The following is a 144,179-nucleotide window of genomic DNA, read 5'->3' as shown; positions in this document are numbered from 1 at the left end:
AAACCAAGTGTCTTTCTCAAAGGATTAGGGCCTAAGACTTCAGCCAAGACTCAAAGTTCAAAAATTGGCTTTCCAGATGGAGGGTGCCCAGAAGGGACAGTGCCCATCAAAAGGATCACGAAAAGAGACCTAATATGGATGAAGTCCCTAAAAAGAAACACTACAAAATTCCATCCAATGGATGGAAACACTCCTGGTTACCATGTAGGCCATCTTTTCCATCAGAATCCGTAACACAAATCCATATTTGTTGTTTAGTTTGCGTTTTTAACCTTTCTAGATACCAGAGGATTTTTCTAAATAGACCCTCGACTTTTCAGCAAGTATACACCAAATAGAATCCGAGCACATATTGTGGAGCTCAAGGGGGATTATCCCTGCACAGTGAACCCGCTGCAAACCATCGGTCACACCGAGCCATGATAACTGTTTCAGGCGGTTCACCTGATAAATTGAATGCCATACAAGTTGGATGGACGGTAACGATTATTACACACTTTAGATCATTTTATATACCATTACACCCTTCATTCCCTCAACTGGTTTTGCTCCCATTTGTTTGAATCTTTAGGTGGATAAAGATGCATACGGAGATGGAGCAACTCGGATGTTCATCTTTTGGACAGTAAGCTCTGAATTCTCTGACGTCAATCAAATGCTAGTTGCTATAACTTCAATCTTCTAATTCATTTTTATGTTCCTTTTGGCAGGCTGATAATTTCGTTAATACAGGTTGTCGGGACCTCCTCTGTCCCGGGTTCGTACAAGTTGACGCATCTATGGCCCCAGGGATGACTTTCTCCGATCTTTCTACCGTTGATGGACCCCAATTTGACTACAATTTCGCGATTTTAAAGGTGAAAAAAACAAGGGAAAACTGATCAAAAGGGACAAAAATCCCTCAATATTATAAAACTAACCCCCACTTTTAATAGCCTCCAAAATGACCCGATCTAGACAAAAATACCCCTCAGCTACATCAACTCTTTTTTCCCTCCCATTCTAATTTTATTTCCCTCCATTCACCTCTTTTTATTATTTCTTCCACTTTCTCCTTTTTTTTCATTTTCTCCTGTTATTCCATTTCTCTCTTTTCAGTGCATTTCTTCAAGTCTCACACAGTTTCTCTTCAGATTTCTTCAACTTAAAGCGCTTTAAGTTGTGGTTGGATAAACAGTGTACGTTTATTTTTATTTTTCCATGTTTTTTTCTTTCATGTTTTATTTATTGAATATTTTCAAACATTTAATGAGATGTAGTAAATATTTAAATAAGTTTGAAATTGTTGTAATTTTTTTTAATATCATTTACAGCCATGAAAAAATGGATTAAAAGAAGGAAACAATCAACTTAAAAAGTGTAATGTGGAGAAACATTGTCTATATGGAAAAATCAAATGATGGTAAGTAATAAAACTTATGGAATTTTATGATGGTTTTGGTATTATTTGCATATTTGTTCTTTATATAGATGTAAATATGTGTTAATAGGGTTTTGGTATAATATATAAAGTTATCTTTTTTAGTTATATATCAAAACCTTACGGATATTAAGTTGGACTTGACGTAAGTTAAGATTGTATATAGTTATTTTATAGTAACATTATATTATTGTTATTTTATTTAATTATACTCAATTTGAGTTGAATCATTTGCAAATTACCCTTGACATTAAATGAATTACAACATAACCAATCTTTTAGTAAATAAATATATTTTTATTGTTTAAAATAGTTTAGAGTTACAATGTTTGGATTTATTTAATAACTATATACATTGTATCTCTATAGCACTATTGGTATTATTTGAGGTAGTAAAGATGATTAATAATGTTATTTATTTGTTGTTTATTAAAAAAATAAATATGTGTAATGAAATAATATGTATTTAATAATGAATGAGTTTTTTAAAATTAATACCTACTTATTGGTGCTAATAATATGGTGTAACTAAAAAATATTCTAATATTGTTTGTTGATGCCACTAATTGAATTATTTTGTTATTTCAGTGGTTAATGAAGTAGGAATAATGCTTTTATATGAAGGAGAATGGGTACGAGATGGAAATGTTTTCTATTTTGAAGGAAGTAAAGGTAAAAACATTGAGATCCCGAAAACTATATCATATAAAGAGTTATTAGGGGTTGTCTATCATATTCTGAAGCTAGATCTAACAAATTGTTTTCTTTCAATGAAGTATGTATTCAATGCCAACATACCCACAAGTCTTATACAACTAACTGATGATGGGGATGTGAAATTCTTTATTGGTTTAAATTGTACAAATGGTAAGCTGCCTATTCCATTGTGCATCACTGTTGAAAAGAGAATTGATAATCACAATCAGAAATCAATTTGCAATTCTTATTTTGAATGTCATGTCTTCTGAGATTGATAAAGAATTGAATGGGGACTCAATGTTGATGCAAAAAAGTAGACACATTCATTGTGATTCAGTTGAAACTCTTACTGTTGATGGTGAAAATGGACGAAGATTTCAAAATGAGTCACTTGAAGGGTATAAAGTTCATGATTGGAACATGAATGAGACTGCAATTAATGAGGAGGATTATAGGATGAATACTAACCCTACTAGTGATAAGCAAGTGACCCAAATTCGCTCATTCAGAGCTGGTTCAGCTTAGAGTGCAGAAATCTTGACCATGATTGATACAAATGATGGTTTCATACATGACAATCCCATTATAATCGAAGATGTAGCAAATGAAAGACAAAACATGATGCAACAACCTATAGTTAGTGGAATTAGTGATGACCATCTAGAAGAGCACCAAATATACTCAAGTAAGAAAGAATTACAAAAGAAGTTGTATATGATGGCTCTGAAAAGGAAGTTTGAGTTCAAAACAACTAAATCCACTACTAAGTTATTGCTTGTTGAATGTTTTGATAAAGAATGCAAGTGGCGAGTTCGTGCTACCAAGTTGGGGATTTCCAATATGTTTGAAATAATGAAATTCTATTCAAACACACACTTGTCGGTTAGATATGATGTCTCGTGACAATCGACATGCAAGTAGTTGGTTGATTGGTGAGAGTATAAAATAAACATATCAAGGGGTTGGTTATGAATTTCGACCAAAAGACATTGTAGCAAACATTCGAAAGTAGTATGGTGTTCAAATAAGTTATGATAAGGCGTGGAGAGCCAAAAAACTTGCTCTAGGTTCTATTAGGGGATCACCTGAGGAGTCTTATAACACTTTACCATCCTATTGCTATGTTTTAGAGCAAAAAAATCCTGGTACCATTACTGATATAGTTACTGATTGTGATAATCAATTCAAATACTTTTTTATGTCGATTAGTGCATCTCTTGCTGGGTTTCACACATCAATAAGGCATGTGATTGCAGTTGATGGGACATTTTTGAAAGCAAAGTACTTAGGAACTTTATTTATTGCAGCATGTAAAGATGGCAACAATTAGATATACCCTTTAGCCTTTGGGATTAGTGATTTAGAAAATGATGCCTCATGGGAGTGGTTTTTACAAAAACTGCATGATGCACTTGGACACATTGATGATTTGTTTGTGATATCAGATCGACATGGTAGCATTGAGAAAGCAGTACATAAAGTATTTCCCCATGTGAGGCATGATGTTTGCACTTATCACGTTGGACAAAATTTGAAGACAAAGTTCAAGAATCCTACAATTCATAAGTTGTTCCATGATGCTGCCCATGCTTATTGTGTTTCAGAGTTTAATTTTATATTTGGGCAACTAGAGATGATTGACCCAAGAGCAGCAAGATACTTGATGGATATAGGTGTTGATCGATGGGCACGTTCATATTCTACCGGAAAAAGATATAATATCATGACGACTGGGATCGTTGAAAGCCTTAATGTTGTGTTGAAAAATGCTAGAGATTTTCCAGTTTTGCAATTGGTTGAAGAATTGAGAAACTTACTTCAAAAATGGTTTGTGACTCGTCAACAACAAGCAATGTCAATGTCAACTAAACTTACCATGTGGGCTGATGGAGAACTTCATTCGAGGTATAATATGTCAGCAACATATCTAGTGGAACCTATCAACTCCAAGGAGTGTAATGTTAACTATGCTGGCATTAGTGCTCAAGTGAATTTAGACACTAGTTCATGCACATGTCGACAATTTGATCTTGATCATATTCCATGTGCACATGTTATTGCTGCTTGTAGATTTTACAACATTTCATGTTACACTTTGTGCTCCAAGTATTTTACTACTAAAGCATTGTTATCTTCATATTCAGAGTGTATTTATCTAACTGGAAATGAAATAGATTGGGTAGTACCTAATCATATTCGTGACAAAGTTGTGTTACCACCTAAAACGAGACGTCCAACAGGAATACCAAAGAAAGTAAGAATTCCTTCTGGTGGAGAGGGCAAACGCACATCTCGTTGTAGTCGATGTGGTCAATATGGGCATAATCGGAAAACATGCAAACGACCAATCCCTTGATATCATGATAGATTTGGCACTCTATGAACTTACATGGAATGAAAATTGTAATAGTGAGCTTTTTTGTTTTTTTGGTACCCATGTGAACAGAAATTTAAGTTACTTTTTTGTATAAGGTGATAGGATAAGCACATAGATGAATATTGTAATAATGATCCCTTTTTTTTGCATACCCATAGAAATGGAGATATTTGTTACTTTTGTACATATATGTTATGATGAGTTATGTATAAAGTATGAATGAAAATTACATGTTTATTCTCAAACTATGGACTCAACTGTTCTCACGTTTATTGATAAGGAACTTGATAATAGTTAAGTTCAGGTTTTGTCTGAAGACTATAGACTTAACTACCTTCAAGTTTGTATATAAAACAACTTGACAATGGTCAAGTTCAAGTTTTGTCTAAAGACCGTTGACTTAACTGCCTTCAAGTTGGAGGTTTTGTCTAAAGACTGTGGACTTAACTACCTTCAAGTTTATACATAAAACAACTTGACAATAGTTAAGTTCAGGTTTTGTTTAAAGACTGTGAACTTAACTAACTTCAAGTTTGTGCATAAAACAACTTGACAATAGTTAAGTTCAGGTTTTGTCTGAAGACTGTGAACTTAACTACCTTCAAGTTTGTTCATAAAACAACTTGAGAATAGTTAAGTTAAGGTTTTGTCTGAAGACTATGGACTTAACTACCTTCAAGTTTGTTCATAAAATAACTTGACAATAGTTAAGTTCAAGTTAAAATGGCAACTGTAGACACATCTTCCTATGAGTCTATAGAAGATCAACTTGATACCTGTTAAGTTTAGATTAAATATGTTATTCTGGAATAGATTTCGACTTAATATTTGTCAAGTTTGTTCACAGTTAACTTGATAGTAGTTAAGTTCAGGTGTTCTATTAAGACTGTGGACTTAACTACCTTCAAGTTTGTATGCATAACAACTTGAAAACATTCAAGTTTAGTTTAAAAGGTCAATTGTATACATAACTATCGAACAACATTCATCAAAATATCCAAGTAGATATATCAACCTGTCCAACTACATTTATCAAAATGTCTAACTACATATATGAAGCTATCCAATTACATACAACAAACCATCCAACTACATTATCAAAATGTGAAATATCAACATGAATTCATTACATAGGCAAGTATTTCATATAAAATAACTCTGCTGCCATCTTTTCCCGAAACCAGTCCATTCGAGCACTTGTTAATGACTTCAATGGATGGTTGTGCATTAAGTATTCAACATATTTGATAACAAACATGCCACAATCACCACTGCATGGTACACAGATAATCAATGTTAGGGCTATTATTAAGGATTAAGTGTATAAGTTATGAAAGTAAATTAAAGATCACTTACTCATTTTCCTGTTGGGAATATCTTGCAGTCGTTCAATTTTCCATTCCTAGTAGTTAACTTTTGTGTCACCATGAAACCCATAATATGCTATTGCATTCAATATATGCGGCAACAATTTGGCTAATGGTTTAATGGCAACTTGCAATCTTGCATTATTATTGATGCCCATCAATAAGTCATATACATATATAATCCTTCGATAAAGGTGGACAACTCCTAATACCCAATGACTAGCCCGAACATTTATGGGGACATACACAATGTCAACATCAGGCCATTTGACAGAATAAAGAAGCTGCAAACCATTGGCATAATCAATAAGAATGTCATTCTCTGGTAATTTGAATTGGTTCCATTTCTTGCCATGCTTAATCCATCTTCAAATTTTTTTTTCTTATTTTTTTTCTTTTTCTTTTCCTCTCCTAAAGAAAGAAAAACTTTCTCCAACTCATTATTACGCACCTTGTTTTCTCCTTTAAAGTATGTGTCCCTTATTCGTAATGATTTTTTATCACATTTTGTAATATGACCAAAACCCAAGCCCGTAATCAATGCAAACTCTTCTTTACTAAATATTAAGCCCTTTGACTTTAATAAAATCCATATTTTATTGTCTTTTTTGGTTTCACATTGACGTAACAACAATTGATGAACAATTTGGGTTGAAAATCTAAGTTCGGGAAGGAGTAAAAAATGACCAAAACATGATTTTCTAAACATCTCCAATTATGGTTCAATCAATTTCTTCTTAATATTTTCAATGGCTACCAAGTGAGACAAACATGCAATTTTTCCAGGAAAGTACTCCTCTTTAGGTATTTTAGATATAAAAGATAGGAGAGGAGGAGGAATGTCAATCTGCAAGATAATAACAAATTGTAAAAATATCAATATAAATTGAGCAAAATTATATTACCAAACTTATCCAACTATGTTAAATCCATCATTTCGTATTACTTCTTAACATAGACTTTATTTTCCTATTATTTAAGGATGTCATGTCAAATGCTAATATTCTAAAGATATTATTTTACTAATGCAATTGAAGCTATTATATTTTACTAAGTTGCAACTACAAAACATTGGAGACATTATTCTAGTGTTTATTGAAATTTGAAACAAAACCAAACCATTTTGAAATTGCCACCTATTGACAATGAACTTGATAGCAGTTAAGTTCAGTTTTTTCTTAACATATATATTTAAATCAAAATTCTAAATATTTGGATAAAATAATTTCATAAAAATTATATTCAAATACATTATAAATTCATAACAAATAACTTCATTACACAAAATTTCAAAACCTTTTGATGGTAAACTTGATAGTAGTTAAGTTTAGTTTTTTCTAATTATTCAAATATTGCTTTAAACCTTGGACTATAACCTCACTGAGAAAATTTTCAACAATTAGATTATCAATTCATGAAAAATAAATTCATAAAAAAAAGGATAATCGATTAAAAATGATAAAATTAAAAAAAAAAAAAAAAACAAAATTTCAAGTAGAAAATTAATGCTTACTGAATCGGTTGATTTCTTCTCATTTTCTGATGACGATAACGAGGTTTCAAAACCTGGCTTTCTTTCACTTCTTTTTTTTCCCAAAATTTTATACCTCTTCTGTTTTTCATCACCGAATTTTTTTCTTCCTCCATTTTCATGAACTAAATCAACACACAATATTAGAAAGATGAAAAATAGGGTTTGATTGAAAAAAAAAAAATGAACCAAAATAAGACACTTAGGGTTTCTTCTCATTTCATGGATGAAGATTCATATGTACAGTTCGAAAAACTAAAATCAAAGAATGGAAACAATGAAACTTACTTTCTGTTTTTTCTTTGTGTTGTGTTGTCTTTTTGTTCTCTTGCAATAAACGGAAAAATCCTTCGTGATTTCTTTCTCGCAGGTTAACAGATGGAATAAATGGGTTTGCAGGGTAAGGAAGAGACACAACATAAGGGAAAATTGGAGTTGGAGGGAAAATGAGCTTAAAAGATAGCTGAGGGGGTATTTTTGTCAGAATTGGGTCATTTTTGAGACTTAAATAAGTGAGGGGTTAGTTTTGCAATATTGAGGGATTTTTGTCCCTTTTAATCGGTTATCCCAAAAAACAAAGATTTATCAGTGTTGGCCCGTCCATTATCATCTGATATATCTCATGGTTAATTTTATGATGATGCAGATGAATGCAACAGATCGGAATTGGTGGTTTATGAGTTTGGGGGCTGAAACGAGAACAATTGGTTACTGGCCTCAAGCCCTATTTCCGAATATGATCGAGAGCTTTCCCAACATAGAATGGGGTGGGTATTGATTCAATGACCCTAAAACCACGACATCTCCTCAAATGGGTTCGGGGCGTTTCTCGAAGGAAGGATACGGCAAAGCAGCTTACTTCAGAGATATCCAACTCATGAGAAACACAGCTTTTGGATTTGACACTCTATCTACAGAAGAAGTGTCCACCTTTTCCTGCAACTCCGATTGCTACAGAGTTGGAGAAAAAGCTGACTTACCAGGCTTTAGTACTTCATATAATTTTTACTATGGAGGACCTGGGGGAAATTGCAACCCTTAACTTTTCATTTCAAAGCTCAATAAAGCTTCTCCCAGCATTTACAATTACTAATCTTTTCCCATCTTATTTGATTTACTTTATACAAAGGAAAATATAAAAAAAATACAATATAATATAATTTAAATTAATTAGAAATTTAAGTGTTTCCAAATTATTTAATTTTGATAAGAAAATATAAAAAAAAAAAGTTTAAAGAAGTTATTAAAAATAATTTATTTTTATTTTTATTATTTTGTAAGAAGAAAGAATTTTTATCATTGTTAATAGCTGTGACTCAATGGTATAAAAGATGTTACCATATCCTCTAGCTGCTAGAAAGTTGGACTTTTCTCAAGAGTACGCTAATTTAAAAAAATTATTCTTAAATTATTGTAGTAAAAAAAATTATTATAAATATATGGTAGTTTTTGTCACCTAAGAGATAGGGTGAACGGATAAATTTCAAAAGACGATTTTATTTTCATTTAAAAAATAAATAAAAATTCAAAAGGGAAATCAATCTCTTGAAGAGACGATTTCCCATTAAAAAAATTTAAAAAAAATTCCCTAAGGGAAATCGTCTCTTGAAGAGACAAGTTCCCATGAAAAAAAATAATAACTTTTTTTAAAAAATAAATACTCAAGGGAACTCGTCTCTTAAAGAGACGAGTTCCCATAAAAAAAATCCTAAATTATAAAAATAAAAAAAAATCCTCTAGGGAAATCGTCTCTTGAAGACGATTTCCCATTAAAAAAAATCCCAAATTATAAATATAAAAAAAATCTTCAAGAAGAGACGATTTCCCAAATTTTTTTTTTTATAATTGGGGATTTTTTTAAAAAAATATTAATTTTTTTAATGGGAAATCGTCTTTTCGTCTCTTGAAGAAACGATTTCCCAAATTATTTTCTTTTTATAATTTGGTTTTAAAAAAAATATTAATTTTTTTTAATGGGAACTCGTCTTTCTTTTTTTTTTTTTTTTTAAATTTGGGATTTTTTTTAAAAAATATATTTTTTTTATGGGAACTCGTCTCTTCAAGAGACGAGTTCCCTTTGAGGCTTTTTTTTTTTTTTTTTTAAATTTGGGATTTTTTTTAAAAAAATATTTTTTTTTCATGGGAACTCGTCTCTTGTTGTTTTTTTGTTTTTTTTTATATATATAATTTGGGATTTTTTAAAAAAAATATTATTTTTTTTTCATGGAACTCGTTTCTTCAAAAGACGATTTCCCTTGAGATTTTTTTTATTTTTTATTTTTTATAATTTGTAATAAATATTAAAAAAATATTAATTTTTTTAATTGGAAATCTTTTGAATTTTTATTTATTTTTTAAATAGAAATAAAATCGTCCGTTGAAAAGATGATTTTGGTTTAAAAAAAAAATTATCCGTTCACCCTCTCTCCTAGGTGGCAAAAACTACCATATATTTGTAATAACTTCTTTTATTATAATAATTTAAGAATAATTTTTTAAAATTACCATACTATTGAGAAAAGTCCTAGAAAGTCTCAGTAAGGGACAGGGCAGTATCCTAGTACCAGTCATTAGCAAGCCACGACTGATTAATAACCGTGACTATAGGCAAGATAGAAATGGCCAAAGATCCCTTTATTTTTTCCGTGACCAAAAGTTCTAGCATTTTACATTTTTGTATTTTTTAAAAAATATCTAATATAAATTTTTTGTTGTTTTTCTAAACATTTACTTGAATTCTTTTTTATCCAATCCGAAAAGTTTACGGTGATGAAACTAAATCATGAAATTTTTTGTGAGTGTGTGGTAGTAGCGAAAAGATAAGACCGATAGGCCCAATTTCGTAGCCCACCAATAACCCCATTGGGTCCTCTCAATATGACAGGCTTGCCCTCTTAATATGAACTTGCTTTATTAATTTCTCTCATATATATATATATATATATATATATATATATATATATATATATAGCCCTCTTAATATGAACTTGCTTTATTAATTTCTCTCATATATATATATATATATATAGGGTTATAATAATTATGTTTCAATTGTAACAATTCACATCTTTCTTACCAATTTTTTATATGGTAAATTTCTTTTTCTCTATTTGCAATTTTTTCCACTTAGGGTTTTCCGCTTAAATTTGTATGTTTTTATTCTGTTTACGATTATAATAACTATTTTTCTATTGTAACCATTCACATCTTTCTCCTCTTCTACCAATTTTTTATATGGTAGATTTCTTTTCCTCTATTTGTGATTTTTTCTATTTAAAGGTTTTCGCGTAAATTTATATGTTTTTATTCTGTTTAGGATTATAATAACTATGTTTCTATTGTAACCATTCATATCTTTCTCCTCTTTTACCAATTTTTTATATAGTAGATTTCTTTTTCTCTATTTGTTTTCATGTAAATTTATGTGTTTTTATTTTGTTTTGTTATATGATAGATTTCTTTTCCTCTATTTGTGATTTTTTCCATTTAGATTTTTCGCAGTGTTTTTATTCTGTTTTGTTTCTTATTACATATTTAGGTGCCTTATGGGGCTTTAGTTTGAAAAAAGAAAAAGATTTTAAAAAAGAAAATTGATTGGCATGAACTCACTTATCCATCTCAAATACCATGATAATGGGCTCAACCCACTTACAAAAAGATTAAATTCAAACTCATTTATTTTAAAATTAGAAATTGATTTAAATATTTTCAAAATTTTATTTAAAATCATAATATTTTCATTAATTTAAATTAAAATAATAAATTTTAAAAATCACTAAGTTAAAAAAATAAAAAATGTAAAATAAAATAAATAATAATGAAAATAAATTAATAAAGTAAATAAAAATAAAAATGTAAAGAAAATCTCAAAGTGAGAGTGACAGATCGATACAAGCCGGAAAAGAGGGGGAGCGATGGCAACAACTGGGCAGTGGAGCGGTAACGGCAATGGCAACAGCTGGGGGATAGAGTGGCAGCGACAATGGCAATATCTGAAGGGGGAGTGGAGGCGAGCGCAGGATTTGAAGGGGTGAGCCATCAGCACGTAAGCCCCGGCATTGGGCTTCCGGAAGAGCTGGGAAGAGGGGGCGGCGACTACAGCTGGGGAGCGAGAATTGCGCAGGGACAGGATCTGGGAGGGGGGTTGGCTTTTGAACCGTTCAATTCATCAAAAACCGGATCAGCCAGTTCATTGGTTCTCCGGTTCTGACGGTTCGAGGCCGGTTCAAAAGTTACCCGGCTCAAATGATCGAACCCGGTTCAGTTTTTAAAACACTGTATTTCCTAAGAAATATCCAAAAGAAAACAACCCAATAATAGCATTTTAGAAATTTTTTAATAATTCATTAATTATACGTACAATCAAATCTTTTAACCTTATTTTTTCCTCCATTCTTCTCAATGTACCACCATACATAACCCATTTATAAAAGGACATTGTTCTAACAATTTGAGAAACATCGAAAAAATTGCAGACCAATATCCATTATCAATAAGATAACACTGAGAATTTATTACAGAAACTTTCCAAAACAATTTGAAGGAAATATTCATTGTGGGATATGGAGAATACAGATATTTTTCCAATAATATTCATCACACATCATGGAGTTTTAGTGTACACCCCAACCCCAACTAGTATAAGAGATCATCAACTGACCATTCTCATGTCTTCTAGGGTGGAGATGAGGGTGGTAGTGGTTTTAGCTCTTCTTTTCTGGGGAATCAGTCATGAGGTGGAGGGAGGAAGGGAACTGGAAAGAGAATTAAGGCGTCTGAACAAGCCAGCCATCAAGAGCTTCCAGGCATGCATGCTGTTCTTTTCTTGAAATTTACATGCTATATATTTTGCCTTTAATCTGTGTTTTCATCTGGAAAAGCATTGTTTTATAGCACCCTATTAGCCAAACTTTATGAATACTTAACTGGTTTCAAAAAAATTCAGCCCCACCATTTGTATATTGGGATGGTGATGAACATAGTGAGCTATCAATTAAACCATGATCATCTAGGGTTTTGTTTTTCATTGGATGATTAAAAAACTAGCAGTAGATTTTTCCATTTCTTTTTCCTACTTGTGCAGACAGAATATGGTGACATTTTCGATTGCGTTGACATCAACAAACAACCAGCATTAGATCATCCTTTGCTCAAGAATCACAAAGTCCAAGTATATCTTACTTTGCTTCTCTTCATCTCTAGTTACTGATTCATATTCAATATATGAGTTACTCTGATACAGAATAGTTGATTGTACGTGCAGAAGAGACCAAGTGTCTTCCCCAGAGGGTTAGGGCATAAAACTTCAGCCAAGACTCAAAGTTCGATAATTGGCCTTCCAGATGGAGGGTGCCCAGAAGGGACAGTGCCCATCAAACGAATCACGAAAAGAGACCTAGTATGGATGAAGTCCCTAAAAGACAATACTAAACATTTCCATCCAGTGGATGCCAAGACTCCTGGTTTTCATGTAGGCCATCTCTTCCATCAGAACCCACTAGACAAGTCCATATTTGTTGTTTAGTTTGTGTACGTAAAAGTAGTACTAATTAAATCTCTTCTCTGAATAAACGAAATCAATGACTACCCTTGATTTTAATTTTTCAGCAAGCATACACCAGACAGTCTCCGGGTACATATTACGGAGCTCAAGGGGGAATATCCCTGCACAAGGAACCTGCTACAGACGATCAGTCACACCGATCCGTGATAACTGTTTCAGGTGGTTCACCTGATAAATTGAATGCCATACAAGTTGGATGGACGGTAACTAAACTCACTTTAGGCCATTCTATATAATGTATGATACCATCATATTCTTCATTAATTTGCTCATCTTTTGCTCCAATTTGTTGAAACTTTTAGGTGAATAAAGCAGCGTACGGTGATGGAGCAACTCGGATGTTCATCTCTTGGACTGTAAACTATTGAATTCTTTGACATTAATAAATTCTTTGCTGCCATAACTCCGATCTTCTAATTCATTTTTATGTTCCTTTTTGCAGGCCGATAACTTTGGTAAAACAGGTTGCAGGGACCTTCTGTGTCCTGGGTTCGTACAAGTTGATAAATCTGTGGCTCCAGGCATGGTTTTCCAGCAACTTTCTACCATTGATGGAGCTCAACATGACTACTACTTCTCCATTTTCCAGGTGAAGAAACTAAGATGTTAACTATCAGATGACTCGATATACAGTGTGGATCCATTGTCTCATCATTTATGATGTTACAGAATAACAGCACGGATGAGAATTGGTGGCTTATGGGTTGGCCAGAAAAGAAAATAATAGGTTACTGGCCTAAAACCCTATTTCCAGATATGAAGGAGAGCTTTACCAGCCTAGAATGGGGAGGGTATGTACAAGTGAAGGACCCGAATACAAAGGAATATCCTCAAATGGGTTCAGGAGTTTTCCCGGAGGAAGGATATGGCAAAGCAGCATACTTCAAATTTATTAAACTCGTGAAGAATTCAGCAGGCGAATTTCAAGATGTTTCTCCCAAAGAAGTGGTCACCTTCAATGATCGACCAACTTGCTATAGAGTTGGACCAAAGGCAGAGTTACTATACTGGCCTGGATATCATTTTTTCTATGGAGGGCCTGGAGGAAATTGTGGCCATTGACCATTCTTTTTTTTTTTCTTTTTTTTTTGTTCTCAGAAAACTACTGAATAAAAGAATGAACTTCGGATTATTTTTTTTCACTCTCCAAACAAATAAATAATATATATTTTTTTTATTTCAATACAATAAAACTTAAAACAAAGCCTACTCAACACTTTTGCTTATCGTTTCTGTAACATTCTCCACTTTATGGCAGAAAGTTAGAACAATATATGAATGTCACTGACTCATTGTATGTCCACTACCTTTTGGCTCACATCCTCCAGGAGGGCTCACTCTGGGGAAGTGAGCAAGAATCCTTCCTTGAGAAGGAAATCTCTTCTTCTTTGATTCAGGCAACTGGGTTGTTTAAAAAAGGTATCCATGCCTGCCATCTCAATTAAGTTGAGAAATTTTCAGCTCTTTGCCACCACAATAATGAAATCGACAAACCCAAATTTTTGCCTTACCAGTTACCTCAGCAGTAGGCATATTCAGCCTATCAGACAATGAAAGGAGCTGGAGCATTGTGGTTTAAGAGCCATGCAAAGAAACCTGCAAACAAAGTTTCATCCTCATTGTAAATATCTGGAAATCTGGAAAAATAAATGACAACATACCGGCCAAATACTCAGTTTGGAAGTGAAAACAGAGGAAAGGAGATGAAAATTTCAAATTGGGATATTCTGTTTATTGGGCTTATGAGGAGTCACAAAAACTAGTGTGCATGGAACAGATTGTATTCTTTTTTCTTCTTTTTTTCTTTTTCCCCACAATCCAAAACCAATGTGTAAAATTCTAATTTTATATTTCTTAACCATTTTTTGGTAAGAAAAATGAATTTATTGAGATTTGTAAGTAGTTGATGAACAATCTATAGGAATGCCAAATTGTCATCCAATCTTATTTCAATGTTGAATTAATTGAACTTACATTCAGAAATCATTGAAGAGCATGATAGCATCATCAAGCTTCATAAGGGATGATTCCAAGAGTATCCTGACTTTTCTTAACCGTTCAAATCTATTCCCTAGCGCCCCAACACGTTTCTCCCTTGGTAGCTGTATAATCTGTCACAAGTTGCCATACCATTTGATTAATGCATGCAAGTAAGACATTATGGTCATATAGATGATATTCACAAGAAGATGAAGAGACTGCAAGAAAGGTTTAACAATTTATCCCAAAGATGATTTTGAAATCAGAAAATAATTTTCATCATCCCAGTGCTTGCATTCTAAACAAAAGTTAATACAGCTTTCATTGCCAAGATGATGATGATGATCATCATCATCATCATCATACAATTATAATAATAATAAAAAGCACCATTTAATAGGGATCTTTAACAGGAGCCGCACAAACCTCTATTGGCAATATCATCTACTCTTAAGGTCAACTATATCATTATAAAAGTTACAATAGGTCAGAATAATAATTTATAAAGAAATATAAATGAGTCAAAGATTCTCAAGTAATTAGCAAAACAGGGAAAAAAGAAAAGGAAACAGGAAAAGACTGTTAAGAACATGTGCTAGTGGTCTGAGGTCAGTTGAGTAATAATGTAATGAGCAAGGACTTCAGTATTATTACAGATTCATGTTTAGTTTCTGGTATAGATAACGTAAGCAGAGACTGAGGACTAGTGAGAGTCCAGTCCCCTTTCTTGGCTGGATCAATATCTGCTCCAAAGTTCAAATGGGTTCACAAAATATCGTTGCAAAAATTTTCAAATAGTCAGAAAATATTCAGATTAGAAGTGATGGCAAAATGAGGATTTATAATATAATACAACAGAAATAATATTGGACCTAATCAGTATCGAGACCAGAGCATCAGTGGTTGAAACTCAGATAATGATCTGACCCACTGACAGCCCTACCTGGGGCTATCAGCTCAGTTATAAAAAAATTTAAAATCAATTGAAATGGACAAAGAATTCAAGAAGACTAGTTGTCCATATTGAACAAACCTCCTGTTCTTGTTCCAGTTCATAAGCAACTCGCAGACTCAAGTTTAAGGCACTGTGGTACATCTCATTTAGAACATGTCCCCAAAGAGTGTCCTTGGTCACTTTCCACAACAGGAATTGTGATTGTCTGGATCCGTGTAAATTTAGTTTCTGCAAGAACAACAATATAAAAACATGAGCGAAGACTTCACAACCAGCAATTTATAGATGTAAAGAAAATGCAAAGCCCTAATCATCAATTGACTGGTAGAACAACACATCAGCTTTTAGATCTTAACATAATGATTTCTTTATTTGTAAAACATGTACTACACCTGATTTTACCGTGTTTGGAAATTATGAATAGGACAGAAATCAATATATTTAGATCAGCCACGAACGTTTCATTTTCAGACATCAAAGCCTTCATTCTTTTTAAGTGAATTGGCTTATTAAATTTTGTGCCAAATTTAGGTCCCAAATATTTAAACAGTTTTCTATTTTCTTGTTAAGTCTGAAAATATGTTTGAACAGTATTTTTTCCATTTTCATTTTCTGGGAACTGAGTTCAAAAAGTGAAAACACTAATTTGATGCTTTCAAAATTTTCATAAATAAGAATCTTTCTCTAAATAGTTGAAAACAAAAAAGGGAATAAGATCACATAAAAGACCTTATGGCCCACAATATGAAAAAATATATGAACATTACAAATATAAAGAAATATTAATATGAATAAAATATGATTTCATATATATTTGAAATCAAATATTATCTTAGAAGTATTATATAAGTATTTTGTTTATTTATTACACTTTAGATTATTATATGTGAATATATTTTCATATTTAAAACTAATTCATTTTAGTTGATTGATTATAAGCATATTAGTATATTTTATAAAACCATTTTAAAATAAAAGATACAGAAAGGAATAAAAAAGAATAATGATGCAACATATTAATAAAGTCACACATAATTTTTATAAATTAATATATATATATATATATATATATATAATTTAATATTATTATTATATAATATCACAATACATGCATCATAAAGAAAGTAGTAATATTATCCTTCATAATAACATATTTCATAGCATGACACGTGTATTATATAAAATCTTAGTTATATTTATTTTTACCTTTTTTTACATTAGTAAAAACTTAAAAACCAAAGAAGATTTTACAAATTTCGCTTTTAGAAATAGTTTTCGTTTTTCTTGATCATACGCAATTTCAAGAAAAGGAAAAATAGGATATAAAAACTGTTTTCAGAAAAACGAAAATAGAAAATAAAAACAAGAAAACATTTCCAAACCAAACGCAATCTTAAGGGTCAAAATCTCAAAAATAAATTTGGCACTTTGAAGTTCATTTCCATATGAAGACATGCATCCTAATTGAGCATCAACACCACCACCTCTTAAGTGGAATTTCCTGAACACTCTTGATGCAGGATCATTATATTTCCAGCATGTTTAGAATTTTTCCCTTCTTGTGTGTTGCAGTGAATGAGTTATGCTAGAGAAAAAGACAAGAAATAAACACTAGGCAATCACACAAACTCAAGAAACTTATTAGCTGTTGAACTTCTATTAAATTCTGATAACAATTTTGAAAGACTACAAAGGTTTATATACTAACTCATAGGATTCACGTTTCTAATACAAATAGGACTTCTTTCCTAGTAGGGACTTGAATCTCAATATAGAAGTTATAAGAAAATAAAATTAACAAAGTACTAAACTACTAAACCCAATCTAATCCTAATAAAATAAAAAGACCATTCTACTAGACCACCCATGTCTAAAATAGCATATTCAACTTGACCTAAATTAGCTATTCAAGGTCCCAAGAGGAACTTCAATCCTTGTTTGTGTCCCAAGATAAGGTTTAGGCATTAGAACCAGCCTTGCCTCTCCTCTCTTAGTCTTGAAAATGTGCTTCCAACGATGTTCTCCATCACCTTTACATTGGACTTCTACAGTCTTATTTGTGCAGGCCCGTGAAGTTTAAATGAAGTTGCATATATCAGTATGTCATTCTTACTAAGGGCATCATTTTCAAGTCATTGCTGAATGAGGCTTAAGACTTTATCCTGTAACAATTTGAATACTTTTGTTGATAAGGGATTAGACAGCAGTAGTCAGGATTACTAAAAGCTTTTGGCTCACAGAGACCAATGCCCACCACAAAGAGTAGATCGTATATACTATAATGGTGATAGCAAGGCCACACATTGAATGCTTATGGCCGAAAAGAAAAAATGCAATAAGATGAAGCCTGAGCAGAGCAGACTTTATTTAGAATAATATAAATTCAATTCAAAAAAGGAAAGGGCCATTACCACTATCTTCTGTTCAAAAAATTTAGCAGAGCAACTAACTTAGCTAAAGCTTGGTTAACCCAAGGTGGACACAATCTAAGGGCCTGTTTATGAGTGATTTAAGTAAAAGTGGTTTTAGCTTGTAGCGCTCTTGTAGGTAGCACTTCTATTAATAATGCTTTTACAGAGAATCATTTAGTGTTTGTATACAAACTACAAAGGTGATCTTTTATAGTGCTTTTGATAATGTGTTAAATAACAAAAAAGTAATTTTTGTATGAAATAAAACTTTGATAAACATCTAATTTTGTGAGGAAAGTGCTTTCAAGCATTCAGAAGTTCTTCTAACCCTCCCAAATCAGTCTCAAATGAGCTCTAAGGGTGGTTGTTGAGTTATCTTATGGGCTGTTTACCTTACAATCTATTCATGAATAAATTACTATACACAACAATGATAGCAGCAGCAACAACAGGTAATAACAACACTTATGGGTAATTAATAAAAAGTTTGTGAGTTAATAAATATAGGAATTAGAATCCATTCAAGAATCATGGGCCATCTATATTCTGAGAGATTCTACAAGAGATTTTCTAGAGATGGTTGCTTTGGGAATTATTTATAAGTTAAAACTTGCTCCTAATGAAGCTTGTCTATTACAATTACCATTGAAGCAGGTGACCACTTAAAAACATAGTGTTTTTTATCAGCACTTAACTGAATGCAGGTGCTGCAACAAGTTTCTTGTCCTTGGAACTTCATTGAAACCTAAAGCAAATTGAGTGTCTGAAAACAATAACCTATATATTTAAAAATGCAACGCTACTATTCCCACCTCCTTTACCATAATTTTACCCCTAGCTGATATAGCAAGTGGTAATTGGAGAAGAAAAAGGTTTCATCCACTCACCACTTGCTACCTAAATCGATGATAAAAGAAAAGACAGTAAAGAACATGGGAAGAATAGTATTTTCCCATCTTCAAATGGATTCTTCATGCATCAATTCTCTCTTATTTTGCACCAACAGGTAGCCCACACCAACACAGAGGGAATCATATAAATAGCAAGAATATCTTCTTCAATAAGTTTGAACAGGTTACCTCCATCTGCAGGTATTCATCCTTCCAAAGTTGATAAAGAATCTTGGCTGTATCTTTCTTTTCAACAAATGTAGTATCTGAAATCTATAAAAAGGAGATAATAAGATAAGTAACATGTTAAGCATATTCCTAGGTTACTCAACCAATTTCTTTTAAAAGCATTTGCTTCTAAAGGAAGGCCATGATATGGATATTCAAGGACTCAAAAACACTAGCTTGTTTTCCCCCAACCTCTCCAATATAAAAGGTTATACCACTCCCAAGAGAAACACTATCTCCATTCAACAAAGAGCAACATAAGAGATAACACGCTGCAAATGCAATAAAAAAATACATGCAAGGCAACATAATGCAAATGCTTTTATTTGAAATCAACATTTAACCTTAACTGTCATTTTGGTAAAACAGACATTACATCCAAAAGTTCAAATACAAGGTGAGGACAAACAGCACATAAGTAAAATCATTCTCAGAGTAACACAAACATTACATCCAAAAGTTCAAATACAAGGTGAGGGCAATAGCATATCAAGTAAGTAAATCATTCTCAGATTGAATTTTTTAACCATCCCAATAGTAAATACATGAAATGCAAGTTTTCAACTCCAAGCAGGTTGAGTTCTTAAATGATAGAGAACCAAAGACTACTGACAATAACAGAAAGGAATAGAAGTTATATCACCTATTTTCCAAAGATAGAAGATATTTGTTCTGCTTATGAGTAAACATGTGAATTTTTTATGATTCTTGGCTAGTCGCCAAATGCTGGCACTTGTTTATCATATTCTTAATTCTGGATCTGAAAGTACTAAGCCGCTAATAATCATAACCTTGTCTCAAGTTTGCCACCCATTGATTGTTATCTTCAGCATGGAGTGAACAAAGGTCCCCATAGATGATTCTGAGAGTATCCTGACTTTTCATTAGGGATGGAAGTAAAACGTACATAACACCCCTACAAGCAGAAAGTTCAAGATTCCCTCATACCGGTTTCTCTATAAACCAAGAATAAAACACATTATGGAACACTCATTATCTCAATCTCATTATCCTAAACTCAAAAAGAAGAAAAAAAAAATGAAGGAAAGAAAGAAAGAAAAATACATCCTGCTCTGCAACAGAATCAGCAGCAAAATTTATTTATTTTTATTCCTACATGGAATTGTGGCCAACAGTAATAGTCATCACCTTATCAGTCTCGAGTAGGCGACAACTCTTTGAAAGTAACCTGAATATCCTATAAGCGTCCCTCCCATATCTTTTTAATGTGATGGATTCCACCTGCAGCAAAGGAAATGTGGTTAGACTGCCATCTTATTCAATGAAATACATCTTTGAATTAGTCATATAGTTATATATTTGAAAAGAATAAAAAACCCAAAAATAAGAAATAGAAAATAAAAAAAAAATTAAAAAAAAAACCTCATCATTTTGGGCTAGCTCAATAATGTTCTTCAAATCTGAACAAGAAATATAAATAGGTGTTAATTGAAATCAAGGAATAAATTAATCATCCAAGATAGATATAGAGTTCAAACACATAAAAAGCCTAAGCTATTATTTTTTAAGCAGAAATAAATAGGATGAACGAGATGGAGGAAGGCAAAATGATACCAACACTATATGACTCAGCAGCCCCTCTTACGCAGGGGGCACAACCTAACTGAATAAGGGAACCTCTGACACGTTCTAGGGTCATGCTACGACCTGCTTCACTCTTCATCACTCCTTCAAAAATGGTGTCCATCGACAAGGGAACTGCCAATTACAGTATCATCAGAATTAAAACTAACAGATAAAAAATAACATAAAATTGGCAATGGGTGAAGGAAGAATCAGAAAAACAAAATATTTAAGTATGACCATCAGTTCACTTACTTTATGAAAGAAATGAAGTCAGGGAATGTATATGTGCATGTGGATGCTGTCACACAAGCAGGGGAAGGGCACTAAGGTTGGCCAATAACAAAACTAGAAGAAACGCGACCTGCTCAAACACCAACTGATACAATATTACAGGAAAGACCTAGGATAGGTTTTTTGGATGGCATTTCACACCTCTAACTAGAGAATCCCTCAATTGACCAGGCACTGTCCTTGTTTGTTGTGGAAAAACCCAAATTCCAACAGAAAATAATATATACAGACAGAAAATTTAGAAGCAAGAAAACTCCCTCTTTGGTGTTTAACTAAATTAAATACTGTAAAATGAGAAAAAAAAAATCAGAGCATAGTCTTTAACTTATTACAAGACCAAAAAAGGACTCTTTAAACTTCATATATAGCTTTTCTTCTAATCATCATTGGCTAGGGTCCAATGCACTTGTTCTTCATCCTATTTTCTACCTCCAGAGCCCCCACATTCATGAGGCAGGCCTTGGCTGGGAGGCCTGGAAGCTTGTCCATATGAGGAAGGTGTGAAGGAAACCCCTTTATATAGCATGGTACATTTGGAAGGACTATAATAGAACATGTATTGGGGTCGAAGAGACATTTTTTATATTAAAGGAGATTATGCCTAGAATTTTATTTGTTTTTTTTGGAGAAAAAAAAAATCATTGTAAATACCAAGGATATCTTTCTTGGAGTTCATTCAGAGTTTGAGAGGGACATAGTTGGGTGTTTTGTTGTTTTCTTCACCTTCTTGCCACTGTCTAAATGTATCCTGTATAGTTCACATGTCCATGTTCTATAATACACATGTACATAGGTGGAATTCTCTTCTAATGGGGCAGCACTGAAAGTGGGCTAGCTTTGAAGACAACAATTCAAATATATGTTCTTATTAAAATAGAAAAAGGAAAAACCTGGATATATGTTATCGACACAAGCAACATATAGTGGAAGGTGCTGAAAACCACTGAGCAATTTTAAGAGAAGTCATGTCACCTGAATTTTCTGTTTTAACCTTCTTCTCCTCACTTCGAGTTGCCTCCAGCATTGCACTTAAAACAATTGCAGCTCCATCATCCAGCCGTGTTTTCACATTCGCAATACAAGCCTAGAACATATAAATGTATCATGTACAGCCAGCCCATTATTTCAAGCAACATGATGCAGGAAGTGAAACAAATTAAGAAATGATGAGAAGAAGTTGAGAGATGCTTAGCCTCACATAAATGACTTTTACCCCATCTTGCAAATGGTATGAAAACTGGCATTTGGTGCCTAAATAGATTGAGTTAATAGAAATAATTTTTAGCCTGAAGAAAAGTTCACACAGGATATGCATCCCAAGAAATAGAACGCAATGTGTCTTCACATGACTTGTATTGGCTTTTTTTTTTCAATTTTTGTGATAGGATATATGTCATTGTTTGCACACAGAGAGAACAAGTATTATGATTAACAGGAGAATATTTCAGTTCCCATCCGCTAATTGCAACACATCTGAACTTAGCTCAACAGTACATAAAAGCTGAAGCACATAGCAACCAAACTTATAAAAATAAATAACAATAAGGACAATTCTTATCTTGTAATCAGACAAGTTGCTATTACATGAATGAGAATATCACTAGGAGCATAGCCACACTCCACCCTTCAACTGTACTTAAAGTCCAAAATCTCATGGACCATGCGGTAGTGACATGATGTGGCAAACTCTCACAGAGGAAATCACACTGGGAACAACTCAAACCTATGGGAGAGGTCTCCCCCATCCCCTCAGAGTACAAGAATCTCCACTGATAGCATCTGCTCTTCCTACCAGTGTAGAGAAGATAAAAAATAATATATATAGATAAGGCGGTGTTACCATCAAGGGTTTTAAAGGTACCTCCAAACCAATTGGAACATATACCAAAAAGGTATACAAAATACGAAAGGAAAGATTAAAAAAGGAAAATAAAAATAAAAAAACCACTAAATTGTTTAGTTTTTGAGAAATAAATTAACAAAAATCCACAAGTGATAAGAACTTCTATAAGAATTCCATTAAAAAAAATTCCAATTTCAAATGGTCAAAATACCTTCAAATCATCATTTGAAACCTTAACCAATGGCATATTTTCCACAAAAGAGTATGAAGAACCTTTCCATGGAGAACCCCTCAAAAAGTAAGTCAAAATCCTAATCACCAACACCTCCATCACTACAGGACAGTACAAAAGCATCTCAACTGAAAGCTATTTACACTATGGCTTAGTTTTTAATTTTTTAATTTTTGCTCTTTTTGCTAGGAAAGTATATTAGAAAGTGCCTAACAAACGATGTGGTGTGACCCAAGTACATAGGAAGTATGCAAGATGTGCAAGAGCACATGGCAAATGATATGTTCTCATTTTTTTAAATGAACAAATACAACTCAAAGGGAAAAGCATGGCATGAAACCCACCTTATGCCTAAGACAACGTACAAATTCTTCGAAATTGGCACGCCAAAGAACATCTTTCTCACAAGAAGCCCCAGTTTCTTTATCCAATTCTAAAGCATCTTGTTTGCGCTATAAAATAAGAAAATTACAAATCAGCATATGACTATGCCTGGTAGATTCAAATAACAATTCAAAACCAACCTTCTCCCCAGCAGTCACATTAGGAGAATCATCCACATCAGTGCCAGTATTTATTATAACTGAAAATCTTTTTGCATCCATGGGTGCTGCTGCTGCTATAGCACGTTGCTCTATAGTCTGTGGTTCTTCAACTAGCTGCAGTGTTAAAACAAGAAATAAAGGTGTATAAGGTTTCATATCTAAATTATAAACACAAGATACAGCATTTATCAGCAATATAAAGTAATTCAGAATAATTCCAATGTTAGAGACTCAATTGTTTTTTCTTTTTTTGATAAATAAAACCAAATGCATTAAAAATAAACACGTCACAAGGACACTCCAAAGTACATAGGACGTATACAAAAAGCAACTAATAGCATAGAAACAAGAAAAGAACCCCAATAACAATCCCCTCACTTAACTAGAACCCAACTACTCAATAAAATCAAATAAAGACATAGAATCAATCTCTATGTGCCACTTTACCTAAGAAAACAAATTCTATAAACGAACATCTTCAAAAATTGAACTGAATGCTTCTTTTTCTTTTTTTTTTCTTTTTTTTCTGATAAATAAAAGACAAAAGCATATTATATATCAAGAGAAAAAGGCGTCCAAAGGACAGCCCAAAGCATACCGGGAGTATAACTGAATGCTCCCCATTCTCAAACGATCTGATATTTCTTTCCCTCCAAATTGTCCAAAATAGACATAAAGGAGCTGCTCTCCAAACCTTTTTTCTCTTTTTGCCTACATAAGAACCATGCCACCCTAAAAGAGCCTCATTTACTGTAGCAGATTGCACCCAATGGATGCCAAACAGATGAAACAACAACTACCAAAGGATCCTAACCAGAGAACAATGGAGGAGGATGTGATCTATGGATTCTTCTTCTTCTTTGCAAAGAAAACACCTATTGACCAAAGACTACCCCCATTTTTTAAGTTAATCTAGAGTCATAACTTTTCCCTAAATTGCCTCCCACACAAAAAAAGTTTAACTTTCAAAGGTACCCAGGAAATCCTAACTACCCACCTTGGAAATAACACAGCAACTCCTGGATCCAAAGCAGTATATAAATGTTTCGCAGAGAACTTATTATTGTACAAGTTCATCCACACCAACTTATCTTCCCCTCTCTATCAACTGCCTTTCCTTGCAACTTGAAAAACAAATCCCCAGCTTCATCTACTGCCCAATCATTTGAAGGTCATGAGAAACAAGGGTTCCAATGGCCTGTCTCCCCATGCTAAACCTAAAGATCCACCACCCAAGCCTCTTTTTCAACAGCTAAAGTATATAAAGAGGGGAAGGAAATGCACAACGGTTCATCCACATACCATTTATCCATCCAAAACTTTACCCTCCTCCCATTACCCACCACAAAAAAAAAAAAAAAAAAAAAAAAACCCAAGAAAGTGTTTTGTTCCTTCCTAATGGATTTTCAAAGCCCGACTCCATACCCAACTAAAACTTCACCAAACCACCACCCACCCTCTCCATATTTGTCACTAATTACTCGTGTCCAAAAGGCAACTCTTCCAATGGCATACCTCCAACTCCATTTGCACAAAAGCGCCTTATTTAACAAAGACAAACGCCCAATCCCTAACCCACCGTTGCTCTTCTCCAAACACACAGTGGACTACTTCACAAGATGTATCTTTTTCTTCATTGTTATCCCAACATTTAGAAATGTTGACCATTCACAGTTCTTTTTTTTTAGGTTTTATTGGTGAATGATGCAAGAAATTTTCAATAACATAGCACCAGAAAAAGGGTAATTTTAATAGGTCTTCTGTTTTTTGTTGTTTTTCTTCTTCCAGCACTACTCTTTGTATACTTTTTATGTACTCAAGTTGTGTTCCCTTCTGCAATGTGTCTATAAATATGTATCTCTAATTTTCCCAGAAAAAGAATAAAGAGATGGATCTAACTTTATTTCAAATTATAACTATCATAAACAGAGAACTACAGTAGCTATAAACTAGAAAATAAAGCAAAAGAAAGTAACAATACTGTACTACTTCGTGTATGCATAAAACCACTCCCCATGAGAGAGGTTGAGCTGTTATGAAACCCCAGACCCGATTGACTCCTTACAGGGGATGTCTTTACCATCATTAAGTATAACAGCAGTCTTGTGAAGGTGAAGGCCTATCGAAATCCAATAACAATAAACGGATCTCCAAGACACATCTAATCCCAATATCATATTCAACATCTCAGAAGTGATACTACATGTTTCCCAGCTTCTGAGACTTAACAGTCCCCACTGCTGCCATTTTAACACAAATAAGCCCATAACCACAAAAATCAAATAAAATAAAAAATGAATCAGACAAAAAACTAGCATAGCACTGTTGCTCCACAATCACCACATAAGATAAGTTTTGATTCTGCATAAGAATAATTTTCATCAGGTAATAAAACTGTCATGAATCAGAAAGTACCTTAGCAGATTTAGCACCTCGCTTTCTTGCAGGAGTCTCTTCTTCACTTGGTGGGGCAAGAAATGGTTCAGAGGCAGGACAGCGCTCCACAAAATGGGCTCTTACAAGTTTAAGAAAGCTTTCTCGTAAAGCATCCTGAACTACAGGCTCTCCTGGAAGAAAATAAAATTATATTAACATTTATGAGGAAAATATGGATCACCAGAGTCGCCTATTTGACCAATGAGCAAATACATTAATACAGTAAATTTTATTGTTTCTCACAATGGCAAGACAACATCACTGTCAGCTTATAATACAAACAAAAACATGACAAACTCAGCAGAGAAATAAATTAATATATTTTTTTTTTGATAGGCAAAAGCACAAAGATATATTAGAGAAAGGGAGCTTGAAAAGCAACCCAGAGCATACAGGGAGTATACAAGAGACACCTAAAACAAGCAACAAAAACAGAAACACTCACCGGCCCTCAACAAGAACCCAACCAATCCACAAAGTTAAACAAAGATAAAGGGCCTACAACTATAGAAGAATTAGCCCAGGATAAGAGATTACAAACAAATGAGTTTTTCAATCTTTGAGTCGACAAAGCCTCGTTATCGAAGACTATCCTATTCCTTTCCTTCCAAATTGTCCAAAATAAACAGAGAGGAGCTGCCCGCCAAGCCTTTCTATGATTCTTGTCCTTAAAAGGGACATGCCAACTTGATAAAGTGTCTCTCACCGAAAACGGCAACACCCAATTGACCCCAAAAAGAGAAAGCAAAAGATCCCACAAAATCTTCGTCTTAGAACATTAAAATTATTCTAACAAGAAAATTGAAGTGAACATACTGCATAATAAATGCTCAAATATACAAAAGAGACTTGCCTTCACTTTGATTTGACTTGGCTCTATCCAATATTTGTTCCAGTGTAAGTCTGCCATGTTGAAGCAAACCTTCAAGAATTTCCTCACACTACCAAAACCAACAAGAAATCAATCAACAGTCTAATCAAACTCCATCTTCCAACAAAAGACACACAATGAAGGATCAATCTAAAATTAAAAAACCGACTTCTTTATCAAGCTCCTCAGACACAATTGCCAAGAATTTCGCAAATCTCATTCGGTGAAGGATATTGTGAAACAAAGCCATATACTGAGTTACAACCCTTGGTGCTTCTCCAAAACCAACTGCATTCATAATCATTAGTCATAATCAACATGAAATCACGTTTACCTTTTGTCCGACAAAGGCAATGTAGGAAGAAGAAACAAAACTAGATTTGAATTTTCATATTGCCCAAATAGCTCATTTGGAGATGTTTGAGCAGAGTTCTACTTTTCTCATGATGCAATTAAGCTAAAAACATGAACCCCATTTGTTGCCAAGAAAAAGGGGGAATGCCAAACAAGATTAATATACCATGCTCAGTTTACTAGTAGCATTAGTCTACAACGTACCCAAGTAATGACCATTTGATGGCAGAGAAAATGAAGGGCAACAAGAAACACCGTGACGGTTAATCATATACTTCAATTTTTTTTCTTTTCTCAGCTAGAAACAACAAAAACTGCTAATGTTCCGGAAATAAGAATTCCAATACCTTCTTGCTGTATAGCAAAAGCTTGAACACAATTATGTTGGATCAACACAAGTATACAGCTCTTCACTTGTTGAGGAGGGAGTTCGGTAAAACGGATTACGCTCGCGAGCGTTAGGGTTCCTTTGCGAAGAAGACAATCACACACTTTCTGCAACACATTTAAGAAAGAAAAAAAGTGAAACTATGTAAGCAAACAATGCAAGTTTAGAAAAATTAGAAAACGCTCTAAGTGTTTGGTTTCCGAGAAACCTTAGTAAAAAACAAGGAAATTTTTTAATCGAGTGGCCATTATTGCTCTGCATAAGGTTTCACAGGAAGCAAAACGGAGTGATAGGGAGAAAGAAGAAGATACCGCAACGAGATTCCCGAAGTGAGAGGAGATGAGATGAACGGCGAGCTGTACGCCGTACTGAGTCGCCATTGTTGCCCCTTTCTTCTCCGTAGAAACGGTGTGGTGTTATGTTTGGAGAAACTGCGGACAGCCCTACTCAGTTTCAGTGGGCTGAAATATAATTTAAAAGAAATATTTCAAAAAGAGAGATGAAAAACCAATGGGGGTCCATAGCTCAGTGGTAGAGCATTTGACTGCAGATCAAGAGGTCACCGGTTCGATCCCGGTTGGGCCCTCAATTTTGTATAGCTTTTTCTTTCCGAAAAGTACTTTTAAAGGCTGTTTGGTTCGATTTCAACACCTGTTTTTTGTGTTTTCCGTGTTCTCAAAAATCACTTTTTCGATAACAATAAACAATATTTTTATTGTGTTTTTACTTTTCATGAAATAGATTGTTTTTATATTTACTCTTTTTTTTGTATTTTCACAAAGGTGAACTTCACCCTACAGGCCCCATCAGCAAACCTTTTTTCTTTCTTAAATTATTGAAATTTAAAAAATTATAACTGGTGTAAAAATTTCAAAATGGAATAATTTTTTAAATTTAAAAGTACTTTTAAAGGTTGTTTGGTTCGATTTCAACACCTGTTTTTTGTGTTTTCCGTGTTCTCAAAAATCACTTTTTCGATAACAATAAACAATATTTTTATTGTGTTTTTACTTTTCATGAAATAGATTGTTTTTATATTTACTCTTTTTTTTGTATTTTCACAAAAGTGAACTTCACCCTACAGCCCCATCAGCAAACCTTTTTTCTTCCTTAAATTATTGAAATTAAAAAAATTATAACTGGTGTAAAAATTTCAAAATGGAATAATTTTTTAAATTTAAATGAATTGTGTATATGAAAATTATTTATATATTTATAATAACAAGTTAATGAAATAAAATACTTTATTAATTAAAAAAATAATTTTCAAACATATTTTTTATTTTACTTATTCTAAAAAACTTTTTTATTAACTCAACAAAACATGTTTTTTTTTTTAGAACAAAAACTGTTTTTCAGATTCAGTTCCAAACACAATTTTTTTTTCCATAAAAAATTATTTTTAAAAATTATTCTAAAAAATAGTTTTATGGAAAAGTTAGAGTATTTTAAAGAAACGAATATAAAGCTGATTCATTAAAAGTTAGGTTTTTTTTTATATTTTATTAAATTGGTGAGTGAAAACTCACTTTCCACCATAAAATTATACATTTAAAACTGTTACTATTTAAGTATATATTATAAAAATATAGATATGAACACCCTTATACAAGCATAATTGATTTCTTTCAAATTAATAATATTAATAATTGATAACATTTTATTTTAAATGAATTAAAAATAAATAAATTTTATTTTTAATATATAAATCAGTCAGGTTTTTTATTATTAATTTTGATTTAGTGTGCAATTAATTAAGACATTTTTTAATTCTAAATTATATTTCTTCAAGAAACAAAATAAGTGATTTTTCAAGTTTTTTTAAATATTTTCTAAATTTTTTTAAACCTCCAATTTTTCTTTTTAAAAAAAGTATTTTATATATTAAAAGCACTTTCACATAAACTTAAAAAGTGTATTTGAGATGTTTCTATTAAAAATATTTTTAGTGACAGTGCTTTTAAAAAAGAAAAATAAAAAAAAAAACAACAAAAGTGATTTTTCAACTATTTTAAAATGTCTTATAAGTTTTGTCAAACACTTCACATTTCTTTAAAAACGCTTTTTATATTAACAGTGTTTTCTAAAAATACTATCAAATGGATTTTAAGTCTCATTTGATTTGAAATTCATTTATTTATTAAGAAAATTTATAAAAATATAATAATGTACAAAAAAAATAATAAGTCATTTTGAATCAATTTTAGTTTATAAATTCCTAGTGTCATAAACCTCATTTCCTTTTTTTAAATAAAAAAATACAAAAATTGACTTTTATATGTTAATTTTCCACCTACAAGGGCCGAAATCTCATTCATGTATTATTATTATTATTTTCTCATCCCATGCATAATATTAATGTACTTTTTAAAAAAAAAAAAATGCTGTAGCCAAGCTTGGGCTTAGGCTTAAAAAATTAACCCAGGCCCAACCATAGAAGGATCAGGCCGGGCTTAGATCCGTGTCCGACTTGACTTTGATCCAAATATTTTGGGCGGGTTCGGACTGAGCTTTGGGCAAGTTTGTTTAGATGCAGGCCTGACCAGGCCTTGGCCCGAAATTTGTACGGTCTGGGCTTTGGACCAACAGGCCAAATTTACATTCTTACAAGATAAGCCTTAACAAACAAGGCCTAGTTAGGAATGCTGCGTCTAACTCACCTATTTCACTCTACAATTCTCACACCAAGAGGCTTATCTTGGTAGCCTGCCCATCCCATGCCAAAAATAGACTTCATCAAGTACATCCATACTTTAAGCCCATGTTTGATAGGATATGAGAATGGATAATATATCATATCCATGTTTGGTTGATAATCAAATATGATAAATTACCTAAATTAAAATATGAGATACATATATCTATGTCTCATAAATTTATTTATTTTCATCGTTTTTATATTAATTATTTTCTAAAATAAAAAATTGATTAAAAAATTAAATTTGTGGTTAAAAAATGATTTAAATTTTATTTATAAAATAATACTATAATTAATATATATATGTCCATTTTATTTTTGATTCATTTTGCAAACCAAATATATCTATAACATAACATAATATATTTTATTTATATATACTGCCTTAAAATATCATATATATTAAATATAATATCAAAAAATATTATATTTTATTGAAAATGATATTCTAAGATATGCATTTCTTATCAAGATAGGATACCTTAAATATAAATATATTATTTGATCCCGCAAACTAAGCATAACTTAAAGAATATATTTATTATTCATTTGATGCATTTCCTTTTCCCATTTTTAAAAACAAAAAAAAAATAGTTATTACTTCTATATAGAATATAATTACTCTTGAAAACTTATATTAGAAATACAATGATTTTTAAAATTTGATATAAAGTATTTTAAATTTTAACTTTTAATTTTTTTTTTTTTTATGTAGAAAAGAAAAGTTTATACAAGAGTTCCTATTTTTTTTTATAGAAAAGTTTCTATTTTTATAGTGTATCTAAATAAAGTCTTAATACTTGTTTTCTAACTCGATCAATTCAGCCTTTTGTCCTATGATTTGTAGACAAACATGAATCTCTTTATGTGTTGGTGGAATTCATGCATTTTGTCAGTTTTTCTATTGCCTACTTAGGACCTTGGGTTTTGAGATTTTTTGTTCCCTCTTCTCTGAGGAGTTTTTACACCAAAAAAAGAAAAATAAAAATGAAGAGTAGAAAATGGGTTTTATAGATCTATGGTACAAACCAATTGGGTTTTCTTAAATAGGGATTTCTCATTTGTGTAACAATTTTTTATGTGATTCTTTCATATCATGTAGAAATTCGATAAACAAATACGAGATCCATTATTGTTATGCTACCAACTTTACTAAAAGCTTACATGTAGAAAGAAAAAAATTATAGCAATTATAGATAAATAAATGAGAAAATGGTAGTAGAAGAGACCCTTATTTGGGATCTCTAGTTAATTGTAACTTTTTAACATACTAAACTACTTATTTACTAAAAATTGTAGTTGTTACAAATCAAAAACTTCTATATAAAAATAAAACATGTTATAAAAAAAATAAAAAAACTTTACCTTATATCTTTAAAAACTTTGAAATTTGAGATAATAAAATTTTTTTGATAACCGAGATTTTTAAAAATAGTTTTTAAAACCATTACTTTTTCACTATGTAACTCTAAGAGTTCTTATATCTTATATAAAAGTTAGTATTATTATTTTTTATTTTAAAAACAAAAAATAATAATTATATCCGATCAAAGACCTTAACAACTTGGAAAAATGGTCTTTGAATTGACATAGCTATAACACTATTTTCATTGTGAGTTGAAAAACAAGCACATATAAGATCAAGCTCAAATTGGGATGGTGAGCTAACAAGATCTAAAAAGCTCTCGAAGAGTCAAGCTCAAGCAGTTTTAGCTTGAATTACAACACTAGTTTGGGATAAACTCCAATTACTTGTTGTGCTTGCAGGTGTATATTGATATGAAGGAAGGTTGCCACGATTGGCAACACTTGTAGTGAGTTCGGGTGTTTGCTTTTATTGTATACTATATGAAAACCATAAAGACATTTATCCTCCTCAGATGAATAGAAGGATTACATGTCACTACATCATGACACTAACAATAACATGTGTCTTTTAGCGATACATAACTATTGGGTTTTAAACCTAATATAATGAAATATGTTGCAACATTTATAATATAATGTGTGATTCTCTTTAGTCATTGATATCATGTGCATTGATAGTTTTTTCTCTTTATTATTTTGATGGATATTTAGCCTAATCAGTTCACATTGTACACAATTTGAATGTAAGCATACAATTTTCATACAAATATAAATTTATTTATTTTTATATGTTTTTCTTTATTTCAACCAATATATTATTAACAATTTTGTTAACAACATATAACTTTTATACAAATTTCACTTTCTTTTATTCTATTTTATATTTCTTAGTTAAAGAATATGTAAGAAAATTTTGATAATGTATCATTTCTATATGACTTTAAATATTTTATTTTTATTTAAATTAGCTAAATGAAAGAGGTAATGGATAATATTGTTGTGGATATTTTAGCTTATAAAATATGATTTTGGAGCTAAAATATTGTACAGATTTCAGTAATACGTGTAGAGCATGTGACTTTCGACTAGTAGAATCAAAGGCTCCACTATTTGTTAAAACTAATAAAATAAACAAAAAATGTGACTTTCATGGGGTTGCGCCATATGATTTTATACATTAAAATCTAACCCAATTAATCTGAATAGTTTGTATGCACTAATAATCTATTGGTTTAATTCAAGATTGAGTAGAGTTGGGTCATTTTTAATAACATGCCTATATTCCTTTACTATACCATTTTGTTGGTGTGTGTGAGGGCAAAAAAGGCAACAAACAATCCCATAAGATAAATGATAGTATGTAAATGCTCTATACTCTTGATCACGTACCCTAACCATTTTGAATTGTCATGGTCTTATAACCAAGTTACAATTTAACTCGAGTTTTGAATTGATAAAAGTTTGCAATGCATGGGATTTGTTTTTAACATGTAAATCTAAGTGAAACTAGAAAATGTATGAATGAAGCAAACACAATATTTATGAATTAAAAAATAAATTTATGAATTTTCCCTAAACAAGTTGAATAGAAAGAAGCATCACTTTTATGTATAAGGCAAAGTTTGCGTTTAGACAAAAATAGATTATCACTTGTTTTAAAGATTGATTTGTATATGATAAAAAACATATAGGGCATGTATAAGTCTCCTTTTCACTAGAATAGATTTAGTATCCTAATGCTTCACAAAGTATAAATGATGATGACATTCAAATAAAACATGATTATCAAGAGCAAATTTTGAAACACTAAATTAGTTCTTTGTAATTGCAGGAACATGTAATGATGTAAATGATGCTTTAGAGATAATAGTGGAATTATAAGGAGAAGAAAAATGGATTAACCAACATGTTTAATTACTAAATTCTTGCCATCACCCATGTGAACCTTTTTAGTATGAAGAAAGTCAACTTTTGTCAAGTTCCCTATAGTGCAATAGCATGATTAGTAGCTCCAAAATCTGCCTACTAATTGGTATATATCATAAATTATTTCATGTATGGTAGCAAGCATGGCTATCATGCGTGAGTGTGAACTTGACATGCCTTGAAACTAAGATTGATCAAAGTTATAAAAGCATTATTGCACTATATGACAAAACCTTTTAAACTATTGACACCAAGGTTTTTTGTTATTCCAAATGCCATGACCACCATATTGACCATCTTATCTTCCTCAACCACTAAATTGACCAGTGGCTCTTTCTCCACTAAAGTTATGGCAACTCCTATTAAAAGTGGAATAGAGACTGTCATAAAAATTGCCTAAACTAAAAGAGAAACCTTGGCCTAGGTCATATTGAGAACCAAAATGCCAAATTTTGATTATTTCTGAAATTACCAAAATTCTTCTTTCCTTCGTTTCAAGACTGAGCACCAAAATTAGAGTGTACATTTGCAACATTAACCATAGCCGAATCCAACCTCTTTTAATTATTTTCAATCCAAGTTTCTTGTGCAAGAAGTAAGATCAGATTCAATCCCAATTACAAGAGTATATGAATCAATGCATAAATTAATTGTTGTGATAAATGTGTCATATTCTGAGGTAATGCTTTAAATATAGCATCAATGTAATCTTCTATGAAAGTTCATGACCAATAAGAGCTAGATGATTTACTCTAACTATGAAGCTTTAACAAAAATCATTCATTACTAACATATAAGAAGTTGATCTTGTTGTTCTTAGTCCAAAGAATTTAGATTTATCCAATATATTGTGAGCTCGATCTTCTTGAGTAAGTTCATTGGTAGCTATTTAATTCAAGTCTTAAACAATACCTTGTAATTTGTAGCCCTTGATGGACCATAACTTATTTTCTCCAAAGAATGAGGTTGTTATTATCAAGTCTAATAGAGATTGAGTGATTGAATGTTACAGGAGCGAATTTTCAAGGAGATGATGAAGCATCCATGATGGAGATTGATGAAGAATCCATTGTTGGAGAAAATTGCTCTAATACCATATTAGAGATATCTCTAAACAAGAGAAAGTAGTTTATAGAAAATGATTTGTTATTGAAACTATGTTTGAATGATTTAGGCCTCATGTTTCCATCAACTCTTCCATCATGTAACATCCCTTTTCAAACTACAACTAATATGTCCCTAGTTTTTTACCTTTCCTTCTAACTTCCCTTTTCAAACTACAATTGACATGTCCCTAATTTTTTACCTTTCCTTCTCATTTCCCTTTGGCTATGTTTGGTTCCCGGAAAATTTGAAGGAAAATACGAGGGAAAGAAAATACAAAGGAAAAGTAGAAGGAAAGAAAAAATGAAGGAAAATAAAAAAATAGATTAAAAGTTGATAAATTATTTTTTTTGTTACTTCAAACTCATTTTATTTATTTTAACTCATCAATATAAATATTAAATAATTTAAAAATACATAAATTTTTAATTAGTTTTAATTATATTTGATTTTCTTTGATATTTTTCATAGGACAACCAAACATGAGAAAATAATTTTTCTTAACATTTTTTTTCTTTCCTTTGTACTTTCCGGGAACCAAACATAGCCTTTAGTTTTGTTGTCCGTGGCATGTTGACCTAACTTAACCTTTTCCTTATTTTTTATCCATATGTTTTGCACCATGTGGATTGTCAACATAGTGTCCAAATTAATAACTTATGAAGAAAATTTTAACATGTTTCTATTAATGATGAGATGTAATTGGCATGACATTTTGTGAGTATGCAATTTAAATGCCCTTGACATGGGTTGAGTATGCACTTTAATACTAAGGAGTTATCAATATTATTTGAAAATCAATTGGGCTTAACCATCCAAAGGTACATAATGAGGCTTAATTCATCCTACACAAAACACCCATCTAGGGGCATTGATTCATCCTTGGGCTTCTACGAGTGCTCTTTGAGTCACACCCATCTTGGGTTTAACAATTCAAAGGTTTATAATTGAGTCTAACCCATCCACGCAACACAATTATCTCGAGATCTTGACTCATCTCAAGACTTGTATCATTGTGTAACCATCTCCGACCTTACACACTCATCCCACAATCAGTTTTTGTTATAGTCACTTTTTTCCCATAGGATATCATTGGCACATACCTAACTATTTGAATCACTTTTATTAATGCTCCAAGTAGCTTACCGACTATGAGCTCACGCCTCAAGATATGCTGCATTTTTTCAGTTTCCTTATGATCTAAAGGGCTAGACAAAAAATTAAAAGCCAGATCCATCCCAATACATTTAATGGCTTGTCTGAAACGGGAAGTCAACAAAAGAATACTACTGATTTGTAAATTTAGATAGATGAAGATGCCCCAAACAAACCGAGATGACGAAAACCCACGAATTCACTAACTGAATCACGCATTGGTTCTGAAAAACAAGGCTATGAGGGGGAAGTCCAATGAGTTGATTATTGGAAGCAGCCTCCAGAGAGCATTTAAATTTTGGCAATTAAATTCAAGATCTTGGTGGCTTACCGGGCCTCATCTTTACTATTACAAAGGATATGATTCAGATACTGTCTTGAAGTTTATTTTCAAGGATTGAAGAGATTCAACTGTAGGAAAGACATGAAAAGACAAGTCATTCCTTACTTTTTCAAAATGGCATGCATAGAGCCACCAATGAATAATAAAAGGAAATGTTTCTGCTTCAAAGCTTCAAAGTTTTACTTGCTATGACCATTGACTACTCTCCATTATGAATCAAATATCTGCTTGTTTGTTTTGTCTCTTTGCTTCCCTTATCTCTGCTAGGGCATCTGATCCTTTGCCTAGGTGATGGGTGATTGCTTCTGAATAATGGATTCAATCTTATTTTTCTCAAGGTTGAATAGGTGTTCATGTGGGGTCCAAAATCTTACTAGAATCAGGATATATCTTTAATGTGATTTTATATCTGCTTGAACTTTGGCCCATTACTTTCCATAACGAGGGAATCTTATTTCCATTGGTTGAATTTTTTTCCTTTTATTGTGATTCTGGTGAATAATGATCATCCCTTTGACTCCTTGTCAAGGTGGAACCATTGTTCAAATTGGGTCCACTGGTGCACAATCTTGCAGGAACATGGTAGGAATTCAACAATGTTCTAGATATCAATCTTTTGGAATAGTCTTAGCTCATTGCAGTAGCAATAATTCCTTATGAATGCTCATGTTTTGAACTTTGATGGTATCTTAAAAGATGTGGATTAATTTGATAGCTATGTGGAAGTTCAATCCTAAGTATCATAGGACATGTTTTTCCTTGTTTCCTCATTGATTCAATCATAATTTGATGGTGTTGGTGACAGAAAACATGCTGAGAAAAGATAGTCAGTCTCTATTTCAGACTCTGTATTTTAGCTTTTCCAATACCTGAGCACACCAAGGGGTCTAGAAGCACAGATTTAAGGGGGGACCTTAAATGGATGTCCAGTTCGGGGTACGTAGAAGATGCTGGCAGCTAATAATTACACTAGTTTATTGGTTTGCCTGCATGGTTTAAGTGATTGCTTTGGATTCAGTTAGATGTACCAATGAGATGGACCATATATAGCTCCCATACCTTATAGAACATATAATAAGTGGGAATGTAAGTTATCATAGATTGATCCTAGCTGCATTTTATGCTGTGGAAACTCTAGAAATGGTTCCAGAAAAGTGTCCACTGTTTTGTCTCCAGCACAAGTTAGGCTTTATATCCTCTACAATCATGAAAGTTGGAGAGGATTTGAATTTCCAAAAGTTGTAATTTCACACATCATAGAGAAGATTTTGACATTGTATATTTAGTAAATTCCTCCTAACTGTGTATTTGTTTTAAAGTTGTGAGGGTATGTAACTCAGAGAAAACAATTTCAATACGAGAGAGATCGTTATAAATAGTATCAAAGCGAATAGACCCTTATCAATATACTCATTTTAAAGTTATGAGGTTAACACAGAGGAGAGAATTTCTACATGGGAGAGATAAGTCATTACAAATTATATAAGACAATCCCCAATCTTGATGTAGGACCCTATTTGATCTCCCAATTGTATAGGACATAACGAGTATATCATATCTGCATAAAAGGTGATTAAGATATTCCATGTAGGATAAGGGGAAAAGTTTCTGATCGTGTGCATGTAATGACTTCCTTTTGATTAATTTTAAACGGGTGAGGTTAGTGCAGATCATAATATCCATATAGGAGAGAGCGGCTCCTTTCAAAGATAAAAAGATTGTTCCCATCTTTCATTTAATGGTATATTCCATCCCACATGTGATTGCTCTTGTTCTTTCTTTAGGTTTTCTATGATCAGGTTATCTTCCAGTTCTTGGAAGCTAAACAATATAGGATACTTTTCATTTGAAACCCAGCTCTAACTGGGAGTTGAAATGGTGGTTTCTGGTGTATCCTCCTCAATCAGGTTTGTACCACAAATCCCCACTGCCTCAGCTCTCAATTCTGACATGTCCGCATTAAAACTTGTGACCAAACACTCCATTTAAGCCCTCTTCATATTTATTTCATCAACTGCCTTTTACCTGTCTATGTTACCCATGTGATATGTGGTCCCTGATGCTACTGTTGTTCACATCACTAAACATTTCTTATAGAAAACCTTCTGCAAATTGCTGATGTTTATGCCTCAATCACCCATAAAATAAAGGCACTATATACACATATATGGTCCTAGAAATATGGTAAAGTCCATGGCTCTATGATTGATTACATGTTTGTTAGCAATAGAGTACACCAGACTCTCTCTGACCAACAATTAAAATAATGATGAAACAGCCATATTACAATAAACCCCAGATATTTTTTTTATCTTGATGTGTGGTCCAAACCTTTAGGTTGCTTCATATGGTTGATTTTTTTTATGCTTTCTTTTTCGAGAGGGAGAGATAGCATGGAATCCTTGTTATGATCTTCATGCCACAGAGGAAAAAGGAAAAAAAAAGGAAAAAAGGGAAAAAGGAGCTGGTGGTTAAATCAAAGTTGAAGACCCAGGAAGGCCATGGAAGAAAAAAGAGAAATGATAAGGGGGGTTTGCCATTTTAGTTGGGGAGATGGTGAACAAGGTGACCCCATGTGTACCGAATCGAGGCGACATAGGGATGTAGGGAGGATGGAGATGGTGGGTGTTGACACTACTCCCAGCACCTCACATGAGGAGGGGGTGTGTGTGGAGATAGGGATTGATGGTTACGTGATATAATGCGTGTGGAACTCTTTGTGATTTGTGAATATGTTTCTTGGAATGGAGGGACATGAGCCACCGCCCACTTCTTTGAAATATCATTTATGCCAAGTTTCATGCACCCAATAGTTGTAGTGGGCATGCTTTAATTTGTATATATATACATATATATTTTCACTTTCCCTCTTCTTATTTACTTTTCAGCCATTATAGTACTGGTCATGACCTTGTTTGATGCCCCTCCATTCTTCATCTCTATTGATTTTCTTTAGTTGCATCACTATCATTCTTCATATTTTATGAACTATTTGTGAGTTATGACTGATTGATGAGAGGATTTCCATCCTTGTTCATAAGATAATCTATCTCAATATGAAGTTAAGACAAACTAAAGCCCCTTTCTTATCGGCTATATATCTTTCATTTCTAAGTAATTTTGAAAAAGTTGGAAGCTCTATAGTGAGTGTTTTTTCTTTCTTTCTTTGTGGTTTTTTTTTTTTTCCAAAAATTAGTGTAAAATTTTTTTACAACCATTTTTAAAATTTAACCAATTGAATAAAGTGGTTTATGGACAATTTTTCACTTCGTAAATGCTTCCTCTAAAACTAATTTTTATTATAAAATATGACAAATATTTTTTTATTTTTATCCAAATATTAAAAAAAAAATGTTTTTTTTATCAAAATCATTCCCAAATTGACATGAAATTAAGCGACTATTATTTTTAAATAAAAATTTTATATTTAATAAAACTTTTATAACAACTATGTTATGATTGATAAACTTCTTTCTTTTATTTGGCAAAATAAAATAAAATAGAAATTATATATTAGATTGTAAGTTGTGAAGTCTAAAACAGTGCAAAATGTTAGGCTAGAGAAAAATGGAATTGAGTAAAAAAAATTGTAGAAGCTCTAGGAAATTTTACGGAAAAGATTTTTGAAAAAAAAAATAAAAATGAAAACATAAGTTTGAGAAAAAAAAAAATCTTTTTAAAGTGAAAAGGTTTACAAAGTTAAAAAAAATAAAAAAAAAATGTGACATTCTTTTATAATATGTATTTTATATGCTTTTTCCCCAAAAATTCTCTGAGATAGTCTCTGTATGATAATTGTTTAAAAAGACTGTTCTAAAAAAATGTTTTTGGAAACAGTTTTAAACATTTCAGATTTTGTAAAACAAAATTGTGTTTAAAAACATAAAATGTTTTTAATATTTTCAAATATACTTTAGAAATCATTTTTATATTTAATATTTTATTTTTAATCATTCTACATTTTATATAATTATTTTTTAAAATATCCATTAAAAAACAAATAAAAGTACTTGGAAATAATTAAAAGACGTCATTTGAAAACACCTCGCTTTTTATTTTTAAAAACAAAAACTAATTGTCTATTTAAACTTAAAAAAAAATTGTGCTTAAAAATAATTGTCAATCATAAATATTTTATCTTTCAATCATTTTCAAAAGCTTTGTTTTGGAAAACTAATTTTTCTTAAAAAAAAAAAAAAAAAAAAATAGAACCATGACCTTTAGTCAAAAGAAAGAAAAAAAAATTAAAATAGAAAATAGAACCATGACCTCTACTCAAAAAGAGAAAAAAATAGAAAAGAAAAGAAAAAAAGGGTGTCAGTAACTTTTTTTTTTTAAATAGGTTTTTATTCTTTAGAATAAAAAATTATTTTTTAATTAAAAAAAAAACATGTTTGACAAACTATAATAAACAATAATTTTTCAAATTTTGTTTAAAAATAAATTTTCTATAAAATAATTTTAAGGTACTTTAAATTATTTTCTATAATTTTTTTAACAATAATTAAAAAATGAAGAATACTTTGAAATTCTTTATATTACATTTTACTTAATTCAAATGCATAAATAAAGAAAAATTTAAAGGCACAAGAACTTTTAGAAGATCCTATTACATTATAATTTTTTTTATGAGAGTCAAAGAAGCCGCCCATCTTTTTCTTGCTTCTAATAATTTAGAAGAATGGAAAGGGAGTACTAAACAGTGAAAATTGCAGTATATTTTGAAACCAAGAAAAAGGGGTCTTGTTCCTGCCTTGCACAAAAACGTGAAATGTAGTCAGAGGATTTCTATACATGGGTCGTTTTCAATGATGTAAAAATAGTAAGAAATCTGGGTTTGCGCTGTGGAACTGGGATTTGCCATTCAATTTCCAGGGCAGGGTTTCCATTTGATGTGTGATTGATCAGACCTTCGTGTCAGCCATGTTAATTTGTTCCTAATAAATAAATAAATAAAAATAAAAATATGAGTATATTTGATAATGTTTTTGGAAATAATAATTAAAAATAATTTTAAAAAATGATATATAATTATTTTTAGATATATAATTATTTTTAGAAATAAAATTCTTTTATGGAAGTCAAATGTCAAAAAAAAAAAATTATCATTGTTCTTTGTAAAGGTATTATACCTTCCACGTAAAAGTTCTTCAAATATTTTTCATATTTTTAATTATCATATACAACACCCTAGAAAAATAATACAAATTACCTAAATTTTGTTTTAAAAAACAAACTACGGGTTTTTGAAAAATTTATCAAATATTTTCTAAGTTAGAACACTTTCAGACTCTAAAATTCTATTTTCTTTTGTTTTAAATTTGTAGAATTATACCGAAATATTCACAAAATTAAAAGAATCAAACATTATAAATATTTTCTTAGTTTTGGGTATCTTCTTGATTATTTTCACTCTTTTATATATATATATATATATCTATTTTCATATGTCCTCCCTAATTGGGTTGGAAATGAATATGAACACTCCACTTATCCCAAAATATGGTGATATTCTTTGAGAATGTTTAGGAAGATATCAAGTGATAATATCTTGGACCTTCTCCTTGAATTGAAATTTTCTTTACCCATTTAACCCTTTCAACCAAGAACATGTTGTCTAGAGAGACAACTTGTGCATATTTCATTAACATTTGTTATTTGTTTTTTCGGGTAAAGAAACGTGTAAATTGAAAAACTTTGTATTGATTTGAAATTGATTTTTTTTTTATTAGTATGAAATTATCATATAAAACAAGAGACCACGACTCCTTGTTTGTTTCTTTTCCAAATATAAGGGTGAATAATTGCTTTTTCAAAAAAGTCCAATCTCTCATGCCCCATTAGTAAGAAGTTCATCATTATTGATCTATTGCAAGTATTGTGAATAAGACTTTTGTGCCACCACGAGAAAATTGTGATGTTTAACTTAATTAAAATTAAACTAAGATAAATTTAGATTTTAAGATCAGGTTCTTTAGGGTTTAGAAAGAAAATCATGGTTTGTCTAGATAAATCAAATCTTTTACGACATACAACCATCATCGTGACTTGACTTAGAGTCTTTTAAAAAAGACAAGTTTCAGTCTCCTCCTATGATTATTTTAAAAAATTGACAATAGAAATAATACGATGAATAATCTAAGGAAATTCCTAAAATTAAGAGAATAAAATGTTATTAATCTTTGATTAATTAATTAATTAATTAATTAATGCGTTATTTTATGTAGATTAAAATGAAAAGTTGTTGATTTCATTTTCAACCTTTTGAATGAGAGATTTTTTCCTCCTTTTCCCATTTGTGGGGTGGAAAACAAGATTTTTATAGGGGGAAATGAAAAGTGTCATTTTCTAATGGACTAAGTGCTGTTTGTCTTGCTATCAATATTAGCTGTTTGATTGCAACCCATACCTGCCTTAAAACCACATAAGACACCCATTATTATTTATGTCCCCATTATTACCAGCACTACCCCTCCATTCGTATACTACACTTATTCAATGCCCCCTTTCCATGCTGACACGTGTCCCTCTTTCATTGCCCAAATAATCCCACTCAAATTTTGAATTAATTATTTTTTTCAACATGCCCTTGTACTTGCTTAATAAATGCTCTCAGATATGTAAATTACCTTTTTGAGATGTCTTTTGATTTTCAATTTTTAAATTTTGCATTTTGGAGGGATCAATCAAACTAAAATTTTATATTTAAAATTTACTTTCGTACTTACATCATTTTAATTTTTTTTATTAAATTAGTTTTTTTCCTTTTTAAAACATGACATCAAAACTCGATGCTACACTAAAATGGTAGTGTTAATGTGTAAGAGCGGTTGTCATTAATTTTAGAAAATGTTTTTAAATTTTTTATTATTCAAATATTAAAAGAAATAACAAATAATTGTTCAAAACCCGATTTTTAAATTTTATTCAAATCATCTTAAAAATTACATTCAACCTTTAATATTATTTTCCCATCAAAAAATTTATTTGAATTCAAATTTTAATCTTAAACTTCGTATTTGTATGAACACTTAAATGTACTTTATTTAATAATTCACAAATTAAAAACCTAAATTATAAAATAAAATAAAAATCAAGTTAAAGAAAATATAAATTATTTGTACATGGATGTGCACGTGAATGCAATAAATATATTGGAAACAACCCTAAATTATTAACATATATGATTAAATGCATTGTGTTCTCGTACCTACTCTAAATTGATAGTACTAACGTTTAATAAATTTATGGGACTTATGATGAATGTGCCCTCTTTTTTTTTTTTTTTAGAATTTTCATTTTTGGAAAAATTTTCAAGCCTAAAATTTAAAATAATCTCATATTATTTTTGTGTCACGGCTAAATTTGAAATTTAATGATAAAGATGTTGAAATAATTTAATAATTTCGTAATATTTTAGCCCATGAAATGATTTTGGTTGGTGTCAAAAGGTCATGATTTATGATTATTTTTTGTTTTTTTATTTTTAAATATTCCCACCATTATTATTAGCATACATAGTACTTGGTATAGGGCACACGAGAATACCCCACCTCTACACTGATGCCCTTGTATGTCGCTTGATTTACAGAAAAGCCATTGCTTTAATTTGACCAAATTACCCCCAACCTCGTCCCTCTCATCATGTGCACCATATAGCGTGACAACACCAAACATTTTAATTTAATGGGTTAATTTCAATTAAAAATAAGGTTTAGCATAAATATATTTAATTATTATTAATTATAATTTTTTAATTAACATTCCTATAAATTTATTTTTTTTAAAGATTTTAAATAAAATATTTTAAGTAAATATATTTATATGCAAGTGTTAAATAAAGAAATATGAAATCGATAGTATCTTAACATATTTATACTAAATATAATAAAATCAATCATTAATTTAAATAAAATAAGATTCTTCATTCTTTAAATAAGTTCATGAATTTTTTTTTTTTTGATATTATAAGAATTACATAATAAAAAAAAAAAAAAAAATTCACCCCATTGTCATGCTGCACTATATCTTGGTGTTAGGCTGTTAGTACAAGAAAGTCAAATTAATGGGGAGGAAGATGAATAATTTGGAAAGGTTATTTGAGTAATTTTGAGAGAGCATGAAGCTTAAGATTGATGGTGGCATGAAACTTGGTCGATGACACCAATTGCGTGAAGATTAAAGAAAAGGCGGTACAGTAACCGAAACCAACCAACCTTTCTTTCTTCTCCTCTCCTGTTTCTTCTCTTTTCACTTTCTCTCTCTTTTTTTCTTTCTCTTTCTCTTTCTCTCTCTTTGTCTTCTCCCTTTCTATAAATCAAAACCCAAACCCATCACCACCTTTTGATCACAATCTCCCCCATTAAAACACACCACTTCCACCATATGTCTCCACGGACCACCGCCTTTCTAGCTCCTCTTCTTCTTGTTGTTGTTGGTGCAGGTGGACAGTTCCAAAGGGATCGCATTGATCCCATGGTTATCTTCCACCTCTCTTACCAGACTATCATAACAAAGTCTGGCCTTTTTCCCATTGGATCATGCTATCCCTTAGGAACTCTCCATCAGTGCCTCTTTCTCAGCATCTCCCACCTCCCTTTCAGGTATGTTTTCTGAGGTCTTTCTGAATTCAACTTCTCATACTTCCTTTCATATGGTTTTGATTGTATATAGATGTTTGATAGGTTGGTTAATTTTCAGAATATCTTCATAGTAGTGGGGTGTTTTTCTTTTATTTTCCTGACTTCTGAAAGCTTTTTTCAGCTAAGATGTGTCGATTACTTTAAGCATGAATTCCAAGACTCCATGATTGTCTTATAATCAGTGATCTTAGGTTTCATAATAAATAAATAAATAAATAAAAATAGAATAAAATTGACTTTCTGCAGATTTTTCTCAACACAGCAAAAGCACATCTCTATAGGTTGATTTCCCATTTGAAGAATTTTTTCTCCTTATTATTATTATCAATCAAACATCTGTTGAATTCTTCTGATTCCACCATACATAATCAATTATTTATCATAATTTAAAAATAATTGTGGAATAATCTTTGATTCTCTAATTGGGTTTCATCCTTTTCCTTCGCCGGTCATCTTTTCAAACCGAGTCAACCTTTTCTTTCTTTGCGACATACACTTCCATCTTCCCTAACAAGGCCTGCAACTCCGGTTAAATCCATGACTCCTTTGGAGAGACCGAACTCTTCCATAACCCCATCGATTGTCATTGACATATCCATACATCAATGATTAATAGCATAAAATTATTACTCGTTTCTCTCGTCTGTCATTTCTCACACTCGTGGGCATCTCATGTGCACGAATTGCATAATGAGAAAGCGATGTTTTAAGGTATGTATGGTGATAATACAGATGTTGTTATAAATGGTAGGTAATGTGAATCAAAAAAATGAGGCCCATGTCAGATATGCTCTTACACACTACACATGGTAGTTCCTCTCCCAGTCTGCAATATCTCCTACATACTGATAGTGATGGATTTCTTCTTTTGCTAAGCATCTTATCCTCCTCCTTTCTGTCTTTGTGCTTGGCAATGTCGCCAATTCAGAAAGTCTTTTGTCCTCTATGTCTTTCATTTGGTATTTCTTCTGGTTCAGGGTAGGTTTGTGTAAAAGTTTTTGAGTACTTGCACTCTGATTCTCTTGTTGTTTCTGGTTTATACATAGCTGAAACACACATGCACCCTTCTTAGTTCATCACTAGCTGGCTCTATCATTACCTTTTATCATTTATTGTCTCTCAAAGTACAAGGATGTACTATGGTAATTATTTTTGTGAAGGATTCTTAATGGTTAATTAGAAAAGAAGAGCCATTTTTTTTCATTTTAGATTGAAGAGACATGTCCTTTTTGATGTCATTTTCTATCCCACCAACCATATATTTTCAATTAATATGAGAAAAGAGTTCAACCCTAAAAGATTTAGATCTAGAATCTTGTTTGCTTTTAACTTCATCTACTTTTTGGATTGATAATCTAACTTGGGCATTGGTGTTTTGTTCCCAAGGCTGCAATCTCAGAAATAGGGGTGTGTTTGGCTTTGTATTGAAAGTCCACCTGCAATAGTAGGGAAATATTCGTCTTTTTAAGACATGGTCTTCAGTGACATGTCGAGCCTATTATTCTTCGATTACTAGTTTCCTATTACACATGGGTTGAAGACAATGTGGGGTCAATATTTAAAACTACTTAGCCGTAAGTTGATGATCATTCAAATTTCAAAGGCATTAACAATGTTGTGATCAAGTGATTTTTCTTTTACCAGAGAAAGTGATGGAATCATGGTATTGGGTTTTTCTTTTCTCCTTCTGCCATTTCCCCTATGTTGATATATATAAGATGATGGCTATTAGTTTACCAGGAGACTTCTCTTCAGAGTTGTTTGAACAACTTCTTCACCTCCTTGACCATCCAAAATTGTTGTACTGAAAAAATTGGATGAGTACAATGTGTGTGGAGATGGCATGAATTTTAGTGGATGTAACTAGGCCCATTCAGCCGAACTTTCAATCTTATCTGATTGGCATTTGGGCTCAGCTCATTGAAACATTGGTAAATCTTAAGCCCAAACCTAGCTCATTTTCGGCCCAATTTCTTCATATGGTTGGTGGTGGTTATGAACATTTGAGCCAAATGTTCCATCACATGGCTGGGGAAAGACCAATTGTTTGGCCCATTGCGTTGGGTGGATTTTTGACACATTTAGGTAGATTAAAAAAGAAATATTTGCAAAAAAATAAAAATGATAATTTGAAAAATAGTGCAAGAATTATAACACTTTGTGCCACATAAACTCTTCATAAGCACCATATGATATCATAAGATAATTGATTAAAAGGGATGAAATCATCTCCGCTTTAAAAAACTAACCCTTCACTTTTTTTCAACCTAAAAATATACCTATTTTGAACAAAAATACCCTCATTTTTTCTTACAAAAATAACCCTATTCTTTTAAAACACATATGTAAATAATGAAAATATTAAAGGGTATTTATGTCAAAAATGGATTACTCTTAAGTTAAAAAATGGGAGATGTTAATTTTATAAATTTAGAATCTTTTCATCTCTTTTAATCAATTAATCTTATGATAATTGTGTCTTCAAAATAAGAGTTGTACTTTCAATTAATCTTATGATAGTTCGGTATATTCATAAAATTGTACTTTCACTACACAAAGTCTAGGGTTTTTTTTTTTCCTTTAATTTTTAATCATTTTTATTTCTAATTTTTTTTCTCTATTTTCAAAAAAAAAAAAAAAAATCTTATTCTAGTAATTTCATATATATATGAATGGTAAAGAGTAGTATAAAAATTACAATTGGTTTATTTGTAGATCTTCATTTAGGGGAACATTATTTGGGATTAAGTTTTCCTTACATATAACATTATATATTGTTTTTCTTCAAAAGAATTTGCATTTTATTCTTATTGGATTGTATTTGATAGTGATAAATGAATGTGTTATCAACCGAGTAATCGGTTGATTAGCTATTGATCGATTGTGTAACTAGTAAAACAATGGTTGCTCCATTTGTTCATCGATAGCATTAATGACATGTTTACTTGATTTCTAAGAAATACAAATGAAAAGGGATCATTTTATTCAAAGTTGAATTGTGCTTAATAATTGTAAATAAGTGTGATACCAATTGTGCGATAGGTTGACTAGTTGAATTATCAATTGTGCAACTAGTTAAATAGATGAAAAAAAGTCATTATAAGTTGTGCAACTAATTAAATAAATGAAAAGGAGTCATTCTACTTCCGAAGGATTTACACTTTATCTCTATTGAATTATGTTTAATTGTGGTAAATGAATGTGCTCTAACTCATGTCTTTCAATACAATGGACTTAATTAGTCATTTCCATTGAGTCAATTTTATATTTGTTAATACTTATTATATGTTACATGTATATTCATTTGTGTTTTAAATCTAAATAATTTTATATTTACATATATAAAAAAAATAAAGTCTTAATAAATAAACAATCTTATAATTAGAAGGAAAGAGAAGGAGAATAGGATTCCGGATTCATACCTTTTATTTATTTGTTATAGCAAATATCAAGAATTAAAATATCGTAAATTACACAAATATCAACAATTGGATTTTATTTAAATATTAGAAAATGTTGAATGAAAATTTGGGTAAAAAATATTAGTGGATATAAACTAAATCTACCTCGGTTATTGATAAAGTGGAATTCTATCATTTCTTAAAATCTCTCTTTCAATTCAAAATGGTTGTGTAACTAATATCTCCTATTTTGGTTATGGAATAGATGAAATAGATAATTTTTTTTTTTTTATTAAAGAATAAAATCTTATTGGAATTATCCTTGCGGTTCATCCTTTGGAACCATATCACTTTTTAGATATGATGAAATATGAGGAATTGAGATGATATTTTGTAAATATGTAATTATCTTAAATATATTAATCATTTCAAAACCCTTAAAAATATTACAAAAAAAACTAAAAATAAATTAATAAAACAAATAATAATATACATGCTGAAATTATTTTATTGCTTTTGACTTTCCAAAGATAATCCAAACAGGCCTAATTAATCAATATCTAACCTACCATTCAACATATTATGAATCAACAGAGGCAAGTCTTAATTTGAAAAGTAAATAAAAAAGTTTCAGACAATTTGTCTATGGTGGTAAAAAAAGGTAACCCCCATAACCAAATTTCAAACACTTTTTTCTTTGGTGGGAAAAAAAAGATGAAGTTGAAAGACAAAAGCCAAACTTCTAGAAATTCTTTCCATATTCATGGGAAGCGTCAAAGGCTAAAAAAAAGTTGAAATCTAAGATCCATGGACTAATTAATTACAAACTCTCTCCTTCAGTTTAATTTAAGCCCCGCAAATCACGCCTACATATAGAAGAACACTCCATCCTCGATCCCTTCTTTTCTTCAACCAACTTAATAACTTAAGGAAGCAATCATTTTCAAATTTCATAGCCCTTTCATCCCGTTAAAATCTTCTTTCTTTCTTCTTTCTTTGGCAAGTTCAAGGGATCTTCATTCTTTCTTCTTTCTTCCTTTCTCCTAGCCTAGGTTTTGCGGAAAAAAATTTGAGAAAAAATTCAAGGAAAAAGAAAATAAAGAATAAAAATAGAAGAAAAAGAAAATAAAGAATAAAAATAGAAGAAAAAAAAAGTCAAAAAAAAAAAATTGAAGTTAATAAAGGAAATTTTATATATTTTAGGAGTGGTTGATTTTAAAAATATTAAACAATAAAATAAAATAACATGACATTCTTCATATAATAAAACTAAAATACAAGATAATGAAATCAAACTTATTCTGTTATTCAAAGCAATAATACTAAATTATACATATCTGAAAACTTCGTTTGATTGTGTTTTTAATTAGTACATATTAAATATTGTAAACTCTTACTTTTTTTTTCTTTTTTTTTTTATATGAAAGAGTTAAAATTCTAGGAATCATACTATTTTAACACAAAATTTGTGCATTAAAGGCTTTAAATAAAATTATTATAAACCTTCCAATCAAATAACTCTATTTTAATCCCCTCTATCAAAGTAGCACAATTATTTCATCCCATGAAGTTGATTTACTTCATTATTATATTTATTTATAAAAGTAAAGACTTATTTGATAACTGTTTTAGAAAATAGATTTGAAAAATAATTTTTAAAAATAATTTTTTAATGTTTTATAAAATAAAAATTTGTTTGAAACCTAAAATATTTTTAACCTACTTTTTTATATTTTTTAATGTCTTACAAATAATTTTAATATGTAATATTTTACTTTTAATCATTCTTGTATAATTATTTTTTTAAAATAACTATTAGAAAACAACTTAAAAAGACATTTTCTAAAAATTCTTTATTTTCTCTTTTTAAAAATAAAAAATTATTTTCTGTTTTATAGTTATCAAACATATTTTGAACTAAAAATTATTTTTGAAAATTGTTACCAAATAAACTCTAAGGGCTTGTTTGGGAACTATTTTTTAAAATAATTTTCTATTCTCTAAAACAAAAAAATACAGAAAACACGTTTGATAATCAAAAACTGTTTTTTATTTTCTGTTCTTAAGACCAGAAAATAAAGTGTTAGTTATCAAACATATTTTGAACTTAAAATTATTTTTAAAACTTGTTACCAAACAAACCCTAAGGGCTTGTTTGGGACTATTTTTTAAAACAGTTTTCTATTTTTCAGAACAAAAAAAATATTAAAAACACATTTGACAACAAAAAACAGTTTTCTATTTTTTATTCTTAAGAACATAAAATAATGTATTTTTAGAAAACGTCTTTTAATTGTTTTTTATCTTTTTCACTTGTTTTTTAAGAGGATTTTTAAAAAATAATTATATAAACATGAAAAATTATTAAAACTAAAACACTACATATAAAAATTATTTCCAAAACATATTTAAAAATATTCAAAATAAGTTTAAAATATTTTAGGTTTCAAATCAGACTTTTGTTCTACAGATATCACAAAACAGTTTTCAAAAACTATTTTTTACAATTATTTTTTAAAACAATTACTAAAAGAGACCCTAGATAACTCAATGATTTTTACAAAACCCTAAAATATATTTGATAGCAAAAATAAGAGCATTCTTTGAGAGGACACTTTTCCAAAATTTCAAAACAAGTAGGTATGGAAAAGATTTTTTTGAATTGGGGGGAATAGAAAGCCAACCAATGGTTTAACTACAATGATGGAGGTGGAACAGGAGAGGGATATTTCCAGAAGCGTAGTCCAGTCCCTACACTAATGGCTTGCTTGACCACTGGAGTTGGTTTCCAGCCTGGACAACTCCTGTTTGCTTAAATTCTCTAACACTTCCAAAAATATTGTTCTGAATTTCCTTAATTTCAAAACATGTGATGCAGCCTTTTCATCTTCTTGTAATTTCGCAGTGGAAGAAGCAATGATGCTTTTGAAAACTTCAATTACTCTATCATTAGTTCCACCATAAAATACTTCCATTTTCAAAACATGTTTTACCTACTTTGATTCTGCTTTCAGAACCGTTGTATTTTGGGAAATCATGTGTTTAGTGCTTAGAAAAGCTTCCCTTGGGTATTACTTTGTTTTATTACTAATTAAATCATATCTTACTCTTATCTTGTAGAGGGCAAAACAATAAACTACTAAACAAAAACTCCACGTGTAACCACATTTTTATTAAAATAAAATATTAATTTGACACTTATTATTAATATATTACGTGGCCATATATTCTAAAATTTTAACAGTGCCATAGGTCTCACACTCTTACCGTTAAAATTGTACAAAACTAGTCAATTAACACGTACGAGTAAACAAAAACAAAGCAGTGTTTAATTCCCAAACTCCCGTTTTCAATACAGAAGCCAGGCGAAGGCCTAACATGTGCAGTAGTTTTGACTAATTCTCAAATAAAGCACCGTTTGGTACGGCCAAAATCATGGAAATTAAATATGGTGCCAAGTTTGCAGAGAGCCGTGTTCCATTAATGGTGGAGTCTTTGACTGGCAAAACTTCTGTTTTTCATTAATGGCGGAGTCTTTGTTGCCAAAATATTGGGGTCCATTCACCAACCTTCCAAGCACTGTCCCACAACAAGCCATCTATCTTCACTAAAATTTAGAATTGAGGTCTATATCTTTATTTTTCACACCGAATATTCCATTTTCCAAATCTTTCCCCCACGTTCTAAACTACCCAGCTGCAACGACTATAAATAGCTTGCCCTCCTCAATACCCAGTCTCCACAACACAACTCTAACTCTCTGCGAAACCTCAGCTAAGTTTTTGGCTTGTTTGGTGCATTAGAGCTGTGCCCATGGCTCCTAACTTTGGCTTGAAGTCCCTGGCAATCCTGGCTCTTACACTTGCAGTCTGTGTTCAAGGTTCTCTAGGTAAGAAACAATGGACTCTTTCATATTGATTTTAAAATAATTTTCATATTTCATATTGAAAATCAGCCCTTTTTCAAGCACCTTTCATCTGAAAATCCCACTTTCCTTCCCATATTTGGGATGGATTTTCGTCATCTACATCAAAAGCTTTTAATCTAATACATACTTGGGGTACTGGGTTGGTGGTGTAGGAGGAACAACATGTGAGAACCTTAACAAGGACACATGCGCCTTCGCTGTGTCATCATCCGGCAAGCGCTGCGTGCTTGAGAAGCACGTGAGGAGGAGCGGAGAGGAAGCATACGTGTGCAGGACGTCGGAGATTGAGGCTGACAAGGTGAAGGACTGGGTGGAGAGCGACCAGTGCATTGAAGCCTGTGGGCTCGATAGGAAGTCGCTTGGGATATCATCGGATTCTCTCCTGGAGTGTGGGTTCACCCGGAAGCTTTGCTCTACTCAGTGCTATAACGGCTGCCCCAACATTGTTGATCTCTACTTCAATCTCGCTGCCGGTGAAGGTAACCTACAAACGTCCAAACCAAAACGGCCGGAGACTAACATGCATGTCTTATTTTTCTCACGTAAAAATAGCTAATATTTGTGATAATCTGCAGGTGTATTTCTACCAAAACTATGTGAAGCACAAAGAGGTGATGCGAGGAGAGAAATGGCGGAGATCCGAAGCTCTGGTTTTGTGGCACCAGGGCCAGTATCAGGGGTCAATTCTGTGAAATACGTGGTTGCCCCTGCAGTGGCCCCTACTTCAGCCTAGATTTTTACATAGAATGGACAGTTAGAGACTTCAAATATAAGAAAGCAATAAGCAATAAGCAATAAGCAATAAGCAATATGTAATAAGCAATAAGCAATAATTAAAGGGTCGAATAAAAGTATTAGATGCCCTTATTACTTGTATATCGCTGAAACAGTAGCTAGCTAGCTCTCATCACGTTGTATCATTTTAAAATAATACAAAGATATAGAATGATAATTATTTTTGTGTGGGATTATTAGAGGTTCAAAAAGGAAATTTAATTATAATATTATTATTATTATTTTATATTTGAATAATAAACTAACCTAATATTGTTTGGCATGTCCTTCCAAGTATCTTTTTCTGCTCGATCGGATTGGTATTTTGTACCCCGAGCGTACAGTCTCAAATTAAAAGTCCACATACAATATTGGATTTTTCTTTTCTCTCCTTCCTACCATTTCCCCTACGTCTGTATTAAGACAATATTCATTGTTGACTAATCATACTCATTACTGCACATAAGTTGAATTCATAAAAGAAATAATGGCTTTGTATCACATGGCTGGGGAAAGCCCAATTGTCTGGCCTAGTGGATTTTTGACAAATTTATGGTCAATTATTAAAATAATTATAAAAAAATTGTAATTTCAAATATATATAGCTTTCCCCTCCTTCCATTTGTTTCCCCTTTCACTGCAAGTTAAATCTCCTTTAAGGTGGATGATTTCAAGTTTATGTTTAATGCTTAAGTTTAAATTTCAAGTCATGTATTCGACCCATTTATGATTTTATATAAATTAGGACAATTAAAAAAATAAAAATAAATAAATAAATAAATAAACACTATGTATGCTGTTGAAAAAGGGGAACAAAAGTTGAAAAAATCACAGAAAAAATTAAACATAATTTGTTTAATGCATCTAAAAATACATAAAAATATATCTAAACAAATTATTTACAAATTTCAAGTATGTTTGAGAATTTAAAATGGTTTTAACTTGTTTTATATATTTATAAATATATCTAAAAATTAAATTTTATATGTTGTGTTTTATTTATTTATTTTTTTATAGGGAAAAATGAGTTTTGATTCACTAATATAAAAATATATAAAAAAAGAACCTAAATTTTTTAAATTAATATTATCTTTATTTATTTAAAAATAATTTGAAATACATGCACTTTTAATGAGTCAGCTAATTATTTTTTAAAATATTTATTTTACTTGTCATATGTAATTATTTTCATCTTTATTATTATTAAAAAATATATGTATTTTAAATTATTTTTAAATAGATCAAGACAATATTAATTTAAAAAATTTGAGGTTTATTTTTCCGTATATTTTTGTATTATTAAATCAAAACCCACTTTTTCCCTTTTTATATTTGTATAATTATTTTTAAAACAATCTTTAAAAAACAAGTAAAAATAATTAAAATACATTGTCTAAAAATACTATTTAAATAAAAAACCATGTCCTGTTTTTAAAAATAGATAATTATTTTCCATTTTGTTTTTATTTTTATTTTTTATTTTCTGTCAAATGTGGCTTTTTATTGTGAAGAATAAGAAGCTATTTTGAATCACTGTTTCTTTGGTGGGAAACAAAAGGGGGTGTAAAACAATAAAGTTGAAACTTGAAAGACAAAAGCCAAACAGTTAGAAATTTTTCCATATTCATGGGAAGGGTCAAAAGTAAAAGGCTGAAATCAAAGATCCCTAGAATAATAATTAACAAACTCTCTCCTTTAGTTTAATTTCAGCCCCACAAATCACGCCTACATGAAGAAGAAGACTCCATGAGAGAGAGAGAGAGAGGAATACTCTTTATCAACTTTCTTATATTCGTTTCACACCGTAGAACTCATTTTGGTCCTTCTTCTCAGTTATTGACTACAATGATGGAGGTGGGAAAGGAGGAGAAGGATATTTCCAGAAGCTTAGTCCACTCCCTACAGTAATGGCTTGCTTGACCGGTGCGTTGGTTTCTTCCCTGGACAGCGCCTGTCTGACTAAATTCCCTGACACTTCCAAAAATATTGTTTTGAATTTCCTTAATTTCAAAACAATTGATGCAGGCCTTTCCATCTTGTTATAATTTCATTGTGGAAAAAGCAATGATGCTTTTGAAAACTACAACCACTCTATTATTAGTTACACCATATAATAATTCCATTTTCAAAACATGTTTTCACTATTTGATTCTGCTTTCAAAACTATTTTTTTTTTCAATCATAGGGTGGCCAAACCATGGGTTTAGTGCTTAGGAAAGCTTACCATTGAGTATTAATTTGTTTTATTGCTAATTAAATCTGTCTTACAAATGGGAAAAACAATAATCTATTAAATGAAAACTCCATACATAAACAAATTTTTATTAAAATAACATATTATTAGCTCTTTGACTATGTTTCTAAGAACATGCACTTTTTAAAAAACAGCTTTAAAAAATAGTTATGGATAATTTCGGAAACAAAATTGGGATTAAAGACTCAAATATAAAAAAATAAAATTAACATTTTTTTTTAATTTATGAAATTGTATATTGATTTATAATGCAAAAACTTTTAATGTATTATTCATTTTTCAATTATTGCTTAGAACACACTACAAATGATAATTAAAACATCTTAATTTGTTCTAAAAATAATTTGATATTTAAAATTTGTTCTTAAAATAATATGACATCTAAAATTTATTCTTAAATTTGTTTTAAAAATAATAGGCCTTCAAAATAAATTTTGATTTTTTTTTTAATTACGAACTTGTTAAACTTAGTCTCTCTTGTAAAATTATTATCTATTTTTAAGAATGAAAAATTATTTTTTTAAAAAGTTGAAAGTTAGAATCTCAAAGATAGAACACACCTAGAGGGGGATGATTAGGTGTTATTGACTAATTTAAAAGGTCTCCCAACACAAATTATTTAACTTTAAGATTTTTACAAATTTTCCTTTTCTTTATAAACACTATCAAACACAAAATAGAGATCACGTACAAATATGGATGTAATAACACTCCCCAATAAGATTAAAATGCAAGTCACATACATATGTTTCAACACTCTCCAACATAATTCCTTAAATCAATTTCTAATTAAAAACAAGAGTATAATATCTCAAATATACTTATGAACAATATTAAGAAACAACATTCAAATTACCCTCAAGCAACTCATATCTATTTCACCTCAACAATCAACCAAGTATTAGATCACCAATTTATCAAAGATGGCTAGAAATTAAAAAAGAAATGAAGAGGAGAATGAGAGACAATGAGATAACACTAGAATTTACGCGGAAAACCTCCAAAGAGGTAAAAAACCACGGGCCTACAACCGATCAAAAATATACAAGAAATAACAATCAAGGTGTACAAAAATTTATCTAGTTCAATATCTCTAATCCCTCACGGACTACTTGAAAAACACCTTCTTACCTCACCAATATGCCTTCATCTTTAGGAACATGCTTGGACTCTTTCCCAAGCTTGATCTCAGCCTTCTCCTTGAAGCTCCATCAAGAAAAAAATGAGTTTTCACCCAAATCCAAATGATTGTGAGATAAATGTTCAAAGAACTCAACCCATTTTTCTTTTCAAAAAATCCACTAAATGATTTACTTGAAGACTTGTATGAGATTTTCTTGGAAAGCAAACAACCTCAAATAGGGAAGGGAAAAACAAGAGCACAAAAATTGACCGCTGCTTTCTTGTTTTCAAAAATGGGAAAATTTCATTTTAAAAGGATATGAAACTCTTAAACTAATGGCTAGAAAAAGATTACAAAAAAAAGTAATTTGGATCGATTAGTCTTGCATTTGAATCGATCCAAAAATAAGGTAACATAAAACTTTTAGCAAAAATATTTCCCCCCCGCTTCCCTGACCTTTTAAAATAATTCTATACAATCAACATTTTTAAAATAAGACTGATTTAAATTCATTCAATACAAACTCAGTTACTTGCTTTAGCCTCTTAGCAAATCCAATATCTTGATTTTCATAAGTCAAATAATCCTACAACGAATTTAGAGAACCATGGCTAGTTGTCACTTGGATATTTTGTTCAGAAATACCAACCCAACTACAACACTCATAAAAGTTATTGGACATATGAAATTATCATATAAATATCAACAAATAAAATTTGTACCCTTAATTTAAAAGTAACTATTTTTATTTTTGGCACACACTATTAATGTACATGGCATATGTTCTAACAATTTAATAGTGCCAACAGTCTCACATTATGACCGTTAAAATTGTACAAAACTGGTCAATTAACAGTAGTAAACGAAAACAAAGCAGTGTTTAATTCCCAAATTCCCATTTTCAACGTGTATTACAATTTACAAAAGCCAAGAAAAGGCTCCAAACAGTGCAGGAGTTTTGACTAATTCTCAAATTAATAAAGCACCATTAGGTACGGCCAAAGTCATGGAAAATATGGTGCCAAGGTTGCAGAGAGCCGTGTTTCATTGCTGGCGGAGTCTTTGACTGCCAAAACCTCTTACTATCCAAACATTGGGTCCATTCACTAACCTTCCTAGCACTATCCGAATAGACCATCTTCGCTAGAAATTAGAATTGCGGTCTATACACGGTCTAAAACTACCCAGCCGCAACGACTATAAATAGTCGTCCTCAATTCCCAGTCTACACAACAAAACTCTTAACTCTCTAAAACTTCAGCTAAATTTTTGGCTTGTTTGGTGCATTAGAGCTGTGCCCATGGCTTCTGATTTTGGCTTGAAGTCCCTGGCTGTAATGACCGGGTATTTTATGCTACGTTAGCAATTTTAGTTTGAAAAGTCTTATTTTGTGTGATGGTTGAAAAGTCAAAAAGAAAAGTGTTTGGAAAATACGTGTCAATTTCGGATCGGTGAATTTCGTTTTATTGTGTCGATCAATTAAACGAGTTGAAATTTTATGCCATGTCAGCCTTAGGGTAGAAAATTTCTTAGGATTTTAGAAATTGAAATTTTCTGGAAAAAAAAAAAAGAATTAATAAAAAAAATAGAATTAATTAAGAAAAATTAATTAAATTGATGAATAATAATATTGAGAAAATTAATTTTTAATTGGTGTTAATAAATAAATTGTGTGTTAAAAAAAATGAAAAAAAAAATGAATTGGAAATCAAATAAAACAATTAGAATAAACAAAAGAAAAGAAAATAAAAGAAATAAAATAAAAATATTCATTGGGCTTTGAATATTGGCGTTTGTAATGGGTTGTAAAAGAAGAATAATAATAATAATAATGGATTGGGCTAAGATATTGAGTTGGGCTTGGCTTAAGTGGGCTGATGGCTTTTAAAAGCAAGTGGGCTGGTGGCTTTTTAAAAGCCATGTGAAGTGGGCTGTTTAAAAAAAAAAAAAAAAAGGGAAAAGGAGGAGAATTGCAGCACGCGGAGGAGAGAGAGAGAGAGAAAAAGGCTAAATTGGGTCACTTGTCGGATTTTTGACCTCTATTCGATTAGAGGAACAAGCCTGCGGTGGCTGATTTCGTTTTTAACGGCCAAATTTTCAGATCTGAGGTAGGGGACCCTAACCCTAAAACTTAAATTTTTATGTTTTTCCCTTGAAAAAAAAATTGTAGATATTGTCATTATGAGTTAATTAGGAATTATGAGTGTTGTATGAATTTTTCTAGAATATTTGGAATTTGTTTGGAATTTTTGGAATTTCGGGAAATTGATTTTGATTGATAATTAATTGTTTTGAAATGTAAAAAAAATTATTAGATGGGGTGGAAAATTCCAAAATTTGGGTTAAATTTCAAATATTCTAGAAAAATTCATACAACACCCATAATTCCTAATTAACTCATAATGACAATATCTACAATTTTTTTTTTCAAGGGAAAAACATAAAAATTTAAGTTTTAGGGTTAGGGTCCCCTGCCTCAGATCTGAAAATTTGACAGTTAAAAACGAAATCAGCCACCGCAGGCTTGTTCCTCTAGTCGAATAGAGTACTTCCTCCGAATTTGGGCCGAAACGGAGATCGTTTGGCCGTCCAAACGGTCGGTCAAAAATCCGGCGAGTGACCCAATTTAGCCTTTCTCTCTCTCTCTCTCTGCCCCGCGTGCTGCAATTCTCCTCCTTTTCCCTTTTTTCTTTTTTTTTTTTAACAGCCCACTTCACATGGCTTTTAAAAAGCCACCAGCCCACTTAAGCCAAGCCCAACTCAATATCTTAGCCCAATCCATTATTATTATTATTATTTTTCTTTTACAACCCATTACAAACGGCCAATATTCAAAGCCCAATGAATATTTTTATTTTATTTCTTTTATTTTATTTTCTTTTGTTTATTCTAATTGTTTTATTTGACTTCCAATTCATTTTTTTTTCATTTTTTTTAACACACAATTTATTTATTAACACCAATTAAAAACTAATTTTCTCAATATTATTATTCATCAATTTAATTAATTTTTCTTAATTAATTCTATTTTTTTTATTAATTCTTTTTTTTTTCCGGAAAATTTCAATTTCTAAAATCCTAAGAAATTTTCTACCCTAAGGCTGATATGGCATAAAATTTCAACTCGTTTAATTGACCGACACAATAAAACGAAATTCATCAATCCGAAATTGACACGTGTTCTCCAAACACTTTTCTTTTTGACTTTTCAACCATCACACAAAATAAGACTTTTCAAACTAAAATTGCTAACGTGGCATAAAATACCCGATCATTACATCAAACTGCTTTTAGAACGAGATATGGGCATTATGAGTTCTTAGTCATGCCTTTTGGGTTAACTAATGCCCCTGCTGCTTTCATGGATTTAATGAACAGAGTATTTCGTGCTTACTTGGATCAGTTTGTGATTGTCTTTGTGGATGACATCTTGATCTACTCCAGGAGTTTGGAGGAGCATAAGCAGCATTTGGTGACCACCTTTAGAACTTTGAGAAGGCATCAGTTGTATGGGAAGTTGGACAAAAGTGAACTTTGGCTTACTGAAGTGAACTTCTTAAGCCATGTGGTTTCTGAGGCAGGAATAGCAGTAGACCATTCAAAGGTGGAAGCTGTACAGGAGTGGCAAAGACCTACTAATGTATTTGAGGTTAGGAGTTTCTTGGGGTTGGCTGGATATTATAGGAGGTTTGTGGAAGACTTCTCTAGAATTGCAGCACTAATGACTTGGTTGACTAGAAAAGGGGTGAAGTTTGATTGGAATGAGGAATGTGAGAATGCTTTCCAGGAGTTGAAGCGGAAATTGACCACTGCTCCAGTGTTAACTGCTCCTATTAGTGGAGAGTTGTTTACAATTTATTGTGATGCTTCCACAGTGGGGCTAGGGTGTGTGCTAATGCAGCAAGGCAAGGTGGTAGCTTATGCCTCAAGACAGTTAAAGCAGCATGAGCGGAATTATCCAACACATGATTTGGAGCTTGCAGCAATGGTGTTTGCCCTTAAGACTTGGAGACACTATTTGTATGGAGAGAAGTTTGAGGTATACTCTGATCACAAGAGTTTGAAATATATTTTCACTCAAAAGGATCTGAACTCTAGGCAAAGGAGATGGATGGAGACATTGGAAGATTATGATTTTGCTCTTCATTATCATCCAGGAAAGGCGAGTGTTGTAGCAGATGCCTTGAGTAGGAAGAGTGTTGGCCAGTTGTCTAGCTTGGAGTTGAGAGAGTTTGAGATGCATGCAGTTATTGAGGATTTTGAATTATGTCTTGGTTTGGAAGGGCATGGTCCATGCTTGTACAATATATCAGCTAGACCAATGGTTATCCAGAGAATAATGGAGGCCCAAGTTCATGATGAGTTTTTAGAAAAGGTTAAAGCCCAGTTGGTAGCAGGTGAGATAGATGAAAATTGGTCTATGTATGAAGATGGGAGTGTGAGGTTCAAAGGGAGATTGTGTGTGCCAAAAGATGTGGAGTTGAGAAATGAACTTCTAGCAGATGCTCATAGGGCGAAGTATACCATCCACCCTGGGAATACCAAGATGTATCAAGACTTAAAGAGACAGTTTTGGTGGAGTGGGATGAAGAGAGATATTGCTCAGTTTGTAGCTAACTGTCAGATTTGTCAGCAAGTGAAGGCTGAACACCAGAGGCCTGCAGGGTTGTTGCAACCTTTACCTATACCTGAGTGGAAGTGGGATAATATCACTATGGACTTTGTGATAGGGTTGCCAAGAACTAGAAGCAAGAAAAATGGAGTTTGGGTGATTGTGGACCGTCTTACTAAGTCAGCTTATTTTCTAGCCATGAAAACTACTGATTCCATGAACTCTTTGGCTAAGTTGTATATACAGGAGATTGTGAGATTGCATGGGATACCTGTATCTATAGTGTCTGACAGGGACCCTAAGTTTACTTCTCAGTTTTGGCAGAGTTTACAAAGGGCTTTGGGCACCCAACTAAATTTTAGCACCGCTTTTCACCCTCAGACAGATGGTCAATCAGAGAGAGTGATCCAGATCTTAGAAGACATGTTAAGGGTTTGTGTTTTGGATTTTGGAGGAAATTGGGCAAATTACTTACCTTTGGCAAAGTTTGCTTATAACAACAGTTACCAATCTAGTATTGGCATGGCACCTTATGAAGCACTCTATGGGAGACCTTGTAGATCGCCCTTATGTTGGATAGAGATGGGTGAGAGTCGTTTGTTGGGACCTGAGATTGTCCAAGAGACTACAGAGAAGATACAACTCATCAAGGAAAAACTTAAGACTGCCCAAGATAGACAGAAAAGTTATGCAGACAAAAGGAAAAGACCCTTGGAGTTTGAGGAAGGGGATTGGGTGTTTGTAAAAGTGTCCCCTCGAAGAGGCATATTTCGATTTGGGAAGAAGGGGAAGTTAGCCCCTAGGTTTGTGGGACCATTTCAGATTGATAAAAGAGTTGGCCCAGTGGCATACAAGTTAATTTTGCCTCAACAGTTGTCCCTTGTGCATGATGTTTTCCATGTGTCGATACTAAGGAAGTGTACTCCAGATCCAACTTGGGTAGTGGACTTGCAAGATGTTCAGATTAATGAAGATACATCTTATGTGGAGGAACCTTTACGAATTCTGGAAGTTGGAGAGCATAGGTTCAGGAACAAGGTGATTCCTACAGTCAAAGTGTGGTGGCAACACCATGGGATAGAAGAAGCCACTTGGGAACCTGAGGAAGAAATGAGACGACACTATCCGCAACTCTTCTACGAATTTTAAGGTAAGCTAGTTTAAATTTCGGGACGAAATTTCTCTTAGAGGGGTAGGATGTAATGACCGGGTATTTTATGTCACGTTAGCAATTTCAGTTTGAAAAGTCTTATTTTGTGTGATGGTTGAAAAGTCAAAAAGAAAAGTGTTTGGAGAACACGTGTCAATTTCGGATTGGTGAATTTCGTTTTATTGTGTCGGTCAATTAAACGAGTTGAAATTTTATGCCATGTCAGCCTTAGGGTAGAAAATTTCTTAGGATTTTAGAAATTGAAATTTTCCGGAAAAAAAAAAAAGAATTAATAAAAAAATAGAATTAATTAAGAAAAATTAATTAAATTGATGAATAATAATATTGAGAAAATTAGTTTTTAATTGGTGTTAATAAATAAATTGTGTGTTAAAAAAAATGAAAAAAAAAATGAATTGGAAATCAAATAAAACAATTAGAATAAACAAAAGAAAAGAAAATAAAAGAAATAAAATAAAAATATTCATTAGGCTTTGAATATTGGCTGTTTGTAATGGGTTGTAAAAGAAAAATAATAATAATAATAATGGATTGGGCTAAGATATTGAGTTGGGCTTGGCTTAAGTGAGCTGGTGGCTTTTTAAAAGCCATGTGAAGTGGGCTGCTAAAAAAAAAAAAGAAAAAAGGGAAAAGGAGGAGAATTGCAGCACGCGGGGTAGAGAGAGAGAGAGAGAGAGAAAGGCCGGATTTTTGACCGGCCGTTTGGACGGCCAAACGATCTCCGTTTCGGCCCAAATTTGGAGGAAGTACTCTATTCGATTAGAGGAACAAGCCTGCGGTGGCTAATTTCGTTTTTAATGGCCAAATTTTCAGATCTGAGGTAGGGGACCCTAACCCTAAAACTTAAATTTTTATGTTTTTCCTTTGAAAAAAAAATTGTAGATATTGTCATTATGAGTTAATTAGGAATTATGGGTGTTGTATGAATTTTTCTAGAATATTTGGAATGAGGTATCTTTCGCCTACGAGCTAGGTCTAATTTGTACGAAGAAAGGAGTCAACAACAGGCTAATTTGTTTGGAATTTTTGGAATTTCGGGAAATTGATTTTGATTGATAATTAATTGTTTTGAAATGTAAAAAAATTATTAGATGAGGTGGAAAATTCCAAAATTTGGGTTAAATTTCAAATATAATGATTTGTGAATTTTTAGGCATTGGTTAGAATATTTTCGAAAATTTTAGGATAAATAGTTAGTTAATTTTGGATATTAGAAATTATTATAATGGTTGAAAAATTTTGTAAGTGTGGTAAAATTTCAAGATTTTTGATATGCAATTTTTTTGAATATTTATTTGGGATATTATCGGAAATTTTAATGTGTGAAATTATTTTATTGGAATTATTGGGGAATGTTGGAATTGTTGAAATTATTGAGGAATGTTGGAGTTTGTGACATTCATTTGCATCATGGTTATATGAAAAAAAAAAAAATTTGTGAAAAGTGTATGAAATGGAAAAAAATAAAATAGTGATGAAAAGTGAAAGCCCGTGTGAGGCGAACTAAGAAGGGAGAGAGATCCCTAGGGTGAAAGACCCAAAATTTTACCCCGGGAAGACTCCGAATGGGGAGTGTATTTGGGTGCGGACGCGTATCCTTCGGTGAAAGCCCGAGAACAATAGCGCATTGTATGACTGTGTGTCACACGTTCATGTGCATTCATGTAATTGTTGAATATTGTGAAATTATGTATAAAATTATATATTAAACTATGTGGTTTGATTGACACTGTTGAATTGTTCCTGTGGTGTTGAAGTGTTCTTTTCGTATTCTTTGAAACTTAGTAATCCCTTTAACCCCTTGGGTGTTAGGCACCCTACTGAGCAATGTGGAAATGCTCACCCCTTCCTTGTTACACCTTTTTAGATGCAGATATATTTCCTGAGGATCCACAGGTGGGGCAGGGAGGACTTCAGGATGCTCATGGAGCGGCCTAGTGGAGCGTGACATTTTCTGTTATTGTGTTTTTTTGTTTGGATTTGTGGATTTGTTTTAGTGATTATGACTCATGGATTTGTTATGAAGCTTTATTTTGATTAAGTTGTTAATTGTGAACTTTTATTTTGGATTATAATGAATATTTATTTAATCTTGTTGATTTGAGTAATTTTGGGATATTGTGGTTTATGAGAATTCTAGTGGGATGTAAAAAAAAAAAAAAAAAAAAAAATCCAGAGTGTTTTGGTTGACTGCCAACGTGGAATAGGAGGAACCCTTAGGGTCAAACCTTTGACCTGAGATCACGAGTCAAATTTTGGGTCACCCGGAATTTGGGTCATTACACTGGCAATCCTGGCTCTTGTCCTTGCAGTCTGCGTGCAAGGTTCTCTAGGTAAGAAACAATGGACTCTTTCATATTGGTTTTCAGATAATTTTTCATATTTCGTATTGAAAATCAACCTTTTGGGATGGGTTTTCATCAACTACATCAAAAGCTTTTAATCTAATACATACTTGGGGTACTGGGTTGGTGGTGTAGGAGGAATAACATGTGAGAATCTTAACAAGGACACATGCGCCTTCGCGGTTTCATCATCCGGCAAGCGCTGTGTGCTTGAGAAGCATGTGAGGAGGAGCGGAGAGGAAGCATACGTGTGCAGGACGTCGGAGATTGAGGCGGACAAGGTGAAGGACTGGGTGGAGAGCGACCAGTGCATTGAAGCCTGTGGGCTCGATAGGAAGTCGCTTGGGATATCATCGGATTCTCTGCTGGAGTGTGGGTTCACCCGGAAGCTTTGCTCTACTCAGTGCTATAACGGCTGCCCCAACATTGTTGATCTCTACTTCAATGTCGCTGCCGGTGAAGGTAACCTACAAACCAATCCTAAACGCCCGGAAACTAACATGCATGCCTTATTTTTCTGAAGTAAAAATAGCTAATATTTGTGAAAAACTGCAGGTGTATTTCTTCCAAAACTGTGTGAAGCACAAAGGGGAGATGCGAGGAGAGAAATGGCGGAGATCCGAAGTTCTGGTTTTGTGGCACCAAGGCCAGTATCAGGGGTGAATCCTGTGAAACATGGGGTTGCCCCTGCAGTGGCCCCTGCTTCATCATAGATTTTTATATGGACAGTTTAAGAGATTTAATATATAAGAAGGATTGGAAGTTAGTTGCTGCGATAATAAAAGGGTTGAATCAATTAAAGAATTAGATGCCCTTATTACTTTTACATCGCTGAAACACTGGCTACCTCTCATTACATTGTATCATTTTTTTCAAAATACAAAGATATTCAATGATAATTATTTTTGTGTGGGATTCTTAGAGGTTCAAAAAGAAAACTTTAATTACAATATTTTTATTTTTATATTTTAGTAAGAAATTAATCTAGGTGGTGTTTGTTTTTTGACTGAATAGAAAAAACCAAAATATTTGACTCTTTTTATTCAGTTAAAAATGACATGTTGACATCATCTAACATAACTAAACTGATCCTATTAATAACAAATTCACTTTAATATGATATTAATAGATTACTTTTTAGATGAATAGAAAAAGTTAAAGTAAAAAAACAAACACACCCTAATATTGTTTCAACAACTTCTTTGCCTCCTTGGCTATCGAAAATAGTTGCACTGCAGAAATTGGACGAGTACAGTGTATGTGTTTGAGGAAATGGCATGAATTTTTGTGGATGTAACTTAGGCCCATTAAGCCCAACTTTCAACCTTATCTGATTACCATTTGGGCTCGGCTCATTGAAACATTGGTAAATCTCCAGCCCAGGCCCACCTCATTTCAGCCCAATTTCTTGGTATGGTTGGTAGTGGTTGTTATTAACATTTGGGCCATATGTTCCATCAGATGGCTGGGGAAAGCCCAGTTGTCTGGCCAATTGCGTTGGGTGGAATTATGACAAATTTATGGTAAATTTAAAAAAAATTGTAAAAAATGGAATTTTCGTGATTTATTTCCAAAGGATTTGCATTTTATCTATCTTGAATTATGCTTGCTAGCTAGTCGAAAATGAATGCAATAATCAACAAAGCAATTGGTCAACTAGTCGATCCATTGACTGTTGCTTCATTTGTCTATCAATAACATTAATGATATGTGTAGTGAATTCCTTAGGAATCAAATGAAAAGAAGTCATTTATTTTCAAAAGACTTGTATTTTATCCTTTTTGAATTATGCTTGATAATAGCAGATAAATGCATTATCAACAAAGTAACCAGTTAAGTTGCCGATTGAGCGATTGTACAACTAATCAAATAAATGAAATAGAGTCATAATACTTTCCAATGATTTACATTTTATCCTTCTCAAATTGTGTTTAACAATGATAAAAGAATGCATTTAAACCTTTGCCTTTTAATAAAGTGGATGGTGCCATTTCTATTAAGCCAATTTTATGTCTATTAATACATATGCATAAGTCACATATATTCATTTGTGTTTTAAAACTAAATAATTTTAAATTTATACAAAAAAATAGAATATTAAAAATAAAATTTTAATAAACAAATAGTTTTAATCATCTTATTTTTAAATTTCATTTATTGAAAATATAAAAATCATCCTAATAATTTTTTTAACGAACTTTTATTGAAAAATATAAGATTATAAATATTTTTAAATAAAAAATAATTATATGTCTTTTATAAGGAGTCCTTGGCATAAAGGATTCTTGTATCATGGACTACCTCAAGACTTAGATTAAAAAATTTGAATACCATGCCTATGGAAGTTGGTGTCAAGCCACTTCAATTGAAGTTTGCATTCTCCTCCATTTCTCTTTATTATTTTTACCTGCTTTTATCTTTTATTATCTTATATTTTTATTATTATAAACTTATTTTATTAATTAGCATATTTTATAATTAGCATAAAATTATAAAATTAGTCTATTTCATATTTTTATTTAAAGAGTAACTCATTTTTAGCATAAATGTCCTAAACTATTTCAAGTATTTACATATAGGTTTTAAAAGAAATAGTTATTTTTAGAAGAAAAGAACGAGTGTATTTTTGTTAAAACATGAAAAAAAAAAGAAAAAAAAAAGATGGAAGATTAAATTTCCAAAATTGAGTTTTCAATGATTGTTTTAATCAAATAACCTGATATAAAACTAAACTAACATATTTTTATATAGAATTGAGATTATTGAACCAAAAAGTTAAAAAAACAATTGAAAATAAATAAGCTTCATTTATTTACATAAAATCATGTATGTGTTCAATTTATAATTGTATATAAATTAGGATAACTAAAAAATATTTAAAAAAAAATTAAAATAAATAAACAACATGCATGTGCCTACAAAAAAAAAAAGTGAATAAAAATCACAAAAAATTAAACATAATTAAACTCTACGCATGTAAACATATTATAGTATCTTGTTTTTCATGAGTTGTTGTGGATCATTCATTTGTTGATAAGAAAACTATAACCGTGTGATCGTTAAGATAACTTTAGATTAGAATTCATTTGTTTTTGCCATTGTAATTTATGTTTTTTTTCACAAAATTGCTAAAAAGAAAGATTATTAATGCATTAAATTATGTTAATAATTTTATTCCATTATTATATTAAATACGACACATTATATGTTCTATGGATCTTGTCAATTATAATTGATATGGAGCTACTTTAGAGTTGATTTAAATTTGAAGTCCATCTGTGTTAGATATATAAGGGTGTGAGAAATAAGTATTGGATATGAAAAGCTAGAAAATATTAGGAAAAAGGAAATAAAGTGTCAAATTATATGCCGAAATTTAAATATCTTGTGAAGAGTTTTCAAACATTTATAGTGTGTTCAAACTTCTTTTTGAAAGATCTTCAAAAGTTAACGCAACCCATACCATACTTTTGAAGAATTTTGAATATTGGTTGTTTCTTTTATTTTTTAGAGCCCTTTTCTCTTTATTTTTATTGGATTTTTTTTTTATAAAATAACTTGGTAAAAACCTATTTCAAATACTTATATAGGGTTTCAACACAAAAGCCTAATTCTCTGGACTAAAAATTGTACATGTAAATTAAAAGCTATAAAAAAAATGTGTCCTTTCTTTTCATATAAAGTTGATTGTCCATTTTTATTTTTGTTTGCTCTATCTAAAATATTTTTCATCACCTAATGTTATAAGTTTGGTTATTTTTCCTTTTTTTTTTCTTGTTATATTATACCATTTATATTTAGTTAAATAGTAATATAGTTCTTGGGGCTAACATTTTTTTCAAAAACTATATGAATTCAAATTTTTTGTAACTCGAATGAATTAGATTAATGTTAAATCAAGTTGGCTTAATTAAAAAACTAAATCAATTTTAATGACTTTTAATGTAATCAAAATAGATCAACTTAATAAAATTCTCGAGTTGATTAAGAATGAAACTAATCGAATCACTGTCACTCTTATTAAGACATTTCTTGGGATAATTTCTTGTTTTAGGTTACCTAAAAATTGAAATTGAAACAAAAATCACACTTTTTTGAAAACAATATTAATATTATAAAAGTTTTATTAAACATATATATTTTATAAATCAAAATAGAGTTTTTATAAGAAACAATATTTTTCTGACTTTCATATTAAACTCTTTTTCTCATTGATTCTTTGAATAAAATTAGTCATCAAACATATATAAAAGCCCATATTAAACTTAAAAATGAGTTTTTGATCCAAACAGGGCATAATCAATCAATGGCCAACCATCCCATGAATCATGAGACTAGTATTAATTTGAAAAGTAAATAAAAAAGCTTCAAACAATTTGTCTATGGTGGGAAAAAAATGGTGACTCGATAAACAATTTTCAAACACTTGTTCTTAGGTGGGACAAGGAAAGGGGTTTAAAGCAATAAAGTTGAAAGACAAAAGGCAAACTCATAGAAATTCTTTCCATATTCATGGGAAGTGTTAAAGGTAAAAAAAAGTTGAAATGAGTCAAAGATCCGTAGACTAATAAATAACAAACTCTCCCCCTTTAGTTTAGTTTCAGCCCCACTAATCACGCCTACATGTAGAAGAAGACTCCATTCTCACTTCCTTCTTTTCTTCAACTAACTTATTGATTTGGAGTTGATTTGCAGCCCACACATCGTCACTATCATAAGGAGGAAGGAGCACTCATTTACAAATTTCAAAGACCTTTCATTCCGTTAGAAGTTCAAGGAAACTCTCATTCTTTCTTTTTTTTTTTTCTTCTTTATTGTAGACAAGGGAAAATGCAAGTGAAAAATAAATAAATAATATATTTAAAATTAATAAATTATCTTCGACAGTACTTCAAACTTATTTTATTTATATGTAAAAATTAAATAATTTTAAAATATATTAAAATTTTAGTTAATTTTAATTATATGTAATTTTATTTTATGAATCAAACATAATTTAAAAGCTGAACCAATTTGTGAAAATTTCTTAACTTTTAGGAAAAATAAAAATAAAAGGTGCTTAACCATTAAAAAAAAGTTAAAGTAATAAAATTTCCTTTAAATTTTCCTCGTGAAGTGCTATGAAAAGGCTTTGTTTGAAATTTGATAAAAAAAAAAAATTACACTTGATTTAAAGCAATGAGATTAAAATATACATATTTTGTGATTTGATTGATTGTAATTTTTAATAATTAAAAATTAGATATTATAAATTCTTACATTTAAAAAAAATGAAAGTCACTTTAAATAAATTATTTTAACCCTTCTAATCAAATAACCCTATATTGCTTCCCTAGATCAAAATCACAGTAATTATTTCATCACATGAAATGAGTTTACTTCATTATTACATAATTTAACTTGTAGGTGGTATATAATTTAGGTTATTTGATTAAAAAGGTAAATCAAACCCAATTTTAGAAATCTAATCCATTTTGATAAAATTGTCGTTATTGTTTTTATTTATTTATAAAAATAACAATTTCTTTTAAAACATATTATAAATACTTGAAATAGTCAAGGGTATTTATATAAAAAATGAGTTATTTAACAAAAACATGAGAAATGATAAATTCGTAAATATGATAAATATTTCATCCATTTTAACCAATTATTTCATATAATTTTTACAAAATAAAAAATATTTATATAGGATATTTATTTAGAAAAGTAAATAACCCATAATAATTTTTGGAAAAACCTAAAATCTATTTGATATAAACACTAGGAACAATCTCTCAAAGGACACTCTTCCAAAATTTCAAAACAAGTCGTTTTTTAAAAAACGTTTTTGAAAGTATCTCTTACAACAAGCAAACCATTGGTTTAACTAAAATGATGGGAAAGGAGAAGGATATATCCGGAAGCTTAGTCCACTCTCTACAGTAATGGCTTGCTTGACCGGTGGAGTTGGTTTCTTCCCTGGACAACGCCTGTTTGCCTTAATTTCCTAACACTTCCAAAAATATTGTTTTGAATTTCCTTGATTTCAAATCATGTGATGCAGGCCTTTCCATCTTGTTATAATGTCACAGTGGAAAACGCAATGATGCTTTTGAAAACTCGAATCACTCTATTTTTAGCTGCACCATACACTAATTTCATTTTCAAAACATGTTTTCACTATTTGATTCTGCTTTCAAAACCGTTTCATGTCCAATGATAGGGTGGTGAAACCATCTCTTTAGTGCTTAGAAAGGCTTACCATTGAGTATTAATTTGTTTTATTACTAATTAAATCTATTTTACAAAGGGTAAAAAAATAAACCACTAAATAAATACTCCCATGTATAACCAAATTTTTATTAAAATAAAATATTATTAGCTCCTTGACAATATTTTCAAATTCAATTTTTGAAAAACAGTTTTTAAGAATAGTTATTAACCGTAGTTATCAATTATTTTTTAAAAACAAAATTGGGATTAAAAATCTAAATATGAAAAATAATTTTTGAACTTATTTTTTACAAAGTTTTATATTTATATATAATGCAAAAGATTTTAATCATATCTTAAATTTGTTTTAAAAATAATATGCTTTGAAAACAAATTTTGAAAAACATTTTTTCTATCAACAACCTATTAAACTTATTTTCTCAAGAAGGAAATACTGTTTTTAAGAAATGATCAGATTGATCAAATTATCATATAAATATCAATAAGTAAAAATTTTAGGATTAGTTTAACAATTGTTTTTTTAGAACGGTTTATCGTTCTTTAAAATAAAAAATTAAGAAAACATGTTTGATAATAAAAAATTGATTTTGTTTTTTGTTTTAAGAATATGGTTTTTTTAGATAACATCTTTTATTTATTTTTTATTATTTTTATTTGTTTTAAGACTGTTTTAAAAAATAATTATGCAAATATGTAGAATGATTAAAAAAAATAGGAAACATAAAAATTATTTTTAAAACACAGTTAAAAATATTTAAAATATGTTAAAAATATCTTAAATTTTCAAACAAAATTTTATTTTATAAAATATCATAGAATAATTTTAAAAAATTATTCTAAAAAATTATTTTTGACAACCATTTTTAAAAACACGCTACCTTTTTAATTTATTTAAGGGTAACTATTTTTTGAATTTTTGGTACACATTGTCAATGTATTACGTGGCATATCTTCTGAAGTTTTAATGGTGCCAAAAGTCTGACGTTAATACCGTTAAAATTGTACAAAGCTAGTCGATAAACTCGAGAAAACAAAAACTAAAACAAAGCAGTGTTCAATTCCCAATTTCAACATGTATTTCAAAAGCCAAGCAAAGGCCCCAGAAGTGCAATAGTTTTGACTAATCCTTAAATAAGGCACCGTTTGACACGGCCAAAATCATGGAAAATATGGTGCCTAATTTGCAGAGCGCCGTGTTCCATTGATGGCGGAGTCTTTGACTGCCAAAACTTCTGATTTTCCAAACATTGGGGTCCATTCACCAACCTTCCGAGCGCGGTCCCACAATAGACCATCTTCACTAGAAATTAGAATTGAGGTCCATATCTTGATTTCACATTGAAAGTTCCATTTTCCAAATCTTTCCCCCACGTTCAAAACTACCCAGCCGCAACGACTATAAATTGCTACCCCTCCTCATTACTCAGTCTCCACAACAAAACTCTTTAACTCTCTGCCAAACTTCAGCTAAATTTTTGGCTTGTTTGGTGCATCAGAGCTGTGCCCATGGCTTCTAATTTTGGCTTGATGTCCCTGGCAGTCCTGGCTCTTACACTTGCTGTTTGTGTGCAAGGTTCTCTAGGTAAGAAACAATAGACTCTTTCATATTGGCTTTAAAATATTTTTTCATATTTCATACTGAAAATCAGCCTTTTTACAAGCACCCTTCATCTAAAAATCCCACTTTCCTTCCCATATTTGGGATGGGTTTTCATCAACTATATCAAAAGCTTTTAATCTAACAAATACTTGGTTGGTGGTGTAGGAGGAATAACATGTGAGAATCTGAACAAAGACACGTGCGCCTACGCGGTGTCATCGTCCGGTAAGCGCTGTGTGCTTGAGAAGCATGTGAGGAGGAGCGGAGAGGAAGCATATGTGTGCAGGACGTCGGAGATTGAGGCGGACAAGGTGAAGGACTGGGTGGAGAGCGACCAGTGCATTGAAGCCTGTGGGGTTGATAGGAAATCGCTAGGGATTTCATCGGATTCTCTCCTGGAGTGTGGGTTCACCCATAAGCTTTGCTCTTCTCAGTGCTATAACAGCTGCCCCAACATTGTTGATCTCTACTTCAATCTCGCTGCCGGTGAAGGTAACCTACAAACCAACCCTAAACGCCCGGAGACTAACATGCATGCTTTATTCTTTTCTCACATAAAGATAGCTAACATTTGTGATAAATTGCAGGTGTATTTCTGCCAAAACTGTGTGAAGCACAAAGGGGAGATGCGAGGAGAGAAATGGCGGAGATCCGAAGTTCTGGTTTTGTGGCACCAGGGCCAGTATCAGGGGTCAATCCTGTGAAGTTCGGGGTTGCCCCTGCAGTGGCCCCTGCTTCATCATAGATTTTTAAATAAAGTAGACAGTTAGAAACTTAATACACAGGAAGGATTGGAAGTCAGTTAGTTGCTACCATAATAAAAGGTTTGAATCAAAGTATTAGATGCCTGGCTTGAAGGGGGCTATATATCACTTTGGTGTGTTCAACTCTCAAGTCATGTGCTGAGTGCGCGTAGAACAGGATAGGTATACATTTCACGAAACCATTCTAGTCAATAAGGTGATCCTCGTACTTCATTCACCATGATTGAAACATGTTTTGTTATTCACACAAGGTTATTACTTATGGTTGGTACACTCTATGGATTGTAATGGTTTCGAGAGATGAAATAAAAATAAGTACTTGGATTGCATTTGTCACTCAATTCAGAACCTCTTTGATGTATCATAATCTTACTACAATTTAAGGACCACTGCAAGAAAGGAAACACGACAAGAGAGGATGATGGTGTCTACACTTTCTCCTCTCTTTCTCATACGTGGGAAGTCAAAAACTTACTTCCATTGCCCAAAGAATCTACAGAGGATTGTCATCATCATATTACAATTCAAGGACAACTGCAAAATTGGAAAAACGACAAGAGGGGATGATGGTTTCTTCACTTTCTCTTCTCTTTCTCTTATGTAAGAAGTCAAAGACTTACTTCCATTGCCCATAACATCTACAAAGGATTGTCATGATCGTATTACAACTCAAGGGCAACTGCAAGAAATTAAGGAAAAACGACAGGAGGGGATGATGAGACCTTCACTTTCTCTCCTCTTTTCTCATACGTGGGATGTGTGTCTCTCTGTATATATATGAGGCCTTGACCCAATGGGCTACAGGCCTGGTCAAGGTTTAAAAGACGAAGCGTACGCACAAAATCCAACACAATATATGTTGACCCACAGTATAGAATGAAAGAACTCCATTCTAAATTCAATTGCCAGACAGGATTCACACGTTGAATCATACCAAGAAATTATATCAGACCCTTTTATAGGAAGGGAACAAACCTAAGTCCATTTTTCGTGTTGAATAGGATATGGATCTTCTAAGGCTATAGAGGGAAAACCACATTTTCTGTAATCTCTCTAACGATGAGAAGCTGGAGAGAACATGTTCTGTCTATTAAAAAATTATTCAAATTATTATGAACAGACACCAACCTTATGAATCCCTTATATATATGAATTCTTTTTACCCTTTATGCATTATGGACCATTCCCTTTAAATATTGGGTCATATGTGGCTTACGCTCATCATCTAAGACACATGATATTGGGCTCTACACATGAGGTGGTCTATACTTTAAAACAAATATAAATTAAATATGTATATGCTAATAGCTTAATCATAAACTATGCTTCATATGTGAGTCCATAGTTATTCTAATATGAAAGACCTAATACTTCTTGACATCAAATTCAAAATAGGTGTCTGTCGAACTTGTTTGAAAATTTTGATTTTGGTAGCTTCTAGAGGTGAAGTTAATAACAGGGCCAAAAGGCAACTAATTAAAATAAGTAAATGTTTGATGAAAGAAGACAGGAGTCAGAAGTGCTGGTTAATCCCAAGTTTCCCGGAAAATCCCTGGATGGTTCGTGAGAAAACGTAAGTGCTTACGTGAGGCAGCGAGGTCTATGTCATGGTCCAACCAAGTCTCTAGACCCAGTTTTTTATGGGGTTTCTCAAATTATTTCATATTTAATGGTGGAGGTTTCTGTAATTAATTGAACTGACAAGAATTGTATCAGTCTATTTGACCGACAATGATGTGATCAACCAGCTAATTTAAAGAGAATCGGGAGTATTGTCTACTTCTTGGAGTTCTGTTTGGTCGTCAAGAAATTGAGGAGGAAAAGGAAAAGATAAGTCTCTTGTCTAGAGAAACAAAGTGAATAAATAAATGGTCCACAGGGCCATAGCCAATATGATGAATTCTTTAACCAAATCACAAGGTTCCCCTGCTGGGCTGGGCTGTATTGCAGATGACAGGGAGGGTTTCCAGGGTCAATGTCGGCCCAAAGGCCTAAAATTATTGCCAATTGGAGTCCTAGAAGGGGTTGTCCACAAATTTAGAACCAGAAAAATACTAATCATCTGGCTGATTAATTGGTTTTTCGAGCTTAAATTAGACTGTCTTTGCTTCATCTCCAAGGCAAATTTTGGTGTAAGTTGCAGGTTTATGGGATGAACTTGAGTGATATTTGTTTTTTGGCTGAATAGAAAAAGGTAAAATATTTGGCTTTTTCTATTTAGTTAAAAGTATTTTGTTCATATTAACCAACATAATTAAAATGAACTTGTTATTAAGTTTAACTTAATTGTGTTGGTTGGTGTCAATAAATTACTTTTAACTGAATAGAAAAAACCAAATATTTTTGTTTTTTCTATTCAGCTAACAAACAAACACCACACTTGGTCTCTCCTCCATTTGTGGTGTCAGAGGTCTATTTATATAACTATTTACTTAATAAAACTACTTATCGTTGATTCGAAAACAATATGTTTCACATAAAGGAAATAAAGAATGTTTGAAAACAATTTTTAAAATAGTTTTTAAAAAGCATAATTTGAGCACAAATTTTAAAAATAATTTTACAACGTTTTCTAGAATTAAAGTTACAGAATTTTAAATATTCTCCGACATTTTTTTAAGCTTTAACAATAAAATTTATTTGTAATTCTTTATTTTTTTAATTATTATTTATATTTGTACAATTATTTTTTAATCTAAAAAAATAAAAATAACTCAAATGTTTTTTTTTAAAAAAATGTCATTTTCAAAACAAAGTTTTTAAAATATCTTTTTTTAATTAAAAAACTATCAATTTCTAAGTCTAGAAAATGATTTTTCTGTTTTTAAACAACTAGGTTTTGAATCCAAATGCTTGTCCATTCTTCCTAAGTCTAAACCTAATTTTTGTACATTTTTACAAGTAGGGTGCATTCATTATTGACCCAAATTAATAATTATGTTACCCTGTAGAGTTGAATGATAGGTTTGAAATTTTGAAATATTCTAATAAATCTTCTACAACACCGGAGCAATTCAAGGAAAACAAAATTTTCACAACAATCCCAACTAACTAAGTTTTCTATCTCAATCTCAACAAATTACCATAAAATTTGTGGTTGACGGTGTAAATAGAAAATCTAACATGATTCTCTCTTATAAAGAGAGATGTAGACACCGTCAACCTCTTACATCATCGTTATTATTTTATCTTTGTGTTTTAAAATTAATGTTTTTTTATATTAAAGTTTTTTACTCACACAACAAACTGGTATAAGAACTTTCCCAGGCATAATAAATATTTCATAACTTAACAATACTACTTTTACCATTTTTTTTACACACTCAAATGTTATAAAAAGTGTTAAGAGTATTGTTACAGTTCCGTTTAAATTGATATATAAGTTATCAAAAACTCTTTTTTTCTTTTTTTTTCTTTTCTAAATAGCATCAAATCCATAAAAGTTTTGATTGAATTTACTTTTGAGAAATCAAACTCTTCTTTTAAGCTCAATAAAATTATCATATAATCCATGTCTTCATCAAAAAGGCCAAAAAAAGAAATCGAAAGACATAAACATCTTAAGAAAAGGATTCTCTAAGATAATTCCCTTAAGGGGGTGTTTGGTACGTCGGAATAGGGAATGAAAATAATATTTTGTTTCCTTTCCTATTTCTTAGTGGAATGGAAAAAATTTGATGATTCCATTTCTAGCATTTGGATGAACTTAGGAATGCAAAATTGGAATGATTATTTGTTTCCATTCCAATGTTTGATAATAATAGGAATGAAAATGAAAAAGAAATAAATTTATAATAATATCCTTACATATAATTTAAAATGTTTTTTTATTTTTACTTTTATTTAAAAAAAATAAAATTTGAGAGGTTTTTTGTTATTATATACTCAATAAATAAAAAATTAACCATAAAAAATCGTATAACCCTAATGCACAAATATTAAATTATTATTTTTATTAAAATTTTGAATAATTTGTCATGCTCAAGTAGTTATAAAATTATATTTTTTCAAAAAAAAAATTATTTATTATAATATTTAAATTCTCAAAGCTAGCAAATGTTTTTTCTATTTTCAACTGGGAAAGGAAGGTGGCGATAATAATAAACAAAGGGGAAAAAAAACCAAAAGTTTTGTTTTTGTTTGTTTTTTTATTTTTATTTTTTTCCTAACCATTAAAAATTTTCAATATTGTAAACACGTGAAAGCGAAAAATCTTTAGATTTTTCCAACCATTTCAATTTTTCTCTCCAGTTTCCATTAATACAAGATAAAGAAACATCAAAGATTCCAAACATAAATTAATAAAAAAAAATTAATCGATTTATAGAGAAGAAGAAACACATATAAAGAAGTAGAAGAAGAAAAAGAAAATAAGGTAAACCTGATCGAAGATGTAGAATGGAGTTTTCAGAACCTAGTTGCAGCAAACAATAACAAATCATAGATCCAACAATCAAAATGAACATCCAAAACCCTATAAATTAGAAATTGATTTTTTTTTAAAAATATCTTGGAAGGTTTAATTGATTCAATTTGGAAGTACCTTCTTACCTTGACTTTCCATCATGACTTCCTTTGGCTTTGGTTCCGGAAGTGTTCCTCGCGGGTCGAATGGTTCTCTCTGTGTAAGGGCGTCTGTTGCTCCAGATTGAATCGGATCTGGAAAAGAAGATTCTGTTACCGCTGATCTACGACCACCCTTTGCAAAGCGTCCATTTTTGCCCTTACTAGATCTACCAACCAAGGTTTCAAACAACTGGGTCCTGGTATTTCTACTATCTCAATCGGGGTATAAGCCCACCAAGCAGTAAACCCTATGAATGAGTAGGCAAAGCAGGAGAACGAACCGTGTGTCTTTTAAGTAGGAATACGTGAGACCTTCGGTTAGTGAGAAGGCTTTGATCCTCGAAGAATGATTTTTTTCATTTCCCAGTCCCAGCTCGTTTTCTGGCGAAGTTCTGATCATTTTGCTTCCTGCCTTGAAGTGCTGTCGATTTTCTAGCATCTTTTTAACCCTTTCTGGTAATTGAAAAATAGGGGTTTCCAGAGGTCTCCACAGGCTGGGAATAAATGATTGCCGTTGCCGGTTCCAAAACTCCGTTCCCAGAATATTATTTACGTCCCCCCGTTCTTGCAAAATGGGGTTTCGCCATCTCCGAGATGCTACTTTAGCTGAAATCCTGTTGATATAGATTCCAAACATAAATTAATAAAAAAAAATTAATCGATTTATAGAGAAGAAGAAACACATATAAAGAAGTAGAAGAAGAAAAAGAAAATAAGGTAAACCTGATCGAAGATGTAGAATGGAGTTTTCAGAACCTAGTTGCAGCAAACAATAACAAATCATAGATCCAACAATCAAAATGAACATCCAAAACCCTATAAATTAGAAATTGATTTTTTTTTAAAAATATCTTGGAAGGTTTAATTGATTCAATTTGGAAGAATCACTTGTTGTAGAGAATTGGATGATGAGTGGGTCTCTAGCTTTGCAAAGAAGATAAGAAGTGGATGATGAATGGATCTCTACCTTTGCAAAGAAGATAAACATCGGATTTGAAGAACAAGATAAGAGGGTAAAATAGTAATTTAGGTTATTTTATATTATTAAATAGGTTTAATGAATCAGAATACCACCTGCTTTTAATGAATGCAAATCCGACTCATAAGTTGGATTTGATTTCTGACGGAAAATTTTTTTATTTCATTTCCGCCTTCTTAACATTTATCCAAACATAGGAATAAGGGAGAAAAGGAATGAGATGTCTATTCCCACTCCCTATTCTCGTGTACCAAACACCCCCTAAAGGACTAGGGAATTTGAGAATCATATAAAACAAAATTATTCTCTATCATGGATTAAGGAATTTGATTTTGCTTTAAATATTATTATATTTTTAAAATCACCAACTTTTGATTAACACGAGACCATGCTCTTTCTATTCAACAAATGTTCTAAGAACATATAGAAGAAGATTTCAAAATCAAAATTGAAATCTTCTATCTCTTTTTAGTTAGGTTAGACCAAAGTTAGATTTGGTCAATAAATAGTAGGCTCACCATTCCTGTCCTGAAATGTCATATTAAATTACTTCAAGTTGTGACTCAAATCCTAATAATAATAATTAATTAATGAGTTATATTCAAAAATTCAATAAAGTATATGATAAAGCATATTAAATTACCATTCAAACCAAAAATTGTAACACTATAGCGAAACCTTACGGTCTCGAGATGGGTCATTTTGTTACCCAACCAACACGTGCCACGTAATCCACTGCCATCTACGTTGGCAAACGTAACCCAGTTCGCTTTCACCGGTCATCACCACCGGTGGAGGGCAAGCATTCGCCCACGTCACGGCGTAACCAACAGCTAAACATACACGCGTTTGAAAAGCCAAACGGAGAAGTTCAGCCTTTTCTGGAAGGTGCAGTCCCCGAGGATGGCACACTCATCACTGACCCTATATTTTAGCCACGTGGCATCCCTACCTGATCTTGCCAGGTGGCCAGCCTTACCCACCTCTCGCCTCCACCGAAGCCACCGCTTATTTGTTCCTCTTTTTCTGGCCCCTATATATAGAGGGATATTCACCACCTTATGCATCCTCATCTTTCTCTCTCTAAAATCTGCGTTTTGTGGTTTTATTGAAAAGCGATAAGATTCTTGTGTGGAATGATGGAAAGTCTTACTCTCACCGGATTGTTGAAACAGGTCGCCGGAGAATTCCCTTCCCGTCGAGCACTCTCCGTTTCCGGCAAGTTCGATCTCACCTACGCTCGCCTTCACCAACTTGTTGAAGGAGCGGCCTCTCTGATCCTCGCCGGTGGCGTTAAGGCTGGAGACGTCGTCGCTCTCACCTTCCCAAACACCGTTGAGGTATCTTTATATGTTTTGTCTTGTTTGGTATCTCAGAAAATATTGGAATTCTATCTGTGTTTTGTCTTGTTTGGCTGCTCGGAAAATAACGGAAAGAAAATGAACTCGCGTTCTATAGTTTAATTTTAGAAAAGGGTGAACGTCCAGTGCCATCTGAACGACACAAGTCAGCTGGGACCCAGCATCTGTTATTGCAATGCTGACGTGGATGGTCTGGATGCAAATTAACTATGATCAGGTAAAATTAAATGAAAATATTATCTGATAAATATGTTTTTGGTTCTACAGTTCGTGATCATGTTTTTGGCTGTAATACGAGTACGAGCCACAGCTGCGCCTTTGAACTCAGCTTACACAGCAGACGAGTTCGAGTTTTACTTATCCGACTCGGAATCGAAGCTTCTCTTAACATCGCAAGAAGGAAACGAGGCAGCACAAGCCGCGGCTTCCAAGCTCAAAATCACACACGCCACGGCTTCCCTTACCGAAGCCGAAGCCCAGGTAAATCTATCCTTGATTCACTCCGAGCCGGACCCTCACTCGGTAGCCAAACTCGTGAACGAGCCATCCGACGTGGCACTTTTCTTGCACACTTCCGGCACGACGAGTCGACCCAAAGGAGTGCCACTGAGTCAACTCAACTTGGCCTCATCGGTTCAGAATATCAAATCGGTGTACAAACTCACCGAGTCAGACTCCACCGTCATCGTGCTTCCTCTCTTCCACGTTCACGGCTTACTCGCAGGTTTACTGAGTTCACTAGGCGCAGGAGCCGCCGTGACCCTACCCGCCGCTGGCCGATTCTCGGCTTCAACATTCTGGTCCGACATGCTCAAATACGATGCCACGTGGTACACCGCCGTCCCCACGATCCACCAAATTATCCTGGATCGCCACCTTAGCAAACCCGAACCCGTTTACCCGAAGCTTCGATTCATCCGGAGTTGCAGCGCTTCTCTGGCACCAGCCATAATGGCTCGGCTCGAGGAGGCGTTTGGTGCACCTGTGTTGGAAGCATATGCCATGACCGAAGCGACCCATCTCATGGCTTCGAACCCTTTACCCGAAAACGGTCCGCATAAACCCGGGTCCGTTGGAAGACCAGTGGGCCAAGAGATGGCGATATTGGATGAAAATGGCGTCCAACAGGAGGCTAACGTGAGTGGGGAAGTGTGTATTAGGGGCCCTAATGTGACCAAGGGTTACAAAAACAACCCTGAGGCTAATAAATCAGCTTTTCAATTCGGGTGGTTTCACACAGGGGATCTCGGGTTCTTTGACCCGGATGGTTATTTGCATCTTGTTGGTCGAATCAAGGAACTCATCAACCGTGGAGGTAATGTTTCTTCTCCATATTTTTCTTATCCATATATGCATATATACTTAAGCTGTAGTTGTTTTGCTTTTAGAGAAGAAAGAGCATTATGGCATATTGTTACAGAATCAGGCATACTTAGATCATGCACTCCTTTATTCATCCCCTACTATTTGTGCACTCCTACATTAGTAAGCCCTTTAAGTTAACGTACAATTAAGACGCAAATAATAATTATTTCAGATTTTTTAAGAACTTCGATTGTGTTTGTTTGGGAACAAATTCGAAGATTTTGTTGATAAAATCAATGAATTTTTCTACTTTTTCTATTGGGTAAAGTCAAATTAAGAGGAACACCTTTATAAAGGTGTGCCCCATTGTTAGTATGGAAGTCTTTATCCTAGGAAAAGATAGTAAAAGACTCTCAATTCCTAAGCGTGCTATAGTGACATCCACAAATGCTCTGCGAATATTCCTGAGGACAATGCCATATTAAGCTAGTTGTGGAGCCTCCAAGGCTCCAAAGCTAGTTGGTCATATATTATTTTTCATTTTTTATTTTTTATTTTCCTTGCTTGGGAAAGTTGGCCTTCTCTTTCCGAATCCCGACCAACCACACAGCTTTTGAAATGGAGTGGCTGAGATGTGTTTTGAACTTTGCGTGTAAGATTCAGAACCACACATGCTTAAGATAACATGGTTGATGAGGTCAAAGAACCGTGTCGTTCTTTTTTATCCAAAAATAAAAGCTGGCGTCAGGCTTGCTGTATGAAATAATGCCAGATGGCTCGATTTTGTGGATCTTATTTCAAGAAATGGAGACCTTACAGTCTTACCGCAAAATTACCAAATATCCACTCATTCTATTTAATTAGGTCACGCATTGCTTAAAAGATTTCCAATAGTGGTAGTCCTTATCCATATTTTCAGGAGAGAAGATATCACCAATCGAAGTGGATGCTGTCCTTTTATCACATCCAGACATTGCTCAAGCGGTTGCTTTTGGGGTTCCAGATGACAAATACGGCGAAGAGGTAAGAACCGTAATTCCCCATTCTTTAATTGCTATCAACACCAATTTATTAGAAGGGATAACCAATGAGATGAAATCATCTCCACTTTGGACAAAGCATGAACCATAAGGATTTGGCTGGACTTGGGTATTTTGTAACCATTGTCTTCTTGTCACTTGTCTTCCATCACTAACCAATTTTATATGACTTCGAAGTGAAATCTCAAGGTTCATTATAGAGATCCTAGGATTTCTAATTAGTTTTCTTACCACATAAGCTTCACTGGGCTTTTAGACAATTCTAAACTAGTTCCTAGGGTAGCTTTTCTATCCCTCTTCCATATCCCATGTGATCTGTTTACGTGCAACAGGGACCAGTCACCGCTGTTGTGCCTTTTACTCAGCTTTCCAGCTCGGTTTAAACTTTTAAGTGTCGTCCTTCACACTCACTACCCCACCTCGTGGTTATTGTTTGCTTGCTCTTCCTGGAAAATATAATTGTTTTTTTGAGGCTACTTTTGGTTTCCGAAAAGTACAAAGGAAAGAAAAAAAATGCTAAGAAAAATGATTTTCTCATGTTTGATTGTCCTATGAAAAATATAAAAAAAAATCAAATATAATTAAAATTAATTAAAAATTTATATATTTTTAAATTATTTAATCTTTATATTGATGAGTTAAAATAAATAAAATGAGTTTGAAATAACAAAAAAAACAATTTATCAACTTTTAATCTATTTTTTTATTTTCCTTCACTTTTTCTTTCCTTTTATTTTTTCTTTGTATTTTCTTTCTCTCGCATTTTCCCTCAAATTTTTCGGAACCAAACATAGCCGAAAAAAAAACAAAAGAAACTGTTTGTTGGTTTGTCAAATGAAATGTTGCTGAGGTGGTACATTCTGTCTTAAATGAATAGATAAACTGTGCCATCATTCCAAGAGAAGGATCAGACATCGATGAAGCAGAGGTAACGAGGTTTTGCAAGAAAAATCTTGCCGCCTTTAAGGTTCCCAAGAAGGTGTTCATCACTGATTCTCTCCCAAAGACGGCTACTGGGAAGATCCAGCGAAGAATTGTGGCTGAGCACTTCCTTGCCCAAATCTCTACTGCTAAAGTCCCAAAGTTTGGGGCATAGGAAAAAAATAAATCAATAAAGATAAGGCAATTCCTTAAATCCTTGGGCAAATATCCAGGTATTTGTAAAACATTTTGCTCCCTTAGAATTCATTAGATGTATGTTCTTCCCATTTTTTCCTTATGCCCAATTTCAATGTCACCTGGTATCTCAGCATTGGAAAAATAAAAAAATAAAAAATAAAATTCGTGAAGTAGTTTTTAATTATGCGTTCCTGTGGAGAGAATAGAATGCTTTGTAAGGTTGGTGCATGTACATACAGATTGAAAAAATTGTTATTCAATATATATATATATATATATATATATATATATATATATATATATATATATATTATTTTATAAATATTTTTAATCACATTTAATTATTAATTAAACTTTTTATTTTGTGAAATAAATAATATAAAAAAGTAAAAGAAATTGATAAAAAAAATAAAAAATTCATGAGCATGTATATGTTACATCTTAATTTAGAATTATTGTGTTTCAAGTACAAAAAATATAAAAAAAATGTTGAATAATATTTTATATTTTTTATTTTATCTTATATTTATAAAATAAAATAAGTAACAATAAAATTTATTATATCCCATTACCAATAAAACATATGATAGAATATATTAATATTATACCTTATCTTATCATATCCGATCAACAAAATATGGTTTTATATGTATAATATTTTCTCAGCAGCTAAACCAGTATCATTCCTAGAAAAACTTCATCTAACAGTCATTCCATTGATATTTGAAAGCAAACATGTAGGTGAAAAAGGGTACTGTCTAAACTATAACATCAAATGAAACAACAGACGTTGTTGGCACAATCCAAATCTTAAATGTTAAGGAACAAAAACAAGGATCCCAAAACATAGTTGCAAGCAAAACAACCCAAACCCAGGTCCTCCTATAACTCCTTAAGCCTCCTGAAGCTCCTCCTCCTCCTCCTCATCTTCATACTCATACCCGTCTTCATCCGCTGTTGCATCTTGGTATTGCTGGTATTCCGAGACCAGATCATTCATGTTGCTCTCTGCTTCTGTAAATTCCATCTCATCCATCCCCTCCCCAGTGTACCAATGCAAGAATGCCTTTCTCCGGAACATGGCTGTGAACTGCTCACTAACCCTCCGGAACATCTCCTGGATTGAAGTTGAGTTTCCAATGAAGGTCGACGCCATTTTCAGACCAGTTGGAGGGATGTCACAAACCGTGGACTTCACATTATTGGGAATCCACTCAACAAAGTAGGATGAGTTCTTGTTTTGTACATTAATCATCTGCTCATCAACTTCCTTGGTGCTCATCTTGCCCCGGAACATTGCTGAAGCAGTCAAGTACCTCCCATGGCGAGGATCAGCAGCACACATCATGTTCTTTGCATCCCACATCTGTTGAGTGAGCTCCGGAACTGTAAGGGCACGGTATTGCTGGGACCCACGAGATGTGAGCGGAGCAAACCCGACCATGAAGAAGTGCAGGCGAGGGAATGGGATGAGGTTAACGGCAAGCTTCCGGAGATCGGAGTTGAGTTGACCGGGGAAGCGAAGGCAGCAAGTTACCCCACTCATGGTGGCGGAAATCAGGTGATTCAGGTCCCCAACTGATTAAAAACAGGTATTGATCAGTTTCAGAAGAAAGAAAAACACAAGTAAAAGTAGAATTAAGACACTATAAGTGACTTACAGCTTGGAGTAGTGAGTTTCAGTGTTCGGAAGCAAATGTCATAAAGGGCTTCATTGTCAAGAACCATACACTCGTCTGCATTCTCAACAAGCTGGTGAACAGAGAGTGTGGCGTTGTAAGGCTCAACAACAGTGTCAGAGACCTTAGGAGAGGGGAATACAGAGAATGTGAGCATCATTCGATCCGGGTATTCTTCTCTGATCTTGGAAATGAGGAGTGTTCCCATGCCTGACCCAGTTCCACCTCCCAAAGAGTGGCAGACCTGAAATCCTGAGAGAATTCCAACCAAGTATGTGATTTAGAGCTCCGAAATCAGTAGGAAGAAGACAAAATGATAAAAGATACAACACTCAAATTGAAGCATAAACGCTATACGGTTCAACAGTTAGGCAGAAGCATCGAAACTATAATTAAAAACACTTTAAAACTAGGAAACAGTCGAGAATTTCTTTAGATCCGACGCAAAATGCCCAATACTACCCAAAAATACCCTACTAAAATCCCAGGAAATCCCTAATAAACACTCAGATCACTGACAAAAAAGACCCCAAAATCCCATTTCCCACAAAACAGACCCAAAAATTTCCCAAATACGCTACCCAAAAACAGTAAAAGTAAACGAAACCCAAACATTTCCGCATACCTTGCAAGCAATCACAATTCTCAGCCTCCTTCCTCACCACATCTAGAACCGAGTCAATCAACTCCGCCCCCTCAGTGTAGTGACCTTTGGCCCAGTTGTTGCCCGCACCCGACTGCCCAAAAACGAAATTATCGGGTCGGAAAATCTGGCCGTACGGTCCCGATCTGACGCTGTCCATGGTGCCCGGCTCCAGATCCATGAGCACTGCCCTGGGCACGAACCTCCCACAACTCGCCTCGTTGTAGTACACATTGACTCGCTCCAGTTGCAGCTCCGTGTCGCCTTGGTAGCGCCCGGTGGAGTCGATGCCGTGCTCAGCGCAGACCACCTCCCAGAACTTGGCTCCGATCTGGTTCCCACATTGCCCACCCTGAACGTGCAAGATTTCACGCATTTTTTAGAGAGAGAGAGTGGGTTCTAGAGTGAGAAAGATGGGGTTCTGGGGAGAGAAATGGGATTGGGTTGTGAAGAGAGAAAATGGTGGGATGGTTGAGGGGTCAAAGAGGAAAGTTGGGCTTTTATAGGAGGGAAGGGCGGTAGTGGTCTTTGCCGTTGAATAAAACGGCGCCGTTTGATCCTGTGGGGGAATTTGAATTTTGAAATAGAAAAACCCTAAATTTAAGGTGGGAGGAACGATAAAGGCCCACGCGCTGTTATGAGTGTTGTGGTTTACGGATTAGGCACGTGAAGACGATGTCGTGGGCACATGCCAAGGAGGAAAAAATCGGCAAAAATCGGCGAAATATCGCCGATATATCGCGTGTCGGCGGGTGGCGACACGACAAATGGAGGAGATAAGTCGGCCGGCCGATATTTCTCAAAAAATCGCCAAAAATTGGCTATAAATCGCCGATATATCGGCGACACAGGAAAAATCGGCGATTTTTTGATAAAATCGCCTGAGAATCCCGTGTGTCGTCGATTTATTGGCGATTTATCGCCGATTTTTTGGCGATTTTTTGAGAAAATCGGTCCTCTCTCTCCAGCGTGATCTGACGGCCCAGATCACGCCCGTGTTGATCCAACGCCCAGATTTGAATCCCAACGTTAACAAAGAGATCCAACGGCCAGATTGCTTCCAAATTGTGATCCAACGGCCAAAATTAATTTTAAACGGTAACTTAAGGTTCCAACGGCTATTTTGGCCCAAATTTCATCTATAAATAGCCAATTTTGCATCAATTTCATCCATCTTTGCTTTGATTCTTCATTTCCTCTCTTACTACTCCAATTTTTTCCAAGATTGCTCAATTATTCAATCATTTTAAGGTATGTTTGTTTGAAATTATAATTAATTTTGTTTGCAATAATTAATTCATGTATTTTTAATTAATTAGTATGTTTACATTTAATTGTAATTATTTTGTGTATTTTTATTGAATTAATTTAGGTTATGATATATTTATTTTAGATGATTATTTGTGATTTAAATTCGTATTTAGAATTACATTAAACTAATTAACTTAGCTAAATTGTTTAATTAATTTAATTAACATAGTAAATTATGTAATTAATTTAATTAACATGGTTAATTATGGAATATTAAATATGCTCAATTTTTTATATTATCGCGATTTTTTTTTCATATTCAATTATAATTAATTTCAAAATTTAGTAAATTTGTCATAAAATTACATTTAGATTTTAAAAATTAACTTAGGTAATTTATTTAATTAGCTAAATTAACATGAACTACTATATATGGAATATTAAATATGCTCAATTTTTTATATTATCGCGATTTTTTTTTCATATTCAATTATGATTAATTTCAATATTTAGTAAATTTGTCATAAAATTACATTTAGATTTTAAAAATTAACTTAGGTAATTTATTTAATTAGCTAAATTAACATGAACTACTATATATGGAATATTAAATATGCTCAATTTTTTATATTATCGCGTTTTTTCATATTCAATTATGATTAATTTCAATATTTAGTAAATTTGTCATAAAATTACATTTAGATTTTGAAAATTAACTTAGGTAATTTATTTAATTAGTTAAATTAACATAGATTTAAATTTAAGTGTATTTTTCTTGCAATAGATTTAGCATGGCTAGTGAAGGTGGTTCTGCCGTGCCAGGGCGAGATCCGGCTTGGAAGTATTGTTCACCAATTGAGGGTAATCGAAATGCAACAATTTGTAATTTTTGTGGGTTGGTAATGAAAAGTGGAGGCATCACACGATTCAAGTCTCATTTAATGCATAAGGACCCGCATAACAACACCAAAAAGTGTCCAAGAGTGCCACCCGAAGTGAAAGAAGAGATACGATTGTTGGTGCATGACAAATAAAAAGCAAAAGCAAAAAAAAATGTTGATATTGAAGAAATTCGTAGTCAATTACGTGGCACAATGGGGACGCATCATACACATTTGGTAAACGAAGATGATGATGATGAAGATGCTGAGGAAGAAGATGTGTATATGTATCCGACAGATATGCACCCAGATGAGCGAGATGCATATCGATCTGCAGTTCGTGCCTCGAAAGCATCTAATTGGGAACGTGAACAACATGAGAATATTGTAGGAAGCAAACGCAAATCGGGAGAGTCTTCTACTGGTATACCGTCGACGATGCGAAAATCACAGAGTATGCGACATTCGCATCATTCACCCCCTATTGCCCCTTCGCTTTACAAGTCTTCTGCAGCAAAACAAAAAAATATCAAAGATATATTCAAGGGTGGTGCAATTAAAGAAACGATGGGACGCTTAATCAGCAAATTCTTCATTTATGAGAGTGTCGCACCCGCAAAAGCAAAGTCTCATCACTTCAAGAATATGATTATTGGTGCACAATAAGCAGGTAATTACTAATTTATCAAATGTTATATTGTGTTATACTTTTAGTAAGTATAGTATTTTGTGACATGTTTTACATATGAAGTGTAGGAATGGGAATCGAACCTCCATCTCCATATGAAATAAAGAACAAATACTTGGAAATGGAGTACAAAGAAATGGAAGCTTATGTGAACCAACAAAGGGAAAAATGGAAGACATATGAGTGCACAATAATGTCAGATGGATGGACAGGGCCCACGAAATTAAGTATTATTAATTTCATGGTTTATTCTAAAGGGACCACGGTGTTCCTTAAGTCAGTCGATGCATCGAACTATATCAAAGACCACAAGTATATATATGAGCTTTTGAAGACTATTATCAAAGAAGTCGGTAAGGAAAATGTGGTCCAAATTGTCACAGATAATGGGTCGGCATTCATGAAAGCAGGGAAACAATTGATGAAGAAGTATAACTTATATTGGACTCCGTGTGCGGCACACTGCATCGACTTAATCTTTGAAGACATCGGTAAAAGACCCAATGTTATCGAGGTGATAAACAATGCTCGCAAGATAACTAACTTCATTTACAATCATGGTTGGTTACTAGCACAAATGAGAAAGTATTGTGGTGGAGACATTGTTCGACCAGGAGCTACAAGGTTTGCTACCAATTATATTGCTCTTGACAGTCTTCTAAAAAAAAGGGCTGATTTGAAAAAATTGTTTATGAGTGATGAATGGGCACAACACAAACTCAGTCGAACAAAACTTGGACGAGAATTGGAGCAATTATTGTTTGACCATACGTATTGGGACAGATTGACAAATATAGTTTCATTATATGAGCCATTATACGTGGTGCTTCGACTTGTGGATTCTGAAGTTGTTCCCACAATGCCATTTGTGTACGAGCTTATGCAAGTGATGAAAGAGAACCTTATTCGTCAAGGAGCTGGAGATTGGATGTTCAAAATAATACAAGATCGTTGGCAGAAAACACTAAAACATCCACTTCATGCAGCAGGTACTTAAATACTATATATCTTTATAAGTTTTTACTTTGTATTTAAGTTTCTTTAAAAAAAAAATACTAACTCTACTAAATTTTATTGTAGCATACTTCTTGAATCCAAGATTTCAATATAGGCGTGGAGTTGGTAGTGATCCGGAACTACTTCAAGCTGTCCATGATGTTTTTGCAAAATTAGATCCAACTACTGAATCGCTTGGTCAATTTGGAAATGAGGTGAATAAAAAATTGTTATTTTTGTCAATAAAACAATAATTTCATTCATCAATTTATTTGAACGTTTACTAACAAATTAAATGTTGAATACATAGCTTGTACTTTTTCGAGATGCAAAAAGAGGATTCGGTGATCGAGCGGCAATTGCATCAAGGTCAACCATGGTGCCTGGTGAGTCTTTATAGGAAAAAATTGATTATTATTATTGTAAGTTCACCACATAAGTATTTATATGATTATCAAATTCGTTGCAGCTGAATGGTGGTTTATGTATGGGAATCAAACACCTACATTGAGAAAGTTAGCCATCAAAGTTCTCTCACAAACTGCGTCATCTTCTGCATGTGAGAGAAATTGGAGCACGTTTGCTCTCATCCACACAAAGCAACGAAATCGTTTGGCTTACTCTCGATTGGAGCAATTAGTGTTTTGTTACTATAATATGAGGCTAAAGTTACGCGATATGGAGGCAGAAAATGATCGAGTTGCTGAAAAAGATTACCTTGATCTCCTTGACATTTCAGCCGAGGTGGGTGAAGAAGAAGATAATCAGTTGTTCCAGTGGGTTAGGCCTATACACTTGGATGACGAAGTTGGAAATCCTGATCCACGAATTGCTGCTCATGCTCGAGAATTTGGAGTTAATGTTGAACGTGTGTTGTTCGAAGAAGTTCACTCTGAAAGTTTTAGCAAAGATACTGATGATTCCCTTCATGCGACAAATTCCCAGCAAGAGATTGACTCCACAAGTGCTGGCCATAGTAGTAGACCTAGTGCTGCAGGTACTTCTGCTTCTGGTTACGATGGTTCAAGAGGTGGAACTGATGATGGAGGTGATAATGGGGGAGGAGATATTGATGAACGTCGACATAGTCAATATCCAATCAACCAATTTACTTGTGAAAATGATTTCACACACTGCACACAGGATGAAGACCATGGCTCTAGAAGAGCTGGTCCAAGAATAGAAGCTATTGGGAGGCCTTATAGAGGAAGAGAACGAATGATGGAACCATATAACGAGGAGTTACTTTCAGGGAGTTTTGAATCTATGAGTATAGGGACTCAATTTAGTGACTCCTCGAATGAGGCTAACGTCTACCCTCCTCATGTGATGAGTTATGGTCAACCTTCAAGTTCAACAGATGAAGAGTATGGTATGTCGCATTATTCCCCTTCCAGACAAATGCCATACCAAATTCCATATCAGATGGAAGAAGGATTTGGCGTTAACACATGGGTGAACTTTGAGTATCCTATCCATGTAGAAGCAGTAGGCAGGACTCAAGAGATATATGTATGGCATGTTAGAATTTATAACCAATATTATCGAGGCTCATTGACTTGGTACCAATATTGTCTCCAACAGCAAGCCGGGGTTCCTTCATCTATCAATCCCATTGAACCACATCGAAACTCATTTTGGTACTAAAGGGACATTGCAATGTAATGTGTACAAATTATTGTTATTTAATGAAATGAAGTATTTGATGTGACTTTATAATGAGAACAATTACGAAATTAACATTTCTTATAGATCGACATGATATAATTACATCTAATATCGCAAATTATATCATATATATATCAAATTTTTCAATAAAACAATTTTAAAATGTCTATTATACTTCTAATTATATTATTATGAGGTTTTTCTTGCATTTCCATGAGTTTTTAACAATTTTAAGCCTACCAATAATATCCACCGATATATCTCCGATATATCCAAAAATATCTCCGATATATCCGATATATCCGTAAAATCGAATTACCGATATATCCGTGATTACCGATATTTTCATCCTTGGCACATGCAAATGGCAAAAAAAAAAAAAAAAGCTTAGTAAAACCTCTTACAAAGAATGACTTTAAAAAATTATTAAAAATTATATTTCAAAATAATTTTTAAAAATATAAAATAAATATTTGTATAAGAGTTTTTATATATAAAAAATAATAAAATTAAATATTTTTATTTTATTAAGTATAAAATAAAAAATGCATTTTGACTGTAATTTAGTTATTAGATTGACTATAAAAAAATATAGATTTGTTGAATTAATAAAAAAGAAATTAATTTCTCACAAAAAATAAATAAAAATAATAGAAGAAGTGGTATCTTTAATAACACTTTTTCATGATGGAAGGCAATGACAAATACAGAGTTTCCTATGCTACTTCTAAAAATAAAATTGCTTTTATTAAACTTGAAAAAAGAAAAAAAAATATATTGACTTTTTTCTATCTGACAAACCCTTATCATTTTGCTAACTCTAATGAAGTGAAACATGACAACTATTTGTGGGGTTGGAAATTGGAATGGGTATGGACCATGGACCATGGACCATCCCAAGAACCCAATCTTAAGTTTCACTCAAGCCCCCACCACTTGGGATGGCCCCATGAGGAAACCAAGAGAAGAAGCCTTCAAAGTGGCCTAAATAAGAAGCAAAGGAAAGCAGTCATCAAGAGAGGGACAAAACCCTTCCCACCCAAGATAAAATGGATTTTCAGTCTCAACCCAATGATGGATGGCCCCAATGCTCAACTCAACATTGTCATTTCCAATCTACTTAATTTTGATTAAAGCAATCATTTGACCCACCATAGTCTTCCTCACAAATCATGTCTCCATTAATTGTCTTACCTTCTAATAAGGTTTAAATTTATTTCAAATAAAAATATTTCATGTCTCCATTAATTGTCTTACCTTTTAATAAGAATAAAATTTATTTCAAATAAAAATATTTCATGTCTCTATTAATTGTCTAACCTTCTAATAAAGATAAAATTTATTTCAAATAAAAATATTTTTGAAAATACATACCCTTTAGGGGGTTAGGGTTTCCAAATCTTGTAATTCTCTCTTTACAATTCAAAAAAAGAACTCTAGCCTTCACTCTTGAGATCTTCATAATTTTAGTGTTTAGACACAAGGAAGAGTCATTGGGCGAAAGATCATGGCTTTTACGAGATCTATTACAACTTTGGAGTAATCTATATTGATTGGAATCGATCCGAGAACATCCATATCAAAGGTATGTGACTATTTTCTAGATCTATGTTTTTTTGCGATATCAATATTGCTTTTGAATACCTGGTTTTTTGTTGTGATAGATTTAGAGAACCCATGATAGATTTACATGCACCCTACAAGATCTAGGCATGGGAATGAAGTAATTTAGGATTCCTAATAGAACGACACATGAAAATCAAAACATTTCCAAAAGAAAAAGAAAAGAAAAGAAAAGAAAAGAAAACATAACAATTGAAGTAAGATAGGTGTACAAGGCAAAGAAGAATGATTTATTTTGCTCAATTTTCCTCGAGATTTAAGCTAAATACACCCAACACCATTAGTTTGAAATTTCGTCAAAAACTTCCCTTACCCTTCTTATTGGTTAATTTCATTCACCTCCTCTTTAACTCAAAGTAAGAGAAGTTTTTGATAAAATTTCAAACCAATGAATGTTAGGTGTATATAGCCCAAATTTCATGGGAGGTGAATGAAATTAACCTTAAAGAAGAATACAAAAGGAGAAGTAGAGAGAGATATAAAACAAGATTAGTGGCAAAGGGCTAAAAGCAATAATAAGGCATTGATTATGGTGGGGTATTTGCTCTCATTGCTCATTTAGAAACTATAAGATTAATCATATCTTTGGTCGCTTAAAATAATTGGAAGATTTTTCAAATGGATGTAAAATTTGTCTTTTTGAATAAACATATTGAAGAAGAAGTGTATTTAGAACAACCCATGGGTTATATGGAAAAAGGGCATGATAACAAGATTCTAAAATTAAAAAGAGCATTGTATGGACTAAAACAAACACCGAGAGCATGGAATAATAGAATTGATAAATATTTTCAAGATAATAATTTTATTAAATGCCCTCATGAAAATGCTCTCTACATGAAAGTGAATGAAAAAGATGATATATTACTTGTATGTGGATGACTTAATCTTCATTGGAAACAATCCAACCATGTTTTATGAGTTCAAAGAAATAATGGCTCGATAGTTTGAGATGATTGACCTTGGTCTCATGTCATACTATCTTGGCATTGAAGTGAATCAAACAAAAAATGGTATTTTCATTTCTCAAGAAGGCCATGCAAAGGAAATTCTGAAGAAGTTTACATGAATATATGTGATCTAGTGAAACAAACCAATAAAATGTGAAGTTAAATTGTCATGATATGAAGAAGGAGACATGGTGGATCCAATATAATACAAAAGTTTATTTGGAAGCGTATGCTATTTGACTTGTATAAGGTTAGACATTCTTTTTGGAATTGAACTTATTAGGTTTTTTTTTTTTTTAATCACTAATAGTGACTCGCATGAAGACCACTAAATGAATTCTTCATTACATCAAATGTACACTTGATTATGGTTTATATTATTCATCTTCTAACAATTTTAAACTTATTGTATATAATGATAATGATTGAGGCAAAGACATGGATGATCAAAAAAGTACTATTAGCTTTGTGTTTTTATTTTATAAGGGATACCATATTCACTTAGACTTTAAAGAAAGAATCTATTGTGACACTTTCAACTTGTAAAGTAGAATTTGTTTCCATAACATCATGTATTTGTAATGCAATTTAGCTATAAAAAAAATTTGTTGAATGAGTTTAATTTTCCACAAAAGAACTAATAGAGATCTATGTGGACAACTTTTATCCTAAGGGTTCTCTTAATTGGGTTTTAATGATTACAAAATAAGGTTAAGGACATTAATGATTCAAATCAAGTTAAGTGTTTTCAAGTTTATTTTTGAAAAAAAAAAAAGCTCAAACAAATATGGAAAAAGATCAATATTATATAAACTTGAGACTTTTGAAGACTTGAAGTAACCAATGATATAATGTAAGATGGTATTTATTGATGCACTCAAGTTTAAGTTATTTTTCATACACTTAAAAGTTTATTTTCATCCTTTAGCTTACAACAATATATATATATATATATATATATATATATATATTTATTTATTTATTTATTTATTTTTATCAAAGAAATAGATGAATCCTTGTTTTTGATTAACCATTCCATTAAGTTGCTTAATCGGTTAAGGCCTTTCTATGGCTTTTGGGATCCTCAAGCTAGAAAGCTACAAATTAGAGAGTTTTAAAGTATTTATTGATAAGAAAACATCCACATTCAATTGAAAAACCGTTCTTTCTCTCATTAAAAGCTCTTCTTCAAGGTGCATTGATTTCTCACTTGCAATTCTTTTTGTCTACCTTCAAATCCATCCTAACTTCTACTTGCATTTTGAGCTTAACCTTAATCTACTAGGTTTGGAGTTTGTTAATCTTTTCTTACCTTCTCCTTGTGAGAGAAAAGTTTTCAAATAGGTTGAGTACTTGAAGAGTTTGTGAAGGTCAATTGGAACCTTAAAATCCAAATGTTAGAAGTATGAAGACTTTGGCTATAAAAGTCTTGAAGATACCCTCACTCAATTAGAAGTTTGACAAGAATGGATGTAGGCGGCTTATCGAGTCACTATAAAAAAGTTTGCATTTCTCTTTTTATTATTCTTGCTTTCTTCTTCATTTCTCATCCTTTTAGCTTTTGGTCGATTGTTTTGAAAAAACTTCTAACACCCAATTCAAATCCCCTTTTGGGTGATTTCTTCAATTTAATAAGTAGTTTTTTTTATTTATATAAAGACAACTATTTGGGAAAAGATTTTAACCTTGGATCTTTTATAGAGGAGAGAGTGATTTTTGGCAAATAGTTGTTTCCTTTATCATTTAAAGGAAGAATCCATTAGTTACATCAATATTCATTATGTTAACACAAAGGCTTTATGACTTTTATTGTTTTTCTTATTTAACATATCTTGGGTGCTTCCCTCTTTGGCTAAAGAAACACTATTGGGATGACATAAGTCTTTCATGGGTAAAAAAAAAGGAAAAAAAAAAGAGTGGTGAATTACTCTTTTATGTTTATTTTGGACAATTTGGAAGGAAAGAAACGGTAGATCATTAGAAAATCATAATGATCACTGAGATTTGCTAGGAATAAAGCAATGAAAGCAAAATGAGGAAACTAAGATGATGGTGCTTTAGCCCCATTACCATTGAAATGTTTATATAATTGGGACTTTGGAAGATCACAAGCTTTTCAAGGCAAAGGAAATCTCTTTCAGACATCAAACTATTGAATTACTAAAGAGAGATCTTCACAAGTCTTGAAAGTTTGTTTCCATGCGTTTGCCCCGTGGTCTAAATCCGGATATTTGAATGCTAGTCAAGACTTTCAAATTAATTGATTAACTTTATTATTCTCTTTGAGTGGCTGTTCGAATTTGGACATATGGAAAGGACTCTTAGATTTTTTCCTTTTTCTTTTTTTCTCTCACATGCATCAATGTCATTGATATGAAGACCCAACCATTGACCTAGCCTCATGCAACTTCCAGGAAAACACTTGAAAAGTCATTTTTGGTATCTATCTATGACTCCTATATGATGGAATGGATGAACAAAATTGGAGAAAAATCATTTTCCATGAAATTGCATATATTGGCAAACGTCGATTATACGACATTAAATTCTTGTATTTTGGATTTCAATTTCTTCCTTGACATAAGTCATCTTTATTGAGGCCTTGAGAAGTTTGTTTCCATGCCTTCACCATGGACTAAAAGTCCTTATATTTAATAAAAGTGAAGACTTTGGGTTCAATTCATTAACTTTAGACTAAGCTTGGATTTTGGAAAATTTGAAGGAAAATGAGAGGGAAAGAAAATAGTAAGGAAAAATTGTCATTCTATGTTAGAAAATCATTACTTTCAAGTGATCAATTATATGAACTCAAAAGACTGCCTACTTGTTTTAAATATTAATTGTATGACATTAAATTCTTGAATCTTGGATCTTAGTTTCTCCATTAGCATAAGTCATTTTTATGGACATTGTGGAAAATGTGTCCCCATGCGTTTACTTGGACTATAAGTCTTTGTGTTTGGATGATAGTGAAGATTTTGGAGTCAGTTGATCAACTTTAGGCTAAGTTTGGTTTTTGCAAAATTTGAAGGAGAATGACATAGAAAGAAAATGGAGAGGAAAATAAAAGGAAATCATTTTCAATGAAATAGTACATATTGGTAAACAGAAAAAAAACTGATTTTTGTGTTACCTCTGGAATTTTGACTGCAAAAAACATGAGCTTATAACCATAAAAAGGAGCCCTTGAGTTCTATTATATATATGCCTTTTCTTCTTTCAAGTACTCACACTCTCATTCTCGCTCTAGTTTGTAATTAAGCAACCACGAGAAACTCCAGACCCATCATTCTGTTTCCCTTGCTTTGCTTTCTCTCCTCCACCATCTCAATCTTATGTGACCCAAACACTTTGGTTTGCAATGAAAAAGAGAAGCATGCCCTTCTAAGATTCAAGAAAGCTCTCTCTGATCCTGGCAACCGGCTCTCGTCTTGGTCTGTCAATCAAGATTGTTGTAGATGGGAAGCAGTTCGCTGCAACAACGTTACAGGGCGAGTGGTTGAGCTCCATCTCGGTAATCCATATGACACGGATGATTATGAATTCTATAGCAAGTTCGAGTTGGGTGGTGAGATTAGCCCTGCTTTGCTTGAATTAGAATTTTTGAGTTACTTGAACTTGAGTTGGAATGATTTTGGAGGTAGTCCAATTCCAAGTTTCCTGGGTTCCATGGGAAGTTTGAGATATCTTGACCTCTCCTATGCTGGATTTGGTGGACTAGTCCCTCATCAGCTTGGAAATCTCTCGACTCTTCGTCACCTGGATCTGGGACGTAACTATGGGCTGTACGTTGAGAATCTTGGTTGGATTTCTCATCTTGTTTTTTTGAAGTACCTAGGCATGAATCGGGTCGACCTTCACAAGGAAGTCCATTGGCTTGAATCCGTGTCTATGTTCCCTTCTCTTTCAGAGCTGCACTTGTCCGATTGTGAACTTGATAGCAATATGACTTCATCTCTCGGGTATGACAATTTCACATCTCTCACATTTCTTGATCTTTCTGACAACAATTTCAATCAAGAAATACCAAATTGGTTGTTTAATCTCAGTTGTCTTGTGTCTCTAAGGCTATATCTCAATCAATTCAAGGGGCAAATTTCAGAGTCTTTAGGACAACTCAAATATCTAGAATATCTCGATGTTTCTTGGAATTCCTTTCATGGCCCTATTCCTGCATCCATAGGAAACTTATCATCCTTGATGTATTTGAGTCTTTATCATAATCCGTTGATTAATGGCACTCTTCCAATGAGTCTGGGGCTTCTATCCAATTTGGAGATATTAAATGTAGGATGGACTTCCTTAACAGGGACCATATCAGAAGCACATTTTACAGCACTCTCAAAATTGAAGCGCTTATGGATATCTGGGACATCTTTATCTTTCCATGTGAACTCCAGTTGGACTCCTCCATTCCAACTAGAGTTTCTGGGTGCGGATTCCTGTAAAATGGGTCCAAAATTTCCTGCGTGGCTACAGACACAAAAGTCTCTTGTCTATCTAGGCTTTTCCAGGTCTGGAATTGTGGACACAGCTCCAAACTGGTTATGGAAGTTCGCTTCATACATCCCTTGGATCAATCTCTCTAACAACCAGATATCTGGGGACTTATCCCAAGTTGTACTAAATAATACTGTCATTGATTTGAGTTCTAATTGCTTCTCAGGTCGGTTGCCACGTCTGTCTCCGAATGTTCGTATTTTGAATATTGCTAACAATTCATTCTCGGGACAGATTTCCCCTTTCATGTGCCAAAAGATGAATGGAACAAGTCAATTGGAGGCCCTTGACATATCAATTAATGCTTTATCAGGGGAACTTTCTGATTGTTGGATGCATTGGCAGTCTCTTACTCATGTAAGCCTGGGAAGCAACAATCTATCTGGTAAAATTCCTAATTCCATGGGTTCTTTGGTCGGACTTAAAGCATTGAGCTTGCACGACAATTCCTTCTATGGAGACATACCCTCATCACTAGAGAACTGCAAGGTTTTGGGGCTGATAAATCTAAGTAACAATAAATTTTCGGGGATTATACCCTGGTGGATTTTTGAGAGGACAACTCTAATTATTATCCACTTAAGATCCAATAAATTCATGGGCAAAATTCCTCCACAAATATGCCAACTTTCTTCTCTTATAGTGTTGGATCTTGCTGATAATAGTCTGTCAGGATCAATACCCAAGTGCTTGAATAATATCAGTGCTATGACTGGAGGACCTATCCATGGTATTGTGTATGGTGCTTTGGAAGCAGGTTATGATTTTGAACTTTACATGGAAAGTCTTGTTTTAGATATAAAGGGGAGGGAAGCAGAGTACGAAGAGATTCTTCAATATGTGAGGATGATTGACCTTTCAAGTAACAATTTATCTGGATCAATCCCAATTGAAATCTCAAGTCTTTTTAGACTGCAATTTCTAAACTTATCTCGAAATCATTTAATGGGGAGGATACCAGAGAAAATTGGGGTGATGGCATCATTAGAATCTCTAGATCTCTCGAGAAATCATCTTTCAGGTGAAATTCCTCAGAGCATGAGCAATTTAACATTTCTTGATGACCTGGACCTGTCATTCAACAACTTTTCTGGGAGAATTCCTTCAAGCACCCAGCTTCAAAGCTTCGATCCACTTTCTTTCTTTGGCAATCCTGAACTGTGTGGAGCCCCTCTTACGAAAAACTGCACAAAAGATGAAGAGACTCTAGGTCCCACTGCTGTAGAAGAAAACAGAGAATTTCCTGAAATCCCATGGTTTTACATCGGCATGGGATCAGGATTCATTGTGGGGTTTTGGGGAGTTTGTGGAGCTCTCTTTTTCAAGAGAGCATGGAGGCATGCTTATTTCCAGTTTCTTTATGAGATGAGAGACCGGGCCTATGTGGGTATAGCAATAAAATTGAAGTGGTTCCACCAAAAGCTGAGAAGATACCATGCTGGTAAGGAAAAGACACATGATTACCCTTCTGTGAAAATTTTTCAAATCATATATTGACATGTTTTCCAAATCTATTGCCTCTTACTTTTATTTTCAAATTCGTTTCAGGATGATCTCCAAGAGAGTGTATCATACTCACATGTTTCAACAACTTCAGTGGCATGGCCAAAGAGCACTATATATTCAAAGTGGTAGTATTAATTTCGCATTGCAGTAATTATATTTTGTGTTGAAGTTTCTATATATGTTATTGCTGTTGTGTTATGAAATTAATTAATAATCTCTTTTAGGCACTGTTGCCATGAAAATGAATTGAGTGTTGATGCATTTGTAGTCCCTTTTCTACAATTTTCATCGATTTTTTGGCAATATATCGATAAAAATCAATTTTTTTAATTTGTATTTCAAAAATCTGAAATAAGATTTGATGGACGGACCCAACAGCTTCTTCCACACAGCAGCTTACTCTTTAAAGCCCAGCCCAGCCCAGCCCTCCAGGCTCATTTAACCAGGACCTCATGAGGAATACTCATTTTCATTCTTGTTTGTGGCCGATGTGGGATTGCATCTCATTCTTAAAATGAAAATATGAACTGGACCAAAGGGAATTGATGCAGGACCCAGGCCAGCTATGCTGTTTGTATTAAGTTTACATGTGTTATATATATTTATACATTTATATTACAAACAAATATTATATAGGGGATTTATTAAATGTAAATGTCCTAAGTATATATATATATCTATATATATTATAAATTAATTAAAATACATCCAAATTGCATGAATCTCTATAAATAAATATTCTTCCTTCTAGCTCCGACCAGAAAAAGATTGCTTGCCAAGAGGAGAACAACCATTTATCATTGAAAGACCCTTTCTTTTCTTTCTAAGCCTTCTTGTAACTCCTCCGGAACCAGTCCAAAAATGGCTTCATCTTCTACTTCTAATCCTCATAGTTATGATGTGTTCTTGAGTTTCAGAGGTAAAGACACTCGCAAGAATTTTACTGACATCTTTATAACAGTTTGGTTGCATATGGAATTCACACCTTCAGAGATGATGAAGAAGTTGAGAAAGGAGAGGACATCAAATCGGGTCTGTCCAGAGCTATCCAAGGATCAAAGATTTTATTATTATTTTCTCAAAAAACTATGCTACCTCCAAGTGGTGTTTAAATTTATCATCCTTGTCCACATTATATCTTTATGGTAATCTATTAAATGGCGCTCTCCCAGAGAGCATGGGACTTCTCTCAAATTTGGAAGCTCTGGTTATAGGAAGAAACCCTTTGGCAGGAATTGTATCAGAAGTACATTTTATCAAACTCTCAAACTTGAAGTACTTAGAGATGTCTTGGACGTATCTAACATTCAGTGTGAGCTCAAATTGGATTCCTCCTTTTCAACTTCAATATATGAAGATGATTTCTTACAAGATGGGCCCTAAGTTTCCAGCATGGCTGCAAACACAAAGATCTCAAACTCAGGAATTGTGGACACTTCTCCTAGTATTAGAGAATTCATTGCAATAAATTTTCTTTATATTTTAAATTTTTGTAATTAGTTGTAATATCCTTGTAATTAGTTGTAATCCCCTAATTCTTGGATTGTTTCCTATTTTTGTGTTTTTGATAACTTACAACAATGCCCAATTTTGTGTACATAAATTCATTCTTAATTAATAGAAAAGTCAAGTTATTGTTTCTCAATAATCCTTTTTCTATTTCAACATGGTATCAGAGGCTTTTTTTTTTTTTTTTGGGCTTATTTTCTGCAACTAGTCTCCTCAATGGCTTTCGGTGCAACCCTCTCTTCCACCAATGATCCTATCACCATCCAAAACTTCCACCATCCTCAACATCCCCTCCTTACAATCAATTTGTCCAATATGGTGAATGATTAAGTTGTACTCATGACTTTTGGACTTTTTGGAATATCACTATTTGGATTTTTAATGTTTTAATCTCTTCACATCTTTAGTAAGAGGAAAGGGGATATAAATATTTTACTCCACTTTTTTCTTTTGACCATTTATGATGGAATTAAGTTTGATTTTTTTCTCAATGGACTTCAATGAACAAAAACATGGAAAAATTAATATCAATAAGCATCTAGCTAGACAAATATTTTGAGATTTGCTTTTAATATCATTCTACGAAAAATATTTCCTCAACTTCTAAAGTTTGTACGATATTATATAAAATATCAATAGCATGAGAATGTACTTTATACATAGAATAAATAAATTAAAATTGTTGGGGTATTTTACATTTATGTGAAGTTATGAATATGTCTTGTGATGGAAATCATTAATCAAATTAACTTATTTTGTATTGCACAAATTCCACTCAACATTACTTATTTTATTGGACAAATTGATTTGATAGATTTAATCACTTGCTGTTAACTTTGAAGACTCCTTAAATTTCAATTGGTCTTCCACTCAAGTGCAAATGACGACTTAAAAAGTCTCATTGGGTGTGAAATGGAAGACTTAAAAGTATTTTTGGAAGAGTTCATGGAAACTACTATATATTTATATTCCACAATGCCCAGCAACAAGTCTTAAAAAGAATCAAGTTTCTTCACTATAAAAGAGTAACTAAAACTTACTTTTAGGTGACGTAAAATTAATTTCTTTTTTCAGAAGATAGACGTAGGCATTATTGGACAAATATTACTTATTCTATGTCATAATAACAAAAATTCTAATGAGAACAATTGGGAATACCATAGTGAGAAATTAGAACTACCATAATTCATCATATAAAGCTCAATAGCTCTAATAGCAATGTTGTGGCAGTAGGACTCTGGTCTATCCGCATCGGTCTTATCCTCCAGACCAAGATAAGAGATGATGTGCAGGATTAATGAGAGTCTGTTGAAAGTTCATAAGAGATTATTTTATTGTAAATAAGAATGACAATGAGACGGGGTTTTTTGAGTACATGCCTCATCTCATCCCTAATGTTATGTGTTTGGGATAAAGATAAATACGTTTATGACGAATTTGAGAGATTTTTAAAAACTTAGGATGGGTTTGAGGCAGGTTCGGGTATGACTTTGTCCTACCTTGCCCTACCCCATCCCAATTATATATAAAGCTAAATAAAAAATTATTTTAATTCATTTTCTTTTTCATTTTTAACATATATGTAAAATATTACTTTTCATAAAAATAAATTATTAATACTTATACACTTTATTTATTTATAAATTATAATGATTTTTTAATAAAAATTATTTTTTAAAAAAAATTAATAAATAGATAGGACCGAGTATGGGAATTTCATATTCCTACACTGCCTCATTTAATTTTATTTATTTTTAGATGAGGATGATAATAGATAAAAATAAATGGGATGGGGTTGGAATGAGGGTAACCTGTCTGAAACCTACCTTATTGTCATCCCTAATTACAAACAAAGGTGTTTGCTTTGCATAAGGTTGAAATGATCAAGGAGAAAAAAGAGTAGAAGGAACACAATGATTGCTAATTTGGAGTTTATCATGATTGCTCGAGTAGAAATAGAGAGGAGGATTCAAATATAATAAGTTATGGCTCCTTTTATGCACTCAACACTATTCAAAAACATTATAAACATGTTACATAACTTATGTCACATGAATACATTGTAAACATTAAAAGAATTTGAGTAATAAAAAATATTAACAATTTTTTGAGAGAAAATTGATTAATATAATTTGCTTATGTTTTTTTTTTCTTATTTAATCAATTTTTTCGTACTAAATTTAAATTATAACTTGAATATAAGACATGTAATGTTTTTGCTTATTTAGCATTGTTGATTACTTTATAGTTCAATTTGTGCTTTCTCTTTGAGGCATTTTAATTATAATAGAGACTAGTGGAAACAATTGTGGTGATATTAGTTGCTCTTATTTATTTAATCTTTTTTATATTAAAACTCTATTATATTTGATATATACAATGTGAAATATTATTTGTTATTATTAAAAAGCTCTTATAACTTTTGCATAGTTGATAAGTCTTTGAGTTGAACACATGGATACTTGAGTCAACAAAATGATAAATTTTCTTTCCATCTTTTCCTTGTTTTATTGGAAAACTACTATTATTGAATTTTATTTTCTTAATTGAGGGTCTTGTATCTTTCTTTTTCTTTTATCATTGTTCACAAGGTTTTGATTGTGTATATTATAAGTAAATATATGTATATATTGGAACATACTCAATTTTGAGATATTACCTTTTTTTTACTCTCATCATAATTAATAAGGTTACATTAATGTATAACCCACAACTAAATTTCATACATACATACAAAAGAAGTCGTTTTCTCGATATAGGTGAGCTACTCTATCATTCTATGTGAAATATTTAAAAGAAAATTTTTTCTTTCGGTAATTTACATACGTACCAATCCGTGTGAAGCCTTTATTATGCCTTAAAATGGAAATCATGATTCAAAACAACTTATTTCAAGCTTCACTTCTCTACCCAACATAACTCGGTTTGATTGGACAAGTTTGAAAGATGTAACTCTATGACCCTTACTTTAAATACTTTTTAAACTTTCATTACTCTTTCCCCATGAGAAACCAAAGACTTAAAAATGCTTTTTAATTCTTCATGTGAAAGAAACAATTCTTCAAAGTTTGAGGGCATTTTGAGAAGACTTCATGGGAAAACATTATTTGAAGTAACAATTCTTCATGTGAAAAGAAAATTTTTTTCTTTTGGTAATTTACATACGTACCAATTCATGTGAAACCTTTATTATACCTTAAAATGGAAATCATGATTCAAAACAACTTATTTCATGATTCACTTCTTTACCCAACATAACTCAATATGACTGACAAGTTTGAAAGATGTAATTCTATGACCCTTACATGAAAGACTTTTAAACTTTCATTACTCTTTCCCCATGTGAAACCAAAGACTTAAAAATACTTTTAAATTCTTCATGTGAAAGAAGCAATTCTTCAAAGTCTAAAAGCATTTTGAGAAGACTTCACGTGAAAACATTATTTGAAGCAACCATTCTTCAAGTGAAAAGAAAATTTTTTCTTTTGGTAATTTACGTAAATACTAATTCATGTGAAGCCTTTATTATACCTTAAAATGGAAATCATGATTCAAAACAACTTATTTCATGCTTCACTTCTTTAAACATAACTTAGTATGATTGGACAAGTTTGAAAGATGTAATTATATGGCCCTTACTTTAAAGACTTTTAAACTTTCATTGCTTTTTCCCCATGTGAAACCAAGGACTTAAAAATACTTTTTAATTCTTCATGTGAAAGAAACAATTCTTCAAAGTCTAAAAGCATTTTGAGAAGACTTCATGTGAAAACATTATTTGAAGCAACAATTCTTCATGTGAAAAGAAAATTTTTTCTTTTGGTAATTTACATACATACTAATTCATGTGAAGACTTTGTTATACCTTAAAATGGAAATCATGATTCAAAACAACTTATTTCATGCTTCACTTCTTTACCCAACATAACTCGGTATGATTGGACAAGTTTGAAATATGTAACTCTATGACCCTTACTTTAAAGACTTTTTAAACTTTCATTGTTCTTTCCCCATGTGAAACCAAAGACTTAAAACTACTTTTTAATTCTTCATGTGAAAGAAACAATTCTTCAAAGTCTAAAAACATTTTGAGAAGACTTCATGCGAAAACATTATTTGAAGCAATAATTCTTCAAAGTCTTGAAAAGAAACTAATTCTTGATTATAGAAAGATAACTAAAACCAAATGCTTAAAATTGAATTTTTTTTTTCAAAATACACACCTTATTGGACTAATATTATTTATTTTAAGTCATAATAACAAAAAGTACTAACTCAAGAGATAAAATTAGATATTAAAGACTCATTTTTAATATCTTTAAGAACTTTCCTATATTTTCCCTTCCATTAATATTTTTCCTTGATGAACACGTATCATATGGAATATATAGAAGTTTCCTAGCAATTAATAAAAACAACCACCTTTGGAATTAATGGTTTTACCTTTGGAAAATTGGTTGGCTGCTCAAAATATGCTGCCTGGTACGTCAGTAGAAGAGGTGGTGGTTTTTTGTAAAGTATCATTTGATAAAAATAGTATATATATTTGTAAGAAATAAACTAGGATAAATAGATTAATATTTGAATCAAGAAGAGGATGCCTAACATGGAAAAAAAAAAACCTTGCTTCTATAATTAATCTTCGATCAAATAGATTGATATTTGTATTGGTATATTTTAATGATGTTATATGATAAGAAATTAATGTCTAAGCAAATATTTAAGGTTCTTTTTACTAAAATGCATATAATAATTTTCGAACTTATGAACCCAAACTGAAAAAGACTTATTATAATTTTAGGCAAACTCCCAGAGCTTAGGACCAAAGATAAAAATTGAGCCTTTCCAATAATATGTGAGTCTAGATTTGGTAAATATATTTAATAAAATAACTTCATATTACAACTTAAAATTTAAAATGATAATATATAAGTAATTTTATTTTTCTAAAATAATAGATTATGAGAAGAAAAATAAATTAAAATTGAGCCTTTCAAATAATAGATTTGGCTAGATTTAATAATAGATTTAAGTTTAATTTTGATCTTATAACCATGAAATATAAAAAATGAAATAGAACGTTAAATCTCTTTTCTTAGTGATAGAAAATTGGAGGAAAATTAAAATATTAAAAAGTAGCAAAAATTTTAGATATTTTAAAACTTTTATTTATTTTTTTAGTAACATGAAAAAGTGAAGAAAATAATTATTAAATTTTAATCTTATCTTATGTGTTCCTAAATTTTATTTTTCTTTCAAAATCATATCCATTAAAATGCCCAAATGTCTCAAAATCATTTAGCCTCTTAAACATGAGCCTGGCTCAATGACTTCAAGGAATAATGGTTTGGAGGGAAAAATCCATCATTCTTTGAATTTGGAATTAATATATAAAAAAATTAATCTTGCTAAGTTGAAACAATTTATTCGTTTAAAAAATATGCAGAATAAAAAGAAGCATATATATATATATATATATATATATATATAATCCTAAAATTGAGGTAATAAAATTTCATGATTGTGCATGATTGTGAGCTTTTCCAATAGAACTAAAAAGACAAAAAAATATATATAGCATATGAAGAGAAATCAACACTACCTTGACAAAATGTAATGCTAAAGTCACAATGCTAGTGCATGCCAAAATTTTAATAGTAGCCAATACCATCACACACTATACATCATAAATACAATGTGAGATTTAAATATAAACAAGTTGAATAAATAAGAAAAAATCACATTAACTAATTTTCTCCTAAAAATTATTTTATTCAAAACTGTTTAGAGTATTGAAATATTTATGAATATAATTTTGATTATTAAAATATTTATTAACATAAGAAAATTTAAATTAAATTCTTAAATTGGTTTAGGATCTAAAATATTTTAATTATTTTTTGTGACTTAATTTTAATACATATTTAAAGATTTTGAGTCTCTAGATATGATGAAGCTATCTTTAATAATTTAGGTGGATTGAGTTATAATTTGTTCCTTTTAATTCTTTTTACCCTGTGCTTATAGTTTATAATTAAAAAAAAAACCTTAAATAATAATTGACAATATATTTTTCCTTGTAGTACCTTTTGTTATTGTGACTTAAAATAAATAATATTGGTCCTATAAAGCATGCCTTGTGGAAGAAGAAATTAACTTTGTATTATCTAAAAGTTGGTTTTGGTTATCTTTTTGTATTAAAAAATTTTGATTCCTTCCAAGAAAGTGAAGAATTGTTGTTAGGTATATTTGATGGATGGTTTCTATCACGAGGCATATTAATGGCTTCACATAAATCAATACATATGTAAAATACCCTAAATATTTAATTTCTTTATACTTTGTATAAAGTATATTCTCATGACATTAACTACTGATATTCTATAGAATAGTGAAGGTATTAAAGATAAGTCTCAAAATATTTTGAGATATTTTGACTTATTATAACTTTTAAGTCTCAAAAGGTAGAGATTTTTTTATTTATTTTTAATTATATTTTTATCCTTATTCTTTTGTCTGAGCCCAAAGAGTAGTACTAATGTGGGTTTATGTTAAAGGCCACATATAACATAGATTCAAATTTCTATCCAATCTTATGGTTTTGGCCCATGTCCATCTCATATTGGCAAAATTACACTTAGGTGGTGTTTGTTTTTTGGCTTATTAGAAAAAGTCAAATATTTTGGTTTTTTCTATTCAGCTAAAAGTGACTTGTTGATACTATCCAACATAGCTAAAGTGAGCTTATTATCATTAAGTTTAGTTTAATGATTTTGGTTGATGTCAATAAGTTACTTTTAACTGAATAGAAAAAGCCAAAATATTTGACTTTTTCTATTCAGCCAAAAAAACAAACACCACCTTAATATTCTATTTCCAATGTCCACTAGGCCAATTCATCCTTCTCTCTTTTAGGCCTTGCTCCATTTTAGGCCATATTCCAACCATATGATTTAAAGATATTTTTTTATTTTATAAATTTTAAAAAATTATTTGAGGATTTAAAAAAAAAAAAAAAAAACCAATCACTGAAAAACTTATAAACTAAACCAAGTCCAAAATGACTTTAGTATTTTGTTATGAACATAACCACTCTTTATAAATTTATTGGTAAATAAATAGACTTCAAAATAATAAGTTTAGTAATTTCTAAAAGTGAGTCATGATTGAACCATCCCTCTTTACAGTAAAACTATTTAAATATATATTATCTTACTAGACAAATAGATGAATAAGATTTAATACTTTATAATTTTTTTAATAAATTTACTATTTTTTTAAAAATAATTTGGAATTATAAAACTAATCCAATTAATTAAACACCAAATAAAAACTAATTCCAAATACTATAACTATAATTGAGTATTAAAATATTAAAATTAAAATTAATTGTTTTTATTTTAAATTATTATTATTTATTTTTTTTAAATCAATTATATTTTGATAAAGATGTTAATATGCATATGTTATAATATACTCTAAAATAGTATCATTTTTAATAATAAAAAAAATATGATTTATTATTATTTTAATATACTATTATTACCCATATTTTACTAAAAATATTTTTTATTTGTGTTTTACTAAAAAATATTTATCTTTTATTTATTTAATTTAAAAATTATTTTATTAAGGCTTAATTTAATTTTAATTAATTTTATACATAAATTGAAATTACAATTTTATTTTCTATAAAATAACAGTAAAAATTTTATTTTTAAATTAATTAAATTCTTTGTCTAAATGATTGACTTTTGTATACGTGAAAAACTTATTTATATATTAAAAATTAAAATCATTTTTTATTTTATATTATTATTATTTATTTTTTTTAAAATCAATTATATCTTTATAAAGATGTTAGTATGCATATGTTATAATATATGCTAAAATAGTATCATTTTTAATAAAAATATAATTTATTTTTTAATTATACTATTATTATTCATATTTTACTAAAAAAAAAAATTGTTCTTTATATTTTACTAAAAAAAATATTTATCTTTTAATTTATTTAATTAAAAATTATTTCTAGGTGTTGTGGTTCCAAACCTTAGCTCAAAAATAATTTGACAGGTTGTGTTATAATGGCTTACAATTTATTTTTGCATTCTGCTTTGGTACAGTCAAGGAAGACTGGCCCTCAAAGTTCAGGTTCAAGAAGCACTTAAATGGTATTCAAGTGAGTCTCATGTTGTCCTTCTCATTTCTTTGGTGATTAATTTGTTTGTTACAATTTTTTTTGAGAAGGGATTTTATGGTGATAAATAAACATGTCTACTTATGGTAATTCATTTTTTAGAAAGGAGTTTATTGGAATTATATTAAACTAAAATCTATTTTTAACTATTTATGTAAAAATTTAATTTCTTTAAAATTAAATTCCTTTATTTTAGATATTTAATATAGTAAAATAAGAATCAAAATAAACTTTCATTCATTTATAAGAACCATAAATAGTAATTTAAAGCTAATATATATATATATTTTAAAAATATTTTTGACAAAAAAAATTAAAGTTTTTTGTCATTGTTAATTAAGTACCCATTCTTAAAAAGTTTTATCAAATATTTAAAGTGATGCAATTCATTTTCTTTGGTGCACTTGGTTTATTTTAAACTATTTATGTTTGAAAGGCATGGTGTAACAATTTGAAAGACATGGTGAATTACACTTGGACTGGAGTTTTCTCTTTGCCTCTGCTTTTATCAAGTTAAACTTGTTCCCAATGGGTACACTATAAAAGGAGAAATGCGTATTTTATTGACTAATTTTAATAGGCAGAAAGATAAAATGATGTCATTAGGTTGCCCATGTTTCTCTCTTGTGTGCTGTAAGTCTACCCTTCTTGAATTGAATCATTTTCTTTGAAGAACGTGTTGGGTGCACCATGTTTCTCTCCACATAAATTTAAAGAAATTTCATAGCATTTTCTTTTATAAGGGTCACCTTTTTTTAAGTGAAACACAATACATGTGTATTAATTATGACCTTTCTTGCTTTAATTGCTTTAATTGCTTTAACTTAGGTGGTGTTTGTTTTTTTACTTGATTCTAAATAGAACCTTAATGCTTAATAGTGTTAAATATTAGGTTGTTTGTTTTTATAGTATTTTATTTCTATTAAGTATTAAAAAGTAAAAAAAATCAATATCTTATTTTTTCTATTTAGAAAAAACCACATATTTTGGCTTTTTCTATTTAGTAAAAAGTTTATAATAAGTCATGAAAAAGTAAAAAAACAAACAACCTAAATTCTAAAATTAAATAGCTTTCAGCAAAAAGCCAAAAAAACAAACACCACCTTAGTTTTTGTAATAGATTTTTTGAATTAAAACTATGATTTGAATTCTAAAACTTTAAGAGAAAATAGGGACTTAGCTTCAAAAGATATAACATATGAGATTGCTACTCACTAGGGATGTATTTATGGTTAACAAAAATAAAGAACTGTTTGGTTGATTAGCAATAATTTAAAATAATCTTAAAATGGAAAAAATATGAATATATTATCATTTTTTTCACATTACCCTGTAATTAATATGGTTAGTATAAAATGTATAATAATTAATTAATGTCGTATCTAATTAAACTAAAAAATGAGAGTAACGAAATCTATTTGTGCTTTTACTAGGATTTTTGTATGTTTTAAAATTCTCCTAATCATGAATAAGATTAAACTTGACATGATTTATTTGTTTTTAAGTAGTGAAATTTCCTATTTACATGTCTTTGTTTTTTTTTTTTTGTAGAAAAGAAGAAACTCTTGTTTAGTAGTTAATAAAGTTTTGTTTTATATTTGAGTTGTTTTTGGGACATTTAGGAATGACTTTATTGATTTTAATTTAAACTTTAACAATAATTAATTAATTGAATATTTTAAATATTTAGTTTCATGATCGTGAGTGGGGCAATCATGCATGATTGCATCCATAGAAGTGATTTGAAGATGCAAGTATGTGTCAACACTTTCTAGCTATATTTGTATGCATGCATATACTCAAGGACTTGGTATGGAAGGTTATATTTAGGGTTATGAGACTTGCAAAAGGTAATTGTGTTTTTTCTAATATTTCAATTTAGTATAAATATTTGTAATTTCATATCTATTTGATTCTTCTATCATTGCAGTTGTGGAATGCCTTAGGTAGGAGACAAAATGAAAGAATATTTGAGAAATTGAGCCTTTTATGAGTTTATTACTTTGCAAAAAAGATAATTTTGCTATTTCTTTCTTTTGAGTTAACAGTTCATATTTTATTTTATGACCCACCAAGCTTTTCCCTCCTTCTCCTCTGCCACCACCTGTCCTTCTTTATACTTCCCTACAAATTCAAAATTTATTACATTACATTGTTAGAGTTTTAAAGTCTGTAATTATGAAAATGCATGTATATTGTATCTTTCCTATTTTTACTATATATATTATTTAGTTAGTAATTTTGTTATGTCCTTACTAATTAAATGTAACTTCCTTGGGTCTTATTGATTTCAAGACAACTTCGGACTTCATCAAATTTAGATTTGGATTATTTAGACTTGTAAAATTTAAGGTAGGTACGTATTTATGGTTGGTAAAGTTTTTCCTAATACAAGAAATTAGGAAGAGTATCTATTTATTTCACAAATAAATCTATACTTCTACTTTTTTTAATACATAGTCATGTGTAGGTCTTAAAAAAAAAAAACAAAAAAACTCACATATTCTTATGTGGTTGATTCTTCATTTTTTTCTAATTTTACTCCTCTTACCTAAAGATAATTAACTCCATAATTTTGTAGTGCAAACTTGTAAACAACCACTCAATAATAATGTTTCAAGTGTGATTCATATTTAAATTGACTATGTCTTTTTCTTCAAACTGGTTTTCCTATATGACAATTTAATATGGCTCTTGCAATTGTTAAATAATCCAAGTTGTTAGAGTTTCTCTTCTATGGAGTTTCTTCATATCTTGGCTTGAATTATTCCTAGAACTATTCATTTGATATTTTCTTTGTATATTTGAAATTTTCATGTTTACTACATTGGTTGAACATTTATTTTAGGTTAATTGTTTATATCATTTTTCATTTATTCTATTTGTTTTGAAGTATCATGATTTGTGATTTTTAACATTTCGATGTTATATCATATTTGGAAATATATTGCTCTTGAAGATTTTTTATTTTTTTATTATTGATGAAACATTTTGTATAATTTTATTATAAAGTTTCTATGCACAACTAGTGAGAGATATCTTATCCTCATGTGATAATTAGCTCTAAATATTTTTCTCAGACTCATGTTCATTTTCTCAAAATTTTCTACATTTCGTTTGACGTCGGTTCCAAATTTTTTTCCTCAATATTTTGTATGGATTATAGTTTTAATTATACTTATTGGTTGTTGCAAGTATAATTTAGAGATTTTCTATCCTTCATATCTTTGTTTGTAGGTTGCAAAGGAAACTGGAAAAAGTCGATGCCAAAACCCATGAAGATTATATCAATCAATGAACTCATTAGGCAATTAAATTAGGTTTTTGTAGATTATGGTTTATCGATCTTAATAGTTATTACACTAATGTTTGTTCTTTTCTAAAGGAATAAAAAAATTTTGTTGTAAATATTTGGATATAATTAACAAATTTATATGTAATTGTTTTTCCTAAGTAGTTACATTAATTGTTCAACTAGATTGTTGTACATCAATACCTGAAGATATTTTAATTAGCAACCTTCAATTTAATTTTATAGCTTATAATTTTTTCTTTTATTTAATTATATAGGAAATCCATTATTTTAATAACAAGATATAATTATTATTTTTAATTGCAAATGCATCAAATATGACACTTCTAGGAGTGTCATTGATAAGAAAAAAAATCAAAGATGATGCTTTTAAAAGTGTCAAGATTAGTAATTTTATATAAAAAAAATGTTCAAAGATAATGTTTTTATGAGTGTCATTGTTAACAGTATTCAAATATGACACTTGTTTGAGCGTCATTGAATGCATTAATCAAAGATGACACTTACTAGAAGTGTCATTGTTCACTAACACATATAATGACAGGTTATAAGATGACGCTTTAGAGAAGCGCCATCTTTTCTGTTGTTTTCCTTTTTTTCTTGTAGTGTTTAATAAAAGTGAAGACTTGGGTTCAATTTATTAACTTTAGACTAAGTTTGGATTTTGGAAAGTTTGAAGGAAAATGGGAGGGAAAGAAAATAGTAAGGAAAAATTGTCGTTCTATGTTAGGAAACCATAGCTTTCAAGTCTCAAAAGGCTGCCTACTTGTTTTAAACATTGATTGTATGACATTAAATTCTTGAATTTTCGATCCTAGTTTCTCTTATAGCATAAGTCATTTTTATGGAGGTTGTGGAAAATTTGTCCCCATGTGTTTACTTGGACTATAAGTCTTTGTTTACTTGGACTATTGGATTATAAGTCTTTGTGTTTACTTGGACTATTGATCAACTTTAGGCTAAGTTTGGTTTTTGCAAAATTTGAAGGAGAATGAGATAGAAAGAAAATGGAGAGGAAAATAGAAGGAAAGAAAATGTCAATATATAAATATTTTTTAACATTTATATCACAGAGAATGCAGAAAATGCATCAAAGTAATTGATAAGAAAACCCAGCCATTGACACAATGTCTTGCAACTTGGAGGCAAAACACTTTAAAAAGTACATATTGGATTAACAAAATATGGAAAATCATTTTCAATGAAATAGTACATATTGGTAAACAGAAAAAAACTGATTTTTTTTGTGTTTCCTCTGGAATTTTGACTGCAGAAAACATGAGCTTGTAACCATAAAAAGGAGCCCTTGAGTTCTATTATATATATATGCCTTTTCTTCTTTGAAGTACTCACACTCTCATTCTCGCTCTAGTTTGTAATTAAGCAACCATGAGAAACTCCAGACCCATCATTCTGTTTCCCTTGCTTTGCTTTCTCTCCTCCACCATCTCAATCTTATGTGACCCAAACACTTTGGTTTGCAATGAAAAAGAGAAGCATGCCCTTCTAAGATTCAAGAAAGCTCTCTCTGATCCTGGCAACCGGCTCTCGTCTTGGTCTGTCAATCAAGATTGTTGTAGATGGGAAGCAGTTCGCTGCAACAACGTTACAGGGCGAGTGGTTGAGCTCCATCTCGGTAATCCATATGACACGGATGATTATGAATTCTATAGCAAGTTCGAGTTGGGTGGTGAGATTAGCCCTGCTTTGCTTGAATTAGAATTTTTGAGTTACTTGAACTTGAGTTGGAATGATTTTGGAGGTAGTCCAATTCCAAGTTTCCTGGGTTCCATGGGAAGTTTGAGATATCTTGACCTCTCCTATGCTGGATTTGGTGGACTAGTCCCTCATCAGCTTGGAAATCTCTCGACTCTTCGTCACCTGGATCTGGGACGTAACTATGGGCTGTACGTTGAGAATCTTGGTTGGATTTCTCATCTTGTTTTTTTGAAGTACCTAGGCATGAATCGGGTCGACCTTCACAAGGAAGTCCATTGGCTTGAATCCGTGTCTATGTTCCCTTCTCTTTCAGAGCTGCACTTGTCCGATTGTGAACTTGATAGCAATATGACTTCATCTCTCGGGTATGACAATTTCACATCTCTCACATTTCTTGATCTTTCTGACAACAATTTCAATCAAGAAATACCAAATTGGTTGTTTAATCTCAGTTGTCTTGTGTCTCTAAGGCTATATCTCAATCAATTCAAGGGGCAAATTTCAGAGTCTTTAGGACAACTCAAATATCTAGAATATCTCGATGTTTCTTGGAATTCCTTTCATGGCCCTATTCCTGCATCCATAGGAAACTTATCATCCTTGATGTATTTGAGTCTTTATCATAATCCGTTGATTAATGGCACTCTTCCAATGAGTCTGGGGCTTCTATCCAATTTGGAGATATTAAATGTAGGATGGACTTCCTTAACAGGGACCGTATCAGAAGCACATTTTACAGCACTCTCAAAATTGAAGCGCTTATGGATATCTGGGACATCTTTATCTTTCCATGTGAACTCCAGTTGGACTCCTCCATTCCAACTAGAGTTTCTGGGTGCGGATTCCTGTAAAATGGGTCCAAAATTTCCTGCGTGGCTACAGACACAAAAGTCTCTTGTCTATCTAGGCTTTTCCAGGTCTGGAATTGTGGACACAGCTCCAAACTGGTTATGGAAGTTCGCTTCATACATCCCTTGGATCAATCTCTCTAACAACCAGATATCTGGGGACTTATCCCAAGTTGTACTAAATAATACTGTCATTGATTTGAGTTCTAATTGCTTCTCAGGTCGGTTGCCACGTCTGTCTCCGAATGTTCGTATTTTGAATATTGCTAACAATTCATTCTCGGGACAGATTTCCCCTTTCATGTGCCAAAAGATGAATGGAACAAGTCAATTGGAGGCCCTTGACATATCAATTAATGCTTTATCAGGGGAACTTTCTGATTGTTGGATGCATTGGCAGTCTCTTACTCATGTAAGCCTGGGAAGCAACAATCTATCTGGTAAAATTCCTAATTCCATGGGTTCTTTGGTCGGACTTAAAGCATTGAGCTTGCACGACAATTCCTTCTATGGAGACATACCCTCATCACTAGAGAACTGCAAGGTTTTGGGGCTGATAAATCTAAGTAACAATAAATTTTCGGGGATTATACCCTGGTGGATTTTTGAGAGGACAACTCTAATTATTATCCACTTAAGATCCAATAAATTCATGGGCAAAATTCCTCCACAAATATGCCAACTTTCTTCTCTTATAGTGTTGGATCTTGCTGATAATAGTCTGTCAGGATCAATACCCAAGTGCTTGAATAATATCAGTGCAATGGCTGCAGGACCTATCCGGGATATTCGGTATGATGCTTTGGAAGTAAATTATGGTTATTCTAATTATGATAATTACATGGAAAGTCTTGTTTTAGATATAAAGGGGAGGGTAGCAGAGTACAAAGAGATTCTTCAATATGTAAGGATGATTGACCTTTCAAGTAACAATTTATCTGGATCAATCCCAATTGAAATCTCAAGTCTTTTTGGACTGCAATTTCTAAACTTATCTCGAAATCATTTAATGGGGAGGATACCAGAGAAAATTGGGGTGATGGCATCATTAGAATCTCTAGATCTCTCGAGAAATCATCTTTCAGGTGAAATTCCTCAGAGCATGAGCAATTTAACATTTCTTGATCACCTGGACCTGTCATTCAACAGCTTTTCTGGGAGAATTCCTTCAAGCACCCAGCTTCAAAGCTTCGATCCACTTTCTTTCTTTGGCAATCCTGAACTGTGTGGAGCCCCTCTTACGAAAAACTGCACAAAAGATGAAGAGACTCTAAATCCCACTGCTGTAGAAGAAAACAGAGAAATTCCAGAAATCCCATGGTTTTACATCGGCATGGGATCAGGATTCATTGTGGGGTTTTGGGGAGTTTGTGGAGCTCTCTTTTTCAAGAGAGCATGGAGGCATGCTTATTTCCAGTTTCTTTATGACATGAGAGACCAGGCCTATGTGGGTATAGCAATAAAATTGAAGTGGTTCCACCAAAAGCTGAGAAGATACCATGCTGGTAAGGAAAAGACACATGATTACCCTTCTGTGAAAATTTTTCAAATCATATATTGACATGTTTTCCAAATCTATTGCCTCTTACTCTTATTTTCAAATTCGTTTCAGGATGATCCGCAAGGGAGTGTATCATACTCACATGTTTCAACAACTTCGATGGCATGGCCAAGAGCACTATATATTCAAAGTGGTAGTCTTAATGTCGCGTTGTAGTAATTATCTTTTGTGTTGTAGTTTCTATATATGTTATTGTTGTTGTGTTATGATATTAATTAGTAATATCTTTTAGGCACTGATGCCATGAAAATGAATCCAGTGTTGATGCATTTGTAGTCCCTTTTTTACAATCTTTTGTATATATAAGTATGTAGTTATAACACACCCGAATTTTCGACCGTGTCCGATGCATCTTTATACTCACATATTTTTCACCGATTTTTCGGCAATCTATCAATAAAAAACCGATTTTTTTAATTTGTATTTCAAAAATCTGAAATAGAATTTAATGGACGGGCCCAACAGCTTCTTGCACACAACATCTTACTCTTTAAAGCCCAACCTAGCCCTCGAGGCGCATTTAACCGGAACCTCATGAGGCAATACTCATTTTCATTCTTGTTTGTCGATGTGGGATTGCATCTCACTCTCAAAATGAAAATATGAACTGGACCAAAGGGAATTGATCCAGGACCCAGGCCAGCTATGCTGTTTGTATTAAGTTTACATGTGTTATATATATATTTATACATCTATAGAGGATTCGTAATGTAAATGTCCTAAGTATAAATATATATATATATATATATATATATATATATATATATATATATATATTATAAATTAATTAGCAGTTGGGACTAAAGGAAGAGACAATTGCCATTGTTTACATCTCCAATGTAGCCATCATAAGAAAAAGCAAAAAAGAGGCAAGAGAGAAAAGGTCCAAATGAAAAGCCAATTCACCACCCAAAAGAAATGCCCCCAAGTTGAAATTATTTAATATTAATTCCACGTGGCACAAACCTCAAACACATCACACTCATTTTGCCCTTCATACTTGAAACCGTGTGGGCCCATTGCCCTCTTTTAAAAGACATGAAAATGGGAGTTTGCTCATTTTAATAACTGAAATAATATATTTAATAATTAGAAAATCATAAATAATTAATTTTATTTCTTTTACGAGGGAGATTTTGGGTATTATGTAAATAATTTTTTTATTTATTGTAATGTGATTAATATGAATTTAAAAGAAATCGATAATTATATATAAAGAGTCCAATAACCGAATTTATGTGAAATAAAAATAAAATAATTATTGAATAGATAAGAAAGAGAAAGGGTAAAGAGGTAATTTGAGGTGGGTCTTATCGTCTGGGTTGGAAGCCTACAGGGGTGCGTATATCACACCATCACCATGCTCTTGCAACGGTTAAATCTGCAACCCCACAAATTTTCTCTCTCTATTTCGTCTGAAACTTCCATTCATTGAAGCCTTCACCGATTCACTTCCAAGCTACTTCTTAATTCACAATCCTGAGAGGATTCCAACCAAGTATGTGATTTAGAGCTCCGAAATCAGTAGGAAGAAAACAATATGATAAAAGATATAACAGTCAAATTGAAGCGTAAACTCTATACGGTTCAACAGTTCGGCAGAAGCATCGAAACTATAATTAAAAACACTGTAAAACTAAGAAACAGTCGAGAATTTCTTTAGATCCGACGCAAAATACCCAATACTACCCGAAAATACCCTACTAAAATCCCCGCAAATCCCTAATAAACACTCAGATCACTGACAAAAAAGACCCCAAAATCTAATTTCCCCCAAAACAGACCCAAATTCCCAAATACGCTACCCAAAAACAGTGAAAGCAAACGAAACCCAAACATTTCCACATACCTTGCAAGCAATCACAATTCTCAGCCTCCTTCCTCACCACATCTAGAACCGAGTCAATCAGCTCCGCCCCCTCAGTGTAGTGACCTTTGGCCCAGTTGTTGGCCGCACCCGACTGCCCAAAAACGAAATTGTCGGGTAGGACAATCTGGTCGTACGGTCCCAATCAGACGCTGTCCATGGTGCCCGGCTCCAGATCCATGAGCACTGCCCTGGGCACGAACCTCCCACAACACGCCTCGTTGTAGTACACATTGACTCGCTCCAGTTGCAGCTCCGTGTCGCCTTGGTAGCGCCCGGTGGAGTCGATGCCGTGCTCAGCGCAGACCACCTCCCAGAACTTGGCTCCGATCTGGTTCCCACATTGCCCACCCTGAACGTGCAAGATTTCACGCATTTTTTAGAGAGAGAGAGTGGGTTCTAGAGTGAGAAAGATGGGGTTCCGGGGAGAGAAATGGTATTGGGTTGTGAAGAGAGAACATGGTGGGATAGTTAAGGAGTCTAAGAGGAAAGTTGGGCTTTTATAGGAGGGGAGGGCGGTAGTGGTATTTTCCGTTCAATAAAACGGCGCCGTTTGATCCTGAGGGAGAATTTGAATTTTGAAATGGAAAAACCCTAAATTTAAGGTGGGAGGAACGATAAAGGCCCACGCGCTGTTACGAGTGTTGTGGTTTACGCGTTAGGCACGTGAAGACGATGTCCTGGGCATGCAAATGGCCAAAAAAAAAAAACTTTGATTAGAATAAAACTTGGTAAAAACTCTTACAAAGAATGACTTTTAAAAATTATTAAAAAGCATGTTTCAAAATAATTTTTAAAAATGTAAAATAATTATTTGTATAAGAGTTTTTATATATCAAAATTAAATATTTTTATTTTTTAAGTATCAAATAAAAAATGCATTTTGACTGCAATTTAGTTATTAGATTGACTATAAAAAAAGTATGGATTTGTTGAATTAATAAAAAAGAAATTTATTTTTCACAAAAAATAAATGAAAATAATAGAAGAAGTGGTATCTTTAATAACACTTTTTCATTGATGGAAGACAATGACAAATATGGAGTTTTCTATTCTACTTCTAAAAATAAAATTGCTTTTATTAAAATTGAAAAAAGAAAAAAGAAAAAAAAATGTTGACTTTTTTCTATCTGACAAACCCTTATCATTTTGCTAACTCTAATGAAGTGAAACATGATAACTACTTGTGGGGTTGGAAATTGGAATGGCCATGGACCATGGACCATGGACTATCCCAAGAACCCGATCTTAAGTTTCACTCAAGCCCCCACCACTTGGGACGGCCCCGTGAGGAAACCAAGAGAAGAAGCCTTCAAAGTGGCCTAAAAAAGAAGCAAAGGAAAGCAGTCATCAAGAGAGGGACAAAACCCTTCCTACCCAAGATAAAATGGATTTTCGGTCTCAACCCAATGATGGATGGCCCCAATGCTCAACTCAACATTGTCATTTCCAATCTACTTAATTTTGATTAAAGCAATCATTTGACCCACCATAGTCTTCCTCATAAATCATGTCTCCATTAATTGTCTTACCTTCTAATAAGGTTAAAATTTATTTCAAATAAAAATATTTCATATCTCCATTAATTGTTTGACCTTCTAATAAAGATAAAATTTATTTCAAATAAAAATATTTTTGAAAATACATACCCTTTAGGGGGTTAGGGTTTCCAAATCTTGTCATTATCTCTTTACAGTTCAAAAAAGAACCCTACCCTTTACTCTTGAGATCTTCACAATTTTAGTGTTTAGACACAAGGAAGAGTCATTGGGTGGAAGGTCATGGTGTTTACGAGATCTATTACAACTTTGGAGTAATCCATATTGATTCGAATCGATCCAAGAACATCCATATCAAAGATATGTGACTTTATTTTCTAGATCTATGTTTTTTGCGATATCAATATTGCTTTTGAATACCTGATTTTTTGTTGTGATAGATTTAGAGAACCCATGATAGATTTACATGCACCCTACAAGATCTAGGCATGGGAACAAAATAATTCAGGATTCCCAACAGAATGACACATGAAAATCAAATCCTTTCCAAAAGAAAAAAAAAAACAAACAAAACAAAACAATTGAAGTAAGATAGGTGTACAATGCAAAGAATAATGATTAATTTTGCTCAATTTTCCTTGAGATTTAAGCTAAATACACCCAACCCCATTAGTTTGAAATTTTGTCAAAAACTTCCCTTACCCCTCTTATTCGTTTATTTCATTCACCTCCTCTTTAACTCAAAGTAAGAGAAGTTTTTGATAAAATTTCAAACCAATGGGTGTTAGGTGTATATAGCCCAAATTTCATGGGAGGTGAATGAAATTAACCTTAAAGAAGAGTGCAAAAGGAGAAGTAGAGAGAGATATAAAACAAGATTGGTGGCAAAGGGTTAAAAGCAATAATAAGGCATCGACTATGGTGGGGTATTTGCTCTCATTGCTCATTTAGAAACTATAAGATTAATCATATCTTTGGTCGCTTAAAATAATTGGAAGATTTTTCAAATGGATGTAAAATTTGTCTTTTTGAATAAACATATTGAAGAAGAAGTGTATTTAGAACAACCCATGGGTTATATGGCAAAAGGGCATGAGAACAAGATTCTAAAATTAAAAAGAGCATTGTATGGACTAAAACAAACACATAGAGCATGGAATAATAGAATTGATAAATATTTTCAAGATAATAATTTTATTAAATGCCCTCATGAAAATGCTCTCTACATGAAAGTGAATGAAAAAGGTGATATATTACTTGTATGTGAATGACTTAATCTTCATTGGAAACAAGCCAACCATGTTTGATGAGTTCAAAGAAATAATGGCTCGATAGTTTGAGATGATTGACCTTGGTCTCATGTCATACTATCTTGACATAGAAGTGAATCAAACAAAAAATGGTATTTTTATTTCTCAAGAAGGCTATGCAAAGGAAATTCTGAAGAAGTTTACATGAATATATGTAATCTAGTGAAACAAACCAATAAAATGTGAAGTTAAACTGTCATGATATGAAGAAAGAGACATGGTGGATCCAATATAATACAAAAGTTTATTAAGAAGCATACGCTATTTGACTTGTATAAGGTTAGACATTCTTTTTGGAATTGAACTTATTAGGTTTTTTTTTTTAAATCACTAATAGTGACTCGCATGAAGACTGTTAAACGAATTCTTCATTACATCAAATGTACACTTGATTATGGTTTATATTATTCATCTTCTAACAATTTTAAACTTATTGTATATAATGATAATAATGATTGAGGCGAAGACTTGGATGATTGAAAAAGTACCATTAGCTTTGTGTTTTTATTTTATAAGAGATACCATATTCACTTGGACTTTAAAGAAAGAATCTATTGTGACACTTTCAACTTGTGAAGTAGAATTTGTTTCAATAACATCATGTATATGTAATGCAATTTAGCTAAAAAAAAACTTGTTGAATGAATTTAATTTGCCACAAAAGGTATTAATAGAGATCTATGTGGACAACTGTTATCCTAAGGGTTCTCTTAATTGGGTTTTGATGATTACAAAATAGGGTTAAGGACATTAATGATTCAAATCAAGTTAAGTGTTTTCAGGTTTATTTGTGAAAAAAAAAAAAGCTCAAATAAATATGGAAAAAGATCAATATTGTGAAAACTTGAGACTTTTGAAGACTTGAAGTAACCAATGATATATTGTAAGATGGTATTTGTCAATGCACTTAAGTTTAAGTTATTTTTCATACACTTAAAAGTTTATTTTCATCATTTAGCTTAAAACAATATTTTTTTTTATCAAAGAAATAGACGAATCATTGTTTTTTATTAACCATTCGATTAAGTTGCTTAATCGATTAAGGCCTTTCTATGGCTTTTGGGATCCTTAAGCTAAAAAGCTACAAATTAGAGAGTTTTAAAGTATATATTGATAAGAGAACGTCCACATTCAATTGAAAAGCATTCTTTCCCTCATTAACATTCTTTGTCTAACTTCAAATCCATCCACATTCTTTGTCTACCTTAATATACTAGGTTTGGAGTTTGTTAATCTTTTCTTACCTTCTCCTTGTGAGAGAAAAGTTTTCAAATAGGTTGAGTACTTGAAGAGTTTGTGAAGGTCAATTGGAACCTTAAAATCCAAATGTTAGAAGTATGGAGACTTTTGCTATAAAAGTCTTGAAGATACGCTTACTCAATTAGAAGTTTGACGAGAGTGGATGTAGGCGGCTTATCGAGTCACTATAAAAAAGTTTGCATTTCTCTTTTTATTATTCTTGTTTTGTTCTTCATTTCTCATCCTTTTAGCTTTTGGTTGATTGTTTTGAAAAAACTTCTAACACCCAATTCAAATCCCCTTTTGGGTGATTTCTTCAATTTAATAAGTAGTTTTTTTATTTAAAGACAACTATTTGGGAAAAGATTTTAACCTTGGATCATTTATAGAGGAGAGAGTGATTTTTGGCAAACAATTGTTTCCTTTATCATTTAAAGGAAGAATCCATTAGTTACATCAATATTCATTATGTTAACACAAAGGCTTTATGACTTTTATTGTTTTTCTTATTTGACATATCTTGGGTGCTTCCCTCTTTGGCTAAAGAAACACTAATGGGATGACATAAGTCTTTCATGGGTAAAAAAAAATGGAAAAAAAAGTGGTGAATTGCTCCTTTATGTTTATTTTGGACAATTTGGAAGGAAAAAAACGATAGATCATCAGAAAATCAAGAGCATTTAGTTTAAGGGTTGAAACACTTTTTTTTTTTGTAATCTATGGGATTGGCCTAAGTTGTTTATATTTTTTGGTACTCTTTGTATGATAGATTTTTTTGATTGATTGAACTCTTAGTGGGGGGGAGGGGGGGGGGGGGGGGGGGGGGGGGGTCTTGTTTTTTGTTACCCCTCTTTCCTTTTGGTGGTGTTTTTAAGCATCCATGATATACTTCCTATATAATTTCAGGCACTCTATTGATGTTTCTTTTTTTTTATAATATTCTCTTGATTTAACCATACAAGAATAAAATAAAATGAGCTTTCAGAGCTTTTCATAGATATCATTTGCAGTTATTTTAACTTATAAAACAACCACTTAGAAGTTTTCAAACCATAATGATCACTTAGATTTGCTGGAAATAGAGTAATGAAAGCAAAATGGGGAAACTAAGATGGTGGCGCTTTAGCCCCATGGCCATTGAAATGTTTATATAATTGAGACTTTGGAAGATCACAAGCTTTTCAAGGCAAAGGAAATCTCTTTCAGACATCAAACTATTGAATTACTAAAGAGAGATCTTCACAAGTCTTGAAAGTTTGTTTCCATGCGTTTGCCCCGTGGTCTAAGTCCGCATATTTGAATGCTAGTCAAGACTTTCGAATTAATTGATTAACTTTATTAATCTCTTTGAGTGGCTGTCCGAATTTGGACATATGGAAAGAACTCTTAGGGTTTTTTTTTTCTCTCACATGCATCAATGTCATTGATATGAAGACCCAACCATTAACTTAGCCTCATGCAACTTCCGGGAAAGCACTTGAAAAGTCATTTTTGGTATCTATCTATGACTCCTATATGATGGAATGGATGAACAAAATATGAAAATGATTTGAGTATTGATGCATTTGTAGTCCATTTTCTACAATCTTCTATATATATATATATATATGTATATAACACGATAACACGCCCGAAATTTCGACCATGTCCGATGCATCTTTATATTCACATATTTTTCACCAATTTTTCGGGAATATATCGATAAAAACCCGATTTTTTTAATTTGTAATTCAAAAATCTGAAATAGGCTTTAATGGACGGGCCCAACAGCTTCTTCCTCACAGCAGCTTACTCTTTAAAGCCCAGCCCAGCCCTCGAGGCCCATTTAACCAGGACCTCATGAGGCAATACTCATTTTCATTCTTAAAATGAAAATATGAACTGGACCAAAGGGAATTGATGCAAGACCCAGGCCAGCTATGATGTTTGTAATTAGTTTATATGTGTTATATATATTTATACTTTTATATTACAAACAAACATTATATAGAGGATTCATTAAATGTAAATGTCCCAAGTATATATATATATATATTATAAATTAATTAAAATAAAATTTTTGTATATAAATTAATTTTAAATATAGTATATTTTGTATAATAATTAAATATAAATTTATAAATGCAATTATCAACATTTTAAAATAAAAAATAATACATCCAAATTGCATGAATCTCTATAAAATATTTATTTAATTTATCATATATATATATAAATTTTTTTAGTAAAACAACTTTAAAATGTCTATTATTATTTTTTATATCATTTCTTAGAATTTTTTTCAACATTTTCATAAATTTTGATTAATTTCCGTCTCATTGATATTTTGTGTCAAACATCCATCGATATTTCTTGACATATCTTGATATATATGCAAAATCCTGTTACCGATATATCCGTAAAAATAATATTTTTATCTTGTTTCTAATTACCCATTCCAAAAAAATTACACATAAAAAGGGGTTTAAGCTATTAATATGATATATTATTAAAAGACATTTAATTTCTTCATTTCCAAATAGTACAAAACAAATATAAAGGAGTAATTTTTCATTCTTTTTTCCATTTCTCCTCAATGAAGAATTCTTACAATATAGAAGGGTCAAAGTTCTTCCGAAGGAATTTAGGATCCCTGTTATTCCAAACAAGGAGGAAACTAGCCGTGGGATTCTTAATTTGACACAAGGAAAGATGCAACACCAGACTGAGCATCTTTCCAACGTTCCTACGAATACACACATGCATAATTAAATTTCATAAGGTTATGCATTTTTCCTTAGTTGTTTAATGAATTTCATTGATAAGATCATATGGTTTTTTTCCATCTATTTGAAAGGTTTTCTATACACATCTAGTGTTATTTGCTCTTCAATGCATTGTAGTTGTTTTCAGGTATGTTGCCAAGCAATTTGGAACAAACAAGAGGGAATCCTAGAGAAATCTTTCATAAAGGTAATTAAGCATGGAGAAAAATAAAAATAAAAAAAATTCTACAACAAATAGTTCAAGTCAAGAAAGGTATCACAAGTCTTAAAGTACTATTTGTCCGGATTTGTGCATAAATGGACTCCAAGTCATTACATTTGGACTATAGCCAAGTCAACCATTAAGTGAGTGGATTTTGGTGTTTTTTTTGGAGTTTAAGACCAAAATAATTTATTTGTAAAAAAAAATGATAAGGATAGTATCCATTTTAAAATATTTGTCAAAGTAGTATTCTTTATCCACGTAAGCATCCACATGGATTTTAAGTGTAAAAAACCACCGTTGATGACTGTGGTTTTAAAACTTACAGAAATTTCCTTAAAACCACAGTTACAAACTGTGGTTTTACAATTTCTCTTAGAACCACAGTTACTAACTGTGGTTTAAAAAGAAGTATCCTTAAAACCACAGTTACAAACTGTGGTTTTACAATTTCCCTTAAAACCACAATTAGTAACTGTGGTTTTACAATTATTTTTAATCCGCACCTATTTTAATGATGTTATAATTTTAATATTATTTTTAAAATATTTTTTTATCAAAACAACCATAAAACCACAGTTACTAACTGTGGTTTTACTAATGGTGTTGTAATTTTAATATTATTTTTAAAATATTTTTTTTTATCAAAACAACCATAAAACCACAGTTACTAACTGTGGTTTTACTAATGGTGTTGTAATTTTAATATTATTTTTAAAATATTTTTTATCAAAATAACCATAAAACCACAATTACTAACTGTGGTTTTACAATTATTTTCAATCCGCATCTATTTTAATGGTGTTGTAATTTTAATATTATTTTTAAAATATTTTTTTATCAAAATTGTGGGATCCTCCCTAAAAAGTGCCACGTGGCCTCTTCTCCCTTGGCCACGCAGATGACCCCCTTGCGACGCGTGGCATCGCTCATTCCACTAGGACGGAAATTTTACTCATCCCACCCGGATATCTCACAGCCGCAATTCTGTCCGGCCGACATTCCACCTTCTTTGGATATTTCACATCCAGAGCCTGTCGCCGGATGGGAAAGGAGGACGATTCAACTTCCTCGGACAAACATGTCCGGATCCTGAGACTTGGTCGTCAGTATTGTCAGAGTTGCTTTTTGATTGTGGGCGGAAATGGATCCGGCGAATCGCGAGCGTTTGACGAGCCAAGCTGTCCGGGTAAGCGTTACCAGAGGATCCGGACATGTTTGTCCGGGGAAGTTGAATCGTCCTCCTCTTCCATCCGGCGATAGGCTCCAGATGTGAAATATCCGGAGAAGGTGGGATGTCGGCCGGACAGAATTGCGGCTATGAGATATTCGGGTGGGATGAGTAAAATTTCCGTCCGGATGGAATAAGCGATGCCACGCGTCACAAGGGGGTCGTCTACGTGGCCAAGGGAGAAGAGGCCACGTGACACTTTTTAGGGAGGATCACAATTTTGATAAAAAAAATATTTTAAAAATAATATTAAAATTACAATACCATTAAAATAGATGCAGATTGAAAATAATTGTAAAACCATAGTTAGTAACTATGGTTTTATGGTTATTTTGATAAAAAATATTTTAAAAATAATATTAAAATTACAACACCATTAGTAAAACCACAGTTACTAACTGTGGTTTTATGGTTGTTTTGATAAAAAAATATTTTAAAAATAATATTAAAATTATAACACCATTAAAATAGGTGCGAATTAAAAATAATTGTAAAACCACAGTTACTAACTGTGGTTTTAAGGATACTTCTTTTAAAACCACAGTTAGTAACTGTGGTTCTAAGAGAAATTGTAAAACTACAGTTTGTAACTGTGGTTTTAAGGAAATTTCTGTAAGTTTTAAAACCACAGTCACCAACGGTGGTTTTTTACACTTAAAATCCATGTGGATGCTTACGTGGATAAAGAAGACTACTTTGACAAATATTTTGAAATGAATACTATTCTTATCATTTTTTTTTTACAAATAAATTATTTTGGTCTTAAACTCTTTTTTTTGGATCTCTATGAATGTCTAGTCTACCTCCCACTTTTTAGCTATCTTGATTACATTGCATAGCCTTAAGATCTTGTTACTTAGGACCACTGTTTCTACTATAGAGTATTAGGCTCCGATTGGTTCTCAAAACAAGAGAAAGGAAAAATGGGAAGAAAAGAACAAAAGTTGTAAATGACTTGTTATAGATAAAAACTAAACATTTTTTTTTTGGTATAAATTTATGTATTTTCAACTTCTTTTTTTTTTAAATTCAAATAAAATTTTAATATATATAGACATCTATGAAGTTGGTATGCATGTATATATACATGTGGTTTTTGAAATATATATTCAAAATACCTATAAATAAAATTGAATGTGATATTGTGGCTCAATTGGGGAAACCAAACTTTACTATAACAATTCTTTTCAATTCAACAAGGGAAAAGTGGCGTTTTGAGTAGCTTTGCTTGAAAGATTTTATCCAAAGAAATCAACTATGCCCAAATTAGGAGCCAATTGTGAAAAAAATTAGATAATAATCAACCTACACTAAACGTTATGTATCCCAAACAAACACACTACTAAAATGTTGAATGAACAAATAAATGATAACTAATATAAGTAAATTATTAATTTGAACCAATTTTCTCTTAAAACATTACCAATTTTCCATCAATCAAATTGTTTGTTCCATATGTAGCAAGTTGAGAAAAATCTCTTTCATACATAGGAAGTTGAGAGAAATATCCTTCACAAACCAAAATAATTGAAGTCAAGAGGGACATCTTGAGTCTTAAAAAGTTTGTCTGCGTTTGTAGATAAATAGACTCTGGTAATTGTATTTGGAATTTTGGATGGTGGCCAAATCAACTTTGAAAAAATCAGCACATATTTCTATTGGAAGTGACTAAATTTTTGGATTAAGTGTTTTTAGAACAAATTATCATCCAAGGGGAATTTTGGATGGAGAAATTATCATCTCTAATAATTCAAGTTTTGCACCATTAAGCAATTTACTAGCTTAACATGATGGAATAACAGCCAATTCCTTGGGTATTAGTTTAAAGATTTAGCACGCTCGATGTCGAACACTGCCCTTGTTTCATGCGGTTTGCAACCTACGCTCCATAAAAGAAAATGAATTAATTAGCGCACATGTGAAAGGGTGAGTTCTGGTTGTTGAATGAGAGATGGAAGAAAATTAAAGAAAAATGACAAAGGAGGGAGCGAAGAAGAGTGATATGAACCATTCAATCTAAAGGAGCTGCTTGAGAATATGGACAGTAGTGGCAGCCCCACAGTTGGTTGGAAAAGGGCACTCAACAGTATTTCTCTTTCTTCCTTGGAACTTTCAATATTCTTCCTTCTAGCTCCGACCAGAAAAATATTGCTTGCTAAGAGGAGAACAGCCATTTATCATTGAAAGACCCTTTCTTTTCTTTCTAAGCCTTCTTGTAACTCCTCCGGAACCAGTCCAAAAATGGCTTCATCTTCTACTTCTAATCCTCATAGTTATGATGTGTTATTGAGTTTCAGAGGTGAAGACACTCGCAAGAATTTTACTGATCATCTTTATAACAGTTTGGTTGCATATGGAATTCACACCTTCAGAGATGATGAAGTTGAGAAAGGAGAGGACATCTAATCGGGTCTGTCCAGAGCTATCCAAGGATCAAAGACTTTTATTATTATTTTCTAAAAAAACTATGCTACCTCCAAGTGGTGTTTAAATGAACTCGTAAAGATCATAGGTCGTGATATTAAAGGGGCAAATTCCAGAGTCCTTAGGGCAGCTCAACTACCTAAAGGAACTTAATCTTGATTACAATTCCTTGGATGGTCAGGTTCCTTCGTCAATAGGAAATTTATCATCCTTGTCCACATTATATCTTTATGGTAATCTATTAAATGGCGCTCTCCCAGAGAGCATGAGACTTCTCTCAAATTTGGAAGCTCTAGTTATAGGAAGAAACCCTTTGGCAGGAATTTTATCAGAAGTACATTTTACCAAACTCTCAAACTTGAAGTACTTAAAGATGTCTTGGACGTATCTAACATTCAGTGTGAGCTCAAATTGGATTCCTCCTTTTCGACTTCAATATATGAAGATGATTTCTTGCAAGATGGGCCCTAAGTTTCCAGCATGGCTGCAAACACAAAGATCTCTTCAGAGTTTGTACATCTCAAACTCAGGAATTGTGGACACTGCTCCTAGTATTAGAGAATTCATTACAATAATTTTTTTTTTATATTTTAAATTCTTGTAATTAGTTGTAATATCCTTATAATTAGTTGTAATCCCCTAATTATAGGATTGTTTCCTATTTTTGTGTTTTGGATAACTTACAGTAATGCCCAATTTTGTGTATATATATTCATTCTTAATTAATGAAAAAGTCAAGTTATTGTTTCTCCATAATCCTCTCTCTATTTCAACATGGTATTAGAGCTTAATATTCTTGGGCGTATTTTCTACAACCAATCTCCTCAACGGCTTCCGGTGGAACCCTCTTTTCCACTAACGATCCTATCACCATCCAAAACTCCCATGATCCTCAACATCCCCTCCTTACAATCAATCTCTCCAATATGGTGAATGATTAAGTTGTATTCATGACTTCTGAACTTTTTGGAATATCACTATTTGGATTTTTAATGTTTTAATTTCTTCACATCTTTAGTAAGAGGAAAGGGGTTATAAATATTTTACTCCACTTTTTTCTTTTGACCATTTATGATGGAATTAAGTTTGATTTTTTTCTCAGTGGACTTCAATGAACAAAAACATGGAAAAATTAATATCAATAAGCATCTAGTTAGACAAATATTTTGAGATTTGCTTTTAATATCATTCTACGAAAAATATTTCCTCAACTTCTAAAGTTTGCACAATATTATATAAAATATCAATAGCATGAGAATATACTTTATACATAGAATAAATAAATTAAAATTGTTGGGGTATTTTACATTTATGTGAAGTTATCAATATGTCTTGTGATGGAAATCATTAATCAAACTAACTTACTTTGTATTGCACAAATTCCACTCAACATTACTTATTTTATTGGACAAATTGATTTGATAGATTTAATCACTTGCTGTTAACTTTGAAGACTCCTTAAATTTCAATTGGTCTTCCACTCAAGTGCAAATGATGACTTAAAAAGTCTCCTTGGGTGTGAAATGGAAGACTTAAAAGTATTTTTGAAAGAGTTCATGGAAACTACTATTTATATTCCACAATGCCCAACAACAAGTCTTAAAATGAATCAAATTTCTTTACTATAAAAGAGTAACTAAAACTTACTTTTAGGTGACGTAAAATTAATTTCTTTTTTCAGAAGATAGACGTAGGTATTATTGGACAAATATTACTTATTCTATGTCATAATAACAAAAATTCTAATGAGAACAATTGGGAATACTATATTGAGAAATTAGAACTACCATGATTCATCATATAAATCTCGATAACTCTAATAGTAATGTTGTGGCAGTGGGACTCTTGTCCATCCACATCAGTCTTATCCTCCAGACCAAGATAAGAGATGATGTGCAGGATCAATGAGAGTCTGTTTAAAGTTCATAAGAGATTATTTTATTATAAATAAGGATGACAATGAGACGGGTTTTTTCGAGTACACGCTTCATTCCATCCCTATTGTTATGTGTTTGGGATAAAGATAAATAGGTTTAGGAATAATTTGAGAGATTTTTAAAAACTTAGGATGGGTTTGAGGTAGGTTCAGGTATGACTTTGTCCTACCTTGCCCTGCCCCATCCCAATTATATATAAAGTTAAATAAAAAATTATTTTAATTCATTTTCTTTTTCATTTTTAACATATATGTAAAATATTACTTTTCATAAAAATAAATTATAAACACTTATACTTTTTATTTATTTATAAATTATAATGATTTTTAATAAAAATTATTTTAAAAAATAATAATAATAAATAGAATAGGACCGAGTATGGGAATTTCCTATTCCTACACTACCTCATTTAATTTTATTGATTTTTAGATGGGGATGATAATAGATAAAAATAAATAGGATGGGGTTGGAATGAGGGTAACTTGTCTGAAACCTACCTTATTGTCATTCTTAATTACAAACAAAGTTGTCTACTTTGCATAAGGTTGAAATGATCAAGGAGAAAAAAGAGTAGAAGGAACACAATGATTGGTAATTTGGAGTTTATCATGATTGCTCTAGTAGAAACAGAGAGGAGGATTCAAATATAATAAGTTATGGCTCCTTTTATGCACTCAACACTATTTAAAGACCTTATAAACATGTTATATAACTTATGTCACATGAATACATTGTAAACATTAAAACAATTTGAGTAATAAAAAAATTTAACAATTTTTTGAGAGAAAATTGATTAATATAATTTGTTTATGTTTATTTTTTTTCTTATTTAATCAATTTTTTCGTACTAAATTTATATTATAACTTGAATATAAGACGTGTAATGTTTTTGCTTATTTAGCATTGTTGATTACTCTATAGTTCAGTTTGTGCTTTCTCTTTGAGGCATTTTAATTATAATAGAGACCAGTGGAAACAATTGTGGTGATATTAGTTACTCTTATTTATTTAATTTTTTTATATTAAAACTCTATTATATTTGATATATACAATGTGAAATATTATTTGTTATTATTAAAAAGTTCTTATAACTTTTGCATAGTTGATAAGTCTTTGAGTTGAACACATGGAGACTTGAGTCAACAAAATGATAAATTTTCTTTCCATCTTTTCCTTGTTTTATTGGAAAACTACTATTATTCAATTTTATTTCCTTAATTGAGGGTCTTGTATCTTTCTTTTTCTTTTATCATTGTTCATAAGGTTTTGATTATGTATATTATAAGTATATATATATTGGAACATACTCAATTTTGAGATAGTACCTTTTTTTTCTCTCATCATAATTAATAAGGTTACATTAATGTATAACCCACAACTAAATTTCATACATACATACAAATGAAGTCGTTTTCTCGATATAGGTGAGCTACTCTATCATTCTTTGTGAAATATTTAAAAGAAAAATTTTTCTTTCAGTAATTTACATACATACCAATTCGTGTGAAGCCTTTATTATGCCTTAAAATAGAAATCATGATTTAAAACAACTTATTTCATGCTTCACTTCTCTACCCAACATAACTCGATTTGATTAGACAAGTTTGAAAGATGTAACATTATGACCCTTACCTTAAAGACTTTTTAAACTTTCATTGCTCTTCCCCCATGTGAAATCAAAGACTTAAAAATACTTTTTGTTTCTTCATGTGAAAGAAATGATTCTTCAATGTCCAAAAGCATTTTGAGAAGACACCAGGTGAAAACATTATTTGAAGTAACAATTCTTCATGTGAATAGAAATTTTTTCTTTTGGTAATTTACATATATTCCAATTCATGTGAAGCCTTTATTATACCTTAAAATGGAAATCATGATTCAAAACAACTTATTTCATGTTTCATTTCTCTACCCAACTATGGACCCCGCATTTCGGCTCATGCGTTTCCCACTCGATGGCGAGCTCGATTTTTATTTTGAAAAATGATTTTATTTGATTAAGAAAACTAACTTGGAGTCGCCACTTATTTTTGTTTTATTTTTAAAGGGTAAACAAAATAAGAAAGAAAACCCTAAGTGTGACTCCTTATTTTGGAAAAGGTGATCTGCGAAAAACCGGATCGGGTTCGGGGGTTAGGTTACTTATCAGGAAGGTACGGTAAAAACCGTAGCACCCTTCTAAGTCCCTAAAAACGAGTCTCTACTAATAAAATGAAGCTGATGTGACAATTGATGAGTAAATCAATGGATATCCTGAATGATCATGCACACATAAGAATCGAGACATGCATATAGAAAGACCAGAAAGGGAGTGGATGCGCACCTGGGAGATAAGCCACAATGTGCTATCAAGAGATAGGGTTAGCGCATAATAATGAACATGAAATATGTCACTCAAAACAAAAATAACTGAATGAACAAGAGAAACAAAAGACGTACCTAAGTGATGAGCTCATTTATTTCATGGGAAACAAAAGTTAGTGAACAAATTCAGAGCAATCGTGTGCATAACATAGAACAGAATGAATCACTCATATATAGCAATCAAAACAACCAGCCAATCAATCAATCAGTCATAAAGTCACATATGTCGGGCCCCCACCAAAGCCCATTTATTTTTGCATGAATTATTTTCGTAAATTCCATTAATTAGAATCACAAAGTTAAATTTGTGCTCATTGAAATCAAGAGGAACATGAGATTGTTTGAAAAATGGAATTAAAACTATTTGAGAGAAAATTGGATTTTTGAAATTTATTTGAAAAGTGGAGTCTTAAAAATTAAATTTAGAAATTTAAATTTTGGGAATTAAATTTGAGAGAAATTGGAGTTTTGAAAATTAATTTGAAAGAAAATGAAGTTTGGAAATTAGAGTTTTGAAGATTAAATTGAGAAAATAAAGTTTTGAAAATTAATTTTTAAAGAATTTGGAAATTTGAAAATTAAATTTAAAAATTAAAAATTTGGAAGATTAAATTTGGACATCAAAATGTGAAAGAATAAAAAAAAAGGTGAGATTGGTAGTGGGTTGGTAGTGTCGATGGGGACAATGGAAATTAGAACATGGAGTGCAAGATGGCTTTTCATGTGATGGCTAGCTTTTATGGGTTAAGGAAATAATAATAGATAAATAAGAAAATAAAAAAATAAAACAATAAAGAAACACATTTGACTAATGATGAGATCTGGGATGGAGGCTTCTAATGGTGCCTTCATTAAATGCTGCTCCCAAAATCAAAGACAAATTGGAGTTAGCCTTAATGACATTTCATGAGAGAGAAAAGCTTCATGTTCCCAGTGTGCAGTCTTGCCGGCATCCCCTCATCGCTGCACAGCTCCGCCAAGAACTCCGGCGGAGATCTTCTTGTTCCTCCACAAAAATACATCAACGCGTTTTCCTTGGCCGAGAACTGTGTTGACCAGCTTCTCCCATCCAAAAAGGCGAAAATCCTTGGCTTTGATGGAAGACGGCGAGAATGGCACTCGCGAGATTATCCAAAAATGATGCTTCCACATTCCTCGAGGATGAATCAATTAAACACAACTTTCATCTAGAGAGCTTCCTCCCAATCCCGAAAAAAAAAATCCCATTCCCCTGTTTTTATATATATATATATATATTTTTTTTATTCTCTCACCCAGATACTCTTTTCAAACATCCCCTCTGTAAGACCTTTTCCCTTTCCTTTTTCTTCCATCTTCATTTCCTATTATTTGGTTTGTCCAGGTGGGGTAGAAAAGAAAAAAAATTGGGAATATTTGTAGCATAAATAGGTAGCGAAAATCCCATCTTACAGTCACGTTAACTTGCTTCTCAATATTAAAACATTGAAACCAATATTTTATCTCATGCACCAGTATGCGAAATATCAGTTCTTGGACAAATAATAACATAACAAAATCATGAGAATATGTATAGCGAGATGAAATAAAACATGAAAATTGATTTCGAAAGCATAGCATTCACTAACTTGTTTGTTGTCCACCCCAAAATGGCTCCTAATGGTGTCCTCTGTTTTTTCCCCTAGATAAAAATCTCTCTCTGTTCTCCTTTTTTTCAACCGTGGCCTCCCCCCTTTCCTCTTGGCAAGCCCCAAAGAAATACATATCTTTTTTCTCTGCTGGCAACTTCTCCTCCAAGCTGTCTCTCGCCGCCACCAGCAGCTCGCCTCATCCCATCCCATAGCTCCGGGTGGTCAGAAAAGTAATCATGATAGCAAAATAAAAAAGGCCAAAAAATCCTCCTCCCCGGGAGGGGGTCTACAAATATGCCCCTCTTCGGTAGAGCTCACGAGTGTAAGGAATATGAACACTGGAGTGAAAAGCAAGTGTGAATAGTGAGTGGAATGAAGTGAACTCTACCGAAGAACCGAGGAGACCCCCATAGGGATAATAGTGAAATACAAACTCACTCAGGCTAGCAGACTAACACAAAGGCTCTAACCTTAAAACAAAATGATGTCTCAAAATGCCTCTGCAGCCACACTAGGGATCCAAGCTCCCTCTAAGACGTCTCCAAAAGTGACTCGAAGATCAATGTCAAAGATGAGTAACGGTCGAACCACCCTGGAGTACAAGAAAGAATGTGCCCGAAGGAGACTGCCCTATGTGAACTATACGAGAATGCCAAGTGTAGGGTGCCCAACAACATGATCGAAATATGCGTCACGGACTCAAATAACTATGTCATGTGTAGTGGAAGGGGAAGTCTAGAAGAGCAATGATGAATAGGCGATAAGCACCAAGTAACCAGGTGAGGAAAGTGACTCTAAGTGCCCAAAATGGATGATACATGGTGACCCAAAAATGCCTGGATGAGTATGTACAATGGCTCTGAATGCCAAAACTGAAGATGTGACTCTGAATGTCATACTGAACAAAGACCCTGGACGTCGAACTGAACTGATAAGATGAATGACCGATCGATATGGGTGCGGTCCCGACTCAAGTCAAACACGAAAAGTGATAGGAATATGGCCGATCGATATAGGTGCGGCCCCAACTCAAACTAGCACGACGAATGACCGATCGATATAGGTGCGGTCCCGACTCAAACTGAACTGATAGGAAGATGACCGATTGATATAGGTGCGGCCCCGGAAACACAAACTGACATGACAAGGAGATGACCGATCGATATAGGTGCGGCCCCGACTCAAACTGAACTGATAGGAAGATGGTCGATTGATATAGGTGCGGCCCTGGACTCTAACTGACAAGACAATGACCGATCAATATAGGTGCGGTCCCGACTCAAATTGAACTGATAGGAAGATGGCCGATTGATATAGGTGTGGCCCCGGACTCTAACTGACAGGACAATGACCGATCGATATAGGTGCGGTCCCGACTCAAACTGAACTGATAGGAAGATGACCGATTGATATAGGTGCGGCCCCGACTCAAATTGACACGATAATGACCGATCGATATAAGTGCGGTCCCAGAAACTGAACTGACATGACAAGGAGATGACCGATCGATATAGGTGTGGCCCCGACTCAAACTGACACGATAATGACCGATCGATATAGGTGCGGTCCCAGAAACTGAACTGACATGACAAAGAGATGACCGATCAATATAGGTGCGGCCCCGACTCAAACTGACACGATAATAACAGATCGATATAGGTGCGGTCCCGGAAACTGAACTGACATGACAAAGAGATGGCCGATCGATATAGGTGCGGCCCCGACTCAAATTGACACAATAATGACAAGGAGATGGCCGAATGATATAGGTGCGGCCCCGACTCAAACTAACACGACGAATGACCGGTTGATATAGGTGCAGTCCCAGAAACTGAACTGATAGGAAGATGACCGATTGATATAGGTGCGGCCCCGACTCAAACTGACACGATAATGACCGATCGATATAGGTGCGGTCCCGGAAACCGAACTGATAGGAAGATGGCCGATCGATATAGGTGCGGCCTCGACTCAAACTGACACGACAAATGACCCGTCGATATAGGTGCGGTCCCAGAAACTGAACTGATAGGAAGATGACCGATTGATATAGGTGCGGCCCCGACTCAAACTGACACGATAATGACCGATTGATATAGGTGTGGTCCCGAAAACCGAACTGATAGGAAGATGGCCGATCGATATAGGTGCAGCCCTGACTCAAGATGACACGATAATGACCGATCGATATAGGTGCGGTCCCAAAAAATGAACTGATAGGAAGATGGCCAATCGATATAAGTGCGGCCTCGACTCAAACTGACACGATAATGACAAGGAGATGGCCGATTGATATAGGTGCGGCCCCGACTCAAACTGACATGACGAATGACCGATCGATATAGGTGCGATCCCAGAAACTGAACTAATAGGAAGATGGCCGATTGATATAGGTGCGGGCCCGACTCAAACTGACACGGTAATGACCGATCGATATAGGTGCGGTCCCGAAAACTGAACTGACATGACAAAGAGATGGTCGATCGATATAGGTGCGGCCCCGACTCAAACTGACACGACAAATGACCGGTCGATATAGGTGCGGTCCCAGAAACTGAACTGATAGGAAGATGGCCGATTGATATAGGTGCGGCCCCGGAAATTGACTGACACGAAGATGGCCGATCGATATAGGTGCGGCCCCAAACTCTAACTGAACTGACAAGATGATGAATGACCTGATCAAGTGACCCACAACCAAAGGATGACTCAGATAATGATGCAAGCAAACCCGACTGGAGGGGATATGCCCCAGTATGACAACACATGAGGATTGACAACTAGGTCGAAAGATAATAAAGCCTGTGAAAGGTCCGATGATCTCGGAGAAGGAGGGTATGCCCCAGTATGCAACTCAAGGGAGTCAACAACTAGATCAAAAAGTGAATGAAACCTGTGGAAGGTCCAATGCTCTCGGAGAGGGGGTATGCCCTAGTATGTGATGACGAACAGACAGAGATGCAAAATGCCTTAAAACTACTATACTCTGAGATATGCTCATCCATCATGTAACGAAAATGTCCAACCTCGAATAAGTAATGCCAAACAGGACCATGTATCGTGACATCATGCCGACAAAACAAAACTAACTGATGAATAACAACAATAATGATGACTAGTGCTCAAAATGAAAAGAGCAAGCAAATCAACACTCAACATGCCAACTATCAAAATGAAAGCATCGTCACTGATAAGTCAACAATCTGTCAGGCCCTGCTATCATGGAAGATGTTGAACCTAAAGTCCAAAAGAATGCATGAAAACATAACCAAGGTGATTGAGGACTGATCTACATCTTCTCCTAATCGAGAAAAGGGTGAGGTCATGTCACGGTGGGATGTGTAGGATAAAAGAAGGTGATGATCAGGCCCTGGTAAGATAGAAAGTATGAAAGTATCAAGGATGAAATGTCTAAGTATGAAATGAAAGGTAGGGAGATATCCGGGATCGTCCAAGTATGCCGAGAAGACTAAACCCGAGGTGTCGATAACTCCGTAATCCATCAGAAGTAATAATCATGAACGGAAAGTCAAATCTCGATATCACAACATCCGACTAAGTGGCTATGCCCCAGTATGCAATGAGGACAACATGAAATAATCCAATGATCTCCATATCACTCGTCAGGCGCTCCAATGTAAAGGACCAAACGGATCTCCCTCCAGAAAATGGATATGCCCCAGTGTAAAGGATCCAATAAGGTGGCTATGCTCCCATGAAAAATACTCTCCATGCCGGCTATGCCCTAGTATAAACCAACTGAAGTGACTATGCTCTAATGAACAATCAAAGTCCATCACCAATGAGAGGGCTACGCCTCAAATAAATCGTCATCTCAAAAATCAACTATCAATGAGTGGAACGTGTCCCAATGCAGAGCATCGAGTAGAGTGACTGTATCTCCAATAAAAGCTCTCTCTGAAATGGCTATGCCCCAGTGTAGGGTCATCCAACAACTCCTGATCCATCATAATCCAATGTGAAAGAAGCAAACCGACTATGCCTCAATGCAAAACATCATCCCGAAAGAAATTGTCATCGATGAGTGGGGTATGCCCCAGTGTAGATCACATCACCTCTGAAAATCCATCGCTGATAAGAGGGGTATGCCCCAGTGTAAATCATCATCTCAACTTCCCATCCATCATGCTCTGAGAAATAATCTCCGACTAATCTCGAGTATTGCCCATGTGTGAGCTATCAAGCACAACATGTGAAGTCATAGCCTCAGGGTGGTCTCCAGACACGGGACGTAATGTAGGCTAAGGTAATAGGGTAAAAGAAACGAAAGGAAACTAGGCTCAAATATCCCAATGATATAATCTCCCTACCCCTCATGCATGAGATGCAATGCGTAGAAAACGTCATGAGTCCCGGACCTAGGGGTCTCCACACGAAAAGTGATGATAAAGGAATGAACATATCGAATAAGCAAGAATTAAGTGTGGATGCTGAACCCAAGTCAAACATCAAGCAGGATGAGAAAAGAAAGAAATCAGATGAGGTAGGGTGGAATGGAGGAACAAGACAAAGATACAAAAAAACAAAGAGATAGAAAAATGAGTAATGGTCAACCTGCATCAAAGCATAGAAAGTAGTCACATCCGAAATAGATGGAATGATGGATAGAACAAGGATCCAGAGATACTAAAGAAAAGTCGCTCGTCTCTCTCACAAAAATCGAATGGGCAACTCACTCTCACCCGAAATATACCAAGATAGAATCTCAGAAAGAAGCTCTCATACAAACTCTCTCTGACAGATGAACTCAATGAAGCAAACTAGCACATTCATACATGTGCTCAAATAAGAAAATGAACAATGCGCTATTTTTTTTTTTTTTTTTGCCCATACTCTGATCAATAATGAATGATCTCCCATGAAATAGATAGCCAAATGAATAAACTCTCCCCATGTACTGATGTAACATGAATCCTCACTAACAAGACAACCTCTCAAATAAGATCCCTGGACCACTGCCCATAAGGCGAACGGGGAAGGAACGTGACAATCCTCCATGCAGTGACGTGTGAAAAACCACCACTCAAGGTGAAACACGGATAATGTCGAGTAAGCAATGATGAAAGAAAAGACAGAGAACGAATATCACAAGTGGTGATATATGATATCGGAAAATAGTGATGAAATGATGTCCAAGTGGAAAATATCACAATGAAGAGTGAAGAATAAGGCTTGAATATGTATGTCAGGTCTGGAACTCATGACGTATCCAAACATAGCATGCAAGTACTACAGGGTCCCTAACGTGGCGTAATAGGTAAATGAGGTGATGAAAGAAAAGGCTACGTGCTAGTGTGAGGCTCAAAGGGCTAGCAACGGGTAACTCTATATGTGAGGGTGATAAAGTAAATAGGCTCATGAAATGATGGCCACCCATCCTTTGACCAAAACCTCGAACATCGTGCTTTCGAGATCTCACATGGCCAATACTAAAGACTGGCATCCATCCAACATAGTCATGGCGACTCCTCTGAAATCGTGCGAAAGCTCCCATCGATGCTCTATGATAACCATCAATGTCCTCTGAAAATCAACTCACTCCATCATCATAAGTCACTCACCATCATCTCATAAAATCACCCTCTGATCATACCGACTCTCTGAAGTCATGTGCAATGGCTCAAATCTGGATGCTCTATGATAACCTCTCTATCTCAACAACATCGTTAAGCAATCAAGCCTCTCTCATCATGATCCGTCTATCATCGTGTAAAGCTCACCTCGGGTCTAACCATCTCGGACTCTACCTAGTCAGATCAAGGAAATGATGGAAAGGAAAGACAATGGTACTGTAGCATGATAAGGCGAACAAGGGTAGTAAAGTCGTGTAATGGTACCAAGGGGTGTGTCATGTCGGGCTCAAAATGGGTAGGTCGCCAAGTCCATAGAGTCAAGGTATGGATATGGATATGGTACTGCTCTAAACGGAAGGTGCATTGGGTCACAGTCTTGAACTTCCTAGGTCGATCTCCTAATCCTAGGTCAATAGGCTCAATATCCTCCATGATAGGTCAGGTCAAAGTGATCATGATATATAAGTGAAAAGACGTCTCATATCGAAAGCATAACACACATCAACACAAGATATGTAAAACACACTCACGAGAAAAATGTCACGTACTCAGATAAAATATCATATCACTAAATGAACCAACGAGTACATCATGTATGAAACAACAAAGGACTACCATGATTGGACTCTCGACATGAACTGTAAACAAAGACACTAAACCAAAATCGGACTCAACAAAATAAAAACAACTTTGACAAACTAAAAACTGGACTCAACAAAAGGGAAACGAGTCTGATGACGACCATAATCAAGACGAAGAGTGCTCTGAGCTGAACTACTGCCAAGCGATGTACCTATGCCGACTGACCCAAGTCCTCATCCTGGAAGGTCCCAGAACACCATATGCCATCAGTACCCTCAATATCCAAACCAATCTACTGAAGACCAGGAGGAGGAGGAACTGCTTGTGTAGAATGTGGAGGCAGGGGATTGGTGGTCACACTTGGCCTAGCCAAGTCAACCACCCCTGAATCGATCAAATCCTGTATCGCATGATGGAGTGCTGAGCAACGCTCAGTATCGTGCCCCGGAATCTGATGATACAAGCAGTGCTCATGTGAACGGAAATGAGGAGGAATAGGATGGGGCAAAGGCCTCGGCGCCAAAGGAGCAATCACTCCAGCGTCTCTGAGCTTCTCAAAAGCTCTAGTCAAGGTCATGCCCAAGGGAGTGAACTGTCTCGGGGGCCTCTGTGCATACGGTCTAGGCGGTGGGTGAGTAGCGGCTCTCGGATGTGGTGGTCACGACTGCATGCTAGTCTGAGCAATGTAAGGCTCCTGAGCATAATCCAGCTGATACTGATACTGTGGAAGAGAGAAAGGAGCTCTGACTGTAGGAGGCCTATAAGCTGAGTGATGCGCGAGCCTCTGGTGCTGATAGCTAATAGCACCAATCTCTCCAGATCTGGTCAATGGTCCAATCAGTTTCTTCCCCTTACTGTCAGGGGAAGGAGTAGTATTTGTCCATAATCCTCGAGCCATAGCCTCCTCTACACTGAAAGTAGCATGAACCAAACTCCTGAGATCTTGAAACGGGATACCCACAAGACGCCTGGCGAACCTCGGCTGTAGGTTCCGAAGAACCATATCAATCTGATCCTGCTCCTTAGGCCGGTCTATCATACCAGCCACTTTTGCCCTCCAACGAGTGACAAAGGAAGAAATAGACTCCTCTGGCCTCTGTCTAGTGGCCTCCAACTCTCGTCTGGATACATCAATATCGGCGCTGAAAGCGAACTGAGTCAGGAACTCACGAGCCACGTCCTCCCAGGTGCGAAGTCTCGAAGGCTCAACCGAAGCAAACCACCTCTGAGCTGCTCCACTAAGTGACATAGGGAAGAGGGCCACCAACTGCGCATCATCTATCCCATGTGCTCTCATGATTGTGCTGTATAGTCTCAAATGGATCTTGGGACAACCAATCCCACTATAGCGCTCAATGTCTGGCATGCGGAACTTGGCGGGCAAGCTAGCCGCCGGTATGCCATCTCTGTCATCCTAAGTCAAACCTCCGTCCTGCAATCTGATCTATCTCATCATGGACTCGAGCCTCTCAACCTTGGCCTCCTGCTCGGCCAATCGAGTATCCCCAATAGTAGGAACCATGGGAGGCGGCACTATGACAGTAGGTGGTGGAATGGTCTCATAATGATCTACCAGATGGAATGGAGTACCAAGCGAAACCCCAGGTGGACGAGTCTGTGCTGTCTGAGATGCATGAGGAATCGTCTCGTCAGTGACAATGCCAGCCGAATAAGGATCCTGGCGAGAACTCTCTAACTGATCCAAGCGTTTACTGACTCCGGCCATGAACTCCTGAATGAAAGCAAGTGTGGAAGCTAGCTCGTCTGACATCTCAACTGAACTATCTGAACTCGGATATGAATCTGCTCTGATCAATCGTCCTCGAACTCTCCTCCAGGAATGTGACTCCAGACTCAACCGACTCCTAAACTGACTCCCTACAATGCAAACAAAACGGATGAAGGACACGCAATAAAACTCTAAAAGACGACAATACAACATACAAGCACATGGTCCTGAGGTGGCAATCAGAAATTTGGATACATGACGAAAACTCTAGAGTCACAAAGATATCCACTGCGAGATGGCTACAAATGTGACCAAAGAATCTCCATCAATAATCTGAGATAAAAGAGGTGCGAAAAACACACTCTCACGAGATCGGTACTCCATTAATAAACATATATCTTTAACTCAACTTTTGACTCGAACTTCATAAGAGAAAAAAATGGTAAGGTGATCAAGACAACTCTCTGAAAAAAAATGTGAATATGAAAATGTGCCTTTCACCTTTCTATAATGAAAATATGAGCATCGA

The 144,179-nt window shown here is 32.7% G+C and overlaps 10 protein-coding genes, 1 long non-coding RNA gene, 2 other non-coding genes and 1 pseudogene across 19 annotated transcripts; 11 read left to right on the top strand and 3 right to left on the bottom strand.

Annotated features, from left to right (window-relative positions):
* Positions 1-11,824: 11,824 nt before the first annotated feature.
* On the top strand, positions 11,825-14,019 carry LOC104882225 (protein neprosin). Its single transcript, XM_019226303.2, has 7 exons — positions 11,825-12,199; positions 12,478-12,564; positions 12,658-12,864; positions 13,002-13,160; positions 13,260-13,313; positions 13,400-13,546; positions 13,627-14,019. The coding sequence occupies exons 1-7, from the start codon at positions 11,957-11,959 to the stop codon at positions 14,017-14,019; spliced, it is 1,290 nt and encodes a 429-aa protein (XP_019081848.1). The 5' UTR covers positions 11,825-11,956.
* Positions 14,020-14,067: 48 nt separating this feature from the next.
* On the bottom strand, positions 14,068-28,411 carry LOC100267008 (uncharacterized). Of its 6 annotated transcripts, none has more exons than XR_787934.3 (16): positions 28,280-28,411; positions 27,928-28,075; positions 27,396-27,514; positions 27,209-27,296; positions 26,335-26,486; positions 23,899-24,033; positions 23,719-23,826; positions 22,272-22,383; positions 20,997-21,140; positions 20,805-20,842; positions 20,571-20,663; positions 19,383-19,466; positions 15,971-16,120; positions 14,932-15,068; positions 14,469-14,553; positions 14,068-14,393 (listed from the first exon to the last, which is right to left on the bottom strand). XR_787934.3 is itself a non-coding variant. In XM_010664440.3 (15 exons), the coding sequence occupies exons 1-14, from the start codon at positions 28,346-28,348 to the stop codon at positions 14,934-14,936; spliced, it is 1,575 nt and encodes a 524-aa protein (XP_010662742.1). In that variant the 5' UTR covers positions 28,349-28,411; the 3' UTR covers positions 14,068-14,553; positions 14,932-14,933. The 6 variants fall into 6 exon arrangements, 2 of the variants coding, with proteins under 2 accessions (XP_010662742.1, XP_010662743.1); XR_787935.3 differs by having other exon boundaries at positions 14,068-14,386; XR_787936.3 differs by having other exon boundaries at positions 14,476-14,553.
* Positions 28,412-28,482: 71 nt separating this feature from the next.
* TRNAC-GCA (transfer RNA cysteine (anticodon GCA)) lies at positions 28,483-28,554 on the top strand. Its single transcript has one exon. It is a non-coding gene; the product is annotated as a tRNA-Cys (tRNA).
* A 16,168-nt stretch (positions 28,555-44,722) lies between these two features.
* Positions 44,723-48,449, top strand: LOC132252707 (uncharacterized). Of its 2 annotated transcripts, none has more exons than XR_009464477.1 (2): positions 44,723-45,165; positions 45,326-46,946. It is a non-coding gene; the product is annotated as an uncharacterized LOC132252707 (long non-coding RNA). The 2 variants fall into 2 exon arrangements; XR_009464476.1 differs by having other exon boundaries at positions 44,731-45,165; positions 46,591-48,449.
* MIR393A (microRNA MIR393a) lies at positions 45,005-45,130 on the top strand. The gene has a single exon (NR_127842.1). It is a non-coding gene; the product is annotated as a microRNA MIR393a (primary transcript).
* Positions 48,450-52,332: 3,883 nt separating the features above from the next.
* Positions 52,333-53,504, top strand: LOC109121431 (uncharacterized). The gene is made up of 3 exons (XM_002267575.4): positions 52,333-52,494; positions 52,686-53,012; positions 53,109-53,504. Exons 1-3 carry the CDS (start codon positions 52,419-52,421, stop codon positions 53,264-53,266), a joined length of 561 nt encoding a protein of 186 aa, XP_002267611.1. The 5' UTR covers positions 52,333-52,418; the 3' UTR covers positions 53,267-53,504.
* Positions 53,505-57,919: 4,415 nt separating this feature from the next.
* On the top strand, positions 57,920-65,711 carry LOC100254969 (uncharacterized). The gene is made up of 4 exons (XM_059733550.1): positions 57,920-58,016; positions 64,757-64,800; positions 64,948-65,274; positions 65,368-65,711. Exons 1-4 carry the CDS (start codon positions 57,985-57,987, stop codon positions 65,523-65,525), a joined length of 561 nt encoding a protein of 186 aa, XP_059589533.1. The 5' UTR covers positions 57,920-57,984; the 3' UTR covers positions 65,526-65,711.
* A 6,733-nt stretch (positions 65,712-72,444) lies between these two features.
* On the top strand, positions 72,445-73,733 carry LOC100251502 (uncharacterized). The gene is made up of 3 exons (XM_002267574.4): positions 72,445-72,610; positions 72,794-73,120; positions 73,216-73,733. The coding sequence occupies exons 1-3, from the start codon at positions 72,535-72,537 to the stop codon at positions 73,371-73,373; spliced, it is 561 nt and encodes a 186-aa protein (XP_002267610.1). The 5' UTR covers positions 72,445-72,534; the 3' UTR covers positions 73,374-73,733.
* Positions 73,734-79,397: 5,664 nt separating this feature from the next.
* Positions 79,398-83,943, top strand: LOC100256632 (probable CoA ligase CCL9). Its single transcript, XM_002267423.5, has 4 exons — positions 79,398-80,277; positions 80,566-81,613; positions 82,523-82,626; positions 83,521-83,943. The coding sequence occupies exons 1-4, from the start codon at positions 80,074-80,076 to the stop codon at positions 83,737-83,739; spliced, it is 1,575 nt and encodes a 524-aa protein (XP_002267459.1). The 5' UTR covers positions 79,398-80,073; the 3' UTR covers positions 83,740-83,943.
* Positions 83,944-84,458: 515 nt separating this feature from the next.
* On the bottom strand, positions 84,459-86,752 carry LOC100261736 (tubulin beta-1 chain). The gene is made up of 3 exons (XM_002267344.4): positions 86,067-86,752; positions 85,424-85,693; positions 84,459-85,340 (listed from the first exon to the last, which is right to left on the bottom strand). The coding sequence occupies exons 1-3, from the start codon at positions 86,458-86,460 to the stop codon at positions 84,655-84,657; spliced, it is 1,350 nt and encodes a 449-aa protein (XP_002267380.1). The 5' UTR covers positions 86,461-86,752; the 3' UTR covers positions 84,459-84,654.
* A 2,226-nt stretch (positions 86,753-88,978) lies between these two features.
* LOC132255315 (uncharacterized) lies at positions 88,979-93,249 on the top strand. Its single transcript, XM_059743407.1, has 5 exons — positions 88,979-89,893; positions 89,985-90,115; positions 90,211-90,286; positions 90,370-90,768; positions 93,233-93,249. Exons 1-5 carry the CDS (start codon positions 89,026-89,028, stop codon positions 93,247-93,249), a joined length of 1,491 nt encoding a protein of 496 aa, XP_059599390.1. The 5' UTR covers positions 88,979-89,025.
* Positions 93,250-97,264: 4,015 nt separating this feature from the next.
* Positions 97,265-100,389, top strand: LOC132252670 (receptor-like protein EIX2). Its single transcript, XM_059733548.1, has 2 exons — positions 97,265-100,082; positions 100,190-100,389. Exons 1-2 carry the CDS (start codon positions 97,811-97,813, stop codon positions 100,192-100,194), a joined length of 2,277 nt encoding a protein of 758 aa, XP_059589531.1. The 5' UTR covers positions 97,265-97,810; the 3' UTR covers positions 100,195-100,389.
* A 14,103-nt stretch (positions 100,390-114,492) lies between these two features.
* Positions 114,493-117,547, top strand: LOC100853300 (receptor-like protein EIX2). Its single transcript, XM_059733547.1, has 2 exons — positions 114,493-117,241; positions 117,349-117,547. The coding sequence occupies exons 1-2, from the start codon at positions 114,559-114,561 to the stop codon at positions 117,351-117,353; spliced, it is 2,688 nt and encodes an 895-aa protein (XP_059589530.1). The 5' UTR covers positions 114,493-114,558; the 3' UTR covers positions 117,354-117,547.
* Positions 117,548-118,485: 938 nt separating this feature from the next.
* LOC100248104 (tubulin beta-9 chain-like) lies at positions 118,486-119,644 on the bottom strand (annotated as a pseudogene).
* Between the last annotated feature and the right edge of the window lie 24,535 nt (positions 119,645-144,179).

The sequence above is a fragment of the Vitis vinifera genome, chromosome 16 (genome assembly GCF_030704535.1).
Source record: "Vitis vinifera cultivar Pinot Noir 40024 chromosome 16, ASM3070453v1".
In the NCBI taxonomy this organism is placed as follows: domain Eukaryota; kingdom Viridiplantae; phylum Streptophyta; class Magnoliopsida; order Vitales; family Vitaceae; genus Vitis; species Vitis vinifera.
Note: the sequence above shows the minus strand (reverse complement) of the source record. Positions and strands in the feature narration are given on the sequence as shown.

What these genes read in the sequence shown, in the direction of transcription:
- LOC100256632 (XM_002267423.5), top strand. Translation starts at nt 80,074, where the DNA reads ATGATGGAAAGTCTTACTCTCACCGGATTGTTGAAACAGGTCGCCGGA. An exon ending in GGAACTCATCAACCGTGGAG is followed by an intron (nt 81,614 to 82,522) that starts GTAATGTTTCTT and finishes CCATATTTTCAG; the next exon opens with GAGAGAAGATATCACCAATC. An exon ending in ATGACAAATACGGCGAAGAG is followed by an intron (nt 82,627 to 83,520) that starts GTAAGAACCGTA and finishes TTAAATGAATAG; the next exon opens with ATAAACTGTGCCATCATTCC.
- LOC100853300 (XM_059733547.1), top strand. Translation starts at nt 114,559, where the DNA reads ATGAGAAACTCCAGACCCATCATTCTGTTTCCCTTGCTTTGCTTTCTC.
- LOC100254969 (XM_059733550.1), top strand. Translation starts at nt 57,985, where the DNA reads ATGGCTTCTGATTTTGGCTTGAAGTCCCTGGC. An exon ending in CTGCGTGCAAGGTTCTCTAG is followed by an intron (nt 64,801 to 64,947) that starts GTAAGAAACAAT and finishes TTGGTGGTGTAG; the next exon opens with GAGGAATAACATGTGAGAAT. An exon ending in CAATGTCGCTGCCGGTGAAG is followed by an intron (nt 65,275 to 65,367) that starts GTAACCTACAAA and finishes GAAAAACTGCAG; the next exon opens with GTGTATTTCTTCCAAAACTG.
- LOC132252670 (XM_059733548.1), top strand. Translation starts at nt 97,811, where the DNA reads ATGGGAAGTTTGAGATATCTTGACCTCTCCTATGCTGGATTTGGTGGA.
- LOC104882225 (XM_019226303.2), top strand. Translation starts at nt 11,957, where the DNA reads ATGGAGAATACAGATATTTTTCCAATAATATTCATCACACATCATGGA. An exon ending in TCAAGAATCACAAAGTCCAA is followed by an intron (nt 12,565 to 12,657) that starts GTATATCTTACT and finishes TTGTACGTGCAG; the next exon opens with AAGAGACCAAGTGTCTTCCC. An exon ending in CCATACAAGTTGGATGGACG is followed by an intron (nt 13,161 to 13,259) that starts GTAACTAAACTC and finishes TGAAACTTTTAG; the next exon opens with GTGAATAAAGCAGCGTACGG.
- LOC100261736 (XM_002267344.4), bottom strand. Translation starts at nt 86,460, where the DNA reads ATGCGTGAAATCTTGCACGTTCAGGGTGGGCAATGTGGGAACCAGATC. An exon ending in GAATTGTGATTGCTTGCAAG is followed by an intron (nt 85,694 to 86,066) that starts GTATGCGGAAAT and finishes GAATTCTCTCAG; the next exon opens with GATTTCAGGTCTGCCACTCT. An exon ending in GAAACTCACTACTCCAAGCT is followed by an intron (nt 85,341 to 85,423) that starts GTAAGTCACTTA and finishes GTTTTTAATCAG; the next exon opens with TTGGGGACCTGAATCACCTG.
- LOC132255315 (XM_059743407.1), top strand. Translation starts at nt 89,026, where the DNA reads ATGGAGTACAAAGAAATGGAAGCTTATGTGAACCAACAAAGGGAAAAA. An exon ending in ACATCCACTTCATGCAGCAG is followed by an intron (nt 89,894 to 89,984) that starts GTACTTAAATAC and finishes ATTTTATTGTAG; the next exon opens with CATACTTCTTGAATCCAAGA. An exon ending in AAGGTCAACCATGGTGCCTG is followed by an intron (nt 90,287 to 90,369) that starts GTGAGTCTTTAT and finishes AATTCGTTGCAG; the next exon opens with CTGAATGGTGGTTTATGTAT.
- LOC100251502 (XM_002267574.4), top strand. Translation starts at nt 72,535, where the DNA reads ATGGCTTCTAATTTTGGCTTGATGTCCCTGGCAGTCCTGGCTCTTACA. An exon ending in TTGTGTGCAAGGTTCTCTAG is followed by an intron (nt 72,611 to 72,793) that starts GTAAGAAACAAT and finishes TTGGTGGTGTAG; the next exon opens with GAGGAATAACATGTGAGAAT. An exon ending in CAATCTCGCTGCCGGTGAAG is followed by an intron (nt 73,121 to 73,215) that starts GTAACCTACAAA and finishes GATAAATTGCAG; the next exon opens with GTGTATTTCTGCCAAAACTG.
- LOC109121431 (XM_002267575.4), top strand. Translation starts at nt 52,419, where the DNA reads ATGGCTCCTAACTTTGGCTTGAAGTCCCTGGCAATCCTGGCTCTTACA. An exon ending in CTGTGTTCAAGGTTCTCTAG is followed by an intron (nt 52,495 to 52,685) that starts GTAAGAAACAAT and finishes TTGGTGGTGTAG; the next exon opens with GAGGAACAACATGTGAGAAC. An exon ending in CAATCTCGCTGCCGGTGAAG is followed by an intron (nt 53,013 to 53,108) that starts GTAACCTACAAA and finishes GATAATCTGCAG; the next exon opens with GTGTATTTCTACCAAAACTA.
- LOC100267008 (XM_010664440.3), bottom strand. Translation starts at nt 28,348, where the DNA reads ATGGCGACTCAGTACGGCGTACAGCTCGCCGTTCATCTCATCTCCTCT. An exon ending in ATGTGACTGCTGGGGAGAAG is followed by an intron (nt 23,827 to 23,898) that starts GTTGGTTTTGAA and finishes CTTATTTTATAG; the next exon opens with CGCAAACAAGATGCTTTAGA. An exon ending in TACGTTGTCTTAGGCATAAG is followed by an intron (nt 22,384 to 23,718) that starts GTGGGTTTCATG and finishes TATATGTTCTAG; the next exon opens with GCTTGTATTGCGAATGTGAA.